Raw genomic sequence first — 128676 nt, forward strand, 5'->3', positions numbered from 1 at the left:
ATTTCAGATCTCCCCCGAATTGTCTCTTCTTCCCCCGCGAGGGCCACGTAACCCCAGCCCCGCCGCCCCCGAACCCCGCCGTCGCCGTCGCCGCCGCCCACGGTCTCCTCCCTGACTGTCGCGCGCGGCGCTTCCAGCATCCCTCCGACTGTTCTCCGTCTGTCCTTCGTTCCTCGCCGTAGTGGTGCTGTCGCGAGGACCCAGAGGCCAGGTCCGCACGGCCTAGTTTGTTCTCGGGAGTGCCGTCGAGGCACCGGTCTCTATCCTGCCGGGTGCTAGAAAGCCGAGGAAGGAACATCGCCGTGTCGGTGAGTGTGAGTCATCGTCACGCGGGTGTGAGGGCAAAAAGGTCGGTGGAGAATAAGGGTGCAATAAGGGCGTAAATAAGGAGAGAGAGAGGGAGGGAGAGAAAGAGAGAATGAGAGCGAGAGAGAGAAAGAGAAAAGAAAAAGAATGGGAGAGAGAGAGAGAGAGAGAGAGGGAAATAAATAGATAGCTACACAATTAGAGATACCCGAGAGAAAGGAACTAGGCGGAAATACGACGAGGCCGCGCGCGAGACAGGAAACGCAGGAGAGACGTTCTCTCTTCTCGTGTCGGCGAGGGTGGGTGGCGCGGGGCGTTGATCGTGTACACACCGGCGTTGCTGGTAATAGTAGTGCTGGTGGTGGTGGTGACGATGGTGGTAGTGGAGGTGGTGACGGTAGTAGTGGCGTCGCTGGTGGTAGTGGTGGTGGGTAGTGGTGCATCCCGCAGTGTGTTTACCCAGGGTGAGGTGCCTCTCGCGCGCGCGACTAGGCGGAGTCGCACCTCTCCGCTCCCGCTTCCGCTTTCTGCCGTCTCCCCGTGACCGCTTCGCGAGCGAGCGAGCGGCGACGAGGAGCGACGTGTATACCTTTAAATCGTGCGTGACCCGTTCTCTCCGCGCGAACACCTACCTGCTCTTACTGTTCGCACATAAACGTTGACGTGTCGAAAGAAGAGGCGTTGCCGCGAGCGGCCGCCACCCTCAAGGAGGAAACCCGCTGGCTAGCTACATCTAATCTCGCTCGCCTTGAGCGTACGTTCAAGGAGAGCTTCGCTCGCTAAGCTCGCCCCGAGAGGAACCTTCTTGCCTAAGGACACGTCCCAGGTATCAGGCTGACACGTTCCGCGAGCGTCGATAACGATCACGAGACCGGATACGAAGGCGTTGGCTCATCCCGCGCTTTCCCGGTCCGCGTCTTATTGGAAAGAAGCGGACCCCTCGCGATCCCCCTGGCTGGCTAGCTGGTGCGGTGTTAAGGTCGATTCTGTCAACACTGATACTTGGTGTAGGTGAAAGTAAATACCGGTGGAGACGCCTCGTTTCTCGATGTCTTTGATTCTCGCTCGGTGTTTGAGTGCACTCTCGCTCGATCGTCTCTTCGAGAGTCATCCAGATGGATCTTCGGTTCGCGCGTACGTGCGCGGATAAATTCGTGAGTCGATAAAACTCGTGCTGCGACGTGAAGGCGTTGGCTGCTCTCTCGTTTCTCTCCGTGCGTCTTAGGGAAACGGAAGCGCGATGAATTTTCCATGACCTTCTTGCGGTCCTGTGCGGAGTTTCGTACGGTTTGGTGATGGAAATATCTAATTTCGAGAACGGACCAGTTTCTCTCTTTGTAGCAAAAAAATAAATATCGTCATGCATGTGGTTTTTTTACGTTTTTATCTTATATTTAATGGTGATCGTTAAAATTATGATAAAATTTTAATATCCGCGTAATATTTATTTATACTAAGAAAATTTCTTTATCTCTTCTCGCAGAAGAAAATGTGTAACTTTAGTTTCTTGTAATTTGACGATGGAATCGTTCAAATTATGAAATATGTGATGCCTTGAAAGAGAAAGTACTCTTTCTGCACGAATTTCAGTGTTCCGATTTGATTGTCACTAAAGTAGTTTGAGATAGTTTTGATTCAAGACTTTGCTTTTTAGACATGTGCACATATTAGCTTGGTGAGATCGTAAGAATCGTGGAAGGCGAAATTTGATAGCTGTGATTCTTTCCTCTATTTTATTATAAATTATGAAAGAAACAGCGTGCAAATTTTTGTACGATTTTAAAAATCGTAATGAAGATGTTTAATTGACGATTTTAATATACTTGTTACTAATTATTAATAGAGAGAAATTATTCTAATTAGCTTAATAAAAATATTTTTTTACTTTCAATCGAAAAGAATCTATATTTCCGCATAATTCACTCTTCATTTCTCTATTTTGTAATATATCTAAAAAATTAATGCATATTTTCTCCCGGTATAGTATTTTAATATTTTCGTTTTTCTATGTTTCTAAATGTTTTGTCTATTGTACATATCTATATTTATGTTCACACCTAGAATGTCTTATTACACAAATTCCTCTTACACAAATGTCGCTTCACTTACATAGCAGTCCAACGTGTGTACTCAAATTGCGCGGACGCCGTCTATCCGTTTAATCAATCCACCGTGTTCAACGCAAACATGCCCGTGATCGCAGGTTCTCTCGTTCATCACCCAGTGTGACCAAGAAACTGGAGACCAGTTCTCTTCACTCCCTCCGGTCCATCTGGACTTCCGTTGAGACGTCGTTAGGTACTACGAAGTCCGGTTCACGGAAACCGTGCACCAGCCATTCATGTTTAGCCACCGACGACGAGTAATCGCATCGACGCCGAAATCGATATAGTGTTTAGAAAGCTCTCTGTCTACGTGTTTCCCTCTCTCTTCCTCTCGTTCTCTTTTCTATAATCCTCTTGCTCCCCCATCACGCCTACGCTGGTCGTACGTCTACCTTTCGTGTCCCGGCTTTCGCGTCGGGTGACGGGCGGACCCTGAATTCTCGAATAAGGCTTCGTACGTGTCTTTATTCGATGCTGCACACTCACGCCGATCGTAATTGTCGTGGACTATGGGGCCAATTGCTGGCGATTCATCCTGGACGCGGATGGTACCGGTCTTTGGGGCCGCGGAGGGTGTATGTGCCGGTCACACAACGGTGTCGTGATTTTTGCAGACGACGAACCAACCGCGATTCTTCCGCCGTCTCTCCGTCGCCTGTAATTAATCCTTTGAGGTAGTCATGGGTGGTGCACGCATCGTTTGACATTTATCCGCTCTCTAATCGCGGCCTCTCGTCCAACAGAGCGACGATACGAGCACCGCTCGTGAATCCGCGCGTTTGCTCGGACGAGAACGCGGATGATGTAAAAAGTTTAGGTGACAACAGTTGCAGGGAGTTAGAAAATCATTTTCCGCCATCGTGGCGCGCATTCCCCATTGGCGAGCAGCCAACGACGTATGGGGCTGACCGACAGCTTGTAAAGGTGGATGACCGGTCAATGGAAACTTCAAGAGTGATTCCTATCTTAATCCAGTTTCCGCAAAGATACCTCGGAAACTATTTTAACAGCGTGATAATATAATAAACAGTTGGCAACATGCTAATTTCGGAGCGAACTTTGAGGGAAAGAGGGCCCGGTATCTCGTCGGAATATTTCAGCTCGCGGATCCCGAAAACGCCCTATATCTCCCCGTGATGGATGTTGCGAGATGAGAGTTGCGAGAGCCTGGGGTATCGCGGCATTGTCGAGAGCATCCCCGGAAGAAATGATGTATTACACGGCGGTTCAGTAACCCTCCTGGTGGCGCTACCCCTTTTATTATCCGCGACACATTTGCACAATGCCTCGCGCTGTTGACCTCCTGACGTTGACGCCTTCGGCCGAACGCTACAATGAAATCGTGCCTGCACGACGATGACGATGACGATGAGGGCTTGCTCGAGGCATTTGGAATAATCGATAACACGTTGCGAAAGAATGCGTCACAAGAAACGTGAATGAAGACGTAATATGCGCACGAGTTTTATGGAAGGATCATCGGAGTGGCACGTCGCTGGGCTTGTCTAATGCTGAGGGATTCAGTTGCCGTCTTCAGTGACGAGCAATAGCTTAAGTCCTTGCTCAAGTCCGCTCGAGATGGATTTAGTTCGCCGAAGTTTAATTGATCCTCAGCGTAGCCCCGAAGCTGATCAATATTCATGGTACCATAAATCTAGTTTGAAAAATTCGGCCTCGCCGATGTGCACGTTAATAAACTCAAGGATAAAGCTGCCAAAAGACTGAAAGTGGACAGTGGCCCATTTGACACCCAAGTGATTACGACGTTCGTGTAGTCAGCCCGTTCAGCCTCGCTCGCTTCTTGATGGAACCTTAATTTAGCTCGTGTTAAATAGAATTATAATCTTTCCTCTCTGCTTCATTTCAATGTTCGATAATTTTTGAGAACACTGTTCTATTTCTTTATTTGCAGACAACGTTGTTGTTTGATTTATTCAATTAATGTGATGGTGATTTAAAAATAAATCCAGAATTGTTCGAATCAATTATTTAAGTGCTCCTATTTAGGCAATCTTGTTTTCTACGCATAACTAATCTGAATTACTTATTGTATACACTGCGAATATAAGTACAAACTTAGTGAGAAATCGACTGAAAGAGGAGAGAGTAATTGTTAGTTTGATTATAACATGCTCGTTTTACTACTGTTTGAAACTCTAACATGGAGGAAACTTCAATGCGTAGCGTATATACGGATTTCTGTCGATTTTGAAACTGGTTCAATGCACTTGATCTCACGTCATGAAACCTGTAATAATATACGTTTAAATTAATTGCAAAACGCACAATATGATCGTATTGCAACCAGTGGAATAATTATCCATCGCATTTGTTATGATATATTTTATATGTCAGATATTTATAGATATTGAAACTTTGTTAGCTTATCAAGTTGATTATTATGTTTAATAGATATAATGTTATACATAAATTTTCATAAAATCGTATAACAATTTATCGGATTGGTATACACATAAAACTTAAATGTAAGCTTTTTAATTGCACTTGTTTAATAATTATCAAAAATTGTGTTCGAAGCGAATAATTTGCACACGTTTATTTCACGTAACTAATCGTTTCACGTCTGTTTGCAGCGATCATGCCAGGGACGAGCTGATGATTTTCGACGCCTGCAATGATGTGACAATAAAGATACCTTCTTCTACTCTCTGATAACTCGGGGATCGTCCCTGCTATACACAGTGCTTCCCAATAACACACACGATCCAAGGATCACGCGCAAAAAAGCAACGCCAAATCGCCGGCCGTGGTCGGCGTCGTGGAAATCGGTGCCAAAAGTCGACGCGGACAAGCCATAAGAGCCAACCCCGCGAAAGTGTGTCAAAGAGAAATCGAAGGGAGTGGAGCAAAGAGACAGAGAGGGAAAGAGAGAAAGAAAGAAAAAGAGAAAGAGGAACAGAGAGGAGATAGAGAGAATCAGGACGGACAGGAAGGGACAAAGAGAGAGGGAGAGAGAGAGAGAGAGAAAAAGACAAAGAAAAAGATATACGGACAAAGGGGATCAGTCGGATATCCTGAGGAACGAAATAGAACGGGGGCGCGGATACGTGCAGCCAGGAGCGTGCTAAAAGGCGTGCCGTGTCGGAAACACGAACGGGCATCACGAGAGTGAGCGGGGTGGTGACGCGGGGTGGTGGTGGTGGTGGTGGTGGCGGCGGGGCAGGCAGGTGGCGGTGGATTTAAGCCGGAAATAAGAGCAGTTAGAATGGGCAACAAGCTGTCCTGCAGTTGCGCACCCCTAATCAGATCAAAGACGTATCGCTACGAGGACAGCCCATGGCAGACCGGTGCCAGGGGTGGAATGGGCGGCAGCGGAGGACGCAGGGGTGACACTGGCCACTTGCTCAGGTGCGGAAGCTTAAGAGAGAGGAAGAGGTGCGCATACCATACCATTCAACCATTGAATCACTCTCCATTCGACCATGTTACCGCTCTTTCTCTTCGATGATTACCACTCGTACACACTTGACTGTATGCATTGTACTGACTCTCTCTTTCTCTCTCTTTCTCTGTCTTCTTCTTTCTCTTTCTGCCTCTCTTTCCCTCTCCTCTTTAGCTCTCTTCTTGATACTTGATACTTGCTACTGATTGGCATGAACGACAGTCTCTGGGTGACGTGAACAATCATTGCGTCGAATTCCGGTGGTAATTACGGATGATTTTTGTAGGGAGTAACGTGATTACGTAACTGAGCTAAAAGTGATAATTCGAACGAAATTGGAAGTCTGTAGAAATATTCGAATGTTCTCTCTCACGAATCTCTGACGCAGATATAATTATTACATCTTTCCGCGATGTCATCATTGATCTTTAGCAAATACTCTCGAGCGTTTATTGAAAAATGCAGCATATCGAGATCCAAGGCTTATATATTATTTCGTAGCGTCTGGTGCAAGGAGCTATACGTTATACTTGTGCAAGTATACGTGTGTCGACTGGCGTTGCGGGATCAGATGACGCTTTTTATTCACGTCACCCAGACTGTCTTGCATTTTCCTTATTTATTCCTTCCGTCTCCTTCTCTACTTCCTTCTGACTATCTCTTTCTCCCGCTGTCTTATTTGCTTGCGCTTACGTCTTTAACCCTCACCTTCCTTTCGCTTTCCTCTTTTTACTTTTTTTTGCCTCGTTGATCAAGCTAGTACTACATTCATCACTCGCAATAGCTCGTTTTTCTTACTCGAGTCGTGATACGCTTGGTTAACATCGAGAAATATTGCTGCAACTCCGATATACTCTCTTTTAGTCGTCCGAAAAGCAAAACGTTGAGCAATAATTCGCATTAAGAAAATTCTGTTTCATGTTTGCGCAGTAAACGAAATAATTTTTTACTGTTATTTGGCTCGGACGAGATCTCGTTTGAGCCAGATGAAATGATGTCAGGAAAGAAATTTTCCGGATTCACGCTTTGTGGAAATTTGCGCTTTATACTTACTAACATCATCATACTTATTATCTTTATCATATTTTTTAATATTTGAAATATATACATGTACATTCGCACTATCTATGTACTATCTATTTTATACTTCACCTCTACACATGTACGCTTCGCATGACTATTAGTATTTTTAGTAGTGTCATTACCTTTTTTTTCTCGGCCTCGATTTAACTCGGAGCACAGAATTCAATAATGTGCCGTTGGGTCTGTTCGTCTCGAAGCTTCGGAATTGAAAATAAATATCCGCGGATTACATATATTTTTAATGCACAAAGTGCTCGATGTTTACACAGTAAATGCAGGTATTGCATGGGCGTAGTGTACGTGCAATTGCGATTTCCCATCGGTGCATGCGACGCGATTCCTATTTTATCCACTTGAAAATATATTGACGTTACGACCGACGTCATACAGAAATATTTTTATGCAGTTTCGGTCTCGCATCGACGTTGTACATTTACTATGATGATGATAATGACGAGTATTTCCCCATCTAAATCTTCTCTTCTCTCACTTTACTTATATTGTAACTCTCGTTGCTCTTTTTACCCACTCACGTTCTTCCCCTGGAACCCTCGTAAAACGGTGTTGTCAATGTTCGAAAGTTACGTTACCGCAACACACGATGTAATGACGAGAGTTTTTAGGCTGTGGGCCGAAGTGTTCCATGTAAACTCGAGCGGGGCTGGGACCGTCAAGTGGCAGCAGGTGTCCGAGGATCTGGTCCCGGTGAACATTACCTGCATTCAGGATTCGCCGGAATGCGTCTTCCATATCACCGCGTACAACAGCCAGGTCGATAAGATCCTAGACGTGCGACTGGTCCAGCCAGGTATCTGAGCTATGTTTAATACTCGGGTTATTTTAATCGGATCGCACTTCCATAGTAGAAAAAATCAATTTAATAAAAGATGAGTGCGCACGTGTATACCTAGTTTCATACTTAATTTAGGATATGGCGATCGCCGGTAAACAATATGCGGTTTATCGAGAACAATGCACGACGGCGTTGCGGTAATTAATATTACGTAACTCTGTTTAAGGTACTCGCATCGGCCAAGCGTCGGAGTGCTTCGTTTACTGGAAGGACACGGTGACAAATGACACGTGGGGGTTGAATTTCACGTCACCCATTGACGCGAAGCAGTTCAGGGAATGCTGCGTAAGTTTAGTGATACTACACAGCGCGACACGCATGTCGTCACATTATGCATCATGCTTCATCAGTCTACGTTCGCTATCATTCTCTTTCTCTCTTTCTCTCCTTTCCTCTTTCTATCTCTCTCTCTCTCTCTCTCTTTCGACTCTCTCCGCCTATATTTCGTTTTCTCAGCGAGGGAGTAGCGCGCGCGTGAGGATGTTGCGCAGAGGGTTGATTTAGGAGCGTCACACAAGTCCAATACAAGTCCGATCCCGAATTAGGTCATTTGCAGTCACTAGTTAATTTTCCATACAGTCACCGTCGTTCAAGATTTCAAGGAAAGCGTCCTCTTCTTACTCGTTGAAGCTCGAGCCACCGAATAAGCAGAAGAACAAAACGCGCCGAAAGCCTCTGTCGACACCGGCCTCGCCGAGCCGATCCAGAGAACCTCAGTGCACCTGCATGACGGCGGAACAGTACGCTAGACTACGTAGCCAAGACCCCAGATATCGAAACTCGTGCGGTAAGTGTGTCGTCACGTTCAGATGTAATCCGTCATTGCCAGAGTCATTACATAATTCAGATCTCTTAATTTTTAAAATTTTTAATTAGTCAGACTTTCTAATTTCTATGGCTCTCTGTTATGTTATATTTTATGTATTTGCTTTTGTAAGCATTATTTATGGATTGAAAGATTCATGTTCTCTTTCTTTCTACCCTGCTTCTTTTTCCTTTTCGTTAAATTTAGGTATCGGAATCTGTCTCGGTTTCCCCGGAGAACGCTAATCTCAAAATATAATGTTATTTTGTGTGGTTTACGCTTATTATATTTCTGTATTGTTATTTCAGGACCGTCTACACTTCCACGGACGACAGCGCGACTCAATGATATAGAAACGACGCCGGGACGGGACAAGATAACAGCGACCACGTCCAACGCGTCCCTCTACGACAACGTTAACAATCCTAGCGCGACACCAGGGAAAACACCAAAGGCCGGCGACTCGATCAAGAAGGAGAAGCAGAACGAGACGTGTCAGACAACCCCGAAGACTGCCAACGTTGGAATCGGAACCGTTACGGTGGGATCACAGGCAAGCAGTTACACCTACAAAGTAATATGAATTTCTTGTTAAAGTAATAATTTTTATTTTTTTTTAAAGTTCTTCTGTTACCAGCATTCTGTAATCGGCAATCATCAATTTGAGCCTATCGGTAACGACTCGCTATTCCGACAGATTGATAGTCCCGAGGACAAATCTACGATATCGCCGAAAAAGCAGAAGCAGAGCCAGGACTCGTCCACGCAGCAGAACGGTACAGAGATGTTGAAGTCGGAAGGCACCCAGGCTGGCGGCACTCTGCAGAGTAAATCATTACGTAAGGAACAGCTGCACCACACCAAGTCGGCCGACTATACCGAGTTGGAGATGCAGAACGGCAATCTGTTCAACATCGTCAACAACAATCACGGCCACAAGTCGAAGAGCAAGAGCACCGATGACATGCGGATCGAGAACGCGCAGAACGGCGGCATCAGCCTCGACTCGAACACCTTGAAGCGTATGCTGAAGCCGATGCCGAGCATCGACAGTCCGGTGACGTCGCCGGAGATGACGAGGAAGCGCCACAACCATCATCACAGCTACCACTACCACCCGAGCAATAACAATCAGAAGTACATGATGCAGGAGGTCGACAACGAGAACTACGCGCACCCCTATCGTGCGCCCTACAACAACAAGTTCCAGGGTTCCAGGAGCGCCCACGATATGAGTCGGCAATATGCTGGTACGGTTTCGTCACTGATACTGTTTTCTTGTCAACTTTTCACATTTTTATTGTCTCCTTAAGCAATCATTTTTAACTGTCTTGATGTTAATCCTTCTAATTGTCTAGATTGAAGGAGTTCGCTAATAATGGTTAATATTTAACTATCATTCGTGTGATTATGATTATTTAAAATTTAACGTGAAATATTACCTTGTCTAAATGGGCACGACGTTTTCACTGTTGAGGAAATTTATTATCAAAAAAATTTGCAAGATCTGCTTGTGTGTTAAACGAAAGTTTCTTCAAATCCATATGCAAACACGTAAATTGGTTGCGACTACTAGAAATACTTGAATAAAGTGAAAACGTTAAAGAGCTATCAAATGCTATCGATGACGTAATTTCTTTGTAGGAGCGAAAAAGCGAGGTTTTTCCACGCAACTTTTTCGCGAGGTAGCTATATATACTCGATTTTTATTTGATGTAAAGTGGTGGTTTTAATCGAGCGTGGTTTACAGTGATAAGAGCAAAAAGTTCACGCCGACAATTACGTGATCGATTCCGCACGTGGTCTCTCACCCCTGCCCGACCCCGGCAATTCCGGCGAATGCGTAACACTGTGAAGAGGTCCCCACAATTAACCAGCAACTAAACACCAACTCAGTATACCTCTAACCTTTAGCTACACCCTCGGCATAACTTAACATGCGCACAAAGCGACAACGTGGTAGCCAGCCAGCCAGCCAGCCAGCCAGCTCCACCCTGATGAAAGTCACGGGGTCACCCACCACCACTTGAGGCACCCCTAACATTTTGTTGCTCCTGACTTTTGCTTATGTAACATGCGCACTGGGGAACAACGTGGTCGTCCCGTCGTCAGCCTGATGGCCAAGGCAGCCTCCACGTTTCATTCTCGCGTGGACCACTTCTCGGGTTACGCGTTCGCCGAACGAATCGCACTTCTTCATCGGGCAGCGGCGACCGCTGATCGTCGCACAGCTCTCTCACCACGATTCCGTCGTTGTTACATCCTGCACTCTCCGTTGCACCTCTCTGCTTACAGGCGGCAGAGGCAGGACGTACTTAGATTCGGAACGTAATCGGTGCACGGGTGACATGTCGCCGCCCTCGGACAATGTCATCTTCGACAACCAGTGCTACGCCACCACGCCGAGCTCGTCGAACGGCAACTCCGACATGGAACAGCCGAACCACTGCAACTCCCGTCGCTGCAACGGCGGTCAGACATATCAGCAGAGCATGCAGTCGGTGTCGACGCCAGGCAGCCCGACGCCGAACAGTCGGCTGCTCCTCGAGTACGAGATGCACCTCAGGAACACCCTGGCCAAGGGCATGGACGCCGAAAGCTACAGCTTGCGTACGTTCGAGGCCCTGCTCTCGCAGAGCATGGAGAACTTGGGTGAGACTCTGAAATACTTGTTTCCGACTCTTCGAGCTATATTAATAATAATGCCATGAATAATAATATGTGAATAATTAATCTTAATATATATCGGTGATCAGTCTTCCCAACGATTTTATTGAGAGGTCTCCTCGATTTTTCAGAATTCGCAGAGAACATACCGTTGAACGTCCAGCGCACGCCTCACGTTTCACGAAGACGTAAGTTGAACGTTTCCTGGGAATTTGAGAGTACTTCGTTCTCCTGTTCTCCATTTATAACATCAATTACTGGCGATTGCAGGTTCCAGTTCCAATAAATCGTCGACCCTGCCGCTATCGTATCGCTACTGCACCGAGAGACAGAACAGCAAGGATCGAAACGGCTATTACAGCGACCGCAATGAGATGGTGAGGGAGAAGAGGGAGCGGGACCCCGATCGGGATCGCGGCTACCTCAGCGACCACAATTCTAGGTAAACCTGCTCGTATCTTCTAGACATTAAGACTAGCGTTTGCACTAATTTTAGGGGTCGTAAGGGATTTGATTCCCATTATTAATTTACTGCATCCCATATCTGAACGAAACACGTAAACGGACGGTGCAGATAGGAGTTCATTTGTATTATGAGAACGGAGTCAATTCGTAAAGCTCATTTTAATTACACGTTATCTGCATACGCAAACGCGTTCCTGTAATCAGAGAGAAGCGCTCCTAATTTTAGGAGATACATTACACAACACTCGTGATATAAAAATGATACGTAAATGAGGAGATACGTGTGTGTGTGGTCCAACTGATATATAAAATAGCACAAAAGTTTTATTCTCTCATTCAATTATTCACTAGAAATCTCTCCTCGAGGACGAATCCATATGAGACTGAAAGCAACGAAGATTAAATATATGATTCTATGTTTAAAATTTTATTTCCTCCTTGATATATCGGATCAACGTTCACGCTCCGAAGCAGAAGGAAGAACATGTAGGAGACAATTCGATCGTTTTAGTGACATTGAAGCAAGAATTCTCTGATATTTTCTAGATTTTTACATAGTTTTCGACTTATCACGGACGTAACTCACCCGTCCACCTTTCACCTCTGTCGAAACGTCTCTCATGCGAGCGACGCAACGTTAATTAACACGGATCGCCACAGGATATAATAATCAGTGACCCTTCGACGGGCCGGCGATTTCGCATCGAAAAAGACGCGAAAGTATCGCGAGACTTTGACATTTAAAGGGCTGCGCCCTACGGCGTCGTCCGGGCCGACGCTGGCTCTGGTCAATGAGACGTGCTCATCCATTTAAGGGCGACCTGGATAATACCACCGGATGTATGGTATCGTCTATCGATAACCTGCGGGCGGTACAGAAAAAAATGTCACGTGCTCCGTGAAGCTATTGATGGGCGACGCGCGTCGACGGGTGTCGCGTGGTGTCTATCCGAGTCTATCGGGGGTAAGTCTCTCGTTAGAACGCTCGGGCATCGGCGCATGCATCATCGTCCCCGGCCGGCGGCGCGTTCTTGCATTACGGGTCAGCGACGGCGGCTGACAGCAGCAGCAGGCCGCGTCGTAGTAAATATAGAAACCTCGCGAGTGGGCTTCAGCTGGACGCCGAGAACGATGAAGAAGGGTGCACCGTAGCCGCCAAGGATACGAAGGAAACGCGCGCGTGGAGATTCGCGCGTGTGCAGCGAATAAGGCAGGGAGGGAATCTGGTGCGAATCTGAGAGCATAAAGTGAAATTGATCGCTACCGCGACCGGAAGTACAACGTGAGAACGCAGAAAGCACACACAAGGGCGCGCGCGCGCGCGTGACTGCCGCAGCGTGCGCGGCACATCAGGGTGCACGAGTTACTGGTGTCTGCGCGATGACAATGCACGTCGCGTGAATCCCCTCGGGTAGATGCAAATGTGAAGTGCAGAGAGGCAGTTGCCAATGAATCACCGATGCCGCGTCCGATGATCAAGTCGCGTCGAATGCGGTCACGCGCGATTATGCGTGGAGGTGCGGAGAAGTGTGAGAGAAAAATAGAATGAAATGGATTGTCTCCTCATAAGAGCAAGAACCGTGTCATTCGAATAATCTTCGATGGACGACATTCATATCGTTATTATTAAGGATTTATACGACGCTAATTCTGCATGCGAATTAAACCAGCTGAAATAACGAGAATTTCGAGAGCGAAAACCCAAGAGAGCTCACGTCGTCGTCGTTAAATACTCGAACGGCGATAATGCCTGTACTGAATCGGCGAGGATAATCATCCCCTTCTGGGAAGGACCGCCGTTCGCATGAAAACGGAAATAATTACATCGCCAGTGGTGCGCCCGCGTGCAAACAGCGATATTTCCGAAACGAACGCGGGGGTGATAATTATCTCGCCGAATTGTCGATCGCGCGAAAAGCGGGCCGGGAGGAAATAATTATTTCACCGGCGCGCTGCGAGCGCAAACAGCGATTGTTCCCGCGCGCCGATAATCATCCCCTGCACCCCGGCTCCGTTGACGTTCACGTAAACGTCAAACTAATTATCCGACCGATCGCGCTCGCCGCTATTGATCGGAGCGCAAATATCGCTCGTGGCGAACGTCACGATCGGAAACGTTGGATCGCAACTGGAGATAACGATGAATTACACGCTGCAGCGGAAATACCGGTCGCTCGAGAGGCGACGGGAGTCCAAGAAGATGCCGAAAATGCCGAAGGTGCCGGAGAAGGTGTTTTACCGGATCCTGGACGACGGGTCCGGCGACAAGACGCAGAAAAAGAAGCACGTGAAGTTCCAGCTGCTTGGGGACAATGACGAGAAAAAGGACATATTCTACTCAGATCTCTCACCTGTACCTGCACGGTACTTTATCGAACACGAATGAGCATTTAATATCTTTGTACTTGGGTATCTTTGTTGTTCGGACGAGGAGAGCGTTGAATCGAGGATCAGCGAGATGAGATACGAAATTGAAAGACGCACAACGTTTTTTATATAAATAAACGTTGTAGTTTTTTACTTGAACGTTGTTCCGATAATTTTATAAACGGATATTTAGTTATATTTAAAATAATTTCCGTATTGATTTATCGGAGTATGTTAATTGTAGCCGCTAATTAAGCCATGAGAAAATTCGTTGCGCGATGCTCACGTTAAAGCAGAGATTACACATGCGAAATTTGCTCGTACATACGATAATTATGTATATTAATCTCGGTGATAATTATGTGTTAATGTGCTTGCAGATGTGCCAGCTGTATCGGAGAATCTGCACGCGCTCAATGGTTCCGGCATTCCGATGGATGGCAGTCCGGCAGCTCAACTCTCGGCTCGGGCGCTTCGAGTTCGATAAACCCAGGGTACTCGGGGCACAGAAGAGAATCGCCTTGGGATTCCCTTCCGTCCCTGAGACACGAGGGCAGCCTCAACGACAGCGGTTACAAGTCCAATCGAACTGATTCCCTCGAGCAAAGGTGAGGGAAGCGGCTCCCTCACGTGGGACCAAATTATCGAATTGATAATCCGATAATGTTGCACATAGAAAGTCCAGAAGACTGCAATTTCGATTCTGACGACAGATTTTTCGATTAATATTTTCATAATTTTCGTTCAACAATATCGCCGTTTTGTTAGATTTTACGAACAATACATGAATTATTGTTAAAAAGTACGATTTGTTATAATCAGATTTATTTTGGAAATAATACTTTTTGAGACACATTTACACATTTATTCTTCAATGAAATTTTAAATATTGAAAGTTTGAATATTGTAAAATTTTGAATATTGTCACATTTTCCATATTTAGTATACAATATGAATTGGTTTAATTGTGAAACCTCTTCACAATTATTTCGAACGTGAGTGCGCAACGGAAATATAAATATGTGAAGGTAAGAGTTAAAAAAAGGAATGACTCGACACAATGCGTACTTGTACTTCAGTACGGCGTTCTTTTTGGTCCACGTGGATGACGTTCAGTCGCTACTACCTACCTTTTGTCGCCCTATATTGTTCGCATTGTCTTCTACACTTCCATTGTGCGCTGCGCTCTCTTCCTACCTTTATCGCACGTCTCGCCTGTTCTCTGCATTGTCGCGGTACCGAAAACGGTTTTATTAACCCTAGCACTACGAGATATAGTTCTTTCCATTAGCAATGGCCGGCTTTTCACAGTACGGCAGAACAAAACATAAGTTTTACATATTACATTACAAATATATTCGAAACTTTACATAAAAGCCGCGCATAATTTAAAAGTTATTGTTATGTATTTTACAAACTTTTGCAAAATATTCGCTTCCTGATAAATAACATATTTTTTCTCATCGTTCTCAATTTTTCTGTAATTAAAAAGTTACATATAACAAGGAAAAAGAAATTAAATGAAAATCAAATGCAACTGTTCTGCTAAACGAATTAACAGTTTTAACAGCGCGTAAATAAATTTCGTAAATAAATCTGTGATCAAAATGAATGAAAATCTCTGATTAAAAGCAATCGTGTGATTGAAAGACACCTGTCCCGTGTGTGTTCGCGGGATCGATATTTGTACTGCGATATTCAACTGAACGCGTTGCATATTCCAGAGGCACTTTCGACCGGCAGGACAGCGTGAGATCCGACTACATGTCCGATCGCGATGGCAGATACGGAATCGTTCAACAAGCCTCGTTGGAGAGCACCGACTCGAGGCTCTGCTACTTGACGTCTTCCGAGGTGAGTTATCCAAGCACTTGTTGACCTTATCAACCTGATACATCCAAGTGCTACTCGACGTTGCCTTTGTAGAACAGTTCGCATTCATACTATGCGCGAGTATAATGCACGCGAAAGCATGCTCGGATGTCTCGCGCTTGATTCCGCATGTCCCTGCCAATACTGAATAATTCCACATCGAAACTATGTCGCGGATCATCGGGAGAATCGCGGCCACCCCGATTCACTTTGATCCGCAACTCCCTCGCCGCGAAATTAGCGCTTGATCCCCGGCGCATTTAAAAATTGCACGAGCACGTGACATTGAATCTGATTAATAAATCTGATTACTCATCATTCAATATTAATTACACGCGAGACGGTAAGTGCGCGACGACTGCGGAATGCGACTACGGGTATCGATTAACGGACGAAGGGAGACGTGGACTCCATAAAAATAATATGCGCTGCAACAACTATATGTATAAATTTTTTTTATATGTTTTATATGAATTAAAAATTTTTTTCCATGATATGCTTATCTTCCTCTCAGATTCTTGCACTTTGTAATTATTATGCGCGCTCGCACGCATACACATACACAAATGGGGATATCAGCTGTTTATCTTGCTGCCTGCCTCTTACTTATGAAAAAACCGCCGCATTTATTACGGGTTTCGTCTAAACTTTTTTCTTCTCTCGCCCTCATTGCACGCGCACACAGCGCGAAACTTTCCCGCAGAACGTAAAGGCGCATTTGCAATGCAGCGCGGACGCATTACTTTTAAAGCCCTTTGAAGAGATTCTTTTTCGCTTCCACTCACCATCCATTTGTGATTTAAAGCAGCAAAGTGCCTACCTCGACCGCACATCCGCGGAAGCTCGAATCGATGAGCGATAGCCGCGACTGTTCGTGATTCCTTGAAAGTTATTTCAAATCGCGATAGATAAGCGCGCATTTCTGCACGGAGCAATTTTTACATCTGCTTCGCAGCACCCTGTTGGGACCGAACAAATGCAATTTCTTTTTACAAAGCGCTTTATAAACGGATTTAAATACAGAATGACGTAATTTCTCAAGTAATTCATTTAATTCTCAATTTAATCGCAAGAAAACTCGTTTACTCTGTTTATCCTCTCATTACAAGAGTGAAGCTTAATGTGCGTCACCCTGATCTTCCTCTTACATAAATTCAGTAATTACAATTTCCGTAGCGGCGGGTAACATTAAGTACACGCGGCGTCGGTTCCGCGCGCGCGATTATTCGCGCTTAATGCGTCAGAAATAATTCTCGTTTCTGATAGTTGCGCGATATTGCGTAACGTTTGGACCACCCCGGGTAATCGTAACCCGGTTCCGCAAATCACCCCCTCGCATCGGCCACGCCTATCGTGCGAAAGAGGTCAGCGTGTATTAAGGAAACGGAAACGCGTACGCGTGCACGTCGCGACTTTCCGCTCGGGGATAAAAGTCTCGGTGGCGAAAGAAAACGACGTCGTTTCCGACCCCTTGCGCGAACTTCTGTTTCCTCCCTCATCCCTGTCCGCAACGCATCGGAGGACGAATCGGCGAGGCGGAAACTCGGATTTTCCACGAGTGCATGCGCGCGATCCGCGTAACGAAAGGGCGCTTACGCGAGCAATAGACATCGATAATGATAACCCACTGACCCTTGCGAGGTCCTACGCTCGCGAACCGCTCGAATCCGTCGCCACTCAACCCCTTGCTAAGCACCCCGTCGCGGGGCTTGTTGTTTTGCATCGCAAATAGTGAACGTGTGGGTGTATGGACGCATACACTGTAGATGCATGTAGAGATCGGTGTGGGACGATATGGGTGGCGATTCGCGTATATACTGTGATATATATAATACATATATTTTATATATATATATACACACCCCTATATGCGCCGGATCTCTGAATGCATTCTGCCGCATACCCGCGCATACGCGCAACATACATTCCCGATCGCGCGAACGTACACGTACACATACACGTCACGCGGGGATACCCATTACGCGAATCAACCGCAGAGCGGCGGAGATTCTGTTAGTACGCGTTTATGCAAATGTTGGCTTTTGTTACCGTGCTTTACGGTCGATCAATCGTCAAACAGTCTGCGTTCGCGATTTTCATTTATAGACATGAATCGCGATTTCACATTTCCCGTCATCACGCGTTTTACGTGCGGAATTTTGGAAAACGCTCTTGCCTGAAAATATCGATACGTTTACAAAGAAAGCGATTCAACTCGAAGCCTCGCGCTTTCGCAGTAATTAAAGCAACAAAATTTTTCCGAACGTATTATTTTAGACATCGGTTATTTGCAAAATAAGATTCAACATCTTCCGAGAAATTGCACGCAGCTTTTGAGACATGACAGATTTATTTTTCATAAAGGTCGGGGTTTTTTTTGCGACACGTAGTGTGCCAAGGGTGTACACGCTTGCGGGTTAATAGGTCGCGCCGAGATTAGCGGGCCGTGTCCCCCGCTTGACGTACGAGTAAATAAGAATCGAGCACTCTTGCACCGTTGCACCCTTGCAAGCCGAGCAGCAGCCTTCACCAACAGGTGCATGCGCAAACGTTCTTCGCGCGACTTTGGTCCTTCTTCGTACAGCCTCTTGCTCAGGTCGCACTACTCGGAAGTGACCTGAAAAAAATGCGAAAATTAAGTGGCACACGATGCGACATCGTTGCCGCAATAACATTTAATTGAATGCAAATCAGCCCGACGTCTCGCCGATATGGGAGACGTATTGCTCGCTGCGATACGTTTCACTAACGGCGGTTCTTATCGTCTTCCGTCGCGAGGAACTATGCCATAAAATTCAATAAAACTTCACGTCGCTCGCATGCGCGCCAACCCGTTATATATAATCCACGTAGGATTATTTTTTTAACCCTCTAGCCCCGATTCCCTTCGCGTCGGCGAAAACGAATACGTGACGCAGAGAGCGGATGAAAGGGAAGCGAATAAATAACAATCGAAAAGGTCGGCGTATTGCGTACTCGATCGATGCGAATCTCGAGCTGTCCGATGCAGGAATTCATGTATCAAATCTCAGGCGCGTTCGTTTTACTGTAGCTACTATTTTATTTTCCCGAGAACGGAAATTTTTTCAAGAAATATAATCGCCTCAATTTAATAACGAAGGATAGGGGAGAGAATTAATAATTACATCAAAATACAAAAAGTTGATGCTCAAAGATAAGAAGATTAAAGACAATGGAACAATTCTGCAATCATGTGATAACGATTTGTTCAGTGGAACAAATCGAAAAGCTGGGAGCAAACGGCAGCGAGGAGCGATTCTGAAGGGCATCTCACGCTAGAGGATTTCCCGGCGTCATCCCCAACGTCCGAAAATAAATTCGGAGGACGACGCGACTACGGAAGAGTAACTGGCGCCTTAGGATGAAGTGCACTCGAAGAGTCGGCGAGGCTGACCCGATTTTTCAAGTCGCGTTCCGAACGCGGTTCTCTCAAATCGGATATTCAGCCCCCGGGGGTGGCGCGCGCGGTAACAATCATCGCCGAACACTTGCCTGTCAGCGTCCCACCAATTGACGATCACGCAGCGCGTCGCGTCATTTCCCCTTCGTCATCCCTCTAAGCAACCCCACGTAGCCGGCGGTGCATAGCACCCCTTTCGCTCGTTTCGTTTCCGAAGCGTTAGCTCCCCACCCGCGCAGGAACCACCGGCGATATCCCAGTATAACCGCTCGCCCCTCCTGCCTTCGCATCCCACCCCGCCGCCAGCGTTTCCTCCACTTGCCCATCCTCCCCTTCGTTCCTGCAGTCCTCCCCTTCGACCACCACAAGGACCGAGGTATTGATTCCCCTCGCAGTAGCAGCTCCTCTTCCCTGTTCTCCAGCAGCAGTCCGGAATAAAGCGCGTCCGCGGCTGCGAACTTGGTAACATCCGGTCGTGGGTGAAAGGAAGAACGACGGAGGAGGAAAGGAGGCACACGCTCAAAGAAACGGAGGAAGGAAAAAGAACAAACAAAAGAAAGAAATAAAGAGTCCCTTGCCCGAGTGCACCTCGATCGCGCGGAATCAAGCGCCGCCAGGTCAGGATCGGTGCTGATCCCGCGTCTCTTCACCGGAAGTGGCGGCGATGGCAAGAGTCCTCGGCGAGCTCGCGTCCTCGCGGCCGTGGATCCCCGCGTGCAACGGGGCCCGTCGATCGATGGGCGCGTATTAGCGCAGTAGACACTCGAGCGGCCTCGCGGAGAACCGAGGACGGAGCAGCGCGACGCTGCACGACGCAGATTCCTCTCCCTTTCCCTCTCTCTCTCTTTCTCTCATCATCATCCACCGCGGCTCGTATTGCCGCCGGGCGCGCTGGAGAGAGCGCGGGTTCCAATGCGCCGATGCGCGAGCGCCGGAAGTCACCGAGCTGCGATACATCCCCGGACACGTCGTCCGCCCGCTGGTGAACGCGGAGTGGAGGACGCGCGCGCTTCCGCGTAAAAACGCGTCCGATCCCGTCGCACGTTCAGCGACGAACGTACGTCGTGCCCCGCCAAGAGGAGCGTACGCAGCCGGAAGGTCCACCTTCCGAGCGCGACCGGAAGTACGCGGGAGATCGGTCGGCGAGCGACAACGGCGAGGTCCCTGAAGAGATTCCTGTGTTGGCAAATGTAATCAACGAAGTGCCGAAGTGCATCTGCCGCTTGGGACTCTGGTGATGAGGGACGTACCCCCCCGAAGGGGTTGTTGTTCTACAAGACGACGCAATCAGGAATCGATTGAGAAGTCACTGATCCGCGGAAATCGCGCACGAATAATTGCGAACATGTATATGATAGTCGCGGATGGTTGCTGAAGAAGAGAAGTAAAAAAGTTTGGTCGCACGTGCACGCGGAAAATTGTCGACGGGCTTCGCTCATCGATTTTTGCTTGGCCCCGATGATGACGATATCGCCGTTGGCTACCTAGAGCCTGTTCTCGCGCTTACGATCACCTCGGAACTGATTTCCGCTACGGAATGACTTCCGGAGACTCGGGGGCAGCCTGGTTGCGATTGGCAGACGACTGATTCCAACTTATCCGCTCTAAGGACAAGGCGAGGAGGGACACTTTAGTGAGGAAGTATATCGCGCGAAGAACATGTTCGAGAAATGGGGACGGCGGAGATCAGATAAGGGATGAAATGGTGTACCTGAGAAGGAAATGAAGATCAACTATACGTCGAAATAATATATTTGGAGGAAAGTTTGAGATTAGATAAGATACGAGTGACTGTGAAGTCCCGGACGCATTTTTCCGCCAGAGAGGAGAAAATCGATGCTCTGAGAGGACACTTATAGCGATGTGTGGAGAAGGAGGGAAATCAGCTGGAGAAGAGCGAGAGGAGCGAGAATCAACGTTCAGGGAGTGAATACGGTCTCTCTTGGCTGTTAAAGTTTTAATGTAATATGGGGGAAACTAAACTTGTCCGGGGCAGCATTATTATGTCCTAGATATTAGAGAAAAATTAGTTACTAACGTTGTGGATGTCACAGAGTGTCACAAGTTTTAGTGCGTCGTAGATTGTAAAACGTAGACGTTGATACTTCGTCGTGTAGATTACGTATCGCATTGGGGGTAGACCGATGGCGCTTTATTATCCGGCATCCTCAGGAGCAACGTATTCCGCAGAAATATTACGTTCGCCAACTCTGCTTGCTGCTCTTACTGAACTGTAGAATATAAAACTATAAGACAAACTCGAAACTACAAGATTATCCATAACTAGCATAAAGCTCATCGCTAATGAAATCAAAACTGTATAATCATTCTATGAGAACTTTATCAAATATCGCTTAATTACTTTATAAAGATTGTTCTCGCTGATCAGGAGAAGGTGGCTGATCGTGCAGGTAGCAAATTCGTTCGAAGGAACGTACATAAAACAGAGGAACATCATCGACGTAGGAGTATCCTCCAGTTATCTGAAATTCTAAGCAGCCACAGTGTCGTTCTCGATGTTCAGACTTCGCTAGTTTCGCGGACCCGACATGAAAGGAGCAAGGTGCCTATCGGGTCTTCGATAGCGTGCAGCAGTCTTCGATAATTTTTACGTCGAGTATTTCTCGGATGAACAATCTATGAATCTTTCTTCTCTCTCATCGAGGAGCACGTTACAAAAACCCTTTCCTGCAAAATTTTGTAGTTCTTCGCTACTGTTACATTATTGAAATTAAAATATTAAATTGTTAGAATACTAAATAGATTTATAGAGACCGTATCTCGGAGTCATCAAATCATATATATCACATTTGTATATCTATATGTATACTGAAACAGAGCGAGAGAGTATTTTTCTATGGAAAGTTTGTTTCTATCGCACAAGAAACGTCTATAGGGAGAGGGCGACAGAGAAACAGATAGAATATTCTATATATATTATCAATTCCCTCTGCGCTGGAAAAGGCGGGAGTTGAAGTGGCGTCCACGATCGTCGAGCGTCGTCGACGGTCGACGGTTCCTCCAGCTGTGCACTCACGAATGAGGATTCTCGAGAGATCCTCCCGAGAATTTTACCAGAATTCTCTGCGTAATAATAAGTACCTGCGGACATTGGCGGCGAGTTTTCGCTGCTCTCGTGCTTCTTCGTGCTTCGTCGCCCACATTTTGGATTCTCGAGATAGCTAGATTGCGTCGTTGCAACGTAGAGCTAACGTCCAGGAATGCGGCGCATCTTCCTGACGAGGATCATCTTAATAGTTCAAAGAATGTTTGCCTTAAGTAGAGAACTTTACTGGTAAATACGAAGGATTACTGGCTTCGAGATATAAAGTTGCTGTTTGTGATGGATTGTTCCCCTCCGATGAAACTTGATAAACCCGATAAACCTGGCAACACAACGCTCTTCACATTCTACTTCCAATCTCTCCAGCTGAGATGCTGATGATCACCGCGTAACGTGTTCAACATCTGGAAGCTGTTAATATCTCGTTCGACGTGAACGTGTTGCGGACTCGACGAGTTGGGTATCAGCTGAAGCAGCTGGTGCACATCGCGGAAATTTCGAGGTACCTTGCGATACGCATCAAGATCGTAGAAGTACAAAGCGTCCCCCGAGGCGACACCCTCCTCTCGAACCTACACGAGCGACAATCGATCGTTCGGGAAGATTTTACGAAGGTGCCACGTGGGCATCCTCCTGCCGTCCGCGAGACAATAATGACACCACCAGGGGAGGAACGTGACGCCGATGGCGAAGCTGTTTCGCCTCATCATCGAACATCCAAGAAGGATTCCGTGTGGCAGCCATCTTGCTGCCCTTAGGAACCAGCCGGCCGTGGGTTCCTCGTTCTCTCGTCCTCGCTGAATCGTCAGCTGAACGACGAATAATGGTAGAGCCGAGATGGTCGATCAAGTGTACGAATAGCACCCTGGACCTGCTGGACCCGAGCGACGACAGTTACACGGATCTGAAGGCTCAGCATCGGCGCCGTTGTTGGAAGTACTTCTGCTGGTGCCGCCGGCACACGATCAGCGTGATATGCATTAACGAGACGCGCAAACTGTACTGGTTCAACTGCCGTAGCGTGCAGGAGAAGGTGACGTACGGCCCGGGTGAGGGCTATTATCACAAGCTGCTGAGGTTGGTGAACGGCGCGCTAAACGCCTGGGCACAACGCTACATCGACGGCCTGAGCGTGGCACGTCGCGAGATTATGTTCAGGATCAACGGCAGCGCGCAGAACAACATGAGGCTGCTCAAGGAGGGTTGCTACTGCCACTACCATCCGCACATGACGGCGGATGCGTGCAACGCCGACTTTCTCAGAAGAGTCGTAAGTTTCTGGGCCGGCGAGAGCCTCAGGGGGATACGCGAGAGGCTCCGCGGCATGACGAATATTACGAAAAAGGTAGAGACACGAATCGCGAATCTCTTTCTATTTTTCTCGACGAATGTTTATCTCTTGATATTTATGTACATATATATATATATACATTGATATTTGTATGTTCCCGGATATATCTATATATCTTTCCCCGCCTTGTATGCGACGCGATCGCACGCCAATATGTCTCGTACGGATCCGCTCGTGTTATCGGCATGCGCTTCGGGCAGAAGCGAGAGTAGAAGACAGCGCGGGCTCAAGTTCTGCGAGCGACTTTACGTTCCCGTTGGACTTTCGTTCGTCGACCCCCTGACTACTCGCATCCTCGCACTCTGATTCGCACCTCATTCTCATCATTCTCGTTGAACGTCATTATACATAGTGTACAATCCAGAACAACATGCATCATTGAGAACAAATTAATTTGCGAGTTAGGCACTGTTTTTTTTTTCGAAGAACATCCTATACACGCGATGATACTCGCTTAAAACATGGAAAAAGAAAATCTAGAAAACTGTAAAGAGGAAAGAAAAAAATGAGCGAACATAACGGGGATGGACAGCGAAAGCGGAATTGTTAGCCAAAGCATTTTGCATTTGCAACATCCGGTACGTCGGCATGTACTCGCGTGTTGGCTCTTGAAATCGACAGCTCTTCTCAAGCAATTATTATAAAAGGGCTTCTAAGTTGGTTCCGCTGCAATTGCATCGGTATTAGTTGCCACCCTTAAACTAGCATGCGTTGAGTAAGGCCGTAACTATTTCTTTGCATCTACAAATTCTTGGTAATGCGAATGCTCCTTTGAGTTTTGACATCTCTTTATTTAACATGTTGCCTATTATAACGCAGTCGCCTAGCAACAGTACTAATTAATGATTTATACTGATACCCGTAGTGATATTGATATAAATAAGAAGATTTAACAGTACGACGATGTGATACATTAAATAATGATTCGAGCGAGCTGCATTACGATCTTGAGACACAGAATTTTTTAGCGAATCGATAAATCAATCGCCGGAGCGGATATACATACATAGTGTACATAGTCATTACGTAATCCGTACTTTAAATTCCTAAATATGCACTTTTAGGTAGACGAGGCACACGACAAATTATGTACATAAAGCATCTTGCCATTGTCAGTAATCCGCTAGATCTCCCGTCTCTGCATAGAATCACTTCATCAGTATCACCCAGTTCCATGAACGATAAACATTGCACAACACATTTTGTTCTACGCACATTTCTTCTTTCTATACGTAACATGATTCTTCTTTCCACGTACGGACGATTCCGAAATTCGATGACGGCACATCGAGGAACATATCATGAGTTCACGTATTGCTGTTGTACAAGTAAAAGATAATTTCGGAAGAACACAAGAAATACTCGTTTGTCAAACTTGACATGGGATCGTCCGTATTTGTCTCTTCATTCTCGCAGTGACAAGCGCGTATCATCGTGGCGAAAGATAAAGCCTGACGTATTTTCCAGATGTCGGACGACGATAGGATGTCACTCACCACCGCCGTCAGTGACGACGATGACGGTGAGAGTGTCATAAATTCACCCTATCGTGGAAAGCAGACCGGCACAGCTGCAGCTTCGTTCAATTGTACCGGTGCAGTTCGGAAAGCAGGGTACGTCGTTGTCGCTTGTTTTTTCTTTTTTTTTAAAATAATGAGCCTTGAGAGCCTATAAAAATACCTCTCAGATAATGTTAGGATAAACATGAAGACCATTCCACGAAGAATATTCTACGTCGCATTTTTCTCTTGAAACTTGACAAATAGTTGAATGCGATATAGAATAAAAAATTAATATAAAGATGTAGAAATAATGTTAGTTCTTTGGGATTTCTAGATTTCTCAGCGTAAAGAAGTGGTTGCTGCGCAAAAAGCACCAGATTGAGCTGGCTAGGAAGAGAGGCTGGAAGGGCTACTGGGTCTGCTTGAAGGGCACCACGCTTCTTTTCTACCCCTGCGATTCCCAGGAGAGCAGAGCCATGGAGGCGGCACCTAAACACTTGATCATTGTCGACGGAGCGATTATGCAGCCGATTCCAGAGCATCCCAAGAGGGATTACATATTTTGTCTCAGCACCGCGTTCGGGGACGCCTATCTATTCCAGGTAAAAGAATCTCGACAATTTTGACAATGAATCAGTTAGTTTCTGTATTTTTCAGAAAAATTCTAGTCTTTTCAAGCTGGTAGTTAAAATAATTTTTTTTTAATAAATTGAAAGCAGCGCTTTTGAGAACTTTTGATATGACGAGAAACTAGAATTCTAGAATTGACATAACTCAACGTTTTCGTACTACGGTGCACCAAACTTTCCAAGTTATATATCACTGCAAATAATTCGCCAATTAAACTCGTAAAAGTGCTGCTCCAAAGCATACGGTGGATTATTAGAAAAGGAGGGGAACGATGGATTATTTCGACTCGGTTTGATTTCCAACTCTTGATAGTCCTCGCCAGTGCATTAACCCGACGCGAATCGCTAACTGGGTGTATTTAATTAACTCCGTCTTACGGACTTGTTCCTCGGTCACGCAACAGTAAACTTTTAATAGCCTGACGGCCTCGACTTAAAAACTTTAGCCGCGACTTTAAATCACTCGGAAGTAAGAGCGACGTCGCGCGTCGCGAAGCGCCGATCGATCTTCTCGCGAGAGTTCACCGGAGAACACCATCAAAGCATTACCTCAAATCCACGTTATGTGCTGAGAAGAAAAACGTGATGTATCGCATTATGTTTAGGCGCCCTGTCAAGTTGAGCTGGAAAATTGGGTGAACAGCATTCACTCGGCGTGCGCTGCCGCGTTTGCGCGTCATCGTGGCAAAACCGGCACCCTGCATCTGCTACAAGAAGAGATCTTCCGCCTGGACAAGGCGATCGAGTCGGTACGTCATAGAAGAATATTGAACTCGTAACTGTATTACGAGACTTGATCTATTATACATTCGTCGTAAATTTATCAATTATCAACGTTGCTTTGCTCTATTAGAAGCTGAAATATTGTTATTATTATTGTAACCATTCCAAAAAGCGGTCTAAATGATCTTAGTTGGGTATATTTGTGTTTGACGTAACGTTCTTTTGCTAAGGAAGACAATTGGCTGATATTGATGTGTAATTGCTGTTTGTAGGACCACAAGATGAAGCACATGGCGGATCTTCAGCAATCGGTGGTTTCCGACGTCGATACCAAGCAGCAAATTAACAATCAGATAGTACAGTGGGAGGAGAATCTGGAACGGCTCCATTGCGAGCAATTCCGTCTGCGGTGTTACATGGCCAGTCTGCAGAGTGGCGAACTGCCCAATCCGAAGGTGAGTACCTTTATTGAAACGTCAACAGCAATCGCAATACCAACGCTTTATAAATCAATTATACGAGATATCATCACTCGCCATCGCTCGAATATAATTGCTACTGTGTAGAAATAATCTTTCTGAAGCTTTAAGATCGCTTGTTGGATTGGCGTTTTGCAACGACAGACAATAACTCATTACTAGCTCAATAATGCTGTGAGAAAAATTTTTTATTTCGTCTAAACTTTTGTGTAGATTCGCACAGCAAAATAAAACGGAATCTATATTCTATATCGTTCTATATCGATAATATCTTCCATCTGATTCCGTTTGATTGCTACAAGTTTATTCGCTCGCAGGCATGTTTGCACGCAAGTGTCGCTTCATTTCGAGAAGGAATTCGGCGTTGATTCTATTTTTCCCGATCGTCGTCGAATGTGACGAAGTGGGGCCCGTCGGCATTATGTTGCTTTCAATCGCAATCGGACGGAACGCGTTTATTTAGCTCTCTCGCAGCGTGGAGAAAAGACCGCTCTCTCGATTTCTCGCCGACAAACAATATTGCGCGCTGCAATCTCGCTGCATTGTACATTCCGCAGCGACCGGCTGCAATTGTCTGAAAAATTCCGCACACAATCCGCGCGCAATCAGGATTTGTTAGGGATCCATCTGCATCGCGAACATCTAATTTGTACCGTTTGTACTGTAACGCGTGATATTGATCGTTGTGTGTGCGCGCGCGCGCGCAAGAGAAAGAGAGACGGAACCAGACCATAGGTAATACCCAATAAATGAACGCTCTCGCGTATAATTGCTGCAATTATACGATTTGAATATGACCGCGGTCTGCAATTAGAATAGCAGCTGGACATTTATGCCAGCGACATTTTTCAAGCGAATTCTTTACGAACGGAATCGTCATCCTCTTCTTGGATATTAAAATTGGATAATAAAAATTCTATTGAATCACGAAATGATATTCTGAGTAATTTTGAGAGTTATTCTACTTGCACCTAATTAAAACTCGAACGATTTATTCTTCGATCTTGAGGATGCACTTCCAAATTTTAGTTTGTCCAAGCAAGCACTCTACATTCTCGTTTCTTTTTTTCCAGAGTCTACTGACGCACGTGTCCCGCGCCACGAAACAGACGCTGAACAAGCTGGGTGTGTTCACGGTGTCGTCCTTCCACGCGTTCATCTGCGCCCGTAGTCCATCCCTGCTGAACAATCTGTTGGCGGGTCGCGGTGCGACAAAGAGGAGACCGCCGTTGCTGTCGAGATCAAACAGCGGCTCCAGCAGGCGTTCGCTGCAGATCTCGTCCCGGGACGAGGAGAAGAGTGTGAAGGTGTCCGTGCCGGAAAATCAGGTACGATCGTCAGGACACCGGGTGAGTTGACCGAAATTCTATGGTTCCGTTAACGAGATCGTTTCCGGCGCGATGAGAATAAGGCGAACGCGACCCGGTGTTTCCCGTTCGTTGTTTCAGCTGGTCTCGGTGTTCCTGCGTGACTCCATGACCGTGGAGGAGTTCCTGGCGAGCGCGTGTACCAGGAAAAACCTTAATCCGATGGAGCACTTCGTGCGCGTGAAGAAACGCCGTGATATGGAGGACCACAACTACTTTGTGCCACATAGGACTGATATGATAGAAACCTATGTAAGCTTCATGTTGAAACGATATGGATTCATGTTGAATGTGAAGATATCTTTGATCTTGAAGAGGGCAATTGTGCATCGAGAGTAGAAATGAAAATCGAGAGTGGTTTAAAGATTTGTCATTCCTCCTTTAATTAATTAAATGTCTTGATCAGAATCATTGTTGAAAAAATATGTATTTTCTTGTGGGGAGAATCATGTATTGACGTAATCTTTGTTTCGCTGCACGCAGTTGCATACGCACGAAATCGTGGAAGTCTGTGCCAAGATTTTATATCAAGTGGAATTGCAAAGAAACACTTTAGAGCAAATGTGGGGCTTTTCCGTGGAGGCGGAGCTCATAGAAAACTCCGACAGGCAAGATGAGCTCTGCTGCTACGTTAGTAGAGTGGAAGACAAGAGCGTCGCCATGCAAAACGGTAAGCTTATCCCCTTATCTAGGACAACGTATAACTAAAATAAACGTCCCTTGTGCACAGCTAGATTAAAAATTTCGATCATTACAAGGTTCTTTATTTCTCGCTTTATTTATCGACGATCCGATGTTTTTTTTATTGCTAAGCGCTGTTATTTACACTGCCATTAATTCTCCATTGATTGATCACGTGCTCGTTTTAGAATAATATTTTCTACTAATCATAAAATTCATTAATTTTCTAATTAAGTAATCTAAAAGGAAATTATCTTGTGATAAATTTGACACGCGTTGCGTTTTATTCAATAATTATGAAACGACACTAGAGAGGAAAAAACGTAAGCAAGATGTAAACGCGAGTTGTTCTCTATCTCCAGTTTAACCCGCCGCGGATCTTGGAAGACACAACTAAACTTACTAGACGAGAACCGATCGTATTAATTTTTTAGACCGTGACGGCGGCAGGACGTGCAAGGACACCATTGAAAAATCATCGATTTTCCGCGCCTGGTCGCTCACTCGTTGAGCAAAGTCTCACGCTTGCGGTTAAATGAGCCACGCGTAATGCGCGTATAAAAAGAAATATATATGCGTCAATATAATAAAAATACATATTATATATGTACACCGGGAGGTGGGATGGCCTTAGGGCCGCAGGCGCGAACGAATCAGCATGACATTTAGCGCCGCCTTTTCGCGCCCGAAGTCTAAATTTACCTGATGGTTCTACTCGTCAAGCGCGACCAAAGGCTGCAACTTATTATAGTCGTGAAAGATACCGAGCTGAGCGGTTGATCGTCTTCGGGGCAGCATCGGAGGAAGATGCGATGGATGTTAGTTTCAAGTTAACGTTAAGCGCTGCTCGAGAGACAGTAATCGTGATCACGCTGATTAAGTTTTACGACTCTATCAACGTTATTGACGCTAAATCGAAGATTACAGTGATAAAAATATCGGTTACCTAAAGATTCTTCGCATCCGCAATAACAATTGATAATGCTTGCGTTTATCCTCTCATGCTATTTGTTATCAAGGAAAGTCAATGGCGAGCACAGAGTTCCGCGGGAAAAGCGCCCTTTCGACGCGAAAATCCTTGCATGATCACATCTTCACGCTCGTTGGCATCTCTTTCTTTCAGGAATCATTAAGGGCGACGAGATTATGGTGATCAACGGCGCCATCGTGAGTGATCTGGATATGATGTACTTGGAGAGCGTCCTGCAGGAGGAGGTGGGTCTCTGCATGATGATGCGATCCTCCAGGACCGAGCCACCGGATCTCACGGGCATTATGCGAGTCACCGACGACATAATCGAGAGCCTGGTCTGCCCGCCGCCGCCCACCGATCCGCCGGTCATCAGCGAGGAAATGATCTCTGGCCTGATTGTGCCGGCACCCGGATGGAGTGAGTCGTTTTGCTCTGCCCTTCGAGGATGCGCTATTAAGGATGACGTTCTACTTCTCGGAACGGGTTTATTAAGTTAATAAGGCGCGGATGAACCGGTAAAAATAGATAATGAAGGAAACACGCGCCGATCTTGAAGCTAAATCTTGAATCGAAACGCAGAACCGATTTTTTTAGGCATAAAACTAATGTAACTGTTATAATAAATGAACATTGAAAATTTATGGTGTTGCGCAGGCAAGGAGAACATTATGCAGGAGTGCACGGCGGGAGGTCTCATGGAGAGCAGCAAGCAGACCTCGCGCACAAACTCCTTCGAGATCGAGAATCTTCTGAAGACTGCCGAGCAAGTGACCGGGATCTGCCGATCGCCGGGTGAGACCAGGAAGTCGAGTCCCACCGGGAGCGTCGTCAGTTCCCACTCGCAGGCCCTCGCCACGCCGAGCCGACAACTTAGCGACGCTGAGAAGCTGAAGAAAGTGATTTTAGAACTGATTGAGACTGAACGGACTTACGTAAAGGTAGTATCCACGATTTTGTACCGGACAAAGATTAACTGCTTATAAGTGATGGAGATTAGACAATGATTTCTTTCTGCGTATCCAGAATTTAAATAATTTGCTGGAGAACTACTTGGAACCCCTTAAACGCGAGACTTTCCTGTCGAACGCGGAGATCAACGCGTTGTTTGGTAATATTCAGGAGATCGTCACGTTTCAACGACAGTTCCTGCAGAATCTCGATCACGCCATCGAGATGGAGGCCGATTTCAACAACTTTGACCATCCGAGTCAATTTAAGGTGCGCACATTTTGTTACGCTCCTCTAGCATTATTCTTCAGAATAAATGAACACTTTCTATACGCCATTATTTTAATAGTTTATTTATATCATCGATATCGAAAACTGATAAACTATATCTCCGAACATAATAATAGTTCCTCGACTGAAATTCATGTTGCACTTCTCACGGCTGTTGCAGGGAGTCCTGTTTTCCATTGGAAGTGCCTTCTTATATTACGTAAATCACTTCAAGCTATACAGCTCGTTTTGCGCCAGTCACTCGAAGGCTCAGAAAGTTTTACATCCAAGTAAGTTTCCACTTAAAGTACCTTTTTCGCGAGAGACGACCTTCGTTCGCTCTTCGTCCGCGTCAACAAGGCCTGATCCTTCGCGATCGATAATTCATTCGACAGGAATAAACCGTTCAACCACTGTCGTTACTCTCTATAAATATGTTGTCCCCGGAAAGTTCTCCGGTTTATTATTCATATTAACTTCCCGCGCGTGGGTGACATTTTTGCGGCCACCGATAGAAATTACGCCATTAAAATTGCATTTCCTCTGCGGATTACCCGCGCATTATCTCTCTCTTCCTCTATCAAAATTTTATCTCGTTCTTCAAGATTCATTTAAGATGCTGAATCAAGTCATTACCGCGATTGTTCGTGAATGCGATATCCGGTGCAAAGGTATTTTCCATAGAACCGGCGCTTTTAATTTCAAAGACCGGATCGATTTTCTCCATCGTAAAAAAGTCACGTAATTTCGATGTAATTACAAACACAAACTCGACGGAACGAGGCAATCTGCCAATAATTACCCGGTATAATTATAATCGATAATTTCAGACGAGGGCAATCAAGCTCTACAAGAGTTCCTGCAAGCGAGAAATCCTCGGCAGCAACATTCGTCGACCTTAGAATCGTACTTGATAAAACCTATACAGAGAATACTCAAGTATCCGCTGCTGCTCCAGCAGCTCAAGAACCTCACCGACGAACGAAGCGAAGAACACCAACACTTGAGCGGTAATTATCGCGATACCGTAGTAACGAACAGCTCCGGGGGACTCATCAGGCCTTTAATTGCGATCGTGTTAATTGCAGAGGCGCTTAAAGGCATGGAGAAGGTGGCGGAGCACATAAATGAGATGCAGAGAATCCACGAGGAGTACGGCGCGATTTTCGATCATCTGTTCAGGCAACACCAAAAATCCTGCAAGCAGGTGAGTCGACCGGCACTTCCGTCCGAAAAGTTCCGTTGAGAAGAATCATGCGATTACACGTACGAATTTGTCTTCTCCAGCCGATTGACCTGAGCCCAGGCGAGCTTTTGTACTACGGCGGCATCGAGTGGCTCAACATCTCCGACTTCCTCGGCAAGATAAAGAAGGGTCTCGAGTTGCACGCGATGTGCTTCGTCTTCAAGACGGCCGTGGTGTTCCTGTGCAAGGAGAGACTGAGACAGAAGAAGAAACTTATGGTGAGCATCGACCAACAGTTTCTCTATTATACGAATCCTCCGCAGCGAATTGCCAATGTGACTGAACGGATTGTCGATCTGCGTTTTCGCAGGGAGTTTCGACCAAGGCTAACTCCAGCGAGGTAGAAATCATCCGTTACCAAGTGCTGATCCCGGTGACGGAAGTCCAGGTCAGGGCGAGCTCCGCCAAGGACATGGAGTCCCACTTCCTGTGGGAATTGATTCATTTAAGAAGTCAATTACAGAGGAGATCGGAAAAAGTATACGTGCTCTCCAATAGGTATCTATCAACTCAACACTACAATTAACATCTATGATATATTTATTTAAATGTTTCGTCGATTTTTACATACATACCTTAAATTTGCGCTTGCAGCACGACGGAATTTCGCAATGCATTCCTGAAGACAATCCGGCAGATCATCCGGGAGTCGGTGAGGAACATGAGCATTCCCTCGACGAAGCAACACATGAGCCAGATATCGTTGGCACCGCGCATGTCGGCCGGCCACGTGGAGAAATATGATAAGCAGCAGTCCGGCCCGGGCCAGAACGGAAACGGTGCCGCGGCCATAACGGGCACGCTCTCGAAGAAGGCGATGAAGCAGCAGCTGCTTGCCAGTGCTTCGCACAAGCGCAAATACAGCCAGTCCAAGCAGCATCCGGTGGAGCATGAGAGCTCGGAGGACAAGGACCAGGAAGATGCGCCGGTCCAACAGCAAACGTTTCGCTCCAGGAGCAAAACCATAAGCGACACTTCCGGTAAGACGAAGCCCCCGCTTGCTTAAGAATTAATTTTAGCCTTCTAGCAAGATTTCTTCTCAAAAATAATTTTAATACGTAAACTGTAATACTTTTTATTGATTTGTTAATTAATATTATGAGGATGAAGAATGCAGGTGATTCGATTATTACATCATTAATAAATTATGATTTTGCGATGTTCAGGCGAGGTGAAAGTCGAGATGGATTCTGGGACGAAGTCGGAAGGAGAAGAGGACTCGCAGGCTTTTTTAGGCGAGAAGAAGACGAATCTCGGTCGCACACCTAATCATCTGACGCTGAGTACCACGTCGACCATCTCGGCGGGAAGCACTGGCAGCCAAGCTAGATTGATCCAGTCCTCCCATCAGCCCGAGAATTACCAGCCCATTACCGTCAAAGAACTTGGTAAGTCTATCGGTTATCGATATTTCTATACACGTCTAATGCGGTTTATCACGATACTTACATCACGGCTACTTTATCATTTATTAAACGAAATCTTTCTCAACGATAACGATAATAATAGCAATAATAGCGATAATAGTGATAAGTAATTAATAATATTTTGCAGCTATATTAATTCTCGTTTCTTGATTAAATTTCTTGATTAATCTTCTCGACTTTGTTTCTTCGAAATTTCCGAAGTTAAATTTTCTTCCTTGACAAGTTATATATCAGAAAGCAGATCAGCAAGTAATTTATCGCGAACCTGTATCTGCAGGTTCGCCGATCTGGAAGCCACGGGAGCTACCCTCGCTGGGGGAGGCCACCACGTTGCCGCGCAAGGGTAAGTCGGCCGGCGAGTTCGCGGACATGAGCTCGAGCCACAGCGCCTCCCGAAAGTCTTTGATAGAAATCAACAATTGTGCTCAACAACCTAACTTTAATAATCACGTTTAAGTTGGATAATATCGAGGCTGACTCGCTAACGAGATAATACTGTTAAGTTCCACCGTCACCATTAAACACCACCACCACACCACTACAACCACCCACCAGCGTTGCACACAGAGATAATTGTCCGAGTATTGCGATTGTCACACGATACCGAGATACGCGAGAGAGACGCGTCCGCCGTCCACGTGGAAGTTCACGAAGACTGCACTTTCTCCCTCTGCGCTCTCTTCCTCGTTTCCGCTTTCCGGCTGGAGTTGCGCTGTTTTGTGTGTACGTGTGTGTACGTTTGCGTGAGAAACAGCGAGATGCTCGATCGGGCTTCCACGTCGCTCTGGAGAATCGAATCGAACTCTTCTCTCTTTGTGCATGATACTGTTTGATGTACTTTAGCATCACGTTCTTTCAGTATTGCTTAAATCTTTCGTTATGGTAAAATCTGACCGGAAAAACTACGTTTACAACAGTCAAAATGATATTAAAGAATAGTACTTTTCAAATTGATTTTAGCACCCATCGATCATGAAAAGACAAGAGAAAATGTGTGAGAGAAAGTGATGTTGATGTCACTTAACTCGGCAATTACGTTCACATTTTTTAAACATCATTTTTCACACCTTTTATGCCTTAATGTCAATATAATTTGACACGTCCACGAGAGAACAGAACGATTAAACACGGAACGATTAAACGACAAGATCAATTGTAGATTATATATGTAGATATATAATTGTAGATTATATGTGTAGATTATATATATACATAATTGTAGATTATATATATATATGTATATATATGTCGCGAGATTCTCCAGTGATACCGGACGTCAAACCAAGAGACGTCGACGTCGCAGGGTTCGTAAATTATATCTAATGAGGCACTCTTGCGAATGCCGGGACTTGGACGTGCTTTCGGATTACGAAGCACTCGTTGTTTACCTGAAACTTCGATCGTCACTGTGAAAACCGTGTGTGATTACGAGCGTTATCTCAAGAACACTCATCTCGGTTGAGATCGTTCGTGCAGAAAGCAGCTGAATCAGCTGGACATTGCGTAAACGCGCGCTGCTTTCTCCGTCAGTGCCGGACTCGTTCGTAATCGTGACTTACAGTTAAACAGTCCGAGTCTTTCGTGACTAATGTCCAAGTTCATCACAGACTCTTCCAAATTAGTAGGTAAAGAGAGACATTCGATATCAATCGTTCCCTGTTTAACGTCTGTGCTGGTTTCGGTTATCAGCTTTGTTTTTATTATGTAATAAACCAGAATTTATTGCTGACGCTGGATAAAGGTAGTTTTGGTTTCTGACAATCGATAACGAGGACAATCTTGAAAACATGGAAGACCAAGGTGACGCTAAGCAGACCGCTGGTTCCGAAACGAATGGCGAACAATCGCTCGTTCGTACATAGCCGACCCTTGCGTCATCCATTTGCAGTAGCGAAAGATTTATTAGAATCATGGAGAATTTGCATTTCGAGGTACTCAGTTAGTAATCAGTACAAGTTCCTTCGTTTCAAGTTCATTTAAAATTCTCTCCGTTTTTTCTTGATTAATTCTAAATATGGAGAACACAAGGAAGTGCAGTCGCGATTGCACCATCTAATTACTGCAACTAATGTTATGGAAAATCGCAAACAATCTTCAAATATATTATACTTACAACAAATCTTTAAACGTACGTATTTTTCGAAACTTACGTGAACTAAATAAGTTTTGCCATCCAATCTATTTTCTGCAAAAGAAGAACAAGATCAAGGCTGAGGTGGTGCAACGTCGCTGAGCATTCTTCGATGAATCCCGATTTAATTTCATTCGCAATCAATTCCACACTTTGTTCACTCGGTGGCAATTTCTCCAGTAATCTGTCAATCTTAACATCGTCGGGTTTACGAAACGCGACGTTTGCGATGCGTCCCCCTTCGAGAGCCGCCAGTGACCGAGGCTCCGTCCTTTGATCCTCTCGATCCCTTCCGCGTGGACGGCGGCGCGATATTCGGAGGGATAATCGACTCTGTATATAATGTAATAATGATATTGTCGTCATTGACAAGCTACCGTCGATCGCGACCGAGCGCTCGTGCGTAGCGCGCTCGTTACGCTGGTCCTCATCGCCCCCCGATTTTTTTATCGTATGAAACCGTCATGATACGCGCATCACCACACCATTCGACGATCGCCGGATGACGCGAAGGCAGCCGACGGAGAGAGAGACTCTAATACGCGTATTAAGAAGAAAAAACCACAAAATCGAAGAAGCGATTCGCGCGCGTAGCGAGTAAGTTTTAACGGTTAAAGAGAAATCAATTAAGATGAAAAGAGCGTCGTATATATATACATATATATATATATATACACACACACACACATATACACAGAAAATATATGTATACATATTATACATACGGGATATTACGTGCGAGAGAGTGAGAGAGAAAGAGAAAGAAAGAGAGAGCGAAAGAAAAAGGGTGAGTTTCTGAATTGCATTGTAACGTCGTCCACGGTTGCCCCTTTCCCTCCCCCAAGGAAAAAAACGTTCCGCCGCGTATATTTGCCTGTTTTCAGGGTCGAGCATCTCGCCAATATAGCAGACTTTATTTTTAACGTTACTTAAGATACAAAAGAGGGTGACTGAGCGAGCGAGAGAGTGTGTAAGAGAGCGAGAGCGAGAGAAAGAGAGGAGGAGAGTGAGAAAGGAAACTAGGGGTGGTCAGAGTGCTCGAGACCGAAGCTGCGAGGTGAGATGCGCCGGCGTAACGAGACGGGATGCATTTCGAGGCCGTGATAGACATAACGTGAAATGTAAACCGGAAGAGACTAGAAGAATGAGGCGCACGGATTCGATATTAAAAGATGTATATCGATCTGGGACGGCGAACGGTATCGAGGAGCATCGACGGTATCGGCACCGGAACCTTTCACGATAACATCACGATACATGCACACGTTGTGTTGCGTACCGCGTTGTTAATGGGTATTACGATTAAATTAAGAAACGGTATCGAGGGATTAATACATGTAAATTAGACGACAGAAAGTATCCACATAGACGTATATACCTACAACCAAAAGATATATATATATAAATAAAAAAATATATACATGCATATACACACGTGCATACGTACACCACACACACACACACACACGTACACACGAACGCGCGCACGATTTCACGCGAGACACATACCGATAATGCGAGCTGAATGTTCCCCGAAAAAAGAAAGAAAAAAAAAGAATATTTGCTCGTTGCGAACGATAATCCGAGAGCATTCTGCGTGTGATAGTATGCCGTGAGTACATCCTGCTGGGGGTGTACGAGGACGTTTCCAGGGCGGGATGTCCTCAAGGTACTCCGAGAAAGATTCTCGTTCCCGCGGATGCTCTCGGAGTATTCCGGTGTGCCGAGAATATTCGAAGCAGATCTTGGAAATATGTGAGAATCGCCCCGAGAATATTCTCCGGGAATCGAAATATCGCGGGGGCATTCCGAGGCTATTCTTTCACCCCGCGTCAGCGAGGGTCGCTGACGCGTACGCTCGAGGAGGATGGATGTCGCGTGCAGTATGACGTCACGGATCGACCCTGTCGAACGAGAGCGAGGACATTTACAGCCGGGTAGGACAATAAAAAAAGAGCTGACAAAGGATGCACTTCCCCTCGAGGAATTTCCGATGAATGAATAAAGATCGATATATATATATAATAAATGTTAAAATGTCAAACATGTGCTTGGGTATTCTAGAATTATATCCACGAGAGATCGCTGAGTCCTCGTAAAGTCCTCGCTCCAGGCCTCGAACCGACAATCGCCTTTCGATCGCAGAGGAGTAAGAATTTTGTTGCCGATTAGAGGAATATTTAGAGAGTTTAATATTGTACCAATATGCATTTATTTAACAACGTTACCGTTCGTAGTGTCGATTCGTGACTCGAACATATGCGCGTTTCTCGCATTCGAAATGGCACGAATTTTAATTTAATACGTCTGATAAAAGGCTGATAAAACATTGTAAGAATAGGTAGCGTTACGATGAAGTAATATCATGCAACGGTGTGTAACATAATAAGACTATAAACAAGAGAGATTGCAAATGTTGCGCGCGACATCCAAACGAGAAGAAATAGAATAATCCGAAAATAATGTGGACTCGATCGAGCAGTACTTATAGTTTACGAGATTGTTGTCAATTTGACGGTATAACGTGCACAATTTTCCACATTAATGTTTCTCGGAAAGGACTGCGTCGAAAGCCGCGTTGACTTGACACTCGCGTCAATTATTAATATTACGTGTTTCCAAAGAGTGTAATTGTACAAAGTACTGATTGTACAGTGTGCATAGTTGGTTCCGGTCCCTTCCTATTTTCTTCGTGACGGATTGCACGAATCGCGCGAGTTTTACGAATGCTTCGTCGAGCGCTGTAATATTGCTTCCATTTCGCGCGCGTTACGTGCATATGTTGCGCGTGTTTTAAGAAAGATTTCTTACGATCTTACGAGCCACAGATATCTCTATGATACGCACGTCCTTTCATGAAATTGCATTAAGTGGTAAAATTTACCTGCATTTGACTGTTGCATTTGCAGTATAATATTTTTAGAAATTTTATATTTTTTTAAAATTATTTACATATGGCGTCAAGTTTTTCTCTGTCTAACAATATTCTTCGAACGTATGTACGTACGTTTTTATTATTTAAGCTTAGATAATATGAATTTTTAATTATAGTAATCGATGGGTATTCACGGATCGCTTAATTTTACTTCAAAAATTCACTTCATAACTTATTTCTGTCCTGCCAGTGGGGAATGAAAGAGCTATTATTGTTGATAGATAAAAGCAGTCAAGAACACGAGAATCGATTTGATCTTGCACTTTCTTACATGCTCAAAGGTCGATCGAGTGCGCTTGCCAGATTTAACTCACATGCAGCCAAGAATGACAAAAGCTCTTTTTCCTGCTTGAAATCGAGTATACGACTTCGCAAAGACCTGCCATCCTAAGAAGGGCAACGCAAGAAGGGCTTCTTTTTGAGACATCAGAGAATATCAGTGAGAATTGAACTGTAAGATCGTGACGTTCGAAGACGGCACTTTTATCTTGAAAAGATTTCTTCGGAATTCTCTTCTTTGACGGAAATACGCTCCATTTCTCTCTTTATCGGGAATACGTGATGGAAAAGCGTGACGAACGTGGTGCCAAAATTGTCGTATAGCAATAATTAGTAGGATTAATACCAGACTGATTTATAATAAAGTGTTCAAGTGCGAGAGTTCGTCGAACGGTAAACTCACAATGAAGATTCGTTGCTGGAATATCGCTATCAGCGTAAATTTAGCAATCAGCGATCGCAAATTCGTATCCGTAATACTCGTTCAATCAAAGGATGTTATCTAACGTCAGGAAAGTTTAATTAATGAATATACGAATTCCGAGTATTACTATACAGCCGAACGTCATCGAGCGATAACAAGATAAGCTCAAACAAAAATTTCTTTATTTATTATTACACGAAATTTTAACGAACCAGACGGAAGATAAAATTAATACCTGAATTACTCGATTACTTAAGGACTATTTACGTCGCAATCTCACACTTCGATTTTTCTTACGCGATTATTCTACGCCGAGCAACGAATTCTTTAATTTTGTTAAATGAAGATCTTTTTTAATCATCGCTATTTTTTATTGAAATGAAAGAACCAGCGGAGAATCGTCAAATACAAACTGCTGTGCATTGAGTCGATGCGCTGTCTGAGAAACAAGTGAGACAGACATTTTGACAACTTTAGAACTTGATTTTAATTGTCCTCTTTGCAAAATCATCGCGCATTAGAGAGGATGGCGGGAACTGCAATAGACACACGACACACAGATAAAATCACGTGCAATCGTGCGTGCGCACAAAACACATACACACATATACACACACACAAATACACGTACAGACTCAAACCACAGAAAATATATCTAATAAGGCATCGGTTAAGATCTGACAGCGAAAAAAAAAATAAGATACCTACTTACTAATTATTATAGGCGATGAAACACACGTGCAGATTTAAGAATTTACGGAGGACTTTCTGTTGCTCGAATTATTGCATTGTCTACTATATATAAATTTTATTGTATAAATTCTGTCGAGGCGCGCCTCCGAGCGAGAGTCGATGTTTCTTTTTCTCCTCGACCCCCGTATCTTTCTGTCAAGAGAGGGAACCACGTGGACGATTCGGATGAGGGAGACGAAGGGAAATGCATAACCGGGGTGAATCGGTTTTATCCTCATAACGGTGATTACGTTGTAAAACTATCGGTAGTTTCCAAATTTAACTATGGAATCGATTTACCTTCACATTACGTAAACGTGAAAAATTCCTTATAAAATACAGTTTCGTGATTATCCAGAGAACAATGTAGAGTGTTATTCACGTTTTTCGCTACATCTGGAGTGCAGGCGCTTTCCTTGTATCTATAATCGACATATAGATACATACATCGGGAAGTGCTTTGTCACAGTCTTCTTATCGGCCAGATGTTGTCTAGGTAAGATTAATCGAGCTTAGTAGATAGTATGCGCCCCGTATCTTTATGCTTATCTCTTCACTTGAGACTTGAGAAATCTCTCAAAAAAATGTAAAAACACAATATGTATTACGGAACGAAGGTGAAAGTTCATTTCATAAGAAAGTTGTTTTCAAAATCGCACGTGAAACGTTAGATTTGCATGTTCATCACTCTCCATGACGCAAACAGTTCGATAAAATCTTCAAGAGTGTCATCAAGAGCACAATGCGCGAATCAACACCGGAAATTTATTTAAAAAACAAATCACTTCGCTCGAAACAAATGTGTTAAACATAGAAAAGTGATATACGGGAAGCGACGAACGTAATCGCTAGATTTTTAACGACTCACCCCATTTACGCACTCACCTCGATAATAAATCGAAGCGGGGAGGGAAAAATCGAACAGGGTCGAGACACTCTAGCTCGGAGACGTATCCCAATAGTTGGCCTAGTACCAAGTTTCATATTTTTCGCCCCCCTCCCGGGTATGCAGTGGATCGTCGAACGATTGATCGTCTATTGTATGATTATTGACATTCTTCCAGAAATTTTATTGATATATATATATATAAACTTTATCGCTACCGTTGAACATAGTAATATTTGGGGGTATATGATTAGGGCGATACCTTCGGTATTTATTGGGGACACACCGAGAATACTATATCGAGGGAGAAAAAGAGATTAAGGGGACGTCGAAGGGGCTGAAAGAGAGATATATACGGGGTTGGTAGAATTATTATACATATATAAATATATAGGATATTTAAGAGAGAGAGAGAGAGAGAGGGAGAGAAAGAGCGAGAGAATGAGAGAGAGGGAGAGAAAGAGAGAGAAAAAGAGCGAGAGAATGAGAGAGAGAAAGAGTGAGAGAGAAATATTGGTCGGGGGTATAATCGTGGGAAGGGTTGGGCTGATGTTCGAAACGAAAATGAGATTGCGTGTAACAATGTAATAAGTCTTTCCAGGGGAGAACAAGAAGAGAAAGTATGAGGACGAGAATAGGGAGGACAATCTCCTCAGTGCGTTGATGTAAGACGATTTGTGTGGCAAGAACCAAGAACGAGATATTACACAATATTGTACGTATGCGAGCGGAAAACACGATACGCGAAAAAGAGAGTGTAAAACCCTTTGCGTTTTCTCAGTCATTACGTGAACGGTACGTTAGTAATGGATACATTATGATTACGATGATTGCTATATTCGTTGTTATTGTTCCTCGGTTGTATGCGGAGACGTTTAAGAGTGATCCATTTGTACAATCATTGAGTCATTAAAATATGATTATTCATTATGGAAGCTGTTGTGTGTCAAGGTTTCTTTATTGTTTCGTCTTACCCCTATCGTCCGGATGATATCAGAATTATCATGCGATTATATTAACCAATGTTTAATAATCAAATTTAAAAAATTTAATTTACCAATCGGTTGATTTGAAAATATAAAGTGCATTATAAGTGACCGATTAGAGAATGCTGCTGGAGATAATTAAATTTCATGCGAGAAATATATCATAGCTAAAAATAAAAGGGGATAGCGTATCAGAGATTTCCTATCTAGATTCTAATATTGTATGTTTCTTTTTCTAAAATATAATTCAACAAAGTCTGCGTGATACGTGTGACATAAATATACATAGCAAACTTTATCACATTTCGTAAGAAGATATATCTTGATAGCTCACAGGTGTTCGATAATTCCTAATTGATTCGTGCGATTAGTGTAAAAAATTATAATCGGTAAGTAAATTAAATCATCAATCATCAATCATCAATGCAAATGCAAGGGACGACTCACCCTCATATCGAGTTTGTTTCATTTCGTACGTACATATAAATGCTGTTGTGACCGAAAATAAAATGGAGATGCAAGCTCTGCAGTTATCGTGATCGCGATAAATTTCGAGATAATTTGATCTCTAATAAGATAAATTAAAAAGAATACTAACTGCAACTAAGAATAACGCACTATAACTCTTCATCACTTTTTTCATCAATGAACTTCTTTCTCGTCTATCTCTCTTCTATCTTGTTCAATGTGATCTTCAGATGACCTGATTAAAAAGTCTAGCATCAGTATCTCGTGCCTATCGATTAGACAATGTTTCGCCATCGATACGAGAACTTCTCGAATTCTCACCTGCGCGATAAAACCGGGAATCAGGCTTGATAAATCCAGTTTGATATAGTAGTGTATGCCGCCCGTTTGAAACAGTTCTTCATTAAGTCTGCCAGGTGAATGTTGAAGAAGTAAAATGACGTCCGCAAGATAATCGCTACCTGGCAGGAACGGGCAAATGCTTCATTTCGCTAGGTTGTCGAAGAACCATCGAAACCTCAATATCTCGAAATTCGCGAAGGACTGCTTAATATAGAATACACGAATTCGCGGAGTGAAGCAGAATACAAAGGGAAAGAAATCGTGACATTAGCAGAAAATATAGTGATTATTTATATATTAACATCGCGCGTGACACGCAGTGAATATATTATCATTTTATTATTAATATATAAATATTTGACAAAACTCGCAAACGTATAAAATGCTGCCGCGTCCAAAGTTGGAGTCAAGCGGAACCACGCGCAAGGGTTTACGGTATTCGCGGTAGTAAAGCAGATGGTATAATCGAACATTTACCACGTAAAGAGATTACTGGAACGGAATCGAGCGATTTTGGGCTACCTCTCGGTATAAATCTCTCAGTCAATAGCGTTCCCCGAGGACACTCGCAACATGAACCGACTGGAAGTGTGCGGCCTCTTGCTCGCGCTGTGTTGCGTTCTGATTACGGCGGAGAAACCGTGCGTGTGGTATGGCGAATGTGCACTGTCAGATCGTTGGCTTCCGCTGCCTTGTGTGGTGGACAACATCTTCGCTCAGTCGATTAACGATACGGATGCTGAGGCTGCCTTGCTGAAGAGATGTCCGCACTTCTTCAAGAAAAATGGTTTGTATCGATGTTGAGGCGAGAAGTTGGCTCGATCACGCGGCATGTCTCTACTTTATCCTGAGGATATAATTTCGCGTTTACGTAATTGGACCGTGGAATTCTGCAGAATCGTCGAAAGTGTGCTGCGACGCTAAACAGATCATTACGATGGACAAGAGCATGAATATGGCCGAGGGTATCTTCGGCAGATGTCCGACCTGCATGAAAAATATGTTTCGACTGATCTGCGACATGACCTGCAGCTCCAAGCACCGAGAATTTTTAAATGTGACCAAGAGCACCGAGAAGGATGATATTAAATCCGTCAACGAAGTTGATGTAATCCTTATGAGTATAGCTTTCGCTATTCGCTTTAGCTCTCGCGCAAACCTTACAATTAACAATAATAGAATTGATTACAATTAATACGTTATTATATATATTAACTGAATCTTCTAATTCGAGAAGTTGATCGAAAGCTGAAGAAGTGTCTACCTGCGTAAATAAATAATTGCATCATCGCTCTCTTGAGCGTGAATTAAATGAAGTAAAGATAAACTTATTATAAAAGTATAATTATCTATAATAGAATTAATAGAAAATTAAATTTTGTCACGTAGGTTTACGTGGCAGAGGAATATGTCAATGCGACGTACGATTCCTGTAAAAGCGTTGTCAATCCTACCAGCGGAAATTTGGCGATGGACTTGGCCTGCGGCACGCACGGGGCCATCAGGTGCAACGCCAAATTGTAAGCAAAGTAAATGTCGGATTTTAGGATAGGCAGTAGGATAGAATTATGAATAACGTTCTGCGTTTTCGTGAAGATGGTACGAGTTCATGGGCAGTGTCAGCGCGAACATTTTGGCACCCTTCCAGATAAATTACATTTACGACGCGGCAGACAATTTCACGCTATGGAATGAGCAAGAAGCCAAAAAATGCGACGAGCCTTACGATGTAAGCGCGAGAGGAATGGAGCTTCTCGAAGCACTCATTCTATCTTAAATAAAATTTTAACTTGACGTTTCGTAGGAATCGTCCATGCCATGCAGCTGCGTCGACTGTCCCACGTGTCCCGTTATAAAATTAAAGATTAATTCGGGCAACGGCTTTATGATCGGCAACTTTAATGGCTACGGGGTCATGGCGGCTATACTCATCGTTGCCTTCTCGATCGCAATCCCATTGCGATCATTCCTTAGTATCCCGTGCAAGTCGCTCATGAAAAGTCATAAGAGACCTAGAAAAGGTATGAACGAGTATTCGAGTTTTTCGATCGATTTTGTTAAAGCTTCGTTTAATATTTACAGTTTCTCATGCATAATATATCTCTTTCTTAAATATTTTCAGAACTTTCAAATATCTCGGAGACGTTGTTCGAAGAGCCTAAAAAAGGCTGCGGCTGTCACAAAATCCTCAAAATGTCTTTCTTTGAATGGGGAAAAGGTATAGCTAAATATTCTTCTTTCTTTTTCAAGTGTCTTTTTCAAGATAATTATTGCAGTAAAAGTTTTGATGCTGTAATATCATTCATGGTATAATTCGTATCAAATTAAGTTAAAATCAATAATGTCAGAAACAATCTAAGAATATGAGTATGAAACAAGATTGCTGTTTTTATAATCATAGTATGAAAAATGTTTTCGTCACATGTTACATAATGTATGCAATTATATACTAAAGTAACATGCGAAATTATGAATCAATTATAGTAAATAGAAAACTTTAACAGTTATCGACATCCAACAGCATTCGCCAAATACCCTAACATCACTTTGTTCGTGGCCTCATACGTCGTTATTATTCTGAGCTATGGAATCATGTACCTCTCGGTGACGGTGAATCCCATTGAAATATGGGCGGCGCCAAACAGTAGATCCAGGATAGAAAAGGATTATTACGACAACCGATTCCAGCCGTTTTATCGCACGGAGCAAATTTACATAAAATCCGTTGGCCTCGATAAGGTAAGGCCTCGCTCGTTTGTAATTATCGTGGCAATAATTAGATCACTAATAAATCCGAAGAATTAAAAATAAATCTGTATATAATTCTATACATTTCATGGTAGGTAATGCATAATACTTCGGCCGGAATCATGGAATTCGGGCCAGTGTTCAACAAGGAGTTCTTGCTGGCAGTATACGATCTGCAGCAACAGATTCTTCAGGTACGTTGACGCATAATTCACGAAATTTTAAATATGTAACATCATGCATTACATGTGTAAGATATGTTTAAAGAATTCGTTTAACGCTCGCAGTTAGGTCAAGCGACCGACGAAGGACTCGAAAAGATCTGCTACGCTCCGGTGCAAAGTGAATTCACTGGACCAGTTACCCTCGATCTCTGCACGGTGCAGAGTGTATGGGGGTATTTCCAAAACAGCATCGAGGAGATGAACAAGACGAAAATCGTAGATGGATACGAAAATAATTATTTGGACCATCTGTACACATGCATGCAGTGAGTAACGATTAATTTGTTATTAAATATAATATTTCGCCAATTGCTCCAGAATAGTTAGCAAAGTCATTGAATATTTTGGAAATGTATGTTCCACACAAACAGATTTATTTGGATACTTATCCTCATCCTCTGTTAAATATTCAGTTTTTAATTTGATGAGTTGACTTTCACAGAAATCCATTTAATCCAAAATGCATGGCGCCGTACAAAGGGCCCATTATACCTGCCATAGCAATCGGCGGTTTTCTGAGGGAGGGTGAGCTTCAGTACGACTCCACGGATTACATCAATGCGACGGGGTTAATTTTAACTTTCCTGGTGAGAAATTCGCTCAACGAGAAGGACCTCGCGCCAGTTTTCAAGTGGGAACAACGGTATGTAAAAGTCAAGAGAAAATAAAATGAATTATGTGAAAAATAGATGATTGAATTTGCGCTCAGTCGATCAATTATCAATTATCAATTTTTTTTTAGTTTTCTCGACTTCATGGCAAAGTGGAACCAGCAGGGTCGACCGGAATTTATGGACGTCGCATGGACGACGGAGAAATCAATAGAAAACGAGCTGGACCGGACCTCGAAAGCGGAAGTGTTAACGGTGACCATCAGCTATCTCCTCATGTTCGTGTATATCGCTGTCGCCCTCGGCAAGATCAGACTATCCCCCGTCGACTGTTTTGTAAGTTTCGCAATCGTCAATTCTGCAAACTGATATCACGCAAATACCGAAATATAAATCAAAATCCTAATCTGAATTTTCTAATTTAGACCGAAAGCAAAATCGTGTTGAGCGTCGGAGGGATCATCATAGTCATAGCATCGGTTGCCTGCTCGCTTGGCGTTTTCGGCTATATTGGTATACCAACCACTTTGCTCACGATCGAGGTACCTGATCGAAAAAGATTGAAACTTTAAAATGTTCGGCTTGATATACTTTGAAAAAATGTTCGCCAATATTTATGATATTTAATGATTAAATCGTTATTTAGGTAATTCCCTTTTTGGTGCTGGCTGTCGGAGTCGACAACATTTTCATCTTGGTGCAGAACCATCAGAGAAACCCTCGACACGACGGCGAATCAATTCCTGAGCACATTGGCAAAATTATGGCTGAGATTGGACCCTCGATGTTGCTCACCAGCATGTCCGAGTGTTTCTGCTTCCTTATCGGTATGTATAATATATAACGATATGACATAAATTAGATAAATCAATTACCAAGAATAGTAAAAAGATTACTTACGACTATTAGGAATGTGATTTAGTTTTGAGGGTTTTGCAACAGATGGCTGTAGTGTCAGTTTGTTCCAATAGCTGTTTCCGATAACTGTTCTTTCTTACAGTATTAACATTATCCATGACATTTAGTAGCATTATAGCAATAGATGCAATAACAGTCGTGTTTATATCATCGTAAAAATGCAACTTTCGAAAGCTCTTTAGCATTTTCGACATGCGTTGCTTTTGTTTTTTAATCAAAGGAAAACTGCGGCTGACGGTTATAGAATTCTTGTGGAAACTTGTGGTGATTCTGCCCCATCAATTAAGACGTGTGAATACTGGTTTAGATGCTTTAAAAGTGGTGATACTGATGTGAAGGACAAAGAACGCTCGGGACAACCAAGAAAGCTTGAAAATGCAGATTTCCAAGCATTATTGCACGAAAATTCAACACAATCCACTTCAGAACTTGCCAGAGCATTAAATGTTGATCGTACAACAGTTACGAAACATTTACATGAAATGGGAAAAATTCAGAAAGAAGGGAAATGGGTTCGACATGAATTATCGGAAAGTGCCATTTGAACATTTGCATTTCGTTGATCGCCAGGCAAAAAAAGAAGAGTCTTGTCTCGGATTGTTACTGGGGATGAAAAGTGCATCTATTTTGATAATCCGAAACGCAGAAAATCATGGGTGGATCCAGGCGAACCATCAACATCCACTCCGAGACGCAATATTCACGGTTGAAAAGTAATGCTCTGTATTTGGTGGGATAGTGTACTATGAGCTGTTAAATCCGCATGAGACTGTCACGGCTGATCGTTATCGACACCAATTGTACAAGTTGAAGCAAGCATTGGACGAAAAACGACCACCAATTGCGAGTAAACGACGGAAAGTGATTCTTCTTCGTGACAACGCTCGACCTGACGTTGCGTTATCAGTGAAAGAAACACTATTAGAGCTTGAATGGCAAGTCTTCTCCGGACATTGCTCCATGCGATTATTATTTGTTCCGGTGGATGCAACACGCTTTAGAGGATACACACTTTCATAATTTCGAAGAAGTGCGAAAATTCAACTGAAAATGGATCAACTGAAAAGAAGAGTGATTTTATCGTGGTGGAATTCATCTCTTGCCAGAAAGATGGGAAAAAGTTATAGAAAACGAAGGAAAATATTTTGATTAAGGTATTCATTCATTATCATATTTAAATACATGCGTTTTTGAGCAAGAAAAACCCTCAAAACTAAATCACACCCCTAATATATAAAAAATCTAAATCTAAATTTATATCCAGTAGAAAATAAAAATCTAAATTTCAGGAGCGTTTTCCTCGATGCCAGCTGTTAACACCTTCGCGATGTACGCCTCGTTGTCGATCTTAATTAACTTTCTCCTTCAGATAACGGCTTTCGTCGCTTTATTGTCCCTCGACTCCAAGAGAGCTGAGGTAAATTTTACTCAGATTTTGATAATAATTTGGATTATATCTCACGCAAACTGATCGAGTAATGCGCATTTTCAGACCAATCGTTTGGACGTTTTATGTTGCATTACCGTCAACAAAAGCTCGAAAATCGACGCAAAGCAACGCAAAGGTGTGATCCACACCATCTTCGAGCGTGCCTACACACCGGTCTTGATGAAGAAGCCGGTCAGAATTGCTGTTATGGTGATTTTCATCGCTATTCTCGTCACTCACGTCATAGTCGTACCACAAATCGAGATTGGATTAGATCAGAAGCTCTCGATGCCTGAGGACTCTTACGTTCTGAAGTACTTCAAGGTAATGAAGAAGAGATAGAATTTATACGCACCCACATTTTAATTATCGAAATAAATTATTTATTCGATACTTAAAAACCAATTAGGATATTTTTAATTAGTTTGTCTAAAGTTACAAGATCCGAATTTTTTAATAAAATATTTCGAAAATCATATTGTTAATAAAAAGTATGTATTATCCGTTGTGCATAGTTCTAAGAAATATTATTTCTGTACAGTATATGGAAGATCTTTTGTCGATGGGCCCACCCGTGTACTTCGTATTGACAGAGGGTCTAAATTATAGCAAGAGGGAAGTTCAGAACGTCATATGCGGCGGTCAAGGGTGCAATGCGGATTCCTTGTACACACAAATTTATTCCGCTGCCAAACAGTCCTCCGTGTTAGTATTCCCTTAATCTGCCTTGTATTTTAACATCAAATATTATGCGTTTTTTACATGTCTCTCCATAAAAAAGGTCATTCCTAATGAATCTGATAGCTGCAATATTTTTTTTTATCTTTCGCAGTAGACAAAATAATTATATATTTTTAAAGTGTTACGAAAAGACTTTTAATTATAAATAATTGCACAGGTCGTATTTGTCTAAAGCAGCCTCCTCGTGGATAGATGATTATCTCGATTGGTCAAGCATCACAGATTGCTGCAAATATTTTAGCAACAACCAGTCGTTTTGCCCGCATACTAATCGTAGGTATCATATGTAACATTATTTTTAGTATTAATATATGTCACGTAATATTTTTTTAAATATTCTTGCATATTTTATTAATTTAATACAAATATAATTTGGTGAAAATGAAATTATTTGCAGCAACGTGCAGAGAATGTAACATTGCCATTGAGAAGAATCGTCCGATTGAGAAAGAATTTAGGAAGTACATTCCTTATTTTGTGATGGACGTTCCAGACGAGAGATGCGCTAAAGCTGGCAGAGCCACTTATCACGACGTGAGTAAAATCATCAATAAGAAATAATATATATAATGTATATTCGTAATGATAAAATCGCAAACATTTATTGATTAAAATTTTCATCTCAATAGGCGCTAAATTATTATTACGATGAATTTGGTCTGACCGATGTGGGTGATACGTATTTCATGGGTTACCACACACCCTTAAAAAAATCATCAGATTGGTACGAAGCGCTGCGAGCTGCTAGAGTGTTATCGGATAAGATCACGCAAATGATTAAGGCAAAGGTGCCCCATTCGAAAGTCAAGGTATTTCCATACAGGTAAGTGATATAAGCTGTTCAAGTAGAGTTAAACAGGGATGCAACACTTTTGTCTAAAATAAATTAGGAATGTAATGTTACGAAAAACATTCCGACTAATTATTGTTAATTAAGCAAAAACTTTGATGTATGTTTTAGTGTATTCTACGTGTTCTACGAACAATATCTGAGCATTTGGCAAGAAACCTTGTCATCGATAAGCCTCTCTCTCGTTGTGATTTTCGTGGTGACGCTGCTTGTCACAGGATTTTCGTTGTTCTCCGCAGGGGTAGTGATTCTTAACGTACTGATGATAATAGTGAATTTAGGAGGCCTTATGTACTGGTGGAACATCAGCTTAAATGCGGTTTCCCTCGTAAATTTAGTTATGGTTTGTATCAAAATATTTTAAATTCTTTTTTTCATAGTTTTCGATGTATCTATATAATTTAATAACAATATATTGATTATTATTACCCACAAATTAAGTACCATTAATAAATAATTAAATATTATTAATTTTTTTATATTAATTATATTGACTTGTTCGTATAAACAAAACATAGTAAATGTGTCATACTTATTACTTGCATCAAATATTATACTAAATATTTTTTTGCAGGCGGCTGGCATTTCTGTAGAATTTTGCAGCCACATAGTGCACTCCTACATCACTTCCACAGCAATGACGAGACTCGACAAGGCATCGGAGACAGTTTCTGTCATGGGAAGTTCTGTAAGTGCGATTAAATATCGCGTAAATGAATATAACATAATCTAACTCCGAGGAGTTCATTAATTTCCTCAGGCATTGCTCAATCATTCCTCCTATTTTACAGGTATTCTCCGGGATTACTTTGACGAAAATCGTGGGAATTGTGGTGCTGGCGTTCGCAAAATCGCAGATCTTCCGAATATTTTATTTTAGAATGTATTTAGGAATTGTTCTGTTTGGTGCTGCGCACGGCTTGATATTTCTACCGGTATTACTAAGTTTTATAGGTGAGTGACACGTAATCACTAGTTCACTGGAATCAATCTTATACAATACTGTGCAATTGTTATAATACTATTTTAACTTCTTGTTACAGGCCCGTAAAAAAGAAAAGTACAAAAAACCATAGCAATGGAAAACCCACCGACATACCACATAACGCATAACCTCGTTTAAAGATCATCGACTAATTATTTCTGTGTAAATTATTTTGTTAATATAGGCTAAATCGAATCTTTGGTATTTTGCTACGTATATATACATTATCTTTTTGATAAATTATATTGTTGAACTGGATATACGATTCTGCGTGTATTACTATATTAATGCATAGTTGTAATTAATGTCGAATTGAAGTGTGATCTTTCATTAAACGTATCTTCATTCATAAATGTCTGTTTTATGATTACATGAACATATAAAAGCCGATTTTGCCCATTCCGAATAAATAAGCTCCAATTGCATTTTTTTACAACAGTCAGCGATACTTGCTCGTATTATTTTGCTTTAAAATATAATTAATCATAGTAAAAACAATCAGAGAAAACAAATCCTGTATTAGATTGATTGTCGCATAGATAGGTAAGTGAAATCATTAGAGATAGATAATTCTGAATGCAATTTAATGTTTAAATGCTGTACAAGAATGCGTCCAGTGGCTTACACACCTGGATTACAATTTCCTACATTCTTGTCGCACTTCCTTGACACGGGTAAATATATTTCCGAACATAAAACTATAAAAAGCGGATATTAAAGATTTGAATCGTATGTAAAAAACAAGGTGATTGACACTACTTTGATACTACTACTAGTACTATTCAATTTGAGATGTGAGACTAGCAGCGTTTCCCTGGACCCGCGGTTTAAAGGCAAGCCCCTCCACGAAGTCGTAAGACTAAGTGAAGTGTGGACTCTTTCTGGATGTTGTAGTCGGAAAGGGTTCTGCCATCTTCCAGCTGTTTACCAGCGAAGATCAAACGCTGCTGGTCGGGAGGAATGCCTTCTTTGTCCTGGATTTTGGCCTTCACATTTTCTATGGTGTCTGACGCTTCGACTTCCAGGGTGATGGTTTTGCCCGTGAGTGTCTTCACGAAAATCTGCATTCCACCTCGAAGACGCAGAACCAGATGGAGCGTAGATTCCTTCTGAATGTTATAGTCGGAAAGGGTTCTGCCATCTTCCAGCTGTTTACCAGCGAAGATCAAACGCTGCTGGTCGGGAGGAATACCTTCTTTGTCCTGGATTTTGGCCTTCACATTTTCTATGGTGTCCGATGCTTCGACTTCCAGGGTGATGGTTTTGCCCGTGAGTGTCTTCACGAAAATCTGCATTCCACCTCGAAGACGCAGAACCAGATGGAGCGTAGATTCCTTCTGAATGTTATAGTCGGAAAGGGTTCTGCCATCTTCCAGCTGTTTACCAGCGAAGATCAAACGCTGCTGGTCGGGAGGAATGCCTTCTTTGTCCTGGATTTTGGCCTTCACATTTTCTATGGTGTCTGACGCTTCGACTTCCAGGGTGATGGTTTTGCCCGTGAGTGTCTTCACGAAAATCTGCATTCCACCTCGAAGACGCAGAACCAGATGGAGCGTAGATTCCTTCTGAATGTTATAGTCGGAAAGGGTTCTGCCATCTTCCAGCTGTTTACCAGCAAAGATCAAACGCTGCTGGTCGGGAGGAATACCTTCTTTGTCCTGGATTTTGGCCTTCACATTTTCTATGGTGTCCGATGCTTCGACTTCCAGGGTGATGGTTTTGCCCGTGAGTGTCTTCACGAAAATCTGCATTCCACCTCGAAGACGCAGAACCAGATGGAGCGTAGATTCTTTCTGAATGTTGTAGTCGGAAAGGGTTCTGCCATCTTCCAGCTGTTTACCAGCAAAGATCAAACGCTGCTGGTCGGGAGGAATGCCTTCTTTGTCCTGGATTTTAGCCTTTACGTTTTCTATGGTGTCCGACGCTTCGACTTCCAGGGTGATGGTTTTGCCCGTGAGTGTCTTCACGAAAATCTGCATTCCACCTCGAAGACGCAGAACCAAATGGAGCGTAGATTCCTTCTGAATGTTATAGTCGGAAAGGGTTCTGCCATCTTCCAGCTGTTTACCAGCGAAGATCAAACGCTGCTGGTCGGGAGGAATACCTTCTTTGTCCTGGATTTTGGCCTTCACATTTTCTATGGTGTCCGATGCTTCGACTTCCAGGGTGATGGTTTTGCCCGTGAGTGTCTTCACGAAAATCTGCATTCCACCTCGAAGACGCAGAACCAGATGGAGCGTAGATTCTTTCTGAATGTTGTAGTCGGAAAGGGTTCTGCCATCTTCCAGCTGTTTACCAGCAAAGATCAAACGCTGCTGGTCGGGAGGAATACCTTCTTTGTCCTGGATTTTGGCCTTCACATTTTCTATGGTGTCCGATGCTTCGACTTCCAGGGTGATGGTTTTGCCCGTGAGTGTCTTCACGAAAATCTGCATTCCACCTCGAAGACGCAGAACCAAATGGAGCGTAGATTCCTTCTGAATGTTATAGTCGGAAAGGGTTCTGCCATCTTCCAGCTGTTTGCCAGCGAAGATCAAACGCTGCTGGTCGGGAGGAATACCTTCTTTGTCCTGGATTTTGGCCTTCACATTTTCTATGGTGTCTGACGCTTCGACTTCCAGGGTGATGGTTTTGCCCGTGAGTGTCTTAACGAAAATCTGCATTCCACCTCGAAGACGCAGAACCAGATGGAGCGTAGATTCTTTCTGAATGTTGTAGTCGGAAAGGGTTCTGCCATCTTCCAGCTGTTTACCAGCAAAGATCAAACGCTGCTGGTCGGGAGGAATGCCTTCTTTGTCCTGGATTTTAGCCTTTACGTTTTCTATGGTGTCCGACGCTTCGACTTCCAGGGTGATGGTTTTGCCCGTGAGTGTCTTCACGAAAATCTGCATTCCACCTCGAAGACGCAGAACCAAATGGAGCGTAGATTCCTTCTGAATGTTATAGTCGGAAAGGGTTCTGCCATCTTCCAGCTGTTTGCCAGCGAAGATCAAACGCTGCTGGTCGGGAGGAATGCCTTCTTTGTCCTGGATTTTGGCCTTCACATTTTCTATGGTGTCCGACGCTTCGACTTCCAGGGTGATGGTTTTGCCCGTGAGTGTCTTCACGAAAATCTGCATTCCACCTCGAAGACGCAGAACCAAATGGAGCGTAGATTCCTTCTGAATGTTATAGTCGGAAAGGGTTCTGCCATCTTCCAGCTGTTTGCCAGCGAAGATCAAACGCTGCTGGTCGGGAGGAATGCCTTCTTTGTCCTGGATTTTAGCCTTTACGTTTTCTATGGTGTCTGAAGCTTCAACTTCCAGGGTGATGGTTTTGCCTGTCAGTGTCTTTACGAAGATTTGCATTCCACCTCGAAGACGCAGAACCAGATGGAGCGTAGATTCCTTCTGGATGTTATAGTCGGAAAGGGTTCTGCCATCTTCGAGTTGCTTGCCAGCAAAAATCAGACGCTGCTGATCTGGCGGAATTCCTTCTTTGTCCTGGATTTTGGCCTTCACATTCTCTATGGTGTCGGAAGCTTCGACTTCAAGAGTAATGGTTTTACCTGTGAGCGTTTTCACGAAGATCTGCATTCCACCTCGCAGACGCAGAACCAGATGAAGAGTAGATTCCTTCTGGATGTTATAGTCGGAGAGAGTTCTGCCATCTTCGAGTTGTTTACCAGCGAAGATCAGACGTTGCTGATCAGGAGGAATGCCTTCCTTGTCTTGAATCTTGGCCTTGACATTCTCTATGGTGTCAGAAGCTTCGACTTCAAGGGTAATGGTCTTCCCAGTAAGAGTTTTCACGAAGATTTGCATGATGGCTCTGAAATCAAATATTTTCATGTAAGCAATAGCAAGAAATCAGCAAACATTGCAAAAACACTTTCTACTTAGCAAACATGTATCGTATACAAATGTGTCAATTACAGAGGTCACAAGCTGGCCTGGCAACCGTTATAAAAATGGCGTCAACAGAAGACAAAAGAATCGATTACCCTCAATTATCAGTCACTTTCAACACAAATATAATAACTCTAATACAGCCATAAAATCGCATGAAAATATGCGGTGCAGTAATCAAGCAAAATTGTTACTCAAACTAAACGGAAGATCCAAGGTTTGCAGCTACGAACCCAGTATGCAACAGATCGATCGTGCAACACGAAAGTGTAACGCTGGTAAAATGGTGGGCGGCGCCTCGACAAACGAAAAAATTTCCAGCCAGCGCAACAGCGGCGGATTTTTACGTGTTACGACGATTCGTACGATCGCCGATCGCTTGCTCACCTGAGATCGAAACGATTCGCAGCTACTGACTTTGCAACGCAATCAAGATCGCTCTCTTCAATAAATGAAGCACAGACAAGCGTCACCAAACAGCTCAAACAATCAACTACTTGGTTCGTTGGTACTTGAGGTAGGTCGCGTCCTGCGTCAGCGTTGATTGAACTGGATTACCGCGCGCATGCGCACAAACTGAACGCAAATGTCCGTCGAGCAAGAAGAGATTACATTATTCGAAACTCATCGTTAAATTGAATTATTTAAAAAGAGAAAAATTTTGATTCATGTTTCGAAAATTAATAAATCCGTATTTGCATTTCATTAAACATTATGGAATATGATAAACTCTCATTCTGAAAGAAATTTGACTAGTTAGTTCTTGTATCATTCGCAACGCTAACTGGACTACAGCTCAAGGTTATAAAATTTTATTGCGGTCCAACTACAAATGCTTCGGAATACTTTCTATTCCTCTCTTCGGTTGGAAGAGGAAAGAGGACGGAAAGTATTTCGAAGCATCTGTAATGATAAGTGGACCGCACTTTTTAGCATGCACCAGTTATACGATCTATATAAAATTAGTGGTTCTGTTTAGCTCCGTCCATTCGCGGCTATTTACTTGCTCCATTACGGTCACGTTCGGGATCGTTTACGTCGGATTTGCTGCGTTCGTGAAGGAATCCGTTAGTGAAAGAGAAAAAAAGTGCCGCACTACGTCTCCAAAAAGACCGCATATCCATCAGCGAAAACAGAAACACGATATCACGTATCAATGTTATGTTTTTCGTATGATAATTCTATCACGTGGTAAACAAGACGCAGGTTGAAGCGCGCGACGATATCGAGCGTTATCGCACTTTGTAGTATACAATTCTTTCGATGGTGCCGACAGTTCCTAAACTAATATGAGGGACAACGAGCGATTAGCAGTGGTTTATGTGGCTACGGACGAGAAGCAATTAAATATTGCCTTGCCGGTCGACGATACCGTCGAAGATCTGTGCTTGAAGGTACGGATAGTTTTTCCTTTCTGTAAAAACTGTTTGCGCGAGCAAACAGAATTTTATCTTCCCCGATGTCGCGTGGTAAAAGCAAATATTCTTATCTTGAGGATTTCCAAGTTAAAATTTTGATTCTTAATTAATTACAGAGTTATTTATACACCAATTGTAGCACTGTAACGATTGGCATGCAGCTCCTATTGTAATGAAAAATTGCCTATCGACTATGTATATGCATGTAAAACAATCTATAAAAAATAAGTACTTGTCAGAAATTTATATCTTTATTATTATTATATTTTTAAATATAGTTTTAAGTAATATTATGTTTTTTTAACTGTATTCTCTGTAAAATAAATCAAGGAATTAATTAGATTTAAAATTCACCAATAAAGTATTTTATATTATAATTTATCGAAATTTTTGTTACTGAATTGAATCAATTATTTGATTAATGAATATATTCTACCACAAGTATATGATTATTTAATATTTCTATAAGATGCTGTTCCACAAATTTAAAACAAATGTTTATCTTTCGATATTTAGCACACAAAGTAAGCTTGTGAAATTTTGTAATACAAAAACTCTGATTTTTAGACGTGCAAACTTCTCGGGATAGGTCCAGTAGCAAGGCATCTATTTGCATTACGAAATTATTCGTCGAAACTATGGTATCCCTGCGGCCACAAATTGGAAAGCAAAGAGAAATTCGACTTTCGCTTGCGATTCAAGCCATCCAGTATAGCCAGACTGAAGCAGATCGACATAAAGGCTTACGATTATTATTTCCAGCAAGTTCGCACAGATATAATGAACAATAAAGTACCTGACATCATTTACGAGAAGCACAAAGACGAGCTAATCGGCTTAGGTGTCAGCGACATGTACAGGTAGCGTACAAGTCACCTGGCAGCAGAGTGTAGCTAAACTCTGCGTTTCAATCTTTAAATAATCCCAGATTTTTGGTTTTTCCGTAAACTTTATCTCGCACACATGGCACACTGATGTAATTGTGTAGCATCCAATTTTATTATTACAGAGTAATGCTCGAGGAACAACTATCGCAAGAAGTCGTGGAATCCGACTACAAGAAATATATTCCGAAGGAATGCGTGAGGAGGCATGCCTTCTTCGTCAAGAAACCCATTCACCGAGCGTTTACCCTGTTAGCCCAGTTATCTGGACACGACGCTTCATACGTCAAGGAGGAATACTTGAAGCAGTTTGAGTGCATGGCACCAAACTACCCGTACGAAGAGTACAAAGCACTGATGGATAAGGGAGTTCCCAATCCACCGGCTAAAGTCTTACTTAGGGTTAACATAGAGGAGCTGAAGTACTGTGAGGTTCATGCTAGTAATACTGCATGGAATACGCTTTGTGCCATAGAGGATCTCTGTTTCATTTCTATAAGGTAACGCCTAGTGTAGGTCGAGACACCTCTTCTTCTTACACGTTGTACATAATAAGTTTTTAATAAATTATCTCGGTATTCTTCACCCTCAGAGAAGACAACACTGTAGAAATCTCGAGGAAGAACGGCATACCGTCGTACTTAAAATTCAACATGTACGCGATGATGTTGTCCTTCGTATCCGCGCTGGACGGATATTACCGTTTGTCCGTTAAATGGACATTTAATCTCTGTAGAAACGTTATCACGCCCAGCTTGGAGAGGCTGCACAAGTTGAAGTGCCATGGACCAGTCGGGTAAGATCATTTCCACGGAGCGACGCGACGTTACGTCCTGCATGTTGCATGCAGCATTACAAAGAACGTGTAAAAATATTTCAGAGCGGAGTTTTCGTCCGCGAAACTCAAGGAGAAACGTGCCAACAAACCGGGAACGTACGTATTACGCGAGAGCGAGGATGCTTACAACGTGTACTACATCGACGTCTGCGGTAAGGACGGGAAAGTGTTATCGCAAAAAGTGGAGCAGACCGTGTCGAACCAATTCGTGATTCCGGACAGTAGTACGCAGAGCTACGAATCCCTGGGGCAGTTGATCTCCTCGTTCCAAAATTCCGACAATTCGTTCTGCCTCGAAGAGTGCTTACCACCTTCAGAATATGGTACTTGCAATAATAGTAAACATGAACTGAATATATTACACGCTACAGAGAATATATTTAAGAAACATTGCCGTTTCTATATAAAATTCTTGTATCATAGATAAGTCACCGTTACTAATTTGCGCCTCTGAGAATATCGCGAGCGAGGTAGCGGCGGACGAGAAGTTAATCGCCACTCTGCTGGAAGGCGGACCACGATGCGTGCCGCCCAATCAGTTGCAAATATACAAAGCGTTCCAAAGTAGCAAAAGCGACGAGAATTTAACATGCGCTAAGTCGGCAACGAGGATGCACCGTGCCATGTGGCGAGTCGCTAAGGGTAAAAAACTCGAGATTGCGATAAAACTACTCAAGTCAGAGGAGAGCAAGCATACGAAAGAGTTCCTGACACTGACGGGCAAATGGAGCCAACTGAGGTCGAGCGCCCTAGTCAGGTGAATGTCATTTTAGGGTTGAAGAACTTGAAAGTGGACTGAGTAAAAAGATTGCGTGATGGACAAGGGTAACGTTCCCTTCTGGCTACAGATTGTACGGTGTAACGGTGGATCCGTCGATCGGGATGCTGTTCGAGTTAGTGAAGCTGGGTCCGCTGGACAAATATCTGCGCAGCAATCCTGTGGAAGCTATAAAAGAGGTCGATCTGGTGGAAGCCACCACATGTTTGGCGACAGCTCTTTGGCACTTGGTAAGTTCAGTCGATACTCTTAATGTAATCGTGCAACATACAAAGAGAATCTTTCAACAGAGAGTATCTGATAAGTGGATTCTGGTAATAACGGTGCATACGTGAAATTACTTGTTTATTTAGGAGGATAATCACGTGGTTCACGGGAAAATAAGATGCGAGAACGTTCTTGTGCATGTGCATACGGATAATAGCTTTATTGTTAAATTAGCTGATCCTGGTCTCTTCACTTATACCGAAGCCGAGTAAGTCGGAAAAGAGGTTTATCAATCGCTCTCGATGCGATTTCCTGATTCGCTATTCATGGATTTACCTTTGCACAGCTTACATTGGATACCGCCAGAGTGCCATAATGATCTGGAGTCCGCAAAGAGCAGTTCTCAAGCGGATATATGGGCGCTGGCCACAACCATTTGGGAAATGTTCTCCAGAGGAAACATCCCTCGCCCACCCTTAAAACCCGAGGAAGTTGCTCTTCTCAAAATGGTATCTACAAAGAAGAATTTTATTATTATTATTATTCGCGCATACACTTTACACATTTTGCAAATAATATTACATTATAACGCAGCTGCAGTTAAGTAAACGGTGCCGTCTTTTGCAGGATTATCAGAACGGAAAACGATTACCAAAGCCTGACGATTATTGCAAATACCGAAACGATTATTACAAATGCTCAAACGATTATTACAAATGCCCACCCGAAGTCTACAAGCTAATGATAGAATGCTGGGGTGAGAATGGCGCATCAAGGAAGCAACCTCAGGCTATCATGCGAGATATCAATCAGATTCTCTATCAAGTATACAACTCCCGTAAAACCCACGCGTACGCTACCGCGTTTCCTAAACTTTCCAGCGATGAAGACGACTCCAGTCGGAGTAGTCGGAGTATGGAGGATACCATCAGCTGCAGCAGTAAACCGTATGCGAGCGACCCGTTGATAGATAATACCAGCTCGAACGGAAACGGAACAGATGATTGTGAGTCTTAGGTTTCATTATTTTTATTTTAATGATTCGATTTCGTCGTGCAAGATGATGCACTGAATTCATAAAGAATTTTAGAATTTGATTATGACGACCACTCAAGAATGGAGAATTAAATTTTGACTTTTTATTTTTCAAGCTACCAGACAACTGGTAAATCCACGTGAGGATTACGTCAGCAGTTTGGATGATGTGTCGACTCAGTTAAGTTGGGTTACTTCATTCCAAACACGAAGCAACACGATGGGATTCAACAATGGAAGCATTGATAATGGCAGTGCTGATGGCAGCAGCAACAGTAGCTCCCTCCAGTTCCAGAATCTGGAGATGGAGGGCTTCGAAGTGATCCTGCAGGGACGTATAGGCCAAGGTTTCTACGGTGAAGTGTTCAAAGGCACGCTCGAAAAGAATGGCCAGAGCATTCAGGTAGCCATCAAGAAGCTCAAGTCGCAAGTAGACGCAAACGTGAAGGATCTGGAGAGGGAAATTGATATCATGAAGGTAAGTCGTCGTTTCCAGACGAAATAAATACTTCATGTTGCAATTTAATCATACGTAAATTGGATCGCTTTCTTTTTCCCCTGACAGAACCTTAAGCATCCGAACATTGTGGAGGTCCTGGGCGTTACAACGGCATCCGATGGTGATTGCCTGGTGATGGAGTTCATCAAGCACGGTTCACTGCAGAGTTACCTGAAGATTAATCGGGAAATAAAAGACTGCCTCACGCATAAAAAGCTGCTAACTTTCGCCTTGAATATCGTATCAGGCATGGAATACCTCGGCTGCATGAACATCGTTCACCGAGATCTAGCAGCAAGGAACATTCTGGTAGCGGACGAAAATCTGGTGAAGATCAGCGACTTTGGTCTTGCGCAATGGACCAAGGATGATTATTACATACTTCAAACAAACCGTGATCTTCCAATAAAATGGTGAGCGTCGCGCATACAGAAATATGTAATTGATCATTATAATTTTTCCTGCGTGCAATGTAACATTCTATTTTCTTATCGTTAATGAAATTTTCTCAGGTACGCACCGGAGAGCTTAAGCAATGGCAAATTCTCGTGGCGCTCGGACGTGTGGTCGTTCGGCGTGACGATGTACGAGACCTTCAGCCATGGCGAGGACCCAAAGCTGCCGGGCTTGAACGGCAGCGAGGAGGAAGGTAGTGCCGAGGTGGGACAGGTGCTGGCTGTGTTGGAACAGGGCACCCGTCTTCCTTGCCCACCCACGTGCCCTCAAGAAGTATACGTGAAGCTGATGAATCCATGCTGGAACCTACAGAGCCACGAGAGACCAGACTTCGTCACCCTGCGCTCGGAAATCCAGAAACTACTCCAACAATACTAGATACCTCTTCGCAGCTTTGCATGCGATTCGTTTATTGCTATTTTAATATGTATAGAGTGTCTTGACGCTTTTATTTTAATGGGAGATTCTTCAACATGTCGAAAGCTGAGTTGTTTTCCTCGGGAAACATCTCTTCCGTCTTCATTCCTCTATGATTTTACCTAGCATATAAATAATAACTGCTCTGTAGAAAGTATTCATAGTGGTGTACTCCGATATTTGTTTTGGAGTAATTTTTTAAATAAAATAGCTCAAAAGAAAACCCAAAGAATCTACCATTAGAAATATAAAGAATGATATACTTCTTATAGGAGGGATATATGTAATCGACAATTTTTCGTCGCTATTTTATTATGTACTGTGTGAAATACATGACTTGAGTATTTTATCTTATATCAAACTCCCTGTACAGACTCATTTCTCTCTCATTTTTTTTTTCGTAGTAAAGTAATAAAGTAATAATTTCGAAAAATAGCCGCGACGTGGTCACGGCAATGTAGTGGCGAAAAGACTAGACAATTCTGCCATTCGTAAGGCCAGATGTACTCTTTCTCACATTATTAGCTGAATATTGCACGTACGCTGCCGATCGATTTCGGCGACGCCACTGAAAAATTCTCGCTTTTATGTTAAATACATGCAATTTCCGTAAATGCATAATATCGCGAAGATGAAAGAAATAAAGTAGGAAATTAAAGTAGTTAAGTTAAATAGTTAAAGACCTGTGGAGAAGGGTAAGGCGTAATAGCAAAATTACGCCTTGAATTCTCGAGTTTCGTAGTCAGTCCTTTCCAGTCCTTCAAAGTAAATGGAACATCCCGAGGAACGTTACTACAAGTTGAACCGATTTTTGTTATCGGTCAACGGGTTATCGCCTTATCAAAATGTATGGAACGCCCGATTGATAAGACTCTTTATCACTGTCATCTTAGTGTCGGCTCTCTTTACTGAGGTAATCACAATGTTGAGAAAGTATATATTCTTTTTTTCTTTTTAGATATTAGAAATATACAATTGAATTAAAAGCTCTCATAATCACTATGTACAGGGGATGGAATCATATCAAATAGAATTGACATTTAAACTTAATTAATCATAACTGCGTTTCTGATTCCACCGAGTCCATATATAAGTGTCTCTTTGATGATCATGCCCGTCTCTTTATTTTTTTTTATCATGAGTTCATAATGTGTTTCCAGGCATCGACTACTTTAACATCTGAAGTCAATCAAGAATTGTTAGTTGCTATAATACCAGAAATTCTACCTACGTTGGTTGTTACAATAAACTTGTATTTGCGTCACGGGAACATAGACAAGGTAAGCTCGACTATTAATTTCTAATTGTGTCTCTAATTAAATTAAATTTCTATAAGGTATTCATCATTATCACAAATAAATATATCAGTCTTTCAGAAGAATTAATTTTATTTTCGATTATTATGATCTTATTAGTATATTTTTTGATGACCCAGTGGATCAAAATAACGTTTATCCCGTCAATACATTCCATTGTTTTTGCATCATTATTATTATCATTTTAATTTCTTTTAGTATAAGAAACTCTTTGACTACATGTGGAGAGACTGGGCGTTGCAAAAAACAAAAGATGAAATTAAAATCATGCACGACTATGCTGAGACTACGAGATTAGTGATGCTTCTTTTTACGCGTAAGAGAAACATTAAATTCCGCCTCATCCAGAAAAGAAAAATACGTGCCTTTCTGTCTATACGTTTGAGATTGTACTTCTTCGTGTGAAGCCATGTGTGACATTTATACTCTTTTCATTATCAATACGACAAATAAATACATCATTTGCTATGCACATCAACAAGTAACACGCGACATTCCTGCTGCTGCTGATGAATTATCACTGCACTTTTATATTCACATTCCTTATACAATTGCTATCGTTAAATTAAATACGTGTGGAATTTTTTAAGGATCATTTGACTCCGTGTAGAATTATTTCTCACTCCCGATATTTTCTCCTTTCCCTCTTATATTTATTTTGTTTCCGATGCGATGATCATTGAGATTTTTCTTACGTTGCAAGACAAGTGAGCATGTAATCCTATTAAACCGAACTTTTAAAACTCGCCGTTGAACATGGTAACAGAAATAACGTCTGTAAGTACAGAAAGTTGAATCCAACTTTTGACATCGTTTATATGCTCCATGTATTTTAGTCCACTTAAAACTTGTGCTCCTTGAACATACCATCATCCCTGTTAGAAATATTTTGAATTATAGAAAGATATTTTGAAAAATTAAAGAGAGATTGACAAAAAACATGAAGAGAATTCGCATTTTAATTTTCTTTTTACATATAATAGCGATAAAAATGATATCAAACCGGTCAAATGATATCATTTCAAATATGTATCGATTATGTATGTCAATATATGCATGATATCAATAATGATATCAAAACGATTTTCCTGACTTTTTCAGTTCAGATGTGGATAATCGTAGTGGTGTACATCGTGTGGATATTCACGCCGGAAATTCTTGACGTCATATCGCCCCTGAACGAGTCTCGCCCGCGAATTGAAAGCTTTAAATTAGAATTCTTCATTGACAAGGACCGATACATTTACTTTACCCGGTTCTATATATGCTTTGTGGCTATAATCATAATTACCATTTTTCTTAGCAATTTCTCTATTGTACTGACTTTCACGCAACACGTTTGCGGGATGTGCAAGTTGCTGGGGTAAGGGGCTGCAACTGATTACTGTTTGCAAACGACCTATTGCGATTGAAAAAGTAGAAATTGTCTATTAATTCGACAGGTATCGCGCGGAGCACTTATTTTGTGTTATCGAGAATACGGCAGGATGCAATTTAATTCGCGGGACAAAGATAGGGTGTAGGGACACGGCTGTTTTCGTACGGCTGCATTGCAACGTTATACAGTTCGTATTTCGTTTTATGTATGATAGAATTTTATGGATCAGTGGTCCAACTTTTCTTGGGCATTCGCTACAAAACGTCATGATTCACGAGCAAATTAAAAAAGTAAAGACAATAATGTTGCTTGTTCCTTGGTTTTACCCAACATACATTTAATCAACATTTATAAGTGTAGCATTCATATTAATGAATTATTTTTCAATTCGACTTTTTTGAATATCTAGAAATTAGATTTATAAATTATACATCATCATCATCATCATCATCATGTATACAGGGTGTCCCAGAATTGTGTATGAAGCGCTCGTGAGCGGGTAGAACGCATCGAACTGAGAAGAAAAGTCCTTTACCGTTTTGAAACTTTTGTAATAGTTAACGAGTTAGTAATTATTAAAAATCGCTATATTAGTCCGGCCTACCGCCGAATGCAAGCGCGCGGCAAGATGCGACCGCCTAGAGATCGAGGTTGCTAGGCGAGCGGAGAATTGTTTATTACAAGTCGCTCTTGCCTAGCCATTGCCACTATAGCGATTTTTAACTATTGCAAAAATTTCAAAACGGTAAAGGACTTTTCTTCTCAGTTCGATGCGTTCTACCCGCTCACGAGAGCTTCATACACAATTCTGGGACACCCTGTATATGATGGTGATGATAAAAAAGAAAATATTATTAATTTTACTATTAATTAATTGCTAAACATAAATATATATATAATTTATTTTTATACAAGTACAAAAAACACCGTTTGCCTCATCATAGTTTTTACTAACATACACAACTTATTACAAGATTTATTAGCCTAATCGAAGCTTGCCATAGAGTACCATTTCTATGTGAACTCATAGGAATACTGTTTAATGTGAGCATGACATTGATACAGGTATACAGCAATAATATATTAAGCATTCCAATATGTGTGTATGTATAAATCAATATATAAAAATAAGTTCTCTCTTTCAGATATTAACCATTGCTGGCAATATTGAGCGTGCTATTACATCTATTAGTAGTACTACTATGATACTGACGTATTCGTTTATATCTAATTACATGGGACAAAGAATAACAGACATGAGCTCTAACATGTGCGAGAAAGTGTAGGTAGTACTTTCCTTCATAATATATCTCGTTATTTAATAATTAAAACATTCTTATTATTCCTGAAATAAAAAATATGATTTAATCATTATTAGATACAATTGTGCATGGTATAATGTAGCTGTTTCGGAGCAGAAATCTGTACTATTCATAATAAGACGACGTTTCCCTCCACTTGTGCTAACCGCCAATAAGTTTTATACAATGTCTCTGCAGAATTTTGGAATGGTAAGAAAGAACGTAATCGATACATACAATACATAAATATGGTACGGTTCTTTACGAAGAGTAAAAAATAACTAATTACAAAAGAATATTCATTCTTTGTAAGATTCTTCAAACGGTGATCTCCTATTGCATGTTCTTCAGACAAATATGAAGACACTTCCACCTGACATAGGAATAACGTAGGAAATACAGGGAATAATATCACAATATGTTTTTAATATGTAGTGATCCTATTTTAATCAACACGTCGAAAAAATATTTAAATGACATTGTATTGTAAAGAATATCGTAAGTGAAATCTGATCCTGTTGGTGAAATCGAAAAACTCGATTATATTAAACTTGTTGATAAAATTGAGTGAAATGTAGCGTATATAGCATCGTTCACAACTCACGTATCAGAGACAAAGCTCCGCGATCGTTTACGATGCACAAGATAAGCGAAAAGTCGGTCGTAAGTCGTGAGGTGGAGTCATGGCGGAGTGGAGGCGGTCTCCATGGAGGCCGGTTTAATAACATTAATGAAAGAACAGCTCGCGTGCGAACAAGCGAGCAAATGAGAGAGAAAAATAAAGAGAGAAAGAGACAGACCGAGAAAGAGAGAGAGAGAGAGAGAGAGAGAGAGAGAGAGCGCGCTCCCGTCCCCTGGATTTTCCTTACCACCCCTCCGTACCATTCTTTATCCTTGAAGGAAATAAAACCAGAGTTGTAAGAGCCGGATGATTAATATCCAGCCGACAGTTTGTGAAGCGGGCAGCCAATAAACGGGATAAAAATACTCGTGAAAAATAGCGCGCTCATTAGGGGTACAGTGACATCTGCGACTGCCTGCCTCGAGTGCTCGCGCGCGGAGGAGCCCGGGAAGGCGGGTCGAAGAGGGCGATGGGGTGAGCGGAGATGGAGGAGAAAGAAGCGGAGGCAGGCAGAGCCGAGAAACGGAGCAGTGCGGAAAACGGAGGGACAGATTTATTAAAGTAATGGCAGATTATTTTAATATTCCGATGAGAGTGCGCTCCATCCGTTGTCTCGTGCAATTCAATAATCCGCGTCTAGGCGATCCCGTGCCTGCCGGCGTCGCATTCCTTCAGTCGACACCTGATATATGGGGGATGAATAGATCTGCTCTAACAATAAGATCGACGTGGGAAATTATATCGACGTTTAAAATAGTGAAACTTCCCTCTTGTTTTGCGTCACGTGAGATTCGACTCTCATTCTTTACACAGATCCGCATTCATGCCTCGAGTATAGCGCTAAGTATGTGATACGGGTACGGGCCAATGTATGTAATATCGACAAGGTCTGCCAGAAACTTCGAAACGGAGTCTCGTGTTCTGTTTATTTGAGCTCGAAGTAGCTCGTGCTAAATTTTTGCCGAGAATACACGGCGGATACAGCGCAGCTGTTGGCTTATGAAAGCTATAAGTACTGCTGCCAAAGCAGTGATATCTAAGCAATCGATTCGACCAATGTGGTCACTATATATTGTAGTTTCTTTCTTATTAACATGTTCTGTGAGAGATGCCGTGCGAAAAATAAAAAAATGGAATGAGAAAATATATTTTATGTTAAAAGTGAGATAATAAAAGACGCATTAGAGAAACACGTAAGATAAATGAGGACAATTATAAATAGAGTGGGGTGAATGAGACACCGTAGTATCTTCTAATGATAAAATCGATAGTCATCATGAAATGAAGTCGTTAAGAAATCGCGGTCATTAATCAAACTCTCATCGTGGAATTATTAAAAAAATGAGTGAAATTTATCATCGAAAAGCATCGTCATGATTAATTCTCTGATTGCACTGTACTTTTGCTAATGGCGAAACTGAAAAATTTAATCAAGAAATACATATAATTGAGAAGAAAGAAGCTTATCTTTTTCCTCGTTGGATTCTTTTGGTTCGTCAACGTTTCTATCATTTTTTTATCATAAAAATTCATGTAAAACGATACAAAGCAATTACTCCTCTCGATTCAACTTATTCCGAAATCTAGTTGCAACCAGCGGGCATTATGCGCATCGGTAACTTCGGTCACGACCATCAGTGCACTGATATACGTCCACCATCAAAGTCTCGTGATACAATGTGGCGTGATTGTATCATTTTTTTCCTTCTGCTTTTTAACTCTTTTTTTATTTTCAATCACGAGGCAGGCTGATCGACCGTTCGATCGCGACATCGTGCTCGAATCGGCCGGCATAATCTTGACGTATATTTTTCCGGACAGCGCGAGCTGCCGGTGGATGGTGGCCGGCGCGGCGATATTCGTTAGGGGCCATTTTTAAAAATTAAACGTCCCACTTTATCGTTACGCGGGGCGATTAATAATAACGGGCGCGATCGAGCGCGGGCGAGCGAGCGTATCTTCCATAGCCTTTCTGGGGTATAAATCTGCGAAATTCTGGAATTATCAGGCGGCGGGGCATGAAAGGCTATTTCCGTCGCGCGGAATCGCGGGCAATATTTTACCGCCCGGGATTGGGGTTGAACGCGGGACACATCGACGTTTGATATTTTTATGCAGTGGCGCCACCGCGGCGAGATTTACGAGGCAGATATGCGATCACAAAATGTCCGACACTAAATCAAACATGTTGCATCGGAAAACATCCGAAATTATTATTGGGACTTTTATTGGATCGACGGGAACGAAATAAACGTGTGACGTAACTTTATATTCCGCCTCTCCTCTCACCGATCCCCTTTCCCTCCACCCTCCTTCGCCGCAGCTCCGGTCCTCCCCGCGCTCGCGAGAGAAAACCCGTCGTTCTATCCGCTCTTCTGCGGAATAAAAGGCTAACTTTATGATTGATTCGCCTCTTTTTTTACGAGCCTTTTTTCGTCGTACGTCAGTGCCGATGTCGATGGATGGATTCTCCATCCTTCGTCGATATCGCGTCACGTACTTCTCGTTTCTCGAAGTGAAATGCGTGATCCCGCGCGCGCGGATCGCGGGAGAAATTTCCTTTCGATTTAGTCATTAGCGCGAGTGTTGGCGCAGCGAAATCGGAATGACAGATATCTTGCACAATCTCTCGGTCGAACGAGGATAATATCTCATTCTACATCGGGGAGAAAACTTGTGCATTTACTGCGAAGCCGAATTCTGCAAGAGTCGATTCACTCGTTCAGAGAAATTATTAAAGAAGCATCAATGCCTTTTAATCGTCTTATAAGTTTAACGTGGACAATGCGATGATTCATGATATTTTGATTAATGATACAGAGTATCATTAATCAAAATTGATTTTATTTAATATTCTACAGTAACTATCCCTCTGAAATCATTCGTTCAATTATCTATCTCAATGCTCGCCCGTTTTCATCGAGTTACGCGAGAAATGCGTGAACGCGGATGGTGACATCGGCGGAAACGGATCGTTTAGAAATCACATCGAGTCACCTAGCGATTTAATGAAAGAGAGAACGGGGCGCGCATTGTGCATCACCCCAAGATCGCCGCAGTTGGCTGTTATTAATCGCGCTAATCGATTTGACGTCCGCTAGTAATGCAGCGCCAGGCGAGATTCAGTCTCGTGTGCAGTGTCTATCTTTTATTGATGCGGCCGGCTCTGGCGCCGGCGTCCGACGCCCCGTAATTGAAGGGACGCCCTTTAACTGAATTTCAAACGATCGCGTTGTTAGCGTCGCGTTTGCGTTTGCGCGAGGGCGTCGCGACGTCTTCCGCCGACGTTCGCGAAACGTTACACGCGTCCGTTTCAGCACGATTTCATCTGCCGGAGTTAAAAATCGTGAAACAGGAAGTCTCTCCATTATTGAGTCTCGCCTTTTTTAGCAAAAACGAATGTTGCATGCACGCATACAAAAAACACACAGATAATAAAATATTCTGCGTATTGCGAGTATAATTTAATAAAACATTGAGAAAAAAATTGAATTAAAATTTTTTCTCGATTCTTGATACGAATCTCAAAAGTTAGAAAAATTTATAAAACTTGAATTATATACAAATTCTCTTATAAATTTTTTCTACTACGCCGAGACTGTAGAGGAGCGGTCTGACATGCTCGAAATAACGAGACTTTGTCAACAGCCCCAAAGTAGCGGATGACGCATAAATGCACAAGCCAGCGCATTCATAGTTACATTTAAAGTCGCGATATAGGAACGAAAGTAGTCACCCAGTTGCCGGGGGAATCCTCCGGGATGAGGCGATATATCGCGGTTATTGTCCATTAGGAAAGCCCGAGGTGGCCATCCACGCCACGAACTTACTTTACGACATCGCTTTTCTGCCTTCTTGTGCCGCTGCCGACTCATTGTCTCTCTCTTCCTGCCTCTCTGCCTCTGTCTTTCACCGCTCGCTCTTGGCACTCACTCTTATCCCCCTTCGCTCCTTTATCTTTTGCTATCATGGCTTCCTGTATCCCTTTTTTCCCTGCATCATCGTCGGGGTGCGAAAGTTCCTTATCCCGCGCCTTATGGCAGCTACGACGAGATTGCTGATTCTTTGGCGATTAATTCGTCACTGTACCCTCGGCTCGTTGCATTTTTCTATGATTTTAGCGTACATTTATTGCAACTGTCTTGGGTTGTCCAGGAATTCCGTGATATTACATAATATTAGATGGGATTTAGCGTTTCCATTTTAAAGCAACAGACACCCCTCATTTGTTCTTCTCGCTCGCAAGTTTTGCACCATTTTGAACGGATCTCGACGACTAATGCTCCTCATTAAAAGTTTCTCTCGCTGCACCTTGAGATGCGTCCCGCACTCGGAATATCACATAATCCATTGACCCGAGAAGTATCGTAATCGTGAAAAATATATCGCTCTGAAGGGTCGCATAAATCCCGGCCGATGGCTCCTCCCGGAGAGGGATGGAGGAGGAGAGACAGAAAGAGAGATAGAGGCCTGTAAGAGACGACGGCTGGAGAGAGGGCTGGTTAATTGGCATGACAGATAGAGGGTGCGAGAGAAGTTGTCGCTTAGTAACATTACGTCGCGATGAAAGTGATTTCCAACCCTCCTCTCGTGCTGCCGCTGTCGCTGCTTCTGCGCCACCCGCTGTTCCGCGTATTGGCGAAACGTTTCAGAGTGGATTGCACGGGCGCTCGATTCCTTGTATTATTAGAGAAGAAGAGCCCCCGGGCTTTTCATTGCGGGCTATCGTATTCTGCGGAAAATACCCTGTCCGTCTCGATAAAGACATTCTTTTGTTACTTGAGCGCCACGGAAACACGGAAGTATCAACTCCTGCTTTGCGACCTCCCGTTGGGAGCTTTTCCTGGAACTTCCTTGACAAATGTAAGAAGATAAATCCTCTCTCAATATGATAACAATTAATAGTTACAATATTTTTACTAAAGTTGCGACGTCTTGTGCGTCCAGAGACAAAAAATTAATTCTTTTATTATGGAATTACAGTGAGATATTATTACAACGTTGCAAGAATGCATTATTATAACTCACAGTAAATACTATCATCTGGACCTCTGTCACATTGAAATGGTATATTTGACTAACGCGATTCTACGTTACGTACCACGATACTAAATCAGGGATCGTGAACGGGCCAACGTCAAAAATATCATTCAAAATTCGAGGGCGTGGATCTCGCCATATGAGAGCAGCTCTCCTCTCTTCGTTAAGAGAGACGCCGTGTTTACGGAGTATCAAGCACCACCATAAGTGGGCGGTACAAAGAACACGTCGTGGGTCCATACATCCCTCCCCGCTGGAAACACATCTCTGCCATCCCCCTCTATACATCATCCGACGACTCATCCGCTGACTTGTTATTAAATTAATCCTTCGTTTAGTCAAATTGATGCATCGATATCACAGAGCGCTCATAACTCACGACACCCTCCCTCGCCGGGGGTGCAGGCGCACGCACACGCACACGTACGTGCAAACACGCGCGCACATGCGAGAGTGCGTGGTTCCAGCGCTTCGGATTCGCGGCTGCGAGGGGTTGCACCCCCGCGACCCCCATTTGCGCCGTGCGTTGCACGCACGAACTTCACTATTTATTAATATCGTTACTTAACATTTCAACCGCTCGTGCATCACCCCGTGACGTCATTAAGATAAACGCGGCCCGCCGGCCGCCGCCACCGCCGCCCGCGGCCTGGCGTCACTTGATTGTTGTTCATTATAATTAATAATTCGGGGATCGCCTGGCGCTTTTATATTAAGCGCCGCTTCGTGTCGTACATTGACACCGACAAACCGGGGGGGACAATTTCGCGAATCGAGGGGGAAGAATAATTGAAGGCTCGATGCAAAGCGACTGCGAGTGATTATTTCTCTTTTTATTAAAAAGTGCCAAGATCTGTTTATTCTTATCGTACTTATTTTTAAATAACACAGATTAAGCGTTAAGTATATTCTCAAGCAGTAATACATTCGTTAATTTAGCAAATTATGTTAACTCTCCGCGTGCCTGAGGGACATAAAAAACATTACGATTATTCATTATCATTGTTCGTGATTATTTATTTAGACGTACACATACTCTCGTTCCTGTAACAGAAAACCACTTCCATTCTTGTCGAGGAACTCCATTGTCGTAGCATATCAAGAAGAACGGGTTCTCGGGTGGTACTTTGGGATTCAAATGATATTCCTACTCAAAGTAAGCCGGGATGTGAAACCAAATTTGAATCCGCGGCGAAGTCTGAATCTTAAATGACACGAAAGGGGAGGGAGTGGAGGCCCCCGTGGCCAAAGCAGGATCAAACGATTTGGTCCGAGGACACAGGATTAAGGAGAGCATAAGCCAGCAGCAGGGTGGGTGCGTTAGGGGATAGAGCGAGTGACCGTGTCGGCCATCATGGGACGGTGAATTAACACGTGCGTACATCAGTAGGTATCACTATGTATCAGTATGTACTCTCGCCATGGGGGCTATCGTGAGTAAAACTGCTCAAGCGCGACGCAACGATTAATGAAGCGTTAGAACGGATAAGCAGATTAGACAGTAACAGGATGTAATTTTCGCTTGCTGATGGAATTTTTCATCTTGAAATTTCTATCCTCTGTTGCAACAGAGAGTGAACTTATAGCGGTCGAATTTGTAAATAATTTTAAATAATTTTATATAATTTTTGTAAATAATTTTAAATGCAAAAGAAAGCATTTAATCTAGCTTCATTTCACTAATATGGTGAATTTTAGATTCTTGTGTTATATAACATCCTGAGGACTCTTTCCGAGGGCTTTCGCCGTTGTCCGTGGAAATCCGCGTTCATTTAAAAAGGAGCGGAGCGCGTCTCCGCTATATAAAGTGCAAAACTAGTGCATCGTAGCTCGGGAAAAAAAGCAAGAATCCAACAGGAGGATGAGAGGGCAAAATAGGAGGAAGAAAGAGAAACCGAGAGAAAAAGATAGAACGAGAAATAGGGAGCAGCTTTAGACAATAGGACGGCCCAACAGAATCGAGTGCGGAGAGCGAAGAGAGCGGGGAGGCAGGGCGGGCCATAAACAAGTGCTTACCGCAATCTAATGCGTCTGTAATTGCTCGAGCACCGGTATCTCCCCCAACGGTCCCACTTGCTCCCGCGATTTAATTACTATGTAAATGTCGCATTCCCTAACCTGTCCGTTTTCCTGCCTGCCTGTCCCCCTGTCGTCCCCCCGGGTCTCCACCTCCTCCCCCTGTTCCCAGCCGCCGGAATCCCGTCGTTCTCCGGCGTCCTCCACCCCACCGCCGCCCTCCGCCCGCTGTCGCCCGATGTCCTTAATTACTTTATACGTTATTATGGCCCACCAACTACTACGTCGACCGTACTCACTCCATCCCAGCACCCGGGCAGGCATTCCACTCCATTTCGTTCAGCCATATTGCCGCCGGGTTAAAGCGGACGCTGGGAATTCTCTGATTATCTCGGGCGAATCGCTCGTGGGACTCGAGACTCCGCAAAATTGTCCTGGCCCAACTTGGACCCCGGAAGTGGGACCGTATTCAGACGACTTTAGATTGCTGATGATTTGTCACGTCAAGGAACGACCCAAGTAGCAAAGTAACGTCAGAAGACGACATAATAATATCATTACATCGTCATTGTGTCGTCTCCTGACGTTATTATATCGCCATAGACGCCATTATGTCGTCTTCTAACGTCACTTTGCTACTTGGGAACGAGCGTATGATTCTTCTCGTGAAGAACGATAAGATAAAGAGAAAAAGAGAGAGGACCATTGCAAAAGTCTCAATATACGGAAGAGCGTTGTGAGTTTTCATGGGATTAAGTAAACGCTCGTTAATGCGGTGAATAATATTGCTACTGGTGATTTGGAAGCCGGCCATTGCGCACTGCGAATCCGTGCATCGGCGTTGTTCCCGGCTCCCAAATGGGAAACAATCTCGTCCTGTGTTGTGGCCTCTCTTTGTCTCACAGCCTCCCCTCGTCTCCCCGCGCGCGCGCCGGACTTTTAACAGTATAAATGGTCCCGCTGTCCACAGGCTTCCGATAATGTGGCGGCCGAGAGGGTCGTGGGAGGATGGCTTTGGTCAGTTTGTCAGCCACCGATGTACCTAAGAGGGTCCTTTTCCTCCTGCGTCGATTTGTCTTCCACCGCAATGGATAAACTTCACGCAATCTGCCACCGGTATTTCTCACACGCGATCTCACACGCGAGCACGTGCGCCCCGTCAGATTTTATACTCGTGTCCGTCGTTCGATGATCATTTGACAATCAAATTGATTTTGGGTACGATCAAAATGGACGCGTTCCACCAGCATTTGCGCATTAAGTAACGTGCGACAGACATTGGACTTTTTGTTAATTGAAAAGGTTCGACTATACTATTTTTAGAATTTATGATAGTACGTATGTATAATTTCGTGCACATCTCTCTCGCACAGAAACTTTAAATCGCAGTTTGATCAAACGAACGCCGCATCTAAAGCCCGCATCAGTAAGTTAGGTAAAGCTGGAGAGCGCGATCCTACCAAACGCAATCAAATCATGGTCTTGCTGTATAAACTTTATAATTAAAGGAGAGATAATCTCTGCGTGTCTAGAATAGTATTCGCAAAACAGTAAATCACAGGATATATCTCGCATTTCTATTTAATAATATAATAAAAAGTAATATAAAAAGTATATAGATTGCAACGTGCGTGATTTAAAGAACTCTGAAATATATTGTTGTATACGTGAATCAATATACAGGGTGAGGCACCTAAAACAGGCCACCTGAATATCTCGGCTGTTATTGGTGATAGAAAAAATGTGTTAGACCAAACTTGCATGGTTTCGAGGGACACATAATTTGTTCTAAATAATTTTTTATTAGGTGGACGCGTAGAACTTTTTCATTTCTGAGTTTACGGTATTTTCAATAGCAGAGAACTCTAGGCAATATAAAAAATAATGATATCATCAACTCAGAACTTCGCGGAAAAAGAAAAAATTTCTAAGGGCTAGAACGTTTTCATTTCTGAGTTTACAGTATTTTTAATAGCAGAGAACTCTAGGCAATATAAAGTAAATTATTTTCCCTTGCAGTTGGCCTTCAGTGACCTTGAATGATTTTAACCCGTAGATCAATGTGCGCATCTTCAAACGCTTTACTAGATGGTACGTAAAAAAAACATATCATACCATTTAAAAAAACGAAGTTGCCCTTCATATGACCTCTACGCGTCCACCTAATAAAAAATTATTTAGAACAAATTATGTGTCCCTCGAAACCATACAAGTTTGGTCTGACACATTTTTTTCTATCACCAATAACAGCCGAGATATTCAGGTAGCCTGTTTTAGGTGCCTCACCCTGTATAAATAACAATTCTAGTGGAAAATTAATTTTATCTGAATTTATGTAGTTAATTTTGATGAAATCTTTCTTTGTCGAGACAAAGACCATTACTACTGCTAACAAAACCTCTGTCATCAAAAGACAAAATCGAGAAGGCCTATCAATATTAAATCGGATTTTATTTATACAACGCAAGATTGACAAGAATAACTCGCGTTATTCTCTGTAAGTCCAGAGTGAATACACGCGTGTAAGAAATTCAACGTAGGGGAGTCTCACCCTCTCTCGGAAAATGTATGCTTAAATCGGGGTGGAGCGTGCGGTTTCCACCCGTAGCACGTTCCCTTTATGAAACAAATATGACTTTTAAACGGAACGAACATCCAGACACCCGTAGAGCGCTAACAATGGGGAAAGATTAAAGTTGCGGGTCGTCCCAATGTTTTCGAGCGGCTTCGAGTGCTTTTAGTAGACACTTCTTGGTGATTAAAAAGGGTGTCGCGCTAGGGCAACCGGCCAAGTGCTCCCTGGCTAAATGAATCGGACTTCCGCCTGTATCAGAGATTTCAATTCCAAGATCGTATTCCAACTTACGCGCGCTTAGAGAAGGTTTACGATACAATAACGCCGCAATATTCTCTAAATCCTTCTGCGTACACGTCAAATAATGTAATGCACACTATCTTCTCGCTCCAGTTATCCGATCAATCGAACAGCTCTACAGCCGCAACATCTCCCGAAATTACAGTCTCTAGATCGACGATCCCCGCGAGGCATCCAGAGGATTACTTCCAAAACCCAGCCTGAAATCATAATCGTCGTCATCGCGGCGTGACTCAATTGGTCGTCACGAACTTCTACAAGAGTGACGAATTCACGTCTGGGATTCCCCGGATTTCGATGGTAAAAAGTAAATGCCTGTATCAGCCGAGCAACCTCGCCCGTTTGCAACCCTCGGCGCAAGATCAAGTGATCGCGCTCTCAACTGCCAATAATTCCCTTCTTTCCTCTCTGGCGCTTCTCCGATCAGCCACTTTGGTCTTGCTGGCCGACACGAAATCCCGGGTTTTACTTTGAATACCGCATTGATTAACTTATCTAATCTAATTTAAATGCGAACGAGGGGACGACGACGACAACGACGACGACGACGCCTTCGCTCGCGCGCTCGTTCGGTCCTAGAAGAAGCCGGGAGGAGGGGAATGAAAAACGTAGGTCGAATCCAAGTAGCGCTGCTCGGGGAGGAGGAGGAGAGGGCGACATCGGTGGTGGTGACGACGCCGTTTGTGTCAGTGGCGGCAGGGGGTGCGGAGGAGACGGACAGTGGAAACATCAGGAGCGTCAGCAAGTGTTCCCTCTCGGGACAGCGAGGGAGGTGAGAGGGCGGCTTGAGGCGGGGGTGGTTAGTCTCGGGGTTAGAGACGGTGACTAAGGGGTAAAGAGGAAGACGGGGAGATAGAGACGCTGATGAGGGATAAAGAGAGAGGAGAATATCGAGAGAATAGGAGAGAGTAAGAGAAAGGAGAGTCGCTCACGAAGGACGGGAAGGGTAAAAGAGGGAAGAAGAGGACAGGAGGGATGGGGAAAAAGAGGGTAGGCGCCGTGTAGCGGTCTTCGTTCGTGCGAGAGAACGAGGGCGAGCAGGGTGGAAACAAGAGACGAGAGGCGATCTGGGATATGGCCGGGTTGCTGTGTATAAGCGTGTGCGTGTGCAGAGGGTACGGTAATATGCGCGGGAAGGAGGAGGAGAAGGAGAGAAGAGGGCGTATACGTGTACGTTTGTGTGTAGCGGATGTGGCGGGTAAGGCGAGCCGGGGCATACAAACCGCCGTGTAACGCACCAAATTGAGTGCTGAATCCCGGATTAAATCGGCGAGAGCGAAACAAGGGTATCGAGGGGGTGAGTGGCGAGAGGGTAGGATTCCAGGCTGGCGAGAGAGGCGAGGGGAATGTCCGTGAAACCGGGGCGAAGATGGGGGAAAATCCGCACTCGGAGGCCGCTAGTCTAAGTACGCCTTCCACCTCCTAGCCACCCCCTTCCCCTTCCCACGCACACATACTCTTATGCTGGCGAGGGGGTGCAACTTGTAGATCTCACTAATTCTCCGATAGATCTCTGCCTGCCCCGTCTCTATCCCCGTCTGTCACGACGAAAAGATGGGGAAGGGGTGCGTCTCCCGCGTAAGTGGATGCATTTTGCGCCGCGAAGCTAATGTATCGCGGAAACTTGGGGGTTTTGTGCGATGAATTGCGGAGCAAAGGATTGTCGGTCTAGGAGCTGGTATACCGCGATTTTCTTATAGCACATGATTGTATCTTGTTGACAAAACATGATTCTACGTTGTTAACAAAATTCTTGGTACTTATTTTTATGTTTCATTATTATTCGCCAATATCTATGTCACATAATACGAAATTGAATGATATTTAAAATTGAGTTTCCACTTGCTGTTAAAAAATAATTTTATTAATGCCATGTTTTAGATCTTTAGTTTAATGTTTCAGGTTTTAAAAATCGGAAAACAGAAAATTGAGAGAAAAATGGTTCTTCCTCGAGTTCTTGGAAGAAAAAATCGAGTTTGAGTTTGTCAAAGAATCAATGATTGTGAGAAAGAGCACGACATCTGGAACACCCTGTAATGCAGCGTGCGAAGAGCGAGACCCAAGTTAACGCCATGTCACGCGTGTATTTCAGAATATTAAAGGAGGGGCGTGTCGAAATAGGAAGAGTTTAAATAAGTTTCCGCTAGCATTACCGTGTCGAGCAGCCGTGGCTTGTAAAGTTTCTCGTTAAAGGAGAAATAGGTGGATTCCATTATAAACTTTAAGGCATGAATTTTCATTTAATTTTATCCGCGCGAGCGAACGGCTACGAGTTTCGATTTCCGATCCGAAACTTCGCGACACGCTAATTACCACTTGCAATCGCGACTTCTTTGTGACATCTGTCACAAGTCAACTATACTGTTACAAAATTCTTATTTTACCTTCTACAAAATATATCAAGTCGAATTAAAATTAGAAAGAAAAGAAATGTTTATATTATTATTATTATCTCCCATTCTAATTTCCTGAAATTCCTTAATTGTCAATAAAATTAAAATATTTAATTTTATCTCGCGACCGTTACTTGAATATATCTTGGATATATCACCGCTAAAAAAATTAAATCTCTGGATATAAGTTTTCACTATAAACATATTTAGTGAAGCAGGCAGAGAGTCAATAATACCACGTTATATTCGACCTAGGGAAATCTCTCTGATCGCTATTTCAAAGAACAACGTGAGAACCGGGGTATTGAAGAAACAACCAGGGGTCTTTAAACATGTCATGGTCCGCAGCAGTTCTCGAGCAGGGACATCAATACGAAACCACCGACGATGATCCGAAAGCACAGCGAAAGGACTGCATACATATGTCTGTATTCGCGCTCGTGTGTGTATATATACAGGGTGTTCTACTCCTCTCTCATAAAATTGCAATTTTAATAACTTAGTTAAACTGTCTTTCATCAAATCTTGAAGAGATCGTCAGAAATTATAATTAACCGACAATTTTATTGTGGAAGCGTAAGAAAATTAAAGAGATCATAAAATTCTGTTAATCTCAAACAACTTTTTTCTGCTTTCAAATAATTGCAATTTAAAACCTTTCGACACGTAAAATGTAAGATTCAAAAATTTCCCAGAAACGATGACTTCTTCACAGACTTCTCACTAAGGATAAGCCGATTCGAGATTCATCAAAGGAACCGTCATGGAATCCAACGCGCGAATTTAACGCGCGTTACAAGCGGAACATCCAGGACACCGTGTGCGCGTATCCGGGGGTACACATTTAAGCGAGGGATGAAAAAGTCAGGGAACGATTGCTACCACATGCCACGCAGCGCCCCGTAGCAGTACAGCTCGCTCCGAGTGACTCTGCAGCGCGATTCAAGAGACATAGGGGGTTCCGGAGGAAGACGAGGAGGAGGAGGGTGAGACGTAGAAAGGTACAACGCATAATGGCCGGAGATCAAGAGAACTATAATAGACCGACGTCGGCAATACGTGGCCGGGGCGCATAGCAGCGACTGACTCCGACTGACTGCTTATTTGTATTATGGCATTATGGAGGGCAACCCTATATATGGCATGGGGAGGGCGCGGGGAGGACCCCTGGCTTTGGGAGCACCGCCGTTTCGTGCGGCCCGTGAGTTCGGCCGAAAGTCACGAACCGCCGAGGGACGAGACGCCCATGCAGTTGACCTGCGCCGCCTAATTTGACGCTTTGGACCATTGTGCTGTGCGAGACGCGTTTCTATGGTGCCACGGTACCATGGTGCCGTGAGTGAAAAAGCGCAGCGCGGAGTCGTTTGTCCGGGACCCCGAGAAAGGCGCGCAGGATGCAACGGAGAAAGAGAACGGGGGCGAGGAGTAGCGGGGGTGGCCCCCTGCGCCACCCTGACGGAGTCAATGCGGGAGTCATTTCCTCTACCCTCTTTCTTTCTCTTCTCTCTGCTCGTTGGCGCTCGGTCGATCCGCGAGCCAGATTATTCGACACTTCGTTCTCTCCTCGGCAAAGAGAGAACGCCGTGCTATAAATCATACGGGAATTCCCGGGCACTCCGGTATATATACACGATTTGTCGAGATCGTAATGAACCTGCGGCCGACTATTTTGCTTCCAGGGTCCCGCCCAGAGGACCCCGTCGTTGGATTCCTCGAGTGTACATCATATTTTGTTATAGCGTCGGCCTCGGAGGGTTGCTTCCGCCGGCGCGGCTTTCGTTGGTTTAGGGTTAATGAGAGCACGGTGCGTGTGCATCCAGAAACAAGTTGTTATTCAATTTATCTAGATTTATTCAGCGTGGTCCATGATCTCATATACTCACACTGAAATAAAAAGATTAATCTTAAATTTGTACCCTGCCACGACGATCGCTAAGAAAAGTCAACCTTGAATATCCTGCAATTATAAAAAAAAACCAAGCAAGATTATGAACTTCATTTTCTTTCTTACGACTCAGCGGCAACAATTACACAACGCAACATCCCCCAAGCATTAAACTTTCGCACGCGACATATTTACGTCGCTTGTCATCGGAAAGCTGTCGGTCCCTCGACATTTGCGTCAAGGGCTCGTAACTCCAGGTCGCTGGAAATTGATCCATATGTAAGAGCTGATCCGGGCCGGCCACTGTGCAGGGCAAAATCGACGCTTGCTCGATCGAGGCGTGTCCTGCGGGCTGCCGGAGGGACGAAGGGCCGCGTGACCGGCAAGAGACCGGCGCGATCGGGCTCTCGCTAATACGAAGAGATTAGGTGCATCTGTTGGCCATGCATTGTGCGCCCGTTCGCGAAGAAGAATCCGTGGAGCTTCACGTGGACTTGACGGTGCCCGATCACAATAATGATGTCGGTTTTCTACGCGGCCATCGCGCCGCACCGCGCCGCGGCCATCCATCACCGACTGGTTATTATTTAAGCCGCAACGTGACGTCATAAATACGTCGTTAGCCGTGCGAGTCGTTGCGCCGGGAACAATGTTCCTCGCGATGACATTGATGCATTAGGGCCCCGTCTTTATTCCGCGGTGCGCCGTCGCCGCATCCGCTGCGGATGCCCGCGCGCCGACGAATTACGGAATTAATAAACTGGATAAATAATAATAACGACGGCGCTGTCGTAACGAATCCGCGTGCCGACCATGGGGGGCTGCCGATGAATGATCGCCCAGCCGTAACAATCGGATCCCCGTGTAAAAAGGTATATTACCGTATGTATCATTTTTAGATAAGCTAGGGGCCCATTCACTGCTGATTCCCTTGTACCTCATAAATAAGCGTCTACATTTAGCGGAGAGATGAGTCCGCTTCCTGCAATTTTCCTAACGAAAGATTTCGGTATCACACTTTCCATCGTAAGAATATTTTTTCAATTTAAGTTGGATCTGTTTCTTCAAGCTTTCAAGCGGTGTGTTCGGCTATGTGATTAATTGGGGAACACATTCGCTATTGAATACCCAGACATTTGTCGATAATTGATGAATAACAATCTCTATTGAACATTGAAATAATTTCGACTTTCGTCAATTGCAACAATAGTGTGCGCGCCACGATACACGCATACGCATTAGATGCGAGGAGGCAACGCGGAATTTGCTTAGGATAATTCGGTTGAGACGGGTGTCCCGGCACCCTCGTCAGAAATCTACGATACAAACAGCATCAGGAAGAGAGACAGAGAGAAAGAGACGGAGAGAGGAGAATTCGAATGCTCCCCCGGCGTGTCGGCAGGAATGATGCCGCGGCGGGTGCGAGATTTGCTGCTGTTGCTGCTGCGGGATGGGTAGATAGCGATCGTACAGCTCGATTTAACGGCGTGAATTTTGTTTTCAAGTGCCACAGCCTACTGTCCTCCACCCCGAAGAGGGGTAGATCCGTAGACGATGCTCTCGGTAATAACAGTAAAACATGGCGATACGATAGCGTCAGGAGGATCAGATAGCACCGATTACTCCTTCTATCTAACTGCACTGTTACTAATTTGCCGTATCATACGATTGACGTGTGATATCAATGTTACGCGCACGAGAACAATGATTCACGCTCGCCTCGTGCTCTTGCGCTCGTCTTAGCCCCTTCTCTTATTTTAGTGACTGACGCCGATTACGGGGCCGGGGTGAAACGGCTGATCGAAATAACCGAACGCGATGGCGACGAACGAGCTCTTAATTAGTCGAAGGCAAAGCGCGCATCGTGCTGCGCGAACGTACCGGTTATCCATGTGCTCATGCTGAGCCGGAAGTGCGATGCACGGATGATTAATAGCTACTTTCACCGGTCTCGCTGACGGCCGCGGTTGGAGTCATCTTTGCACTTGCGCCGCGCTGCGCTTGCGGTACGAATGACGGTACCGTTCCATCCTTCCCTTCGATAAAAATATAACAGGTCGCCGCTACACAATTTCCTTCACGTCCACATCGATATGACGAGTTCTGATATAATATTAATCATACTCAAGGGTTGGATGGGTTCGACGATCGCGCTTCACCTTTCAATTGGTGTCGCGCCGATTGTGCCAAGTCGTCCCGAAATTCTGTCGAATCGAAGGTATAAGGTCCTCCCCGGATACCATATTCCACGGCAGTGTCCTGTTAAACCATTTCATTGACCAAATTTAACGCTAATACTGTCCAAATACGACAGCCGCTTTTGTTGGGGAGCGCCCTGAAAGGATCCGGTGCCCCGGACGAGAACGAGGGGGGATACAGCTGCCGCTCCGGGGCTGGTAAGGGCCGACAAACAGGCTTAAGTCAGTGTCCTTCCTCGGTCTATCAGTCATCGTGAGCGCACGGAGAAAGCATTCGAGCGTTATATAGGTCCATTCATAAGGGTATATCTGGTGGCCGGTGGCGACACGCACGCCGCTGGAAGTCTCGCTTCCTAGCTCCGATGCCAGCATGAACCACGTCGTCGGGGGTTGCGCGAAAACGGGTTGCGGATTGCTGCACGCACCATGCTCTCTCAAATCATCCTCGTCGCTTATACTTCAGATTTGTTAAAATTTTCAATAAATTATGCGATTATATGTACGTGATATGTCTAGAGGCTCAAAGAGCATTATAATAATATTATTTTATTTGTATAGAATAAAAAAAGAGGATAGATAGAAATGAAACGCGGTAACACACACGTGTCAATCAAGTTTAGATTGAGTTAAATCGGTTCACTTATCTGGTAAAATGAACCGGAAAAACAGGAACGTGGTGAGTCCGCCGGAAATATAATTAATTCGGCCCTATTATCTGTTAATGCCGAAATGATGCGAGTATCGGCGGGGTGCCGAACGGACCGATAAATCGCAAATCGATCCGCACAACTTGGATATGCGCGCCTCGGCTTCAGCAGATTTGACGCGGACGAGAATGATTAATACGTCCGCGTTGTTCCAGCCAGGTTTTAATATCGTGAACGTTGGGAAATTCAAATAATTCTGACGGATGTAGTTATGGCGTTTGATCGTAAAAACGACGTCCCGGCGATCTCGCCGGTCTTCCCCGGGTGTCCTGTGGGTTTTGTGTGTATCGCGTATACGGTATACCCCATCCGCGTAATATATGCGTTTCGATCTTTTATGGCGGATCGTATAAGTGTTTTACAGCCGTGGATATAAAGTGGCCTCAGGAAAGGAGCACTGATCACCGGAAGGCCATTAATAGCGCTACGATGTTGTGGAGCGTCGACTACTCCGCCTCGAAATCGAACGTCCGATTACCGGTTGCACTTTTTTTAGAATGCATAATCGCTACTTGCCCGTGCACGTTATACAACTCCATCGGAGATCGCGATTCTCTAATTTCGTCGAATGCACAGTAAAAGGATAACCAGTTTGTCTGAGGTGGATTTTTCTCTGAGAAAATCGAAGGAAATATGTGCTCTCTAATTCTTAATGTCAGGCGACACCAGAAATAAAATGGTTTTATTAGGTCATTAAGTAAGTAATCCGGGTCGCATCTAGACGGCGACAAATAAAACTAAACAAATATAATATTTATGACAGCATAACATGCTTGTCGCATATTAATTGTATAGCAGGATAGACAATCTTTAAAAAGCAAAACACAAAAAGATTTTCCAAAATATTGTACCGCTATCTAGACGCGATCTGGATTACTTAATTAATGATCTTTAGTTACAATATCTTTTTCAAAAATGTCTAATCGTTCACGCAAAACCGGACTCAAAAATCGTTTCAATTTACGGAACCGAGTCCGCTCAGGCAGATCGATACCAGCAAATGACTCGCCCTTAAAATTCCGCGGCGATTACCCGCACAATAATCCGCATGTTAATCATGTGCATTAGTTTACTCGTTTAAAACGTGGATATAACGAGTGCAGGTATAGTTAACTGCGTCAACTCTGCCAGGTTAAACTAATTATGCAGCATCATGTGCGAGATGAGTTTGGAAACGCAGCGGCGCGCTCGCGCGCATGATTTTGCGCGAGGAAGAAGGAGCCTCGCGATCCTTTCCCGTGGATTTTCCCTTCTCGCAAGCGCAAAAAAAAAGAAGAAAAACGAGAAAAACGAATTCATCGTTCGACGCTTCGCGGCGTTTGAACGCTATTAATGCAATGTAAAACGCGTCCCGCGCGTCGATGTTAACTTATCTCGCAGCCGGCGCGCCGCGCGGTTCATGAAATGAAAACATGACGCCAACCATCTCAATTCGAATTTCATTAAAATATTACATCCGCCGCGCGGATCGTTCGCGCGATAATACGCTTTTAACGGAGGATGCACGGCTGTTAGGGGCTATCCTCCGCGAAGGATATGCCGCGCATTCAGCTCGACCCGGGGGAAGAGGGCACCACCATGAGCCCCCCCGTCTCATTAATCGGCGCGGGGGGACCGTGGATATTATCGCGAAATGATGAAGCGTCACTAATAGGCGTCTCAGTATTCCTGAAGACGCGCTGATTCCGCTGATTCACACTCGTCCCGCCGCACCACGGATTTTTTATATCCCAGCGTCATCTCCGCTTCCTTCCCCCGCGCCCCCGTCATTCCTGCTCGCCCGTCCGAGAGCTGCCTTTCTGCCTTACTGCTCGTCATCATAATCGTCGTAATCTCACCGCCGCCGGACCAGCATTTATAAATGTCGGCGCAACAATGTGACGAAATGTAAAACTACTCGCCGCGGACAGTTAGCGACCGCGCGAGAAACGTATCTCGGCTTCCTGCTATCGCATCCTTCGCCTAATCCTTTCAAGTCGAGAGGGCTACCCGACTAAATCCGACGTAGGATCTCGTTCCCTGGTCGATCGCTGCGTCGGATTCACAAGCGAGGTGGCAGGGAGGGAGGGAGAGGGAATAACGTGTTTCGTTCGCGCGTGAAATATGAGCTTCTTACTGAAAGGCTCGAATTATTTGTCGAATTGTTTCTAGATCAATGGTGTTTTTAAGAAGAGCTCATCATTTAGTCTCCTTAGGACTTCCGTTAAAATCTCAAATGGGTGCATTTATATGCAGCGACGATATGTTGACATCGTTCGATTAATATATAGAGGAGAATCCCCTATTATGATGAGATATGCTCCTAATATGAGATAATGGGGTTTCTGCTAAACTAGTGAGCACTATCTGTTAGTTCCACCATGAACTTATTACTCTTGGTGTAAAATGTATTTAGTGAAAAATTCATTGTTCGTTATTGCGTTTAGCTTTTGCAAGAAAAGGTTTGTGAAATTGTGAACATGTCAAAGGAACTTGAGGTAAGTCTTTAAATCTTGTTTATTATATAATAAAGAAATGGTTGGCAATAAATTCAGTATACAATGATAGAGTAGAATCGTAGTAACAGGAAAATACGCAATTTGTTGAATTGCTTAATTGTAGAGGTTAGATTTCATGATCGCGGAACCGCTAGGCGTGTGGCTCATATAATGAGATATTCAGCGTACTCTTAATATGAGATAATTATTGTTCGAATATGAAGATTATGTAGTGTAATAAAAAGAAAGAAAATACTACTTAAGGTTAAAGAAAAAGTTAATACGAATTTATATTACGTATTTTCGTGTATTTAATTTTTATAGAATCTGATTATAGAGGTTAGAGATACGAGGAAGCGTCGACAGTGGAATCGTGAAGATTTGGCGAAGGCTGTGGCAGCAGTATTTTTATAAAACTATCTAATAAAGTTTTTTAATTGCAATACTGATGTATTTTGCACTTTTAACACCGATTTCTCGAGGTATCTTATATTAGGAGCACACTTTCTCGATCCTGCGTAAAGCTCTTTTTTCAAATTTTTTTAATTTTCAGAAAAAATAATATTTAAGTTAGATTTTCCATTTCACCAACCTAAAGCTTATTAAATTCTCTTCAAGATAACGTATTACATTTTAAAATTCTGCCTATAGATTTCCTTACATTCGGCAAAATCGATATGGTATCTCATAATCGGGGACTTTCCTCTATGATTAGCGTAATAGAAAAGAAAAATACATTATACGCGACTTATCCTGGAAATAAAGTAATGCTTTAATTCCAGGTGATAGTGCTCGCTCACACACGTATACACATCGCGGACTATTGCGGTTCAAATTATATTCGCCGTACCTCGTACCAGCCGGTCTACATTAATTCCATGAAATTCCTTGATGTCGCGTACGAATCTTCTCATTTTCAAATTAGTACAATTACCCCGCAAAATAATATATACTCGTTCCTCTCGGTATTGCACCGCTGGAAAATATTACGCGAATTATCAAAGTCTCCAATTCCGCATTCACACATTGTATTATATTATGCATACAAAACACTTTCGCCTTTATCCCTCAAACGTATTAAAGATTGCAATTGTATTAAGAGAATCCCTCGGAGAGGGAAAAAAACTCTCACCCCTCGAATCTCGAAAGTCCGTATTCGTGGGTTCGTCCGCGTGATCGACATCTTTACGACGCAGTCAATCGATATAACGTCCGGGCGGAAATAAAACAATATTGGCCATATGCAGCCGAACTGCAAAAGCGAATCGTGCGCGCGCGCAACGGCGGCTCGCTGCAAAAAGCGTGCTATTACCGTCGAGGGGTGACGGGGAGTGGGATGAATAAGGGAATAACTGACACTCGGGCCCGCCATGATACGGATTATCCACGGGCGAGCGATCGACTCTGCACGCCTAATATAACGCAATCATCGGCGCGTGAGGAGTCGCGAGGCACAATGGGGGTGCCTCTCCCCCCGTCCGCCCGCCCCTCGCTTCTCGGGCCCGGTGTCCGCGCGAAATGACTTCTTCACTGACAGCCAGCTACGGGGCTCTCTTCACCTGCCCTCCGCGTCATTAATAAGAGCCGATGTTCCGTAAAATTAGGTCGTACTTACCGAAGCCACCCCCCGGAGATGCCGGGACGAGATGCCACCGTACGATGCCCCATTTACTGGCGTCCTTCCGCGCGGAGAGGAAGTGCCTGTCGAAGGATACACACATTGCAGTTCGCACGTATATGTGTCGCGTATGGAGGAATTTATGTATTGTACATCCTCGAGAGAGGGAGAGAAACAGAGAGCGAGTGAGTGTCGAGCAGGCAGGACGGAATTCCTGTCGTACGGTAAATTAACACGTGGACACCAACAAAGGAGCGAAATGTTCAGCGTTTGGGTGAGAGATAAATCTCGCGAGTGCCCCCATGGTTCGAGTCTTCTAAAATTTAAAGAAAATCGGCTGGCGTGTCGAAGAGAGAATTGAGACGTCTATTCACGCAACATTGCTAGTCTATGATTCACTCCGGTTATTTCTCTATTTTTCTCTCTCTCTTTCTCTTTCAGTGACAATTTCTTTTATATTTATTAACATTTATTCAAATTTCCACTTTGCTTTCTCTCGACGTATTACATTAGACTCGCAGCATGGACCATGCGATAATGAATCCAGCATCGAGCATCCCCCGCGCGCCTTTCAAACTGCCATTTAAAAAACGATCCGCGAAATAATAATCGAGAATCGATTGCGGGGAAAAAAATCACGTTTGACGGCGAGTGTGTCCTCCCCGGCAGCCTCCCCTTTCCCGAGACGCTTGTCCCGAAGTTCGACGGGAACGTATTATCGGGCCATGGGGCACCGAAAAAGTTTCGGTGTCCTCCGTGAGTTACGCGGCGGCAAAACGACGTCGCGAACTTTCAATGCGGATTCTCGGATTCGGATCCATACGGCGTGATCATACGACGCGCGGCCGTGCCGGGAATACGAATTAGCGTCGGCGATGGAAGCGGGTGAGTGTTCCGCGTGTTCCTTTCGCGTGTGGATGAAGATTTTCAGTGGATCCCGCTCGGGCGTGCGAACGGACTGCTAATTCCGCGTTTACGCCCACGACGACGAGGGAGAGCAGCGCGTGTACTAGAAGTGAGTGCTACCCCTTACCTTACGGGGCGAAATGTTCCTTTGAAAAGAAAGAGATTTCGCCTGAAATTGTATAATAGACTCTTTGACAAACGAAATGAACTAACGAATATTCGATGAAAATAGTTGGCTGAAACATGAATAAAATAGTGATTTCATTCTTTGTAACAGCACAAGGCACTTGAAATGCTTGTCCGTTTATCTGCCACTGTTATTTCAATTACTATCTGATAGTGCAGATGACGTAGGTAGTCGCCCTTCCGCTCGCGTTTGATCGAGACTAATCTTTTGACAAATTAACCCATCGTCACGCAGTAAAGCGGCCACGACAGCTGATACACCCGTAAAACCATAAACGTCGTCGATCGCAAAGAGTCGTCTCCGTACCGGAAAATACCGGTTAATCGACGCTGCCAAATTACCGGTTTTCAGCATTATTATTAGTTAATCACCACGATGAAGCTCAGACATGCATTGGCGTGTGTAATTTGCGCGATTTTATGGGACACTTTGGTCTCTGAATAATAATTTCACCCTAAACCAAAGGGATAACGGAAGAAGGGGATCCATTGGGGGTGCAGGGGAGGAGGCAGGGTTACGGAAGAAGCAGTCACCGACCCGAGGATGGTAGGCCGAGGGGTGGATTTCGGGTATACAAGCAGTCGAATTTGTATAGCGACTTTCCATAGGGAGGGAACCGAATAATGGGCGTAGTTTTTAACGACAAATTTATGTCCTGTGCACGCGTTGTACCTCGAGGCGATTATGTGAGGTGTCAAAGGCTGTTCACGGCTGTTTTATCCACCGGAAACGCCTACGAAATTATTCGTCGATATTTATAAGTAGAAATATAATAAAGTATAAAATGTCAGAGAATTGATTAAAAATAAGGTGATACTTGTTCGTTGAATATTTTAAGGAATCTCCGTGCTTGCGTTTAGTCGCAATAATTCATATAATAAACCACCGTGATGGTTTATTAAAATGAGATGCATATATTTAACAGATAAGAATCCTGTGACAACGCGGAGAGACAATGATATGCGGCGCGATTAGAACTTAATACTTCGCGGCCATATGGCGTATTTTATCGCGCTTATCGTGGCTCACAAATTATTCAAAGTGATCCCGCGAAATTTTATTTAAATAAGGATGCTTTTTATTGCCACTCCGTTCGCGCGAATATCGATGCATCGAAACACCTCGAAGCGAAGGAAGTACTTGGTTGCCTGGTTTGTCACTAAATTTTGTTTAAAAAAGCAATCAACAAAAGAGAAATGGAAAAGACAGTAACCACAAGCACGATGAAAAATAAAAATGCGGCATTAAAAATATCTCGCGGACGATTTTCTCAATCCGGAAGGGGAAAATTCCATTTCAACGTTTCGAGGCGGAGGATCTTTATTACGCGTCGTTACGCATCTGCAGGACGTACGAGCATTCATTGGGAAAATAATCTTTCTCTTCGTCCTCGCTCTCGTCGTCGTCGTCGTTCTCGTCATCGTTGTCAAAGTGATCCGTTATACGATGGGAAACGAGAAAGATCGTTTCGACCGAGCTTCTCGGTCGCTCGCGAGCAATTCGTGCAAACGAGAAACGAACAGCTCCGCCGGACCGGACGACGATCCTCGCGAAAATAATACACGCCGTAAAACATCCGACGATGGGAATCGATACCTGCTGCTGACTGTCCTTCGCGTTTTACATAATTTTCGAGGAGCGTCCGTAACGTACTGGCCGGAAGACGGAAAAAGGGACGACGAGGATTCCGCTTTTCCATCCCTCCGTCGCCGTCGCATCTCCATGAAAAGGACTGATCCTTCAGGGTCAAATAAAATAGATTTAAATCCCGCTCGGTCCTCGCGCCAGGAGAGCACTGGCCCCTTTCCTGTTTTACGTTGTTCCTTCTGGAGTATAAAAGTCGACGTGGTAATTAAATGAAGGGAAAATGTATTCCGCAAAAAAATCATTCGAGTTGCAATAATGTACATATGCAGTTTTAAATGATTCAATGATTCTCGATAATTCTATTAGGTCATTAATTCAGTAATTCGGGCTGCATCTAATGGCAATGCAAATATTGCAACAATGTTTTGGAGAATTTTGTTTTTCTTTTTTTAAAGATTGACTATAACCCTGCTGTAATATTAATATACGACATGCTATGTTGTGCTGTCATACATATGCGTTTAGTTTAATTCATCGCTGTCTAGAAGCGAATGTATTATTTAGTTAATGATATAATATATCGGAATAAAAGTGTCAAAATTAAAGTCCTCGAATATCATAAATGCTGTTTAAATGGTTTTTCTTCCTTTGGTGGATTATATGCAGAGCGTTTTGCTGTTAAAACCAGCAAGAAAATGAACTGTAAGAGCACCTCGTAATATGTAATCATTAATGCGACTAGTGATTAATACGGTGCAACAAATATTGGCAACAGTGTGCTGCTTGCCGGCTATTATTGCGTCATGCTGCTTTAATAATATCCATTATTGTTTCATTATTAATAATACGCACGTATTTGGACGTGGTAATGATGATACCCTGTAAGCTTATTTCGAGCCTTCATCATAATCGGGTCGCATTAGCATAATTACTCTTAAACGATCGATCTCGGCACGCGCGCATTTAATGCGATGCAGATATCGCGATTGGACGATACACCGTCGCTCAAAATGTCACGCCTGTGATAAGCGAGTTCTCGACTATTTTCACAAGCATATCTCGTTGAAAACTGAATTAAAAATATCGTTCCACGTTCCACGATTTCTCAAAAAAGTTGAACACCACAACTATGACGGAAATTTCTCAAACACAAGACACTCATTAAAATTATTCAGCTTTATCATTGGACACATATAAAAACGTTTAGCATATAAGACCTCCTTCTTTTTCTGGAAAAATTTTGTGTTCGAAACGTGGAAGTAACAAATTCACGTTCCGCAGGTAAACTCGAGCAACTCGTTCCAAGTTTGAAAAATATTTAGCCCACGTACAGGGAGAGCGGGGAAAATTTGCGAGAAATTTGTTTAAGAGTTAAATGTTCGCACGTCCGGAGAATGGAGAAACTCCTCTCGCACGACCATGGAGGAAGAGGTCTCCGGAGGAAGGAGAGAGAGAAACCGAGCAAGAAAGAGAGAGGAGTATGCATCCCCCGCCTACGCGGTGCTTAATGACCGGGAGCGCGAAGTGCAGTCGACCGCCGTAAATTATCCGTTCGGTCGAAGGCGAGTCTAAAACGCGGATCCAATAGACGGGCGACGAAGCACAGCCGACATTACATTGGTCGGCTGCCAGAGAGCCCGGAGAGAGCCGGCGAGTTCATCCGACATTAGTTACGTCAGCCGCGCGCCGTACCGAGCGGCGCGACGATGGTTCATCGGGATGAAGTAACCGAATTCTCGTTGACACGTGCGTCGGCATACGTGTAGCGGGCGAGGAGCAGACCGGATGGACCATCGGCAGCAAATAACTCGATTTGCCCTGTCTACGCGCACTTGACTGGCTGAAAGGCCCGGGCGGGTTGGTTGGCACGGGAGGCGGGCAGGGGAGTTGAGAGCGAGCCATCGGGTAGATAGGAGCGAGATAGGGTGAGAGAGTGAAACGGAGACGGTGGAGATGGTTAGCTTAGCGAGGAAGGAACGACGGAAGGAAGGAAGCGAGTTATCGAGACGGTAGTGTCACCGTGGTCGTGCAGAGGTGCCCAGTCGACGGGCAAGCTGGAGAGCCAGTCTCTCTCGGAGCCAAGAGGCTCAAGTCAGCCAGCCAGTCAGCCAACCAGCCAGCCAGCCAGGCAACCAGCGAGCGTACGTACGTGCAAGCGAGCGAGCGAGCGAACCAGCAAGTTCTTGTTTTATTCAGTCGGGATCATAAATTACGAATTTAAACACACAATGAAAGACGCTTAACAAGAAGCTAACGCGAGATTGAGAGGCCCCGCCCGGAACACCTCTCCTTCCGGTGGAACACCACGGAGGCGACCAATCCGGTGTCGGTACCGCCCCCGGGCGTTTAACCGGTCCAGAGGCAACACACCAATCCATTCGCGTTAGGGGCCGAGCCATCTCTCCCTCTACCCTGTAGAGCGAGGGGTTTCCGGAAAACGCGCGCGCGAGGACGAGGGCAAGGACGAAGGCGCGGGAGAGAGACTCGATCTCCGCGATCGGAGAGAGAGCGCGCGCGCGCGCCCGAATGCACCCTAGTCGCACACCATTTGGCGCGACACTCGGCGAGTCACTCGGCGAACCCCCGTACCATCGCGGCGTACGGACGACGATTTTCTTGGTCGCGTGTGTCTCGATCGTCCGAGTGGACAGTTAGTTCGGCGGGAACAGTTCAGTTGTTGGACCACAACCTGGATCGGCCGATCGCCCGTTCTCCGATGTCATCGGGCGGACCCGGCGAATCAGTGGCTGCTTGCGGTGTACGGTGACCACCCTTTGAGCGCTGATCGATCGGCGGCACTTTGCGAAACGTGCAGGCTGTCGCGCGCAGACGACGCGAGGGCTAATATCATGGGAATCAGTGATTGATTTAGATTACCGGATAAACGTAAGAGACCGCGCGAGATAAGGGAGAAAGAAGGCAATCGACAAGTACTCACTCTCGAGAACAGTGACAGTCGCGCTCGCGATCGTGGTAAGTGCTGGACGTGGTTCGTCGCCCGTGTCGTTCAGGCGTAGTGACAGTTGCCGCGTGTACACTTCCGGCCGGCCGACACCACCGTTGGGACTTTTCTCCCCGCGCCCCCTCCGGTCCGGAGGGGTCTTCGGGAATTCCAGTGCGCGCGAGGAGACCGCAGCGTCAAGGCGGCCCGCGTGCGCCTTCCTCGCCTACTGCTCGAGCAACCGGTTAAGATTTTTCGCTCACTACCGAACTATGCGTGGTGCGAGATGGTGTGTTCTCTGACCAGCGGCAAGGCCTGCGCCAGCGACAGCGGAGACCCGTGCCCGGACCCGCCATCGCGTACCACGCCGGAGGGCGGTGGACTCGAGATCGCCGAGAACATGTCGTCGTCGCTCAGCGACGCGCACCGACGCAACAATAACCACCACCTGGACCAGGGTGACCGTAGTTCGTCCGCGGGTTCCTCGCTGGGCTCCTGCTCGCCGCCGCCCGCCTCGAGCCACTCGCCGCCACCCCCGCGGCCACCTTGGCTGCACGACTTCCACGCAGCGGCCGCGCCCCACGTTCTACAGTTCCTCAATCTGAGTGCTGCCGGCGGCGGCATGCTCGGCAGCCAACCGTTGGCGGCACTTCACTCTATGGCCGAAAGGAGTCATCATCATCAGCAACAACAGCAGCAGCAGCAGCAGCAGCAGCAGCAACAGCAGCAGCAACAACATCAGCAGCAGCAGCAGCAACAACAGCAGCAGCAGCAGCAGCAGTCGCATCAGCAACAGCACCATCCGTCGCATCAGCAACAACAGGGTGGCATCCAGCTATCACGCATCACCGTGCCGCTCTCCACCATCACGCAAGGCCAATCGTCGCCCACCGGCAGCGGCAAACACAGCCCGGCCTCCATCACGTCCGTCGGCAGCAACCCCCACGGCATCGATACGATACTCTCGAGACCGACGGCAACGGTCCATCCCCAGGCGCCGTCGCACGCGGGTCTACCACCGGCACCGCATCCCCAGCACATGGCTGCGCCGCGGTATGCTATGCACGCCGGCTTCACGGCGTCCTCGGGTGCGTACCACTATTCCCATAGACTTGGTAATCCGTAAGTTTGGATAGGGGTAATGCGGTTACCCGCGCCTAGGCGGTCGGAACTTATTAGATAAGTACTGGATGCGTTATGGGAAGTTTGCTTGAATGTTGGATCGTAGATGAGTAATTCAAATATCTAATATTGTAAAAGAGTTCTTAGCAATCTCTCCGCGCTCTCCTGACTAAATACCATGAGATATTCGACGTGCTGTTAAGATGTCCACAATGTTTAACATCGTCCTAACACGCCACTTGTGCTCCGTCTCTCTTACGACCAATAGGACTGACAGACATTCATCGGACTTTTGTTGGCGTCTGAGGTTGCCTACTGCCTGTAGGTTCTCGGAACTGATTAAATGTCGAGAAGACTGGAATGTGGCCGGTTTTATATTGTGACTATTTCATGGGACCATCGCCATAACGTTCAACGCGCTCTTACGCGCGCGAGGGGGGGGCCTCATAAAAATTATAGCACCTGTGGTATAATTCTAATTATACTAGCGTTTAGTGAAGTCGAGGCATCCACCAGAGGCCGAGGATATATGAGAAATCATGAGCGAATAGCTCTGCTGGCAAACACAGATCGTGAGCCATCGCATTCTCGCGCGACGAATGGTGCTATATTACGCGTCTCTGAAATACAAAGCACCATCGCTGAGTTTTCGCAGTCTGATTTCATAAAATAGAGTAGCATGGAATAGCCGGTGGTAGCGCAATATCTCTTAGCGGAAATATCGCTCGAAGATACTTTGCAAATGTGTGGCATCGGAAGATTAACGTCAAGAGTTATTGATGCCCGCAGATATTACGGCAGCATCTGTAACGGTAACAATTCGCCATTCGCGCGTTTATGCAACGGAAAATCGGGGGGTGAAACCGCCGTTCTCCACGCAATCGTCACGCGGCATGATAGCGCGCGCGCGCGCACATATAATGCGGAACGGATTGAACACATTAATCGTAGAATTACCAAGGGTGGTTGATCGGACAACCGCGAGCGAGACGAAAGCGCGACTAGGAGTTACGAATCTATTACGAAACTATCTGTACGTTCGATACGATCGGCCGGCGTATAATTCACGGATTTACATAGTCCGACTCCGATTGTCCGCTTTGATTCGCGCGAATCACTATCGCCCATTTTAACGCGTTCTGCATTGTGGCTCAACGAGGAGATATATTCCAGCCGCATGTTGCTTGTGAGTTATTAGCAGGATTGATTCTTCATGTAAATACATAGAAAATTATGGGAATAAATAGAATAAATAGAAAAATTATGGGAATAGATAGAAAACTCTATAAATAATAAGAAATCAAGATCTGCCGTTGCTGTTACTGTCGCTGAATGAGAGATCCGAGTGTTACGTAATCATCCTAAAGGCTCGGTTTCTTGAAATCCGCATCATAGAAGAATCAAATATATCAAGCGGTTAAGAGCGATCATAATGGAGAGGCTTTGAAATACGTTCCTCGCGGTGGATGCACGAGCTTTCGATTCACTTTTACAGTGTCACTCCCACGCATTTTGTTGCCGGCCCGTCCGCGTCATCAAGACCTCGTTTGTGATGCTGCAAACCTACAACTTTTCCACCGGGTGGCGCGCCACAAGGCAGAAGGCGTTTTGTCATCGTCTTGAAAGCTTGTGAAGAGACGTCACGTTCAAGAGCGCTTTCGCGCAGCGTTTACATTCCACGTAATACGTCAAGCTAAATGCAGAAATATGATGCAGAGTGTGCAGTGCTGATCCTCGGCACTGAATCGCTTGGTTATTCACAACGACATTCGACGAAAATGCATTACTTGCGTAATACTCGAGGACTATTCTCGGCGATATCCGAAATCAGTTGAACGTAATTATCCTGTCTTATTATAAATATTTGACCGCTTTGGAAGATATTTCTCTTTGATAAAGATCAGAATTATTCAAAGTGAATATATTTCAAGAACTCCCCGCCGCGCGTTTCTTCATGCATCGCTTTGTATTCTTTAGCTATCAGGAATTCAGACATCAATTTTACAGTTATCGGGGGGAGGGAAGGGGGTCGATGCCTAGCTACAACGGAGGGAAGATAGGGTGGCATTATGAAGTTGCTCGCAAATAACGTGTCGTACAATATCGCGGTAATATCGGAGACATGGGTTTAATTCATAAACTCCGGCACATATATCACGGCCTACAATCTATAATCCGTCAAAATAGCTTTATCGCTCTTCGTATCTTAAACGGGGCACTACCTAAATATTATCAATCAAAGCACACACGTACGATATTGTAATATTCGATGTGACCGAACGAGAAACGAATAATTACAACAGCGAGCCTCGTTTTGAAAAATAATCGCTGGTAATCAATCAAACGAATCAATGGCTTGTAATTCTTTAATTTCTCCAGCTGCTCGTAAAATAATTAAAACCAGTCCAAAGAAAACGGTAATAAGCTAAAGCAAGAAACGCGGCCGGTAACACGGCGTAAACTTGATTGAAATATTGACCGGAAGCGCGGCGCGCGGTACGGTGGCTCTAAAATTTATGCTTACCGAATTACCTGCTCCCCCGGTACATTAACGAGCGACGCGAACGAGGGACGTTACTTAACATTCATGACGTTAAACTTCTAAATGATTCGCTCCCGACAGAGCGCGGCTGCGCCTCGCAATAACGAATCGCTAAGCAGCGCTGATACATCCGCGATTTGTACGTTTCGCGATTAACGCACGTCGAAATGCGTTAATCGAAAGGCCAATAATGTCATCGTGCGACAAGATGATCACACAGTGAAAAATACAACGTGCGGTAACTCTTGAAATTTTAACAATTTTATACTGAGAATCACCACTCTCGCATACGTGAATTTCATTTCAGTTAATTTCGCAAAGAAACATTGGAAAGGGCGGCGAGGAAACGATGTTGCCACGCCGCGAACAGTTGTATTTACGATAGAACGCGGATTATTCGACAGCCAAATAGGGCGACCATGTACGAGCGGAAGTTAGGATATTGCGGGTTAACCAACTGACGACCATGCCTGTACGCGGCTTGGTGGCGGATTCGGATTCGCGCGAGAGGACGCGTAAACGTGGTCCACTTGCGGTCGAACGCGCAAAAAGATTGCATTAGGATGAACCGCGCGGTGAACGGCGCACGGTGCGACATGGGAATGATAAAAAAAAATTCGGTGTAGAAATTCAGTATAAAATTTCCGCGTCGCGAGAGAAAGATAGATCCTCGCTACAAAAGAAGAATAACAGCAAACCGCATGCTAAGGCTTGTCATTCCGCCGCTCGTCCGGTAAAATATATTGTTTATTCCTACACCCAAAAAAAGAGGAAGAAAAAAAAGGAACAAATCGAATATCGGGATGCAGCGCGACGCGCGACACCTGCTATAGCAATGCAATTTTGAAAACGTCGCCGCAAAAATATCGCGGTTACGTTCTTGCGTCGTTCTTCATGACGAATTACATCCCCGCGGATTTTTTTTACGCCGCTGATGAAACCACTCGGAATTATTACCGTCGGCGCCGCGTGATGCCCTTTTAAAAATCGTTACTCGGCGAGCTGTATAATGCAAAACCAATCCGATCGATTTTTGGGGAAGGGGCCGATACGTACGTTTCGTATTGCAAATCGTAGATTCTGCGCTGCGAGAGCAAACGTTTACGACAAAATTCGGAGATCGTTCTGCGAACGTGTGCAGCACAGAATGCAGCGACGTGCGTTGTTGCGTCGGATATCCCGAGACGCTGTGTTTATCCTGAAAGCAGATATTCACATCACCCTGGAAAAATCACCACCTAACGCCATGTGTCTCCTCATGGATGTGCGTGTCTTCCATATTTTTTATCGCATGTAATAGAAACCTCAAAAGTATCGCGTAACATCTGCCTTGGCTTGTGTGCCCTGAATTATGGTGCCTTCGTCGCCCCTTTGAGGAAACGTCTCGCGGAATTTCCGAGAGACGCTTTTCCGCGACCCACGCGTTTCTCTCACGACATATTTTTTCCTCGCACGACGAGGATCCTGAAGATTCATGAAGCATCGGATCGGATCGTCGCCGGTAACTGCGTTAAGAGGCACCCCTAATGCTCCGGCGCTCGCAATAAAGGTAGTTACTCGGCGAATAAATTCAGAAACACGGGGGAGGATCAATGAGGGAGCGGAACGTTCCTTGTTACCGCGGATCAGACGACTCCAATTGAACCGATTAAATACGGAAAACTCGGAGGATTACGCTAAAAAATTAGCGGCACGCTCAATGACTCGGAAATAAATCCGCATGATGCGGTTTCTCCGGGTGCGGTCCTCCAAAGCGTGCTTCCGGCACGCGTCCACTTGCGGACGCTGGTGTCCCTTCTGGATGTCGCTCGCTATTTGGTAACGATGATATATATCTGGATGTGTCAGCGCGGCGGAATAAAACGGTCATGCGTCGTTATTATATAATCGTGTCAAATGCATTCGCGATATTTGCCTGTGCTCGCAGTTGACGCGGCATGCACCTGGGCGTTCACGCGCGCGCGCGCACGAAATTGTCGGCGTATAATTCGCGTAATCGTATACGATTTCAATAACGGTTTAATGGGTAACCGACTTCATTGTCGTATTAGACAGATTACGTCGATTACAAATACGACAGCGGCGCGGCTCGTATTTACGATCGGGCGGTGGCGCGCACGCGGATTCCGCTCGCTCTCTGCGTCTCTTTCTCTCTGTCTGTCTCTCTATCTATCTATCTATTTATCTTTCTCTCTATCCCTCTGTTAGAATTATAAATGGCCACAGGGATACACATACACGCGCGCGTATCCCCGGTTGTGCGTACAGTGCATATATCGCCGTGTAAATTTCCCTCGCTAAAACACACATCGTCGCGCTTTATTCATATCAATAACGCGCCGTCGATTTCAACGTACCGACGCTTTTTTTTTTGGTTTCTTCGCCCCCGCGCTTCTCGTCCGATTAATTCAGATGAGGGCGTTTAATGAGTAACACTATGAGGTCTGACTGAGCACTATTAATTTGGAAGAATCACTATAAATCGTTGGATGGAACATGAGATATGTCCTATTCTTTCTCCTTTTCTTTCTCGTATTACAAAATTAATTTAAAACACGAACTTTACATTTTCGTATTCTCATACGATCTCAGCATGATTATGCGACTCGCGCGCGTATTGTAAAATATAAAATAACCGACAAGTTATTGCTGCGTTAGACATGCATTATCTGCGCGCAACGAGGTAAATGCTCGCTGTTCTTTTACACACCGACGCGCACTATCGTCATCGCAACGGAATTATGCGATAACGCTACGATGCGCGCCGCTAATTGACATCTGATACCGATCGATTCCCCATGCATCCCGCGCAGACTTTACACCGCTGGGCATTAATTAAATTCAGCGCCGGACATGCGCGCGGACCGGCGATCGTCGCTGTATAAGTGACAAAAAGCCCATCAAAATGTGCGGTATTAGATGATAAATATTTCGCGATCCTTTGCTCGGCTATAGACGTCACGTCTGTGTCTTCCTCGCCACGATAGTGCATCAGAGATTTACATTAGCGGGATATTGTTACTATTCCGTGTATTTTCGCAAAGTATCTGCTCGCTTTACAAAAGTTTTCTCTATCCAAGAGGCACGACTGCTCGTCGCAGCGTAATTAGGATCGTGACTTTTCGGACACCATGTATACGCATTTTTAAACGCTTTTAATTGCTCGATTTACGGCGCCTCCGTCTTCTCGAGCACGACGCGTCGTAAAAGCGCGTGCCGGGGGTCCGTTTAAAGAATCGGGCCTCCCCCTCGGGCCCCGCCACGTGGGCCCGTGGACAATGGAAAGAAAGAGCATGATCGCGGGTATTCTTGTTGATGAGCGCCGCGCCGCGGATTCAACCGTTTATGATCCCATAAATTCCGCCTGATTTCGGCGTAACGGACAAAAGGAGCGGCGATCGGACGGTCGTATCGCGTCCTCGCCGTCCACGATGCCGACGGTAAAATGGAAATGACGCTTTATTGTCCGACCGGGCAAGCGCAGATAGGCGAGAGAAACACGCATCCGAAACGAATTAAACGCCCTCGCAACCGGGAGCCACCGTTCTCCATCGCGATTACGGCTAACTCCTTCATGCCGACACGAGAGTGTCGTACGCTAACGATCCGCGTTTTCTATAATACTTACCTACGTCTCGGATGAAATATTGCGAGGTAGGCGGAGAAATACGCGGGACTATTATTTCGTGACGAGCAATTAAACGTGGGTGCGGGCAATAATTATCCTGAACCGTCGAGAGAAGTAATCGCCGTGTGAAGACGCAAGCGATACGAGAGTTGAGAAATGCGTAATGCATTATACGATGAATATCTTCTTTATAGGAAAAAAGAATGAGTAAATAATAAATAAATCTTAAGAACGCAGACGGTAATAATTGCGCCATGTCTCTTATTCGATTCGCGCGTTTCGATCGATCGATCAAGAGAAAGAGAGAGAGAGAGAGAGAAACTTGCCGCCGATCAACCTAATCTCCCTTAATCCGCGCAAAAAGTCCGTCGAATCCCAACGACCGATATTTACCGATTCGATTTCCCAGCTGCCGTCCTCTCGCATAGAGCTCCGGCTTAAGTCGACTAATTTCTCGCGTTCGAGAGGCCGGATCATTAAGGTCTCCACGTAGTCGTATGTGCTAGTGAGTGTGTGTATGTGTGGTCGACAATCTAGACTAAAGCATCAGATTGGATACGGTGTTCTATTGGGTCACAAATAGCGAGTCTTGAGCAAGAAAGCTAAAAATGTTTAAAATATGCTTATCTGAGAGATAAAGAGAAAAGGGCAATACTTCTGTAAAAAATTATATAATTTAAAAATATTTTCCAGAGTATATATAAGATGCAAATATACGTGATTATGTCATTTTCAAGGAAAAATTTCCACCCTTTATGATTTACAGAAGACAGCACGGAACGTAGAATTTTAACTATTTGTAATACAATAACGGATGTTTGGAGTTTTCTCAATTTGGCGTTTAATTATTTCGAAAAAAAGGAGCGGCAGATTGAAATCTGTTGCGAGGTCGCGGCTTATAAAATCGCGGCATTTAAATTCCGCTTGCATATTCTGGGCGGGATGCGAGTTGTATGAAAATTGCGAGTGATAAAAATATGAAATGAATCGCGCGTAGATGTGGAAACGAGCGGGAAAAAAGCTGAAGCTTAATAAAGCGCTTTACGTGGAAAAATGGGACGGCTTGGCCGACATCGATCCGAGAAAGCTGTTTTGCTCGGTCAGTAAACGGCGCGCTCATTCTACATTTCTCTCGCCGTTGCATTTTACGGTTTCCTTCGATTATTACTTCAATATGCGCTGCTATCTGAATTATCGTAAATCCAATATCGTTATCTCTGCACTGACCGTCAAATTGAAGCATATGTTATGTCCGATATCAGTTAAATGTACATCATCCCGATTATTAATATCGCAATGAACTCCTATCACGCGCGACATTTCTTCCTTATCGAAAAGTTATAAACAATACGTTTCTTGAACACGTTTTCCGCACGTCATCAAAATCTCTTAAGAGATTAGAATTTTATTGCACTTCGCTTTTAAGGGGGGAGCCTGCTTTAGAACGTTGAAAATAAGGTATAATTTTACGAATTTTTTTGGAGAAACTATACAGCGGATCATTATAAAACTTTGATGCATTTATTAGTACATGTTTAAAGATAAAAAAATTATTTTTTTATTTGAATATATCGCCTGTAGAGGTCGTCCTGGAGGCATCTTAGTGCAGCCGGCATTGTAAATTCGTGAGCATTCTCCTGCCTCCAAATTTCATCCAAACTGAAAAATTGAAATATTTTCTTGTTATTTATGAATTCCCATCGTCGATGAACCTTTAATATTCATAAAAACATTAAGTTAAACAATTATTTTTGCATGAAAAAGTTCAAAAACTTTGCCTAAAAATCGTACTTTTGTGTTCTAAGCTCCACCATTTTGACACTTTTCAACTTTTTTCTTCTCTCTTTGGTTCATCGACGATGGGAATTCATAAATAACGAGAACATATTTCAATTTTTCAGTTTAGACGAAATTTGGAGGCAGGAGAATGCTCACCAATTTGCAATGCCGGCGACGCGGCTGCACTAAGATTTCTCCAGAACGAACTCTACAAGCGATATATTCAAATAAAAATTAATTTTTTTATCTTTAAACATGTACTAATAAATGCATCAAAGTTTTATAATGATCCGCTGTATAGTTTCTCCAAAAACAATTCGTAAAATATACCTTATTTTCAGCGTTCTAAAGCAGGCTCCCCCCTTAACGCGGTGCGATTGAGAGACGCAGCTCGTTACTCATAAATATTATCTAAAACAAATTCATTTGTATTATATGTATGTTCTCCAGGTATCGGGCAATTTCAACAAAGAACGGAACCACGACACCCCGCTGTCTATTGGCCGGGTCTTCAGGGACTAGTCAGCGATCCTCTCGCATGGCGAGCAAGATTACACACACGTGAGTTCGATTTCGCTATTTACGAATCGTATGATGTAGAATGCCGCGTCAGGTATTTCCGTATCTGTCAATTCAACATTTATATACTTATTATGAGATATCATAAACTGTACATGCAATTCCCATGAAACGCAACGTGAGGAGTTACTGCTAATTTCTTACAGACGCTTCATGTTTTTAAAATGAAGCCTTTAGCTATATCGGTGGTCCACTTCCTGCTAGTTTACTTTCTAACGTGCATTCTCTGCACATTTTTCTCTCGACAAGAGAGGCAAGTGCTGTTATTACTTCTAAATACGTTCTAAACGCATTTTGTCGTCGCAAGTCTGCCTGCGGATGTTACGTTACCTTTCCCCGGGTATCGCTGTGGGTTTGACAGCTGCGCGTGTTTGCTTTCGCGGCAGGAAAATCACAGGGCCGAAGTGAAGAAACACGTGCTGCCGAACGTGTCTCCGTTTGAACGGCGTGCCCGGAAAGTCGTTTGAAGCGATTCCCCCGGCGTGGGTCGCCTAAAGGGGAGGAATTTAAAAAATGCGTGGAAACCGTAGCGCAGGGAGAGCACGGGAAAGGAAGTCATGGAGCAAGGGGGCCCGCGGTCACACGTGAGAATGGGGATCTAAACGGGATAAACGTGGTCCACACGCGAATGATCGTTTCCTCAATCGCTTCACGACGCAGTCATCAGTTGTGTTAATTCGCTTGAAAATTGTCCAGAATTCAAGTGATCACTTGACCGTTTGGAAAGCTAAAATAAATTTATTTTAATAAATAAAAAATCGTAGAAAGAAGAAAAATTTACAAAATGTTACTGATGTTACAAAAATGTTACACAATCTAAAACGCGTAATGTCCGTTTTATTATTTATATTACATTATGCATTAGTGTTATACGATATATATGTAAAATACCACACAAATATTTATGCGATGCTTGACCGTTTGTATCAAGATTGCAACATCGTCGGCTCTGTATCGCTACTGTTTACGTCGATCGTAGCAGGTCGATCCTGATCGTTATCAAGTGCCGACACACTCCCTTCGCGTTCCCTCGGGCACTTGGACGGTTCACGCTCAATTAGTCGGCAAGATCCCCCTCGACATACATACCGGGACATCCCCCGGTAGCGTACAACCGATCGCTCGAGAGCTCGCCGTGTATACACCCCCGCCCTTACGAGAAGACGATTAAGGACACCGCAGAGAGGAAAAAAATCACAGACAAAGTGAAGGAACACGTGACGTCTCGTCCTCCTGTCCTCCCCTTTCGGCGGAGAGACGGACGAAGAACGACGGTAGAAGGCACGAGAGACAGAGACGGCCGACACATACATCAACCCTCGCGCACAATGGGGGGTGGCACATGTGCCGAGACGCGTCGCGACGTAAGGAGGGTGGCAAAACGCCGGCGTGCAGAGAGCCACGCGGGCGTGGACATCGTGTGGGCACACGTGTGGGCGCGTGTGTGTCTCGAGTGCTCGTCGCCGCACGGCGATGAGAGAGAAAGAAGAAAAAAATAGAGAAAGGGAGAGAGAGAACGTGTCGTACGTATCGTTGGGGGGCGAATAAGAGGGTGGTAGCGGTAGTCCGCTGCGGCGTCGGGGTCCGGGATATCATCATATTCAATATCAACCCTGCCTTCACCGCTTCCCTTCTGTTCTCCGCTCCCCCACCTCGGGGAACCGCCACCGGCCGTCGAGAGGTCTCTCCCTCTTTGCCGACCCCCGCGCACCCCCTTCGCCGCTACGTTTTCCGCACTCGCGCGAATAACTCCGGCAATATTTTAACTGCGGCACCGAGAGGCATCCGTGCCCTGCCTTTCCTACCATCCGCCCGGTACACGCGGCGGCCGATTCCACCCCCCGGTGAATCCTCCTCCCGTGGGGTGGCGGGATAGGGACAGGGGCCAGCGCGCAAACCCCTCCGCCCGCGCGCGATACGTAAGAGTTACATCGATGGCCGCCCGGTATATGTTTTATATTCCAGGACGAAACGTTGATCGGGCTCATAGCCCTCGCGAGGCACCACCGAACGACCGCCGCGGGAACCGTCGTCTATTTATGCCTCCGCACCGTATATATCGAGGTACAACTACACCCGAGATAAGCTAGCTCGACCGGCCGCCAACCCCTTCCCCCCCCCCCCTCGCCCTTATTTCCCACAACTATCGGACAGAGTCGTCTGGATGCTCGCTTGAAGCTTGAGACTCGCGTCGATAATTGGAAACATTGATAAATGGTCTTTGCAGCCTCCGCTTGAATATTTTTTCAGGATGATCAGAGGAGAAATTCCGATTGAAATGGAAATTGCAAATCCGGGAGAGAAGAGAAGGAGCTTGCCGTAATCTCGGCGCACGTTGAGCCTTTTCCTCATGTAAAAGGCTTTTCTCGTAAAATGTTAGTACAGAATCTTGTATTTCTAATATTACGGCGCGCTGCATAAAGTCCATAATGAACTACATAAAATTCTAGTTTAATAGCCCCCTGTCGATATTAATTAATAAGCGGAAGTCGTTAGAATTCCTCTAATAAGTTCCGTTAATATCAATCTGCAGCCTACCCAAGATTCCTCCCATGAAATCCTCTCGTAACAAGCCGGCTTTGCTGCCGCGCGGTATCTTATGCATAAAACACGAACTTATCCCGAAAATGATGAGCATCTATCCATCCGCATGCCCTTCGTCCCTCGTTCCCATCCCCATAACGAGAATGTCGGATACCGTGCACCTTGTTCCTGTTTAGATATCCAATAGTGCTATTCCTGCTATTTCTCCCTGTATTTTTCTTTCTGTTCCTTCGCTTTTTTCCCAGGCCATCATTGCCCTTTCCTCGCTCCTCCTTTCGTCTCTAGCATTCATCGGGTCCATCTCTTCACGGTCTCCTCATCGGGTGGGCTTTATGGACACGAATAACCGTCACGTAAGCGGGCCCGGTAATGAAAACGTCGCTGACGCGACGAGATTCCGGCGGCGGTCCATGCCGGCCGATGTATATTGTTATTACTCGCGATATACCCGCACATGGAGCGAATCACCCTAGCAGGGAGAACCCGACCGCGATCTACTAGCTTCCAATACTCTTTCGCAAGTGTCTTTCACGGGACATCGTCTCGGCGCAGATATCAAGGACGATATCAAGACAAATCCCTTAAAAACTTTATTTTTCGGTGCAAGATTTGATTTTACACACAAAGCAAGAATGAAATAAGTAATCTATTTATAATGACGTTCGCATTATAGAAATGCATCATTGAGTGAGGAATATTACTATAAAATTTGAATAGCTGTAATTATATGTTATTATATCATTATTATATTGTTTTCTAATTGCTTTTTAATTTATTTCAAATATATTTAACTGTAGGAAAAGATTGACTTTATTTGCAACACATACGCTTTCTAACTCTCAATGGCAGAGCCCTTCGATCCGCGCCACTACCCCCTTAATGGATCTCGCGCGACCAGTGCAGCGGGGTGCCCTCGTTAGCTCGAATTAACTAAGCATCCATTTATTTTTGGTGACAACACACTTTGCACACTCGATAAAGCATTCCTCTCGGAACGTCAGTCGACTCGATGCGCGCCGTTATTACTCACATCGTCGATGGAGCGAGCAGCCCCCTTCACGATCATGCTTTCCACGAGAAGTCGAGTGATATCCGATTCAATTACGTCCAAGTGACGAATCGTCGCCCTGCGTCATCCCCGGCTGCTTATTCTACAAATGCGCCGTGCTACGTTCGCTCAAATATCATTATCATTAATGACATACGAATATTAGAAATCAAAAGGCTTCAATTCAAGATTCCAAAAAGTAAAGACAAATTATTCGTTTTGTTCATTCATTAATTTAATCGTCATTATTTTTACGATTTCAATTTCATTATAATGCAATTACATCGTGGCTTTCGTTATTCCCAAAATGCTAACGTACGAGCCGCAGCCGCGTGATAAGCATACAGCCAGATGAATCCTAAAATCGCTGTAAAAGAAGTAACGAAAAATCTCATATCGAATTTCCCCCTCTCTTTTCCCTCGCGATGCCCGAATCGCGACGCATCTTTACCACGAATGATTTGTTTCGTCCCCGAACACTCGGGTGGATAAAACGGCACAGCGTGACACTGCATGCGCGGGGGCTGAAGAGGAAAAGGGGGATGGTAGGGGACGGGCTCGCCCCCGTATAAATCGAGCGATCGGGCGCGTCGAGCCTCGCACCCGAACTTCCGTTCGCCGATAACGAATATTACGAATGGCCGCGCGGTGTCTCGTTTTTGATCGTTCCTCTTTTTTGAAACGCCGCGCGGCCGCGCCGATACGGTCACCTGTCGCTGATTTACATCGACACGGTGCGGGCGGACGCATCAATTTGCCGTGCCGATACTTCGTCTAATCGGACATCGGAGCGTTATCCGCGGCGGATGCTGCTGTAGCGAATGCAGCGTGACGGCACATGACGCCGGCATCGATATATACGCATTATCCCAGTCGATTTCGCTGGCATACACTGCTTGACACGCGTGTCACTTGTTCACTCTAAATCGCTTGATTAAATTACTGTCTCCTCTCCTTCCCGCTCTCCCGTCGTCCTCCCCATCACGCCGCGCGATACAAAGATTAATCCAGAATCCGGAGGATGATGGCTCGTCGAACATGGCCACGTGCCGAAAACAAATATTTCTCGAATCAGCGTGATGCTCAAATGAATTGACGCGGACGTGGACATCTTTGTCCGAGTGTTTTATTTGCACGGAAAAAAAAGTAACTTGATTTTGGGGATTTTTATGACGGCGGAAGAGGATCGTGTCAGAGTTATGGCGAGTGGAGTTTTATTTTATTCGTTGCATTAACCAGTTCTTTGTCAAAAAAATGAAACTCGTCTGGACGGATGAAACACTGGGCGGATTCGATTGGCATCGCTACACTCGATGCAAAACTTTATATCACCGGGCCGAATTCCCATGTGAAAAAAATATTTTGCGGAAAAAAGTCGGACGATAAATCCCCGGGACGAGCTGACACGGACTGATATCTGGCGTGTTTAAAAAATTCTAGGGAATACTTTAATTAAAAGAAACTTTTACGTATATATATAATAATATATAAAAATACGATATTCTTTTTACATGATACGTCAGTTATCAAACACACTTGTCAAACAAATTGTTATAATAATATAATAAATATCTAAATGTTATACGATCGTATATTTTTTTACCTTTTATTTAATCCCAATTTAAACTATTTTCAATCCCGAGTTATTATTTTATTTTTTACGAATTTCCGAAGCATCGTCTGCTAAATCGTGCGATCATCAATGATGACGCTTTATCCCAGGGCGAGCCTGAAATTACCACCGCGGAAGAAATTCCGGTCACATGCGGCGCATACAAATTTTGATAAAAACGTGGACTTATCGGGTTTTGCGGAGATGGCCGCGGAAATATGCGCGGCGGCTTAGTAGGACGAATAGGGGGATATTTAACGGCGGAAAACGTACATCTACCCCCATTCATCGCCATCGTCGTCGTCGTCGTCGTCGAAGGGCCCCGGGGTTGGAGTGCGGTAAGCAGCTCATTAGAACCCTCCCCGCCGACCGGCCATTATTGCCTCGTTCCGTATTCCGTTACAAATTGCTTTATTAAATTAAAGTCCCACAACCCACACTGTAACGCGTCACGACGATCCTGCGCGACGACCCTTCCACCCCCTCCCTCCCTCTCGCCACTGGGTCCCTTTCGCTTCTCGCCCCCTTGTATATACGCGCCCACATGCCACATCGGACCGTGTGCGGCCCCCTCGTCTCCGCAGTGGTCGTCCTCTCCCGAATTGTCCCTCTCGACTACCCTCGAAAATTTTCTCTTGAGCCTCTTTTTTCCAATCTAATTAAGACTCGGATGCAGCCCGACCGAGTGGCCGAGATTAAAAATGATCAGCCGGCGCGAACGGGATGAAGTCGTTTGCCCTGCCAAGGATTCTTAACGATATGATGCTACCGACGTTGACGATTAATAATCAGAAATGTCGGAACGCGACGCAAGTTGCGTGTAAGCGAGACACGAACGCAAACTGGACTATTTTAATAAGAATTCGCTTGAGATTAACTTGCACCAGATAAAACAAATGTGAATCGAGAAAACGGGGCAGACATTTCGCACAAGAATTAATATTATAGTCAGGAGTCCACGGTTAAAGAGAGAAACGCTAAATGGTTGCGGCAATAATTATCAACGTTACAAGAGCCGTAATTAATTCCGGGGAACGGCGAATTAATTTCGAACTGCGGTTAAAATGAAATACTTCTTACGGTTATAACACGGAAGCTAATTATACGCGAAGATATATCGCGGGCATATTTTTCCCACGTGAAACAAATGAGGGTAAGTGTGTATATGGGGCAAGTGCATACAATACCGTTGCACTTGCCCAATAAATTTCATCGTGGCGTATAATTAGCATGCCGGCGAAGCAACGAGAAATCAAATTTATTAAGAAAGTACGACGTTAATGTATGCACTTGTCCCATTTATCCACTTAGCCCCCCGCTTGTCTTACGTAATCCGGGGTATCGGTGTTAGCGTAACGCGAAGTAAAATATGGCGATATTTCCCTGTGTGACTTGTCACGACAGAAAGTCACAGATGGGGCTCGCAGTTGCCCCTTTTCATTCTGCCAGTCGGAAAAGAGATCAGACAGGAGAGGGGTCCTGCCAAAACGTCCGCGCGATCGGATGCACGCGGTCGCCGAAAATGCAAAGTTTGCAACTGCTCGCCAGTCGTGATATCAAAATTCCACTGTGCTTTTTTCAACGATGGTTGAACGTCGAATTTTAACGCGAGTCGTCTGTTCTCGTTTTAAACAGTCGGCACAATCGTCGCATCGAGAACTAGCGTTTATTATCAAATGGCGTAACATGATAACTGGAAAAAAGCTTTATCCAGCAAAATTCATCGTAATAATTGAAAGAGAAAAAAAAACTTGAAGAGAAAACACGATACAGATTTCTATTTAATTTATACGAAAAATCCTCTTTTGATATTTAAAACACGTTTCTTACAAACTGCAGTTTTGATTTACTCCTGGTTTGAATCCTTCATACGAAGGATAGGGGGTTAAATTAAATAACACGGTGCCGCGTGCCGTTGGCCAGGGCTAATTACTCCATTCGTAGCGAGGCGAAACGGATATTCAGAAGCCACTCACCGGGTGACGCGAATGTTGCAGTGTCGCAACAGCTGGGCTGTCAGCAAGCGATGACGGGCGCGGGCGGTGGTGCCGGGGAACACGACGGCGGTAAGAAGAAGCACACGAGGCCCACATTTAGTGGACAGCAGATCTTCGCCCTGGAGAAGACCTTCGAGCAGACCAAGTACCTAGCCGGTCCGGAACGTGCCAAACTGGCGTACGCTCTCGGAATGTCGGAATCTCAAGTCAAGGTAATATCATTCGATACCTTTTTTCTCTCGATTTTCGAAGATTGCGCGCGCGTTCTCCAAACTAAAGAATCTTATCTTCCGACATTTATTTCTGATTAAAAATTTTTTTAGATATTAAAATTAGTTACATATTAGAAGAATAAAATTTATCATTATTTGCGACAGTAGCTTGTCAAGGCTTGTGAGATTTGCGTCACAAATAACACACAATTATCGAAACCATATCGCGAGTATCCCTGCGAGAAAAAAGGAAGGCAAAGGAACATTTGTCTTCGAGTTCGACGCTGACGTCGAGAGATCGATTGCAACATTGGCTGGGCGCGGAAGCGCAAATCCGCGCGCCGCGAATAATCCGCGGCCGAAAAATCCTCCCTCGAAAAAAGAGATCCGCCGCGATCGTCCGTCGACGCCCGTCGTCGGAACGGTCCGGGGGGTGGGACCCCTCCACGACGGCGCTCGCAAAAAGTGGCTCGCTCGCGTGGAGGCGCGATTTTAAAAAGCGTCCCGCGCGTCGCCCAGCTTACTCCATCAACGCGCCCCGCCCGCGAGCGGGGTGGTCCGCCGCCAACAGGAAGGGGGTGTCGGGAAGAGAGAAGGCAGGGCACCTCTAACGAGGTAGCCGGTAAAAAAGTTCGAAGGATAAAAGAAGGTGACAAAACAGCCGGAGACGTGTCAAGCTTTGCGGCACCTGCGTCATCCTCGGCGTCGCACTCTCGCGTACGCTGATAGTGCGTCCATCCCCCTGCCTCTCTTTCTCTCACCGACACCAAGAGAAGGGTGGAGAACGGGGAATACCGGGTGAAACACGGGTGAAACTCGGGTGAGGCCGCAGTGACGGTGAGCGAAAGGAGAGAGAGAGAGAGAGAGAGAGAGAGAGGTGCTCACTCTCTCCTTCTTTCGTCCTCCACGGGAGCATTTGCACCCCTCTTCTCCCTCTCCGGGCATCTCTCTCGTCCCCGTAAGCTCCTCCGCCTCTTCGCCTTCTGCGTTCCGCTCCGCGCCGAAGCCTCTCCCTTACCCACCTCGATCCCCTTTTCCTCCTTCTCTTCCTTCGCCATCTTCGACCCTCCGAGAGAGAGCTGGCTTCTCATTTCGAAAGCCTCAACCCCTGCCGCAGGGTAGGGTTCTCCCTTTCTCTGCCTCTTTCTCTCTATCTATCCCTCACGGACTCCGGGCGTCGATGTAGCGCTGTCATTGGCTCGTTCTACGCCGCCATATTTACATTTTTATTGAAAGCTACAAGTCTGTGTCGGTGAGTGATGGCGAAGGGGGAGCGAGAGCGCGAGCGTGGCGCCCCCTGAAACCCTCGGGGCGAGAGGGGAATGGATGAGGGACGCGACACGAAGGGTGGATGAGGAGGGGGTTGCACGGTGTGAGGGCGCGGCGGGGTAACGGGGGTCGCGTTAGGGGGTGAGGAGGGTTAGCATTCAATTACCTCGGATTTCCTCGGGAAGAGGCGATTCACCTCCGCGTATATGCCATCTTCGAGGGCGAGATTGCCCCCGGATCCCGGTGTGCCGGCGCGTTTTTTCGAAATATTACGACAATATATACCCGCGTACTCTTTCGCGCGATCGGCTGACTTGCAACGCGAGAGAAGGGGTTGCTTATGTCGGCCTATGTTACGCCTCGAACCAGCATGCGATTCTCTTGAAAGTTTTTCGGAAGGGGAAGATGATCGCGGAACCATACGTGGTGACTTACATGGAAGAAAAAATAGTAGGAGGGAGAATAGTTTACAGTTTTCTGCGTTTAGCGACTTCACCGTAGCGCGAGAAACAAACGCTTCAACTCCCTGAATAGCCATGGAATTATACTCTGATAAAATTTATCCTGTAATTCTCGAAGTTTGCGAGTTTCATTAGAGAAAAAGAGCTCGTAAGGAAGACAGATCTCGAGAGATTCCGGATTTGTGATTCATCCCGGAGTTAACGAAATCGCGCGGAGCTGTAACCGTAACAAAATGTGCAGCATTGCAGCTATGCGCGCGAATGTTTTATTCGGGGGTGATATCTTATAATTGGATACACGGGAGGACGGGGGAGTTACAGGACGGCGCGGTCGATGCGAGCGGGATGCGAGCGATAGATCGATACCGCTCCCTCGCGGTTTCGGGTAATACCGGATCATTACATACTGGACCTATCACTTTTTTCAATATTGGAAAGGGATTTGCGCGATACGGAGGGATTTGGCAGCCGCTGCCCGATGAAGATTTATATCGGCCCGCCATTTCACAATTCCAGATTTATAACTTTTTCATTATCGAAACGTATATCTTATTGATGGCCACGCGCGACCGCTTCTTCCTTTTTTTTTCGCCTAATAGCGCGACAGATTTCGGGAGGTGTAATCTCCGGAATACATCCAGGTTCTCGAGGGTTGTATCCGTCAGTCTGTACAGATTGCCTGCACGTTAATATATTCGATCAACCGAACGTCGTTGCACGAATGTGACTCCCATATCCTCCACCTCGCGGAACGACGGGAGCGGAAGGAACGTCTCTCCGTAATGCGCGTGGTTGGCTCGCATAAATTCTCGCAATGAAATATCCGCCGGTGATGTATAACCGTAATCTGTGCTAGTAAATGACGCGGGTGTTTCGCACAGAGTATTTTCCATGTAACACGTGCGCAACGTTACATTTGACATCAACAATCCACGGCTCCTGCGTCTATGCTAATACATTAATTTTATTTCATTGTTACCGAATAAAAATTCTATTGGGTTGTTCGGAAAGTTATTTCGTTTTTTCAAGGAAAAATGAAAGGCGGTTTTTTCATATTTAGAATAAATTTTATTCAGTGACGCATTGGCCATTTTGTTCCACTACCTTTCGCCATCTTTCTGGCAACTTTAAGATTCCACGCTCATAGAAGTCCTTCTCCTTATTGACAAAAAATTGAAGCAAGTGATTTTTGACGCCTTCATTTGAATCGAAGTTTACATTGTTCAAAGAATTTTGTAGAGACCGGAACAAATGGTAATCGGATGGTGCCAGATCAGGAGAGTATGGTGAGTGTGGTAGCACATCCCATCCAAGCTGTAAAAGCTTCTGGCGAGTGACCAAACTTGTGTGTGGTCTGGCATTGTCGTGATGGAATACGACACCTTTCCTATTCGCCAATTCTGGTCGGTTCTGCTTGATGGCAGCATCCAATTCATCTAGCTGATGACAATACACTTTCGAATCAATCATCTGGTTGCTTGGTAGTAGCTCGAAAAATACGATTCCCTTCCAATCCCACCATACAGAAAGCATGATCTTCTTTTGATGAATATCTGCCTTGGATGTCGATTGAGCAGGTTCATCTTGCCTGGACCATGATCGTTTTCGCTTAACATTGTTGTAAACAATCAATTTTTCATCTCCAGTTATGATTCGCTTCAAAAATGGTTCATTTTCTTCACATTTCAACAATGAATCGCAGATGGTAATGCGTCGAATCAAGTCAATTTCCTTTAAATTGTGTGGAACCCAAATATCGAGCTTTGAAACGAATCCAAGGCGTTTCAAATGATCGTAAACGGTCGAATTCGATAAATTTAACTTTTCAGCAATTTCGCGTGTTGTTATGCGACGGTTTGCATCCACCAGAGCCTTTATTTTCTCGTCATCAGCTTTAATTGGCCGACCTGAACGTGGTGCATCTTTCAAATCGAAATTTCCAGTACGAAATTTCGAAAACCAATTCTGACACTGACGTTTACTCAATACATCTTCTCCGTACACGGCACACAATTTTTTTCTCGCTTGCACTGCATTTTTACCCTTTCGGTAGTAAAAAAGCAAAGTATTACGAAAATGCTCACTTTGATTTTCCATGTTTGATGTGATGCCAAACAAAAATTACTTGACAGATCGCAACACAATAAGATACTAAATGACGTCTGAAATGTCAGTTGTCAAAATATAAAACGAATTTGCCTCTTAGAGTAAGGTTAAGTATCGAGGAACGCGACTAACGACATCTCTTTGTGAAAAACGAAATTACTTTCCGAACAACCCAATATTTGGAATCCAATTTATCCAAAATAAGATATCACGGATATATTAAACTGCTTCGAAAGACCAAAATGCTATGAGGTCGTTAATCTTCCACGTTCACACTCCATTCTGAAAATTCGTTTCGCACGATCTCGAATAGATCCAGCTGTCACTGACCGCTACATGGTACCGGGATCATCGTCTTCTTCGAAATTGGCAATGGTATCTATCCCATGATTTAATCGGGATCCATCCTCGTGAACACTCAGTTAAGGCGAGCCAAGTGCGACGAGACTCTTAGCACTCTTGGGCTTTTAGCGCGAACGACCCCCTCGGTTCGTGCGTGTCCCCCTATTAGAATCTAATACGGCAAAGTGAACGTCGAGCATTTGCGAGTTAAAGACCGTAGCGCCCCTGTCTCGTAGGCTCCCTCTCAGTCTCTCTTTCGTGTCAAGCATCGCGACGAGGAGAACGAGAGATAGAGGGTAGCGAGAGCGAGCGATATCATAGAGCTGTTCGGGGATGATGAGAGGGAAAGAGAACGAGAGATAGAGAGAGTGGCAGACGAAATGAGGTTGGACAGGCTTGTGTCTAGCGAAGGCATCGACCGTGAATCAGGGGGATTAGATACTTTCTTGTACAGATGATGCCGGGGGTGCGGTAGTCGCGATTCATTGGCGTGACAGAAAGTCAGCGACGCGGTTGCTCTTTATCGAGGCAATCGCGGATATCGGGGAAAGATTTGGACATTATAATTTCGCTGAGTTGGTCGGTCCTTTATCTGTGATATGATGTAATCATTCTGCGAATTATTCTACTTTTTACGCGCCATGAATCATGTTACAGAAGAAGTCTTATCGGGAAAAAGAAGTTGCCTACAACTTGGTCAAGATATCTGTAATGTTGGAATTCTCCTCATACTTTACAGATGTTGATCGATTCGAGCCACTCGTTACTCTAACCGCTATTGTATCAAATCATTAAAAGAGCGGCCATCGATCTTATCATCGGAGCACATTCATAGCGTCGCGTTTACCTCACGATTACGCCCTGCAACCCTCGGGAACCTCCCCTTTCGCTGTTACTTTTAAGCAAAATGTCCCGCTACATCGTACCGAGTTAATTGAAAACAGCGGCATCCCCAACACATTAAACACGATATCAAACTGTATGTCGCAAACGGGCTCGGGCCCTTCGCTATGATGAGAGGGGGCTGTGTCTCCTCTCCGAAGGGGCGAGCGCTGGATAGGGTCACCAGCACAGACAGGACTGCAACGGCCTTACAACGTGCGTTACCGTATCCCTGTTTACGCAATACGACGACGAGAAACGGTGATGGTGCTGCGGATGCTGATGGCAAAGTGGCGTGGTGGTTCCTGCGTCCAGAATGCGCGGTGGCTACCGTAGGGGTGGCTACCGGCGAGGGGGTTGGTAGGCCGAGTTGTTTACGGCGGAGTAATCTGCTCGTCGACGGATACCAATATCGATGACGTCAATTAGTACGAGGCGAAGGGCCCTTCTCCCTCTCCCTCTCGCGCCCCTGCCTCCGCTCCTCCATCATGTATCATCATGGCGGTGTATGTACGCGTACGGCGCGGCGTGGCATGGCGTGATAAATCACGGCAGCAGGCGGCATACCCTTCATTCACCTCCCACTACCATCAGGGCCTTCACCGCACCACGCCATACCACATCGCGGTACCCTCGAAATTGGTCCACATGTACTTGACTCCATAATGTCCGCGATTCCATCGTCTCGGCTCTCTCTCTCTCTGTCTCTCTCACGTGCGCGCGCGCTTTCTTTCCCTTTTCTTCCCTTTCTCGATAAAACCGACTTTATTTTTCGGTTGAACCTACCGCTGTTGCTCAAATCTTCTCTCTCTTTCTTTCTCTCTCTCTTTTTCTGTTCCTTCCCATACATACATCGCCTCGGTTCATCCGTCTCCCTTTCTCTCTCGCGCCTTCCTGTTCCTTCCGCTTCGACCCCGCCAGCTCGGAACGATCTCGTCGAGATCGCCGGCTCGGAATTATATCGGGGTGTATACACGGGCGCCCGAGACGCCATTATGTTTTATGGGCCGCGTAATTGTATGGGCCGGCCTCGAGAAATTATTAGGAACCTTTTTCCGGGAGCAGGGGGGTCACACCAATATCTCGATACTGGCGCGAGGAAAGTAACGCGCTACGAAAAAGCATGGCGATGCTTGTTCGTTTGTTCGGTCATCAGAGCAATCATCACGATGGCGGGAGATCGCGTCTCGACGGCGTTTGATAAACCGGACGCCCGTCGATTTCGCGTCGCGACGACGCGCACGATAATTGCTTTCCGATGGCGCCGTCCCGTTCGTACCCCCGATTGACGTCCGCGCCGGAGGGGTCATTTTCGAAATGCACAATGTGTGCTCGGACAATCGGCACTTTTGCGGGAGACACGCTGGCCGCCTCGCGAAATGCAGTGATAAACGCAGCCATGTCTGTTGACATGGTTGATCGTGCAAAAGTACTGAATATCGGAGAGCTAGCTAGTGGTTTCATAGCGCAAAAGCTTGATTTACAACAAGAGAAAGACGAATGCAAAGAATGTTTGGGATCAGCGCAGTAATTACAATTTTTTATTTGAAAATGTAAAACAAAATATGTAACGAGTGCTAATATTTGCATGCACACGTACATTTTCAACCGCAACGTATTCTATATTTTCATGTGAATCAATTAATTTTTATGTATTTTTTCGTGTACTTTTGTAAATTATATAAGATATATTTGCAGATTGTATTATATAAGATATATACCGTGAAGTGTTTATTTATCGTAGTCGGAGAGGATCATTTCACTGCATTCGGATGAACGGCTGTTCATCATCGAGTCAGTCGCCCGCGCGTGTCCAAACGTCTAAAGATATTCTACATAATGCGTTTCTTGTCGAAATTAGCGGCACTCTGCGTTGACATGGATCGTTCCTTCGCGTACACGTGTCACGCAATATCGTACGCTCGCGGAAATTTGCATTAGAGTTGCACATCCCGCAAGTTTGCAAGAAGTTCATTTACATAACGAAGTCGAGGTTGAGAGACTCGATTCTTGAGAAGTCTCTTGCCACAGATTGCATTATACATCAATAAACATTAATAATCAATAAATAATCAATAAATGGACTTTATGGAAACTCTGATTTATATATAATTTCTTCACAATGGAAAAAGAACACGAGTCAAGTGAGTTATGATGTAACCACGTGTTCGGTGAATGAAATTTTTGCGTCCGAGTTACCGAGGATGCCCCGACGTGGGAATTAAATAGGGAGCATTTTAATAAACGCGGCTGCTCCTCGATGGGGACGATAACATAAAGAAGATACAATTCTTTGTGCTATTAAAGCGCGCGGCGAGCCGGAGAGCGTATCTCGGAAAATCAAGAGCAGCTGCCGTCGTGAAAATCCGTGGAGAAACTGCGTTGCGGGTGTACGCGAGTCAAGCGAATATATCGAAACTCGACTGGCATTATGAACCAACTCCAAATAAGCGTGTTTTTCCGAATGTTCCCAAGACGAGAACGATACACGGGAAAATAGGAAGAAACGCAGGAAATCTGGTCCATGTCTATACGTAATGCCTTCTGCCAGGCAACTCAGGGAGAAGCCATTTCAACCAACATGTTTGTTTAACACTTCAAGGTGCAGTTGCATCTCATAATCCGTTTTATAAGTCGGCGCATATCGAGAGCAGGTCATGTCGTTTCCTGAGAGAGGAGGATTCTCGCGGCTTCCTGCCGAGAGTGACAGAGACGGGGATGGAGAGCGAGAAAAGAGGGAACCAGAGAGAGAAAGAGAGAATCATAAAAATACGCCGGGGCTCGCGGCGGCGGCCGCCGCGGAATTTGATTCCGAAATAAAAATAGAATATTGGGGATAACGCGAATCGGTGAAGCCATTTGATCTCCGAGCGGGGCCAAATGGGTGGTCGGGGGTCTCGCGGGGGTGTCGCGGGGGAGGAGGTACCCGGGAGGGAGAGGAAACATATCGATATGGGGAAGCGCTACGGCAACGGAATACAGAGGAGCGCATTATCGCCGGCAAGCCGACTACCCTCCGTCGTCCGACCACCCCCGGCCACCTACCCTTCCTTCCACTTTTCCGGCTATCCCCGCGAAGAGATCGCATTACTTATTACTCGAAGAAACATTCTGCTCCAAGCACTCTGTAATATTGCGAGCTGTAGAGTCCCACGATTACTCCGAACCGATTGACGAGGCAAAATCGCGGCCGCGTTTCGCGATTCGCGACACCCTGCGTGGTTCAAATCACTCGGGGGTGCGCGATGAAAGAGTCCTCCATTTCCGAACCTCTAGAATGTATAAACATATATGTATTCGTGTAGTTTTGATATAAATGCATCAGGATTTTTGGTAGCGTTTCGACAAGTGCGCACGACTGAGTAAAATTGAAAATTGCACTCACAGTAAACAAGATTTTAAAACTCTGTTGTGTAAATATTAACGTATAAAATATTAATATTAAATTCTATTGGAATACTAAGCAAAATAATAAAAAGTTAGACAAATTGTTTCATTAATTATACGATAGATTCAGGTAAAAACTCTTTAAATAGAAAAATGAAATTTACATTATTTTTATAACATATTGTATTCTCATCTTCCCAGAAAATTTCATTTCAGGGACAATAATTATTTATGTCAATCCTGTGATTATCGCTTTAATTACTCGCTGTGCACTTTTGACAAGTTAGATGACAAGACGGATACGCGCGGTTTCCATCGTCGACCTGCTTTACGACGAAGCTAATGTAACATGTGACACAAATATCGAGCCTGCGGCGGTTAACACTCTCGGTTTGATGGCATTTAGGAGCTCTCGTTACTCCACCCCGGTCGGTGGGTTACAAATAGGCTGTCGCGTCACGCCATATGGCGTAAATGCAAATTTTATACTAAAAGAAGCCCAAGCAGTCAATGCGTTAAAGGGCATCGGTCCAGGCTTAATAGTTTTGTTTGCATCACACGAACATATCTCTCGCTATAACATAACAAAAGACAAAAGCCAGGTTTTTCCATCGCGAGGAACAGCAAGGAGGATGATCAGTGTATCGATTCTACTTGGCATTATTTGCTACTCACCGGCAAAACTATACAATGGATTTCCCTCATCTCGCGATTATCGAGAACCGGCGAGAAACGTCGCAAAGTTCGCTCGGAAGACGTAGGATTTCGAAGGATAAAATTCTGTTAAACGCAGCGCGGAGTCGCGGTAATGCTCAACGACGCGTGCGGAGTCATGTGTGACATTTACTCGAAAGTTTTCCGCGTCATTGGCCCCGATCCGCTTATTATTCAAAGGGTACGGTTTCATCGGTGCGCCGATAAATTTTTAAGCTCCGGTGCACCTTTTTTACGCGCCAGACGCGGATATGGATTTTAGAAAAAGTTACGTTCCCCACGTTCCGGCGCGACGATCACGGCGACGCGCATCGATCTCGTGTATCTGCGAAATTAATCGTACGTGAATTGCTGATGGCCGTGACAAAACACGAGACGCAAACCGAAAATTAATTTCCAACGTTGTCATTCGTTTATTTCTGTCTCATAGAAGTTTGTGACATTTGCAGGGATGTCAAACTAAACTCAGAACGAAAATTAGGTAATCAATTTGGAGATTATGCAATACAGTGAAACGAGGTACAGTAATTTTACAGTACTTTATGCGTAATGCGCGAGTCATTGATAGCTAGAAAGATATGCCAGGTGTTATAGGCATAAATAATGCGTTTCCCGAATGCGGAAGGATGCGGAAGAAATAGGAAACGCGATTTCCTCTTTCTCTCACTTTAGCTTTTTTCCTGGGAAATGTATCTCCCTTCGTCGCGCCTGTCGTTCTCTTAATACGCGACGTAATTCAATCGCGTGGAACGTAAGTTACCCCCGTACTTCTGGCAGCGCTTCCGATTAATTAACTTTTTGGCAATCGTGAGTCCTGGCGAACGCTAAGTGCTCCATTTGCGCGCGATCCGCATCCCGCGAACGAGAAATCATCGGCTCGCCATTTATCGGCAACGCCACTGTGCTCCGGCCGGTCTACTCGACCACGACTCTAACACTGCTCTTGCACATCAAATTAACGCAATCGGACCGCGATCGTTAATGAACAATAGATAAATAACAATAGATAATCCTTTCACGTTCTCTCGGAATGATTGTCGAGACAGTCGTCATGTAAATTTATTAGAACCATCTATCTTCGTCCGCAGGCCCATTTATTCGCAGCCGATACAAAATTACATTTAGTATACGACGACACATCCGGCGCGATCCTCTTTTTTTCGGTCGAGAGCGGGGAGTAAGGACTGATTAGGACTATCAGCAACGCCGATGACATCTCGGAACGAATATACGCGGCTTTGGACGAGAGGAGGAGAGAAAAGGAGGGCAATTTGTATTTGTAAGGAGAGCAATCCGCAGTTTCCTTTCCTTTCCACGCATTTACATCGAAATCCCTTCCTATGCATACACAGTTCCTCCATCTCGCCCACCCGCACACTCCTTGTCTACCTCTCGCAGTCTCTGCCACCCCCTAACTCGCTCCTCTCTCATTTCTTTCTCCACAGAATATCCCGCAGCGAATATGTCGCTTATTTCTTTCCCTCTCTTTCTCTCTCTGTTCCTCTTCGTTACTATTCGCCGATTTCCACCTGCACGCGGATTTCGCGTTATTTTACATTCTCCGTTTCTTTTTCGATCTCTTGTTTCGTTCCTTGTTATCCACCGTTGACATCCCCCTTTCTCTCTATTTTACCCCAATATGTGTGTGTATGTGGACTTAAATTTTCTCTACTGCACTCTCTATCTTCGCTATTAAGCTATATCTCGCGGAATCAGTCTTCAATTTCATTAGAAATGTGGCATTCCGTTTATACGTTAGTTCGCAGTTCGCTTATCGAGACCGTTTAGATACGCGGGGACGACGGTGGCGTTATCGTAATTTTAAATCGCGCGACAAGTTACTCCCGCGAATTTTCTCACCCTCTCGGCCGCTCTGCCGAGAGCGAGAGCTGAGTCACACGCGGCCGTATAATCTTTCGCATAATAAATTGTCCCGACCGGCGATATCAACGGCGAGATCAGATGCTATCGGTATTATCTGTTACGGGCGGAGGTGCAGGAGGGTGGGTTCGGTGAACGGACCGCGAAATCAGTGCCGTTCTCCTCTCGGCGGGCCCGCCCTAAGGGCTTTACGCGAGTTACAAATGCGGTTTTGTATCTAGCTCTCTGCGCGGGACAAAGTAATGGGCTTAGATAATCCTGATTTAATAAATCGAACAGTTGTGAGGCGACGCGCGGCGTCGGAGACGGGGAGACGTCGATGGGGAACGACGACCACCGGTTGTTCCCCGCCCCCGTTTCGCAACGTGCGCGTGACTAATGCGTTCAAAAACAAGATGGATGGATTCCGCGGACCCGGGACTTTCTTTGCATTTACATTTTCGCACTGTATCAGTCGCGACGATTTCAAGAATAACGATCGGCGGGGGCTTTGCGGTTGCGCCCCAAATCGCTTTTTCATCGCGGTTCCGTCGAGAAAGAGCGAAATCGGGATTACGAGATCTGCGGCTCACTGACCCCCCCATTTTCGGCCTATGCTGAATCGCTCTAGGGAATTTACACCCCCGCGCAAGGTGGCCATTCTGCTGCGTTTTTTTTCGGCGCCACGCAAACAAAAAAGTACGGTTAAGGTTTTTTTTATTTCCTAATTATTTATTTTCATGTCGAATTATATCGATAAAATATCGATCGATGTACCGAGCAATTAATATATATTTTAAAAGAAAAAAAAGATATCAAGTCTTCATTTGACAACATCCGCGTTTCTGGAAAATAAGACGTCGCTTTCAAATTTATTACATGAAGGGTTTAACTAAATGCTTTATCGTCTTTAAAGCTTGTTTTAGCAAAGAGTAAACAGGGTCGGTACTAATAGACAGAAACTAGGTCGGCTCGCACGGTCCCGAGGGAGAGTTCGGTAAACTTAGCATCAATTTTGATTGTCCTCAGTTTCTCCGATCCATTGAACGATATCTCAGAAATTGCGAGTTCCCGTGGACGAAACGAGCTTGTTTATCGCGATTGCGAAATTACAGACGCGTATAGTTATATCCATGCCCGAGTATCTACTCTTCTCCAGAATATTTATTAACATGTCCACCGACCGCGTTTCCTATTTGACACTTTAACAAGAAGAATTACAATTCAGGAAAATTTTCGAGGAAACTGTATGAAATGGAAGAAGATTCCATTAGAGATCATAATTGTCTTCCATCCAGTCAAAAAAATCGAGTGTTCTTTCTTTTATCAAGCGGCTAAATTTAACGACAACGTAAATGCGTGGCCTAATCTTTTCCTCGCATCTCTCACTTTCTTTTCCCCTTTATCTCTCCTTCCCTCTCTCTCTTTCTTTCTTCATGAAGCCCGGCACGAAATACAAATTGGACTTTCGTTGCCGGGCCGAACTGCTTTTTTACGTCCGACGTTTGCCTGCAGTCAATCCCTGCAGATTGTCCATTCGCCTGCCTCTCCGTTATCTTAATTCCTCGAGTATTTTAATTTTCATCCGAACAGCCATTAACTTTTACGGCCGGCCGTTTACTTTTTAATTCGTTTACCGCTTCGCGCCCGCGCTTGCCTCGCCGGGACGCTTATATCTTTAATTTAAGCTCTCGACTTGGCGGCCATTGAACAAGCCTGCGGATTGGGGTTGGATACGGAAGAGCAGCGGCGGCGTCGGTAGTGGCAACGGGGGCAGGGGGTGGCTGGAAGAGAGAGGACGAGGAGACGGAGGAGGAGGAGGAGGAGGAGTTTAGCAGGGGCCACACGCTGGCATGGATCGGGGGTGGTTTGCGGGTGCAATCGCGCTACGGTGAAGCTCCCCGTGCTCCCCTGACACCCGTTACGTTAATTAAATACATTGTTGCGGGGACACAGACTCCTACTGTGTATCTCGAGCTTTATAGGTGCGGAGGGGCACCTTAAGTTAGCCCCGTTCCCTAGCGCCCGGTCCCCCCGGGGGGTGGGCCAGTCGGTCGATGAATTTTCTCCGAGACCTCTGCCCGTTAATTCAAATGTTATAGACGCCCGCTAGAGTCGAGATCGCCGTATTAATCGAGAGCGAGAGGTTGAATGCACCCCGTGCGGGGGTGGGCGAGGCTGCGGATGTCGATGGCTCCGAGTGAGTCGGCGATTCCAATAATTCGCTACTCGTATCGCGCGAACGGCTGCGCCGCGATAACGGATTTTTATTTCCGGGATTACTTCGACGATCCGACTTTCGAAATTAATGCTTTTGTGATCATTTAACGACCATCCCGATGATTATCCGAACTAAATACTCAAAGAGAGATTTTATGCGAAAGAACAGTGGTGTTGTTATCAAGTTTTACGTTTCGAATCTCCTTGCAATAAATTAGAAGGTATTTTCATCGTGCCCTACATCTTCGTCTTTTCACGAGCGATGCAAAACGGTAGCACGAAGATACATGAATATTCAATCAGCCTTGTAACTTTGAAAAAATGTGAAAATTGGGTATTGGATTGGAAGGCCGTGATTCGCATCCATTATCAACCCGGATAAACTTGATTAATCCGCCGATCACTTTAGCGATCAGATTTTGCGATGATATTCGCTTCTCCATAAATTTTGCCTAAAAATCTGAAGATCGCGAGACTTTCTTCTTTGTACTGACTGATTGTACTATTGAGTAATTAATGATTGCATCTGAGAATCGAAGCTTCGATTTAATCCGTTAATACGAACGTCTGATTTCTGGTTTCTAGGTATGGTTCCAAAACCGGCGGACGAAGTGGCGGAAGAAGCACGCGGCCGAGATGGCGACGGCGAAGCGGCGGCAGGAGGAGGTCGAGGGCGTCGTCGCCGAGGGTGAGGACGGTTGCAGCGACGCAGAGGCCGACGGCAGCAGCAGCGGCGGCGGTGGCGGCGGAGGTGGTGGAGGTGGCGGAGGTGGCGGTGGCGGCGAGACCGCCGCGAAAAGGCTGCGAAGGGAGCTCGAGCAGCAGTACAGGCATTGAGAGCCGCTCGGCGGCGGCGGGGGTAGTCCGGGGGTAGCGCGGGGGTGCGAAAAAAGAGAAAAGAGGGACGCAGAGGAGAAGGATAAGGCGTGGCTCGGGGGCGGCGCGTTCCGGAGGGTTTCTCGCGGCTTGTACGGGGTACAACGCGCGTGTCGGCTCGGAAATGATCGTGGAACGACTGAACGACGGCAAAGAGAGAGAAAGACGGAGAGAAAGAATGGAAATCCTACGTGGGTACGTGTATGCGTACGTGTGGCCGCGTGTCTTCCTTCGTGATTTAGCCGGACGCTTAACGCGGCATCGCGAGTGACGTACGGGGTGTTCGGGAAGTCGCGTCATGTCACGCTGGGTAGGTGGCGATTCAAGAATTCTAATAGTCAGCGGATTGACAATTCCGATGCGTCGATTCTTGTTGAGTTACAAGATTCGCAAAGGGGCAACAAAGATTCACTTTCTGAGTTGTTATAGTTTCGAGTAATCTTTAAACAAAACTCTGCGAGTTTAATTGTCATTGTCATTGCACCTGATCTGTCTCGAAGGCAAAAAAGTCACCTTCCGAAATTCTGTTCGAAAATTTCTAGTTTACGTCATCAGCGTATCGATACGTGGTATCGATGAAGCCTGAGAATCAAGTAGACCCACGTTCGCGTACCGCGACCGAATCGGAATCGGCTTGGCACCACCTTGTTACCCTAATTACGCGACGTTTCGCGTGGCGGGCAAATATAGCGCCGTCTGGAATAACGTTAACACCTTACACGGGACACGACCATCCCCAAAATCTCCCGATCGCGTGTGCATATTTAGTCGCTGCGAGAGCATACGGAGGAATCGATAGGAAGGGTTTGCCAAGCTGCTTACGCGATGGCAGATTAGTCGCTGGGGCTTTGTTATCCATCCGACAAACAACGCACGGCAAATATGGCAAACAACGCACGCGACGCAACGTCAGCCCCGTCAAGAAGGTGTTAATGGATAACCATAAATCCAAGGGCTCGGCAATCTGTACGTCGTTCTTGCTAGTCGACCATCGCATCGGGAAAGCGGCGCGGAACAGCGATTCTCTCTCTCGGTTCGATAAATAATTATATGTAAATACACTTGATCCGACAGGCTTTCGAAAAATTATTTCTTGCGTTAAGATACGCGCTTGACCGCTCGTATCGTCCCGCCGAAAAATCTCTGCGTCGAGTACCATGAAATAACGCAACAAGATTGCACCCCTTTGTTGTTACCGATGAACATGAATATCGCGAATTGCTTCTGTTAGAGACGTCCAAAAGGAAGCATAATTAATCTTTCTGTGAAAAGTGAGACAACGCGAAGACGACTGAAGACGCTTCCTCGCTTATTAAAGTTGAAGTTCGTTATGGAATTATTTCATTAATTTTTGTACAATTGTATGTATCGTTTACGTGTGTACATGTATTTATTTCTATCTTTACCACGCGCGGGACTGCATTTGTAAAGAAGAATATCTTATAGCCTTGTTTCTCTGCGAGTTATGGTGAAAAGTCATGAATCTACCATAAGGATATCCGAGAGGTGATCGCGCGTAATCGTATGCGTGATCGGACACGAGGAAACGCGCGTCGATATCGGCGAAGTGTGGGAGCGAGTGCGAAAAGAGCAAGTGCATTTTGTATATTATGTAGATAAACGATAAACGTGAATGTGATATCTAACGTATTTAATACGGCGTTCGGTCTAGGCGCGTAAGTGAGTAGATATCGTCTATTGTAGATTAAAATAAAAACGCAAAGAGAGAGAGAGGGAGAGAGAGAGTGAGAGAGAAAGGGAGAAAGAGGAGAATATAGCATTACATATACACACACACACAAATAAAACGCACGTGGCGTGCGTCTAAACCCGTAACTCTGGCTCTGCTTTTTTTTAGCTGCACTTTCTTACATTTTCTGCATTTAAAATGAGACAGGTGTATATTCGGGCCCTTGGAGGGGATGGAAAAGGGAGGGCGAAATACAGAAAGCGCAACTAAAAAGGACGAACCTCCTGTATTCTCGCCGCAGGTTGCCGCTAAATACGGTTGCCTGATCCCGAGCTTTATTCATTCGATACAAAGACGTTATTTTAACGAAGCGTACTTGGAGCTTTAATTCATGGTGTACACCGTGGGAAGTGAAAAACTGATACTTTCATAATCACAAATCTCTTTTCCAAATCTCTTGGTGATACGTCGAAACACGCAAAGATTTTTCTTTTAATTTTTTAAATTTCTTAATTTATTTTAATCAAATATTAAAATGCAGTCTCTCTACTGAAATGATATACATTTTGCAAAATGTTTAAAGAACTTTACTTGAATTTATCTATCGCTCAAATTACAAAACATTTTATGATTAAACCTAAGAAAAAAAGATAACGTGTAATCATTAATATATTTCAGTGTAATTACTTCGACGTAAAGATACAAGCGCTAGAATTGCAGACTATTTTTTCTAGTGAAACCTGCGGCGAGAATACGAGCCGTGGACCTTGGTAGGCGTTCAATCGCCGTGTTCAGAAAGATTTCAGCAACGGGCAGGACCCTGCTTCCGAAAGGGCTGGTAAAAGTAACCGAGAGGTACACTTCTAAACACAGAAAGAAGGGAGAACAATGCTGCTACATGCGCGCTGTGCGATTAATCGAGCGTCCGCATGCTAAGTCTCTTGTAATGTCTAATCGAGTATCCGACACGACACATTGCTGTACAGTAAACCTAGGTAAATTGTTAATTGAAGAGGTAGAGACAATCTGTATAATATATTGTATAAATTATACATACGTGTTATCTATCGCTTGTGTATTATATCTCCAATTTAATAAATGGAACACGTATTATGGTAATTGTAGAATTATATTATATATCTCGTAATGCGTTCACACTTCATTTACCCGTCATCCCACCCCCTCCCTCCAATGTCACAGCTGCAACTTTTAGTGCGGTATATTTGCGCAAAAAGACGATCGTTCAATAAATATCCGGATGGCACGATTACAATAAAATACGGTCGAAATTGTAAATATATTTTTATATGATCGTTATTGATTTCTTGATTCTGTTATAAATATTTTTATATTTTTTTATATTTTTTATTTTATTATTTTTTTATATTTTATATTTTATATTTTAATATTTTTTAAATATTTTTATGATCGCCATTGATTTCTTGATTCTATTATAAAATTTTGTTTAGGTATGATTATGTTCTCCTCTGAATGTGAATATCCGTTTGCATTTCCTTCACGTTAATGTTAAATGATAAAGAAGAGAAACTCGATATCATTGAGAAAGCAAATTAATAAAATATGCACATCACTCACCGTTGATGACCGTTGACGACCGGTTGATCCATCTCGTGCTCCTAACCCATACAGCACGAAAACATTTCAGAAATATTTCAGAAGTATTTCATCTGACAGATGAAAGCATCTCATAAACATTGCAAAATGTTTCTGCAACAGTTATGAGACAACCTCCGGAATAGCAAAATGTCCGCGACACTTGCATTCAAAACCTTATAGAAAGGTTGCTGAAAGGTATAGATCAATCTGCAACCTTTCTGAAATATTGCCGAAAGATTATTAAAATAGCTGAAATCTTTTTGATATATTACTAAAGGTTAATTGAAGTAATTTTGAAACTTTCCTATGATGTTGCACACAAATTACAAAGCTCTTATTAAAATAAATTGAAAATACTTCAAAAATTATATTTAAATTTATTATACGAGTATTCAGAAGATTGCAAATACTAAAAAGTTATAATAAAAATTATATATAAAATGTATTTATTATTTTTATTGTACGTTTTTATTTAATATTTGCAATCTAATTAATATAATAAATATGATTTCTGAAATATGCTTAATGAAAAAAATACATAATATATATAAGATGTATATAGATATGCATGTATATCTATATATATAAGATATATAGATATACACATACATAGCTAAACCAAGTATT

The 128676-nt window shown here is 44.5% G+C and overlaps 6 protein-coding genes and 1 long non-coding RNA gene across 14 annotated transcripts; 5 read left to right on the plus strand and 2 right to left on the minus strand.

The window, feature by feature from the left end:
* The first annotated feature begins 5622 nt into the window (after positions 1–5622).
* LOC105276416 lies at positions 5623–40472 on the plus strand. Of its 8 annotated transcripts, none has more exons than XM_020030713.2 (29): positions 5623–5807; positions 7521–7705; positions 7917–8035; positions 8330–8537; positions 8864–9129; positions 9253–9805; positions 10851–11207; positions 11354–11410; positions 11493–11664; positions 14435–14662; positions 15779–15908; positions 25230–25375; positions 25599–25866; positions 26499–26642; positions 26889–27071; positions 28169–28444; positions 28544–28714; positions 28946–29132; positions 30267–30533; positions 30771–31054; positions 31140–31334; positions 31516–31624; positions 32165–32344; positions 32423–32541; positions 32622–32798; positions 32891–33078; positions 33175–33560; positions 33747–33968; positions 34285–40472. In XM_020030713.2, exons 1-29 carry the CDS (start codon positions 5638–5640, stop codon positions 34461–34463), a joined length of 6126 nt encoding a protein of 2041 aa, XP_019886272.1. In that variant the 5' UTR covers positions 5623–5637; the 3' UTR covers positions 34464–40472. The 8 variants fall into 8 exon arrangements, with proteins under 8 accessions (XP_019886272.1, XP_019886276.1, XP_011332306.1 ...); XM_020030717.2 differs by having other exon boundaries at positions 5623–5780; XM_011334004.3 differs by having other exon boundaries at positions 8864–9108; positions 34285–34463.
* LOC109610788 lies at positions 16991–23225 on the minus strand. The gene is made up of 2 exons (XR_002193061.2): positions 19073–23225; positions 16991–18543 (listed from the first exon to the last, which is right to left on the minus strand). It is a non-coding gene; the product is annotated as an uncharacterized LOC109610788 (long non-coding RNA).
* A 1954-nt stretch (positions 40473–42426) lies between the features above and the next one.
* On the plus strand, positions 42427–52049 carry LOC105276414 (NPC intracellular cholesterol transporter 1 homolog 1b). Its single transcript, XM_011333994.3, has 23 exons — positions 42427–43977; positions 44087–44298; positions 44580–44710; positions 44787–44919; positions 44995–45211; positions 45313–45408; positions 45712–45929; positions 46034–46132; positions 46226–46428; positions 46605–46805; positions 46905–47109; positions 47199–47315; positions 47420–47600; positions 48981–49108; positions 49184–49444; positions 49662–49825; positions 50019–50134; positions 50259–50395; positions 50491–50684; positions 50823–51054; positions 51286–51399; positions 51503–51665; positions 51755–52049. Exons 1-23 carry the CDS (start codon positions 43764–43766, stop codon positions 51760–51762), a joined length of 3744 nt encoding a protein of 1247 aa, XP_011332296.2. The 5' UTR covers positions 42427–43763; the 3' UTR covers positions 51763–52049.
* A 217-nt stretch (positions 52050–52266) lies between these two features.
* On the minus strand, positions 52267–56137 carry LOC105276415 (polyubiquitin-A). Its single transcript, XM_011333995.3, has 2 exons — positions 55971–56137; positions 52267–55506 (listed from the first exon to the last, which is right to left on the minus strand). The coding sequence occupies exon 2, from the start codon at positions 55497–55499 to the stop codon at positions 52524–52526; it is 2976 nt and encodes a 991-aa protein (XP_011332297.1). The 5' UTR covers positions 55500–55506; positions 55971–56137; the 3' UTR covers positions 52267–52523.
* Positions 56138–56434: 297 nt separating this feature from the next.
* Positions 56435–62473, plus strand: LOC105276413 (tyrosine-protein kinase hopscotch). The gene is made up of 13 exons (XM_011333993.3): positions 56435–56977; positions 57569–57861; positions 58011–58385; positions 58478–58681; positions 58766–59046; positions 59147–59480; positions 59572–59731; positions 59855–59976; positions 60055–60217; positions 60336–60714; positions 60860–61221; positions 61309–61655; positions 61755–62473. The coding sequence occupies exons 1-13, from the start codon at positions 56873–56875 to the stop codon at positions 62074–62076; spliced, it is 3447 nt and encodes a 1148-aa protein (XP_011332295.1). The 5' UTR covers positions 56435–56872; the 3' UTR covers positions 62077–62473.
* Positions 62474–62740: 267 nt separating this feature from the next.
* Positions 62741–66625, plus strand: LOC105276412. The gene is made up of 9 exons (XM_011333992.3): positions 62741–63028; positions 63276–63395; positions 63630–63747; positions 64533–64794; positions 64874–64996; positions 65784–65874; positions 65955–66091; positions 66188–66320; positions 66424–66625. The coding sequence occupies exons 1-9, from the start codon at positions 62885–62887 to the stop codon at positions 66469–66471; spliced, it is 1176 nt and encodes a 391-aa protein (XP_011332294.1). The 5' UTR covers positions 62741–62884; the 3' UTR covers positions 66472–66625.
* A 26535-nt stretch (positions 66626–93160) lies between these two features.
* On the plus strand, positions 93161–127576 carry LOC105276411 (putative uncharacterized protein DDB_G0291608). Its single transcript, XM_026970506.1, has 4 exons — positions 93161–94650; positions 103084–103194; positions 110414–110625; positions 124452–127576. The coding sequence occupies exons 1-4, from the start codon at positions 93849–93851 to the stop codon at positions 124701–124703; spliced, it is 1377 nt and encodes a 458-aa protein (XP_026826307.1). The 5' UTR covers positions 93161–93848; the 3' UTR covers positions 124704–127576.
* Positions 127577–128676: the final 1100 nt, after the last annotated feature.

This window comes from Ooceraea biroi, chromosome 6, assembly GCF_003672135.1.
Source record: "Ooceraea biroi isolate clonal line C1 chromosome 6, Obir_v5.4, whole genome shotgun sequence".
Classification (NCBI taxonomy): domain Eukaryota; kingdom Metazoa; phylum Arthropoda; class Insecta; order Hymenoptera; family Formicidae; genus Ooceraea; species Ooceraea biroi.

Coding starts and splice junctions, on each gene's coding strand:
- LOC105276412 (XM_011333992.3), top strand. CDS start 62,885: ATGGAACATCCCGAGGAACGTTACTACAAGTTGAACCGATTTTTGTTA. Junction 64,997..65,783: donor CTGCATTGCAACGTTATACA/GTTCGTATTTCG, acceptor ACTTATTACAAG/ATTTATTAGCCTAATCGAAG. Junction 65,875..65,954: donor TGAGCATGACATTGATACAG/GTATACAGCAAT, acceptor TCTCTCTTTCAG/ATATTAACCATTGCTGGCAA.
- LOC105276414 (XM_011333994.3), top strand. CDS start 43,764: ATGAACCGACTGGAAGTGTGCGGCCTCTTGCTCGCGCTGTGTTGCGTT. Junction 50,396..50,490: donor GCAGAGCCACTTATCACGAC/GTGAGTAAAATC, acceptor TCATCTCAATAG/GCGCTAAATTATTATTACGA. Junction 51,400..51,502: donor TTTCTGTCATGGGAAGTTCT/GTAAGTGCGATT, acceptor CCTATTTTACAG/GTATTCTCCGGGATTACTTT.
- LOC105276413 (XM_011333993.3), top strand. CDS start 56,873: ATGAGGGACAACGAGCGATTAGCAGTGGTTTATGTGGCTACGGACGAG. Junction 58,682..58,765: donor AAGTGCCATGGACCAGTCGG/GTAAGATCATTT, acceptor AAAATATTTCAG/AGCGGAGTTTTCGTCCGCGA. Junction 61,656..61,754: donor CGTGATCTTCCAATAAAATG/GTGAGCGTCGCG, acceptor AAATTTTCTCAG/GTACGCACCGGAGAGCTTAA.
- LOC105276416 (XM_011334003.3), top strand. CDS start 7,336: ATGATGATGATAATGACGAGTATTTCCCCATCTAAATCTTCTCTTCTC. Junction 8,538..8,863: donor CAGATATCGAAACTCGTGCG/GTAAGTGTGTCG, acceptor TTGTTATTTCAG/GACCGTCTACACTTCCACGG. Junction 31,335..31,515: donor ACCATCCGAGTCAATTTAAG/GTGCGCACATTT, acceptor CGGCTGTTGCAG/GGAGTCCTGTTTTCCATTGG.
- LOC105276415 (XM_011333995.3), bottom strand. CDS start 55,499: ATGCAAATCTTCGTGAAAACTCTTACTGGGAAGACCATTACCCTTGAA.
- LOC105276411 (XM_026970506.1), top strand. CDS start 93,849: ATGGTGTGTTCTCTGACCAGCGGCAAGGCCTGCGCCAGCGACAGCGGA. Junction 103,195..110,413: donor GCGAGCAAGATTACACACAC/GTGAGTTCGATT, acceptor CGAATGTTGCAG/TGTCGCAACAGCTGGGCTGT. Junction 110,626..124,451: donor TGTCGGAATCTCAAGTCAAG/GTAATATCATTC, acceptor TCTGGTTTCTAG/GTATGGTTCCAAAACCGGCG.